The sequence below is a fragment of the Balaenoptera borealis genome (assembly GCF_965194805.1).
Source record: "Balaenoptera borealis genome assembly, chromosome: 4".
In the NCBI taxonomy this organism is placed as follows: Eukaryota; Metazoa; Chordata; class Mammalia; order Artiodactyla; family Balaenopteridae; genus Balaenoptera; species Balaenoptera borealis.
This window is the reverse complement of record NC_138861.1, coordinates 66,803,875-66,948,053: the sequence shown is the minus strand read 5'-3', so window position 1 is coordinate 66,948,053 and position 144,179 is coordinate 66,803,875.

The following is a 144,179-nucleotide window of genomic DNA, read 5'->3' as shown; positions in this document are numbered from 1 at the left end:
TTCTCCTTCATCGCTTTAAATATGTCCTGCTACTCCCTTCTGTCTTGCAGAGTTTCTGCTGAAAGATCAGCTGTTAACCTTATGGGGATTCCCTTGTTTGTTACTGGTTGTTTTTCCCTTGCTGCTTTTAATATGTTTTCTTTATATTTAATTTTTGATAGTTTGATTAATATGTGTCTTGACGTGTTTCTCCTTGGATTTATCCTGTATGGGACTCTGTGCTTCCAGGACTTGATTAACTATTTCCTTTCCCATATTAGGGAAGTTTTCAACTATAATCTCTTCAAATATTTTCTCAGTCCCTTTCTTTTTCTCTTCTTCTTCTGGGACCCCTATAATTCGAATGTTGGTGCGTTTAATGTTGTCCCAGAGGTCTCTGAGACTGTCCTCAGTTCTTTTCATTATTTCTTCTTTATTTTGCTCTGCACTAGTTATTTCCACTATTTTATGTTCCAGGTCAGTTATCTGTTCTTCTGCCTCAGTTATTCTGCTATTGATTCCTTCTAGAGTATTTTTAATTTCATTTATTGTGTTGTTCATCATTGCTTGTTTTCTCTTTAGTTCTTCTAGGTCATTGTTAAATGTTTCTTGCATTTTGTCTATTCTATTTCCAAGATTTTGGATCATCTTTACTATCATTATTCTGAATTCTTTTTCAGGTAGACTGCCTATTTCCTCTTCATTTGTTAGGCCTGGTGTGTTTTTACCTTTCTCCTTCATCTGCTGTGTGTTTTTCTGTCTTCTCATTTTGCTTATCTTACTGTGTTTGGGGTCTTCTTTTCGCAGGCTGCAGGTTCCTAGTTCCCGTTGTTTTTGGTATCTGTCCCCAGTGGCTAAGGTTGGTTCAGTGGGTTGTGTAGGCTTCCTGGTGGAGAGGACTAGTGCCTGTGTTCTGGTGGATGAGGCTGGATCTTGTCTTTCTGGTGGGCACGTCCACGTCTGGTGGTGTGTTTTGGGGTGTCTGTGACCTTATTATTATTTTAGGCAGCCTCTCTGCTAATGTTTGGGGCTGTGTTCCTGTCTTGCTAGTTGTTTGGCATAGGGTGTCCAACACTGTAGCTTGCTGGTCTTTGAGTGAAGCTGGATCTTGGTGTTGAGATGGAGATCGGTGGGAGATTTTCGCCGTTTGGTATTACGGGGATCTGGGAGGTCTCTTGTGGACCAGTGTCCTGAAGTTGGCTCTCCCACCTGAGAGGCACAGCCCTGATGCCTGGCTGGACCACCAAGAGCCTTTCATCCACACGGCTCAGAATAAAAGGGAGAAAAAATAGAAAGAAAGAAAGAAAGAAAGAGTATTAAATTAAATAAAATAAAGTAAGATAAAATAAAATAAAGTTATTAAAATAAAAAATAATTATTCAGAAAAAAAAATTTTAAGTTAAAAAAAAAAAAACAAAACGGACGGACAGAACCCTAGGACAAATGGTGAAAGCAAAGCTATACAGACAAAATCTCACACAGAACCATACACATACACACTCACAAAAAGAGGAAAAGGGGAAAAATTAATATATCTTGCTCCCAAAGTCCACCTCCTCAATTTGGGATGATTTGTTGTTTATTCAGGTATTCCACAGATGCAGGTACATCAAGTTGTTTGTGGAGTTTTAATCTGCTGTTTCTGAGGCTGCTGGGAGAGATTTCCCTTTCTCTTCTTTGTTCGCACAGCTCCTGGGGTTCAGCTTTGGATTTGGACCCGCCTCTGCGTGTAGGTCGGCTGAGGGCGTCTGTTTTTCACTCAGACAGGACGGGGTTAAAGGAGCAGCTGCTTCGGGGGCTCTGGCTCACTCAGGCCGGGGGGAGGGAGGGGTACAGAGGCGGGGCGAGTCTGTGCGGCAGAGGCCGGCGTGACGTTGCAGCAGCCTCAGGCATGCCGTGCGTTCTCCCGTGGAAGTTGTCCCTGGATCACGGGACCCTGGCAGTGGTAGGCTGCACAGGCTCCGGGGAGGGGAGGTGTGACCTGTGCTCGCACACAGGCTTCTTGGTGGCGGCAGCAGCAGCCTTAGCGTTTCATGCCCGTCTCTGGGGTCCGCGCTGATAGCCGTGGCTCGCGCCCGTCTCTGGAGCTCCTTTAAGCGGCGTTCTGAATCCCCTCTCCTCGCGCACCAGGAAACAAAGAGGTAAGAAAAAGTCTCTTGCCTCTTCGGCAGGTCCAGACCTTTTCCCGGACTCCCTCCTGGCTAGCTGTGGTGCACTAACCCCTTCAGGCTGTGTTCACGCCGCCAACCCCAGTCCTCTCCCTGCGATCCGACCGAAGCCTGAGCCTCAGCTCCCAGCCGCCGCCCGCCCCGGTGGGTGAGCAGACAATCCTCTCAGGCTGGTGAGTGCCGGTCAGCACCGATCCTCTGTGTGGGAATCTCTCCGCTTTGCCCTCCGCACCCCTGTGGCTGCGCTCTCCTCCGTGGCTCCGAAGCTTCCCCCCTCTGCCACCCACAGTCTCCACCTGCGAAGGGCCTTCCTAGTGTGTGGAAACGTTTCCTCCTTCACGGCTCCCTCCCACTGGTGCAGGTCCCGTCCCTTTTCTTTTGCCTCTGTTATTTCTTTTTTCTTTTGCCCTTCCCAGGTACTTGGGGAGTTTCTTGCCTTTTGGGAGGTCTGACGTCTTCTGCCAGTGTTCAGTAGGTGTTCTATAGGAGCAGTTCCACGTGTAGATGTATTTCTGACGTATCTGTGGGGAGGAAGGTGATCTCCGCGTCTTACTCTTCCGCCATCTTCTCCTCTCTCCCGGGCTCCATTTTAAATCCTCCTTTTTTTTTTTTTTTTAATTATTAACACCTTTATTTATTTATTTATTTGTTTATTTATTTATTTTTTGGCTGCATTGGGTCTTCGTTTCTGTGCGAAGGCTTTCCCTAGTTGCGGCAAGTGGGGGCCACTCTTCGTCGCGGTGCACAGGCCTCTCACTATCGCAGCCTCTCTTGTTGCGGAGCACAGGCTCCAGACGCGCAGGCTCAGTAGTTGTGGCTCACGAGCCTAGTTGCTCCGAGACATGTGGGATCTTCCCAGACCAGGACCCGACCTCGTGTCCCCTGCATTAGCAGGCAGATTCTCAACCACTACGGCACCAGGGAAGCCCTCCTCCTTTGTTTTTGATAGAACACTTTAAAACATACATAAGAAAGTTTACTGAACATAATTTTATCTTTCTTTGATAACTAGGAGTCAATGATAGTAGTAATATCCTTGAGGCTCTGTTAGGCTGTGATAGTCCGCAGAGGATATTGAGTGAATTCGGGCTCAGCTTTTCATTTCATTCAAAGCCTCAGGGCATTTGAGCTCCTTTAAAAGTGATTTCTCTTTGGGATTCATTGAGATCTGTAGTCCTTTCTGCCACTGCTCAGCATTGTGGTTTAGTCTGCTATTTAAGAACCCCAACTGTTCTAATCAGTAAGGACTATTTAAGTGTTAGGTATTACTGATTGTTCCATATCATGCATATTCTCTGTCCTCCATCTAAATATTTGTAATGTTACAGAGTTACATGGGTGGACTCTTCCTCTCTTTTACCTTACACTCTTCCCTAGAGAACTTCATTAAGTCCCATGAGTTTAAATAATATGTATGTATTTATGACCAAAAAAAAGTGTTTTTAATACTTTGTAGTACAGTTTATGTGAGATTATCTTTTCTCTATTCAAGGATCCTCTCTCTTCTCCCTCCATTCCCCTCCCCAACAATAAGCAACCACACAATTGTGTTTAATATGTATTTTGTATGGTTTACAAGATGTTTATGTAAATGTATTTCTAAGTAAATTGTACTGCGGTTTACTTATTGTGTCTTACTTTTTTCCTTTTTTTCTACTAAATAGTATGCTTTAAGAGCTATGCTTATTGCTTTGTGTACATCTAGTTTGTTGCTTCTAATTTTTGTATCTACCACTTACGATGAACACCCACATTACATCCAACTCACTGATCCCCTGAGCAAAGCTAAGTGAGCACGCATGCCTATATCTCTGTGTGGATCTCTGAAATAATTTATTTAAAATATTTAGGAGGAGAATTGCTGAGGCATTGCTCCTCTTTGAAAATGACTCTATCATTTACATTCCCAAGACCAACGCATGTTGCAGGCAGTGCCTGGCAATACCCAACTTTCAACTTTTGCTAGTCTAATAGTTATAAAGTTATTTTTAGTCTGAAATTACATTTTCTGGCTGTTAAGGATTTTGAGAATCTCTACATATGCTTCTGTGTCATTTTTAAGGTATAATAAAATATTTTAGAATATAAAAATATCTATTAGGAAAAGGACAATGCTCCAGCATAATTGATGACTTGAACTTCAGCACCAAACATTTAATAATACCTTAGGTGTATAAATGTATTATTAGTTGTAAAAATTCTGCAAGTCTATCATTCTCTAGATGTACTCACGCTAAGCCCCCATAGTCACAGGTCCCAGTTACCAGTAGGAAAATGTGGCTATTTTCAGTGAAGATGTATGCATATCTAGACGTTACCTGCAACTTACCTTCTGTTACTTTTCTTCCTACTCTACAATTCTGTAGTGCAGATATAGAAGCATGTATCCATCTGACTCAACAAGTTAGATGATATTTCTAACTTCTACTGTGAAACATAATTCATTTCCCCATAACTCTTTTCATCCCTGTTAATTGAAAAAAAAGAGAAAAAATATCTTAAACACTGTTCATTGTCATATAGAAATATTTCATGAGTTATTGGCAAAAAGAAAATAATAAAAGAAACTATGATATGAAAGAAACAAAGTGCTTGAAGTATAAATATACTTAAATGTAAATGAGTAGGTAAATAAAAGATGAGGCTGGTCCTATATATATCTTCCTTTTCATTCCTTATCATCTGTTCTGCAGTAATTCTTATTTTCTTTTTTCTAATTTTGTTTCCAGCTCCTTGAAATAGTTCTCATTCTATGTCTTAAGACCTACCAATAAGAGAGCTATATGAAATAAAATTAGTTTTCAATTCAGACTCTAGTGTACAAACAAATCAATTTTCCCCTAAATTATATTATTTTTACAATTTTATAACACATTCAATGCTGTCTCACCTCACAGGATAATGAAAATTTTTTCTTTTCTCTGTCAATTTTAATTCTCCAGGTGGTTTAATTAAAGTCTCATGACTTTATATATCATTGACATGCTGAATAATCCCAAATTTATATTACTGGTCCCGATAGGTTCTCAGACCTTCAAACTCTTAAATCCAACTGCTAATTCTACATGTTCACCTTCACACATAACTGGCTTGTCAAACATAAAACATAAAAGAGGAGACTCGGTTTCCTCCCTGCAACTCTGCACATCCTCCAGTCTTCAACATTTCAGGAATTGGCATTATCATCACCAATTTGATCAGGCAAAAAATTCTGAGTCATCATTGACTTTTCTCTTTCTCTCATCCTCTTCCTCCTGTCCTGATGAGAACTATGTGTCACTCATTCTACTCTACACTCAGGTAGAATATCTGCATTTAACATGTGACATATTCAATATTGAACAAATTAATGGACCAATGAATTACACTTAGGTTCATTTAAGCCTTCATTCACAATTATACTTTTGTTTAAATTATACTTTTATTTGGATAAGTAATTATAATAAATAGAAAGAATCATGGAATTATAGAATGGAAAAGGATCTTAGGAGTGTATATTTCAACCTCTTCACTTTAGGGATGAAAAAACAGAGTTTCATGGAACTTGTTTCTTTCTTTCTAAAGGCTTCATATTTAGTCATTGTCAGACCAGAGGAAAAATCAGACCTCCTAATTTCTAGACAAGAGTTCTTGCCTATATTTCGCCAAATATTTTGGCCAAAGTTAAAACAAAGATATATGGATATTCAAGAATCTCTTCTGAATATTTGAAAATAAAAATCAATGGTAGCATGTAAACTGCCATGGGAGTGATTTGTTTGAAGGTGCTAAGAGATGCTAATTGTCTGAAATTACTATTGCCTGTATTCATTATATTGAAAATGAATGCAGAAGATAAAAATGGATATAAAATTGAGCATCTGGGAGGAGAGTAATGAATATTAGGCAGCTGAAAATAAATGAGTGATTCAGTAGCCAAACTGATTCATTTTCATAATGTGTACTAAAATATATAATGTTAACAATTAAACAGCATGGTCATATCAATACATAACAAAAGAGTTAAATGGTTAAATGTGGGAAACACTTAGAAAGTAGAATGTAGCTTTTAGAATTTTACCATTGTTTTTCATGTTCATAGCTCTAGGAACTGGGAATAGGTAAAAGCCATAGAAGGGAATCATAATGTACTCAAAAGTGTCGTCTTCCTGTTAGCCTTCTGTCTAGAAGTTATTCCTTCCAGAACTGCATCTAATTTTTCCCTGTGTAAACAACAGTGCCAACATGTATAGCACCACCCCTAGTTCTGAGGAATAATAAAATTATTCTCTGGAAAACAATAGTTGGGACAGATACAAACCTGTGACTGTTAAAATGGAGAAAACTAATCAGTTTTAGATGGAACGGTTAACCAACTATGGTGGTCCTGAATTTAATCCTAGAAAACTAAGATGTAATAAATAATTATTTGCAAGCAGGATAATATTTAGAGCTACATTGACATAATTTCTCATTTGCATTTTCCTGAATGTATCATTTTTCCTAGTCAGAGCAAGATTTGGGGCTGAGGCTGAGATGATGAGGCATTTAGATCATCACCATAGAAGTATAAAAGTGAAAAAAGATTAATATCACTTTCTGACATTCTATAAAATATTTTACTATAAAGCAACATGGTTGAAAGATAGGTTTTGTAGAGAACAAGAGAGAGCAGAGGTTTTCTGAGTTCCTTTAAACCACAAAAGTCAGGGCAGGAGAACTCAAATAATAGCATTTGTAATAAATAGATAGATAGATGAGCAGGTAGATGCATGACTGGATGGATGGATGGACAAACGAATGGACAGACAGACATATGATAGATCGATAGATAGGTAAATAGATGGATAGACAGATACATCCTATGCTTTTGGCATGTGAAGTTGACTGAAAGTTGAAACACAAAGCTTGACCCTTCTGTTCCTAGTATATTTCAGAGATAGTAACTGGGGACAGAGGCATGGGGTTCACTTAGGTTCTGACCTTCAGCTTTATGAGAGGAAGATGTGTTAGGTAGGTTAAGGGTAACCTGGAAATACGGTATTCTTGCTGTTATATCCATGTAGATTCTACAAAGATATTTCCTCACAAGCTGTTCCTACCCCAACCTGGGGCAGTGTCCATGCCAAATTCAGCAAAGAAATACAGCATGATTGGGACAGGGAGAGAGCTAGAATATCACTTTCTCAGGCCCCAAGAAGGGTCTTTGAGTTGAGTTAATTGGCTTGCCATGGGGTCCATGTAGCAAGGAATGAAGTAAATCTTTGACAGAGTCTTGGAAAATTAGCTAGACCAGGGGTTCAGTGCAGAGTATAGCAGATTCTCAAATGGCCTAAATTACTGTCAAGGACCAAGTTGAGGCAAATTGGACAAGAATACCTACTATGCCTAACTGTTGTAAGGGCAATTTTCCATGGCATTTTTTCATGTCTTGTGATGACTTTTGTCCTGGACAAGGATGCTTGCACAGCAAATAGCCTTGGAGGCTAGAGATAGAGTCTCTTTCTGAGGTAGAGGGTATATACATTTTCTAACCAGTACAATGAAGGTAGGGAATGTCTCCCTACCTTCCTTGCTTATATTCCTGGGTTATAAAAAATATATGTCTTGGGAAGGGAGGAAGACAGGTTTGCTGGCAATCCTTTTATAAGGTTGGAGATTTTCTAATCTTAGGAATCTTCAGCCATGAAACAGACCATATGCACAGACACAATTAGACCACCTCTGAATTGCCCCCCTGAGACTTAGTGGAGGAGAGGAACAGTTACAAATATGAAGCTTATGTGTTTGCTGTGCTTTGAGTAATAAACTTTCTAAATGCATTTAAGTTCATTGTTTCTTTACTGACTGAAACTATGTAAGTGTGGTGAATCAACCTAGTAGCTACCAGTGTCTTAGGGACCACTGACCATCTTGACACTAACCAAGCCTAAAGACCACACCTGGAAATATACGAGCTGGAAAATTTATCTACAAATACCAGTACAACCAGTAATAATCACGTAGATAAGAAATGTTATCATGGAGGCAATGGAGTCAGCAGATTTATACAGATTTGAGGACCTCTTGTTCTGCTACCATGAGCTCTGCTACTGTTAAATCCTTTTCCAATAATGTTGTTACTGTGTACTTTAGTAAAATGTTGTTGAAAGAGCATGAGTAAATATGTCTGAGAGACTGGGATTCAAAGGTCAGTTTTGGACACTTATTAGTTGATTACCATTGGCATGTTGCTTGACCCTTTAAAGACTTACTTTTCTCATCTATAAAATGAGGTTAAATAATAATACATAGCTCACAGTTATTGTAAAGAGTAAAATTTTCAAGACAGCTATGGTACTTGACTATTAGCCTTAGAGATGTTCTTTAAAGTAAGTTTGAACTAAAAGTGATTTAAATTTTATTTATAAATTCTTAACATATTGTTAACGAAGTCACCATTCTATTGTATGTACTAAATTAAGCAGAGGTAATTTTCAATGTCATTCATCTTCATAACAACCTTATGAGGTGGGTGTTCTTTTTTTTTTTTTTCAAAGAAATTCATGTTCTTTTATTTATTTATTTATGACTGTGTTGAGTCTTCGCTTCTGTGTGAGGGCTTTCTCCAGTTGCGGCAAGTGGGGACCACTCTTCATCGCGGTGCGCGGGCCTCTCACCATCGCGGCCTCTCTTGTTGCGGAGCACAGGCTCCAGACGCGCAGGCTCAGTAATTGTGGCTCACGGGCCCAGTTGCTCCGTGGCATGTGGGATCTTCCCAGACCAGGGCTCGAACCCGTGTCCCCTGCATTGGCAGGCAGATTCTCAACCACTGCGCCACCAGGGAAGCCCGAGGTGGGTGTTCTTAACTCCCATTTTACAGATTAAAAAATTGAGTCTCTAAGAGGTTAAATAACTTGCCAAATATTATCCATTTAATAACCCTCAGAATTGATTTTTAAACACAGGTCTCTCTGATGTGTAAAATGTATGCTTTCTCCACTCTGCTTTCATAATATTATGAAAAATTTGGGAAAATGAGAAAAGAAAAATCACCAAACTATCACAATAATCATTATCTTTTCATTCCGTGAAAATATATTTGCCTTTCAATTATTATACATACTTTTATGATTCATTTTAGTCATAAAAATATCTATGCAGTTAGAAATGTATTGGGTTACATACTTTTTGATTGATATGGAACTCATTTAATAATACACTTAACTTCAAAAACATTATTAATTTATTAATCTTTTTCACTGTGGAAGACATTATTTTATTGCATTTAGTCAGGAAAATTTAACTTTGATTTACCAGTTAAAGTCAATTAGAAAATTTATCTATAATGAATATTTAATCTTTTTTATTGGTTTAAAAAGATTAAGAAATAAGTTATTTGCCATTTTAAGCTAGAGGAAAATATGTAACTCTATAATACAAATATCAAAATAAGATAAAAAGAAGGCAATTAGTCCATTGCAAATGGCTAATTTGTTAAGGGCTCAATCTTTAACCCTTTATCAGAGAGATTGAATTTACAAAGATGTTTTCATGCTATTTAGTTGTCTGCAGGAAAAATAGCATGAGGTTATTTACATTTATATTTCTAACTCTACAGGTCTGGTGTTTTATGTTCCTTTAAGACACATGTAATTCATTATGTTCGTGTCACAAGCAAGAAGAACTTGACATTTGTCCACTTTGGGCAGTCGTGGACATACAAGTTGCTGAACTGCATAGAGATGTGAACAAGTCAATAAGACCTCTCTCCTGACTTCATATTGTTTACATTACTTGTCAAGCTGTTTTATTTCATCTGCCTCATACTACATTCTATAGATAATAGAGTATCAAATATGTTACCCTGAACTCCTACACTGATAATTATGTTCCTTCAATAACTAAGTTTGAAAAGGTTTGCAAGATTAGCCTTTGGAAAGTGGATGAAAGCCTTCCTCTTTGAATGTGGGAGGAATATAGGATTTGCTCAGAAACCAGCTCACCACTATATCCACAGCCCTTAGAGAACACAGGGGATACTCAAATATATAAGGGAAAATAATTTAAAAGGAAGAATGAGCAGATTAACAAATAAATTATTGAGTGAATAATGAGGTTTAATGGAATTTTCTCTTCATTTAAAATAGTTTACCTACAATGTTATATAAATATCTCACAGTAGATGATATACAAAGGAGTCCAAACACTAACCACAAATCAACTTGTTTTGATTGAACGTTTATCTATCACTAAACCACAAATCAACTTGTTTTGATTGAACGTTTATCTATCACTATTTGGGGTCAGCAGTTTAAGCCCAGGTAACAACTAAGTCAATTGATTACTAATTAGTAAATAATATTTTCTAATCAATCATGTTTTTTAATTAAAATAATTACAATGAGAATCAAAATAAATCCAGTATGCCCTATGTACATAGAAGCACATAAGAAGGATTCCAACATGCTCAAGGAGGTCATAGAATTCTTCTTGGAGGAAGTGATCCTCACACTGAACACATTGTTAGTGTAATTGTACTTTGAAAGTGAATTTTACCAAAATAAAATATCCAGTCCAAAATTATGGGTAAATATATGATAGACCTATGTGGATTCCTACGTCTTATCTCCTTTAAGCTTTGCTCACATATCGCCTTGTCACTCTGTCTTATTCTGACCACTCTTTTAAAATTGCATTCCATCCTCCCTGAATTTAGATTCCTTTTATCCTGCTCTTCCTTCTCTTTTTCCCATTCACCTATAATTTCTATCTATGTACTACATAATTTATTCATGTTTTATGTTTATTGTTTATCCTCCTCAACAAAATGTAATCTCCATAATGCTGAGCATTTTGTCTTATTTCGCCTTATCCCAGGTTCCTAGAGCATAATAGGGATTACTTTTTTTAATGAATAAATGAATTAAGAGCAATTCAATAAGTTTCTGTTACATGAATAAATGAATTAAGAGCAATTCAATAAAATTTTGTTGAATAAACAAATGAAAGAAAAGTATTGATAGAGTAGAAGGTGAAGGAATATGATGCATTTAATAATATAGGTAAAATTTATGGGTTGCTTACATTGTGACAAGTACTGTACTATGTACTTTAAAGTGTTGTGTAATTTAATTTTTACAGTAATGCCATAAAATGGATACTATAAGCATCTTCACTGTAAAGATAAAAAGAATGGGCTACAGAGAGATTTAATTACTTACCCAAGAACACACTACAAGTAAATATTAGAACTGGGATTGAATTGGCCTATTCTATTACTGTAAGAAAAGAGAAAGAAAGGAAAAGAGAGACAGACAGACAGAGAGAAACAGAGAGAGAGACAGACAGAGACAGAGGAATAGGCTATCATTTAATGCACCAGAATGGAACCCTATTTAACTGGACAATTTTTCAGATATTCTGTGCTTTGAGGTAATGAAATTTTGGAATTGGAAAAGAACTTTAAAACAATCTTTTCCATTCTATTTTTTCAATGAGAAAATCAAGGCCAGGTGCAGTAAGGATTTGAAATATATACATTTCAAAGTTCTTTAATTATATCACTTAGCTTCCCAGCTAAAAAGTAAATATATGTTGTAGTTGAATGTTATATAATTGTTGCACATGAAAATATTACATAAATCCGCATATACATAAATTACAGAAACAAATTACATAGATCTCCCATAGCAAATCAAACAAATGCAAAATTGAAAAACATGCAGAAAATCCATTTTCTTAGAAATACATAATTTCTATTCATTTAAGATTTAATTAACACTTACTCTATCGTTAGGCTTGGGAATAAAGAAAGAAATTATATATTCTCTGACATAAAAAAACTGTTGTTATAAGAAGATAAAGTGAGTCCATTAATAATAAAAATTTAAAAAAACAACTCATCTTAAAGAAGAAAAATAAGCAAGCCAACCTTCAGGGGAATTTTTAAAATCAATCCCCAAAGTTATGAGCTTTCTCTCAAAATACAAATCAAATCAAATCCCAACTCATGTTAAACACTGGAACAAACATTTTGAGAAGGTTGACTTTATATATTCAATAGGACCTTCAAAGGGCAAAGTATATGGCTATAAGTTAATTTATTAAATCTCTTGTTATGGCAGATTTTATGTAAAATTATTCCCAGGATGTTAGCATTTAAAGATAACTAAACTTCACAGCCTGAAGATTTGAGGTTAAGGACAGGCCCTCTCAGGAGAATAATAAAACAAGAGAAGTTAGTTTGGTGAAGGGCACTGCCTTCTATAGGTCCTTATAAGATAGACTGTAATAGAAAAATTATTCAACATAGCTGCTGTTCTTGAATTATCTTCCCAGGGATTTGGACCAAAAAAAAGGTGTTTTAGATTCTTTCACATTAAAAATGTTCCCTATTTTCATAATTATTTATAGTATTTTAATATATATCCTGGTGTTGCTTTACATTTAATTAAACATTAATATGTTCCATCATTTTAATCACTTAAAGCTGTGTTTTGTGAGAATTATCAATATAGTATCATTTACACACTAATTGAATAATCAGTCCAGAAAATATATTCATGCAAACTTTTATTTTAATCAGAGATTATAGATTGAAAAGTATAATAAACTGAAACCCCCACTTCAGTACAGCTCACTCTGGAGTAGAACTTGTTATAAGTTTGCAACATCATGTCTATCACCCAACAGGTAGATAACATCTGAACAGAGACCTGAAAGAAGTGTGGGAATAATCATGTGGAAATCTGGAAATCTAGAGGAAGTGTTTCAGGTAAAGAAGCCCTAAAACTGGAGGCCAAAATAGCTTGAGAAGAGAAAGAGAGGAAAAATGTTAAGAACAAGAACAGAGAAGGACTAGGGAAAGGTGGTGGAGTTTACATCATTGTAGGGCCACATACGGATTTGGATTTTGCTCTGAGTAAAGTGGATTTAGCAGAGGAATGATATGCTTACACGTATATTTTGGAAGGATCACCTTAGCAGTTTTGTGCAGCAGCCTATGAAGAGACGGCTGGATCCCAGGAGTCAATCAGGAGGCTATTGCAGCAATTTTGTTGGGATATGGCTCTTTCTTGAACCAAGATGGTATTGACTTAGAAATTGAAGGCAATAAGATTAGAGTCATTTCCTGTGGGGCATTGTGAGTGGAGACAAGAATTTAAGGAATTTTCTATAAAGATAATAAATGGAGCAATAGTTGGAGTTAGGAAGTTTATTCTTTTCTTTTTTAAAATAGGAGATATTGAAGACTATTTATATGCTCCTGGGGAATGATCCAGTAAAGGGGAAAAATAATAAGTCAGGGACAAAAGAGACAGTTGATGGTACAATATCCTTGTGGAGGGAAAATGAGATAGAATGCAGGGCAGGAGTAAAAGACTGATTTTATACAGGAACAAGGACTGTCTATCCATTATAGTAAAACTGAAGTATGTGGATTCGGAGACAGGTAGGATGGTAGTTTTAGTATGAGTTTATGGATGCTTTCTTTTTTTTTTTTTTAGCAGTTTCTATTTTCTAGAAGAAATAAGAATCAACATCATCAGCGGAGAGTAAATGATAGATGCTCTATTGAAAACGTGATAAGAGGAAAATGTGAAATAATCATGCAAAGAGAAGGAAGTTTAACAACTAGGGAAATGGGGCCAAATGGTTAGGCAGTACTAACATTCTGCGTAATACCAATTATGATTAAAGTGAGAAGAGTTAGCATCATTGTGAGTTTTTCTCTGGTAACATTTCACTTTGGAGTTCAAGAGAAAAGCACATAGAAATGGTTTTGACCAGTTTGAGTTTTGTCTGGTAAGTATGAGTGGAGAGAGGAAATAAAGATAAAGTTATATGCAAGGAAGCAATTATACTAATGGGACACGGAATTTAAGCCAAATAAACACAAATGTGAACCCGAGGGAATGAAGGACATTAAAATGTTAGGTCAGTAGAAAGAAGGTCCCAGTAGAGTCCAAGAAAAGTTGGAGTTGAAATCCAAGGAGAGAGGTAGGAAAATAGCTGGGGTGTTTCAAGAATGAAATGCTTGCAAATGAGATTACAAAGAAAGTGCAGTTATTTTTAATGACAAGGTTATAGTCTATGAAAATTGAAATTATTGATAATTATGACAAGAATGTCTTTGGAGACAGTGAGAGTAGACTAGGTTTTGAAATAGTCAAAGACAGAGACAAAGTGCCTTTGGGAGCCTCTGGGTGTTGCTATAAAGAGCAATCATGGAAAATATAATCTCATGGCTTGTACTTTAAGGCTGGCATTTTTATGGACAAGAGAGGGAAAACTTTCTAGAAGCACCAATGATGCATATTGTAGACTGTCACATCATCTCCAGGGTCAGAGATAGGAAAGATGTGGAACAGCAGCCATATTTGAAAGGATCAAAGAGAAATTAATGTCTCCAAGAAAGAAGCAGATTTCAATTAGATCAAAAAGTAGAAGTAGAAGGGAACGTTTCGAAGGAAGTCATATGTATGGGAAATTTTATTTATGTCAGATCGTGAGTTCCATAAGACAGAGTGGAAGGTTTTGTGGACTTATGTATGAGTGGGAGATGGGGTTAGATTGAACATATTAGAGTCTGGTGGAGTTGAGAGCCTAGCTGGTGAGGAATGACCGAGCAGATGGTTCAGTATTCTTGTGAGGGTTAATGGAAAGAAGACTGTAGGGCATGTGAAAGTCATCCTGAGGGTCTCTGGGGAAAACCGTGATGTTGAGGCGGTGAGGGTTGGAGAGAGTGAACCAATGTGAAGCTCTCCAGCATTCTGGAGCATTCTGAGGCTTCTTTTTCACTCTTGCCCAAGAACAATATTTATATTTCTTATTGGATTCCCTGTTGTTTTGCATGTTCTGACCTGTTCTGTCAAACTAGGTAACTTTGAAAACAGAACCTAGTCTTACATTTTTAAAATATGTCCTTACTGCACTAACTCAATGTGCTAAGGGCATAACTTGGTAGATGCAAGCATATGACAGGATAGATTATTTCAGGGGCAATATGTTTTCTTTATCCTAAAATAAAAATGCATTGGAGCTCATATGTACACTTTACCAAGTGGGAAATTAATGACCTGTATAAACTGGAAACCAAGTCATCATACGATCAGTACCAGAGGAGACACATCATTTTGTTTTTATGGTATAAAACTGACATAATTTCTCCAAAGTGAAAAATTAAGCCTAAAGTGTTGTGCCTAAATGAAATACCAGAAATTTCTTCCAGGAATGACCTACCTTCTGCATTAAAGAGAAAATAAGCAAAGAAAACTTATTATTATTATTATTATTTTGCCCCTTGTGGGAACAATCCTCCCATCCCAAAGGAAAAGACTTTCAGTCCTGACATTCACGCCTTGTAGCACCACATATTTTCCACAACCTTTCCCTAAAAAGAGATGAGAGAGATACAAAAGAGTCACAGTGTAATTCTTTGGAAAGTGAAGAGTAGGACTTCAGTGTTATCTTTAGAGGAACTGGGAAAGGGAGGAGAGAAAAGAGAAATGCATGTCTATATGTAATTAAAGTAAGAGTGACAGTAACCAATTGATTTTCAAGTCTATTAACACTCATGCCTATAAAGGCCAGAGCAAATGTCTGTTAACTCAGCATTTCCCATAATCCATCTGGCCAAGAAACTTCTTTTTCACTTAATATAGCTTGAAAGATTATGTCCACAAAATAACAGAGGAGAGTACCTTACATATAAATCAAATTTTGATCACTTTAGTATATTTGTTAGATGCAACTACTTCTTTCATTTGAAATATGAACATATGGCAAGAAAACCCAAAGGAAAACATTGGAAGAGCACTATCTACATGACCATATTTCAATTACTGCTCATTTCTTCCTGTCTCTTTCAAACAATGTCCCCAACTCGGGTACAACCTAGAAGCCTTCTGACATTGCTAACTTCTCTCTAATTGACCTCTAGTTGCTAACCTCTCTTCCAATTGACCTTCTGTCCATAGGATCTTATTGATAATGAAGTTACAGATTTGAGAATGTAAAAATGTCTTTTGCTTTTTTTACCCATAGTAAACAAACACATCTCTATGAATTATTCTAAATCAATTAAACTTTCCACTTGCCAGTAAAGATAGAAAAGCTTAAGCTCTTTTAAATAAGACTTAATTGACATCTTCTTTCTGGATAAAGTGGTTATCAAAGGTTAAAATTAATTTCCCTAAACATTGGAGTGAGTAGCTATAAACAATTGTCAATTGTTTTACTTGGGAAATTACGACATTTCAATAAACATCTTCTCTTTCCTATTAATGGAGGGAGCAGTTGGAGAGAGAATCAGTAAAAACATTTTTAAACTAAAACTAAGGCATTTTAAACTACATGAAACTAAACAAAAATGGTCAAAGTCCTTAGTAATATTTATTCCATATATTGGACAACCATAGCTATGTCAGGTATTAATCTTGTAAAGATAAACTTCAGGTGACAAGGTTTAATATATATACAAGGTTATGTAAAAATAAGTCTGTTAAAATTAAGTTCTCTGAATAGGAAAAACAAAAGCATTTATCTAATTGGTGAGGTTAGTGATTTGAACTGGTTATGAGTCTTAATTAAATAAATGTAAAAATGTATCTTTCAGGTAATTAGTAATCTAAGCTCCTAATTATTATATAATAAAAGTTTTAATCAGTAGATAAGAAAAGTTGTGATGATTACAACTATTTCCTTTGTAAATAGGTCTCTAAAATGCTTACAACTTTCAACTGTTTTTAATGCCAGCCCTACTCTTACAAAGTTTAAAATATACATTTTTTTTTAGCCAACTCTATTACTCAAGATTTTCTTTAAAAATATATTCTCAAGCAATATGAGTAAGTTAGGCTAGCTTTCCTTGTTTAGTGACTCTTGGACTCCCATTGCTGTTGTTAATGTAATCCGTGTCCAAAAATATGCCCTTTTACATTCTATACTCACTTTCTCTGCTTCCCTCTCCCACTTTTTTCTGGACATTTTCTTTCCTTTGTCTCTTGTGTTTCTATGTAGTTAAATATAAATTCTATTCAGCAGATCTTCCTCAGAGCAGGACTTTGTCTTAGAAGAAAGCTTCAGTTACTTAATTTTTGAATGTTCAGAGGACCATTTCTGTAGTTTTCTTGCATCTGCCATTTCTGCAGTTTTCTTGCACTCATGCAATCGCAGCCTGAAGAACTCTGCAACCCATTTTCAGATTTTACGGAATTTTTTTGGGGGGGTGTGGGCAATTGGAGAATCCTTCAATTTGTGACTTAGTACCTTGGGAAACTTGATTTTTTTGGTTCTCTAGCTCTCAGGCTCATCAGAACTCTGCCTACCCTCTGCTTCCTCTCACACACTTAGCAAAACCACAGGGATTTCCCCCCCAGTGTTAGTAAATATTCCTGTTCATAGTCAGGACACTTTATCATTTAGTTTTGCTGTAGAGGTGTGTTTTTGGTCATTTTCTTTTTTTCTGTCCTGCTTGTTATGTGTGATAGATTGATTATTTTCAAAAATGGTCACAACAATATCTACCATCTCATATGGACTTCCAGAAAGTTGTCATTTACCATCAAAAGCTGGAGTCTGTTATATTCCCTTTCCTCTCTTGACCTTCACTGAGACATGACTGCCTTCATTAATAACACATGATCTAAATGATTCTGTGTGACTTCAAGAGTCAAGATCATAAAAGGTAATATGAGTTCTACTTTGCTCACGGTTTCTCTCTCTCTCAACATCTGTCTCTGTCTCCCTGTGTCTCTGTCTCTCTTTCTCTCCATTGTTTGTTCTTGGAAGATAGCCAGCATGTTCTGGGAAATCCCACATGAGAGGGCTCTTGCAGGCATTAGGACTGACCCCTCCCCTCGCACCCCGCCAGTTGAAGTCTCAGCTGATAGCAACATCAACTGCTAAATATGACAGTGAAGTGAAAAAACTTTCAGATGATACCAGCTCCCAGTGTTTGAGCTGCCGAGCTGATACTGAGTAGAGCAGAAATGAATTTTTACTTCCAATCCCTTAACAAATTGCAAATTGGAGAAAAAAAATATATTTGTCTTAAGCCACTAAGTCCTAGGGAGGTTTGTTATACAGAACTAAATAACTGAAATACACCTTTTGTCATAGGTGGTGGATTTGAGGAGATTAAAAATCACCCAGGGAACCTCGGAAGTGCTTAATGGTAATGTAGTCCAATTTATGGACCTCATTTAATAGTACTTTTTGTGTTTTGTTTAATTTTTGTTGCAATCTGGTTAATGATCTAATGCTAGAAAGCCCATTTCATTTGGTTATGACGTTTGTGAAATTTATTAGTTTAAACAGAAGCACAGGGTACAAAATATCAAATACACAGATATCTATTTTAAACTGGTAAAATAAAATAAGTAGGCACCAAGTAACAAAATTTGCAGGATTGGATAATAGTGTTATATTTTCAGAGATATATGGTTATATCACTGGTATATACAAAAGTTTTATTATATTCAACTCAAAGTTTCAACCAAACGATTTAGAAATTCAGATTTTAAACATGGTATAAAGTGTTACTGAATGGAATTATTTGCAAGATTTCACATATAAATTGGAGCAGATCTGACTAGGAATATAAAAAGAATAGGAAATTTTTATACTAGTATTAGTATTTATATTATTTCTACATTTAAAAGTTCAAATTTTAAAAAACATATTCTGTGAAAGTAGAAAACATTTTTTCAATTGGAAATGAGTATAATAAAGGATAACATGGTTTGTAATTTGAATTAAAATGTTTTTGTCTTCTAGTTTCTTTGAAGTAGACAAGCAGAATACACTTTTCATTAGATTTTTGAGTGTGTTCTAATTTTTCTGTTTTGTTACATAGAAAAACTCATTAAAAGAAAATAATGGAAAATATTAAAAATTACGTGATACTGTTATGTTATGTCAAAATGTCCTTTTACTATTACTTTAATGTTCTTAACAAAGAAAAGATGTTATTAAATATAAAAGGAGGAGAGAGAGGAAGAAAGGAAGAAACAGAGAGAAAAAAGAAAAAGACTGAAAGACAAAAAAGAAGAGGAATTTATTTTGATCAGGCCAAACAAATGTAAATAGTATTACAGAAACATAGCAAAACAAAAGAAAGAAATTGCTTTCTGCTGAAAAAAATTTACCTTAGATATAAAGAAAAAGTTTTATGAGGAAAATATGAAAATATGTAAGGACAACATAAGCATTAAGAAACCAAAAAGTTAAAGCCTAGCTCTGGCTAAGAGAGCCCTGAGGAAAAAGATCTTGTGAATGGCGGTGGAGCTTAAAAAACCATCATTTTGTTTTAACTGTGGATAAACTGATCCAAGTGACTTTGAAGATTTTCCTTCCTGCATATTGTGTGGGTATATATATATATATATATATATATATATATATATATATATATATATATACATATACATACTTTTTTCCTATTAAGAATTAGGAAGAGGGACTGTGAATATTGTTTTCAGGTCCATGTGGGACAGACAAAAATTTGAAGAAATCTAAACCCAAGTTTGAGCTAGTCATAGTCTATATTATAGAAACTTCCAAGAAAAGCAATTTTGAAATATCAAATACCAGAAAGTAAAATCCAGTGAAAAGTGTAAGTTGAAATTTTAAATGTATTTTAACTTTTGCCATTTGTCTTACCCTCAAATCCCTATAAATGAGAGCCTGATTCAAAGGCTTACCTGTGGATACTTCTTTGCAGCGCAATACCAGAGAAGTAGGAAAAAGGGTAAAAGGGATGTGAGGCAAGGAAAGAGGAGAAAAAAATAGAAGGAAGTATGTTAATGAGCTGGCCATGGATTCTTATCAAATGCAATTGCTTGTTCAATCACTGTCTTCTAAGAAGCCATAAAGTTTATTGCTGGCGGAAGGAAGAGGAAATAATCAGTTGGCTCCCTCCCACCCCCCTACTTGCTACTGGTCCAAATTCACCCCAAACGGCATAGTTGCCCACTTTTCTGGGTAATGTTACTATGATAGTGCATAGGCATAATAGATAATCTCTCCTTTTCAGTTGGTACCACATACACGGCTCCTTGATATGTAGCGACTTGGCACTACAAACATGGAACATCATTAACTGTTCTTAGGATGACAATTGATATTGATTCAACATCCTTATCTTACCGAGTGAAACAAGTTTGGTCACACACACACACGTGAAATTTTAAAAAATAAAATAAGGAAGCATCTGTTAATGAAATTAAAATGCTTTATCTACTTCCTTTACTTAAAGGAGTACATTCCAAATCTGTTTTCTCATAATACTCACACTTTTTCCCAAACAAGTTTATCATGGGTAATTTTAGAGAAATGCCCTTTTGGCTATAAAATAATCCATGGTCAAAACATAAAATTTGTAATTATGATGTTCTATGGCAAAAAAATAAAATTGAAATAGGTTTGGCATGGGACAACCATCACGTTCTGCTTCCTTGTGATTTCAAACTTTTCCTCCTTGAAAATAACAGGCAGGCACTTTAAGGCTTCATGATCAGTAAAATGAGCTTTCAACGTGCTCTTTGCAGTTCTCGTGTCATTTTTTAAAATTGATAATTCTCATCTTTCCCCATAAATATTAAAATGTTTTAAACTTTATTTATAAAGCCAAATTCTTATTTTCTGAATGAAAAACTTAAAATCAGTTATTGATTATAATGAATATTCTCACAATAACTCATAATGCCATCTGTGATATTTAGCCAAATAAAGTAAGAGCTATTAGACCCCTAGAAGCTAATTCTATCCAAATATATGTAACGTTTTCACTTGTTCATTTTTTTTTTTATAAATTTATTTATTTATTTATTTTAGCTGTATTGGGTCTTTGTTTCTGTGAGGGGGCTTTCTCTAGTTGTGGCGAGCAGGGGCCACTCTTCATTGCGGTGCGTGGACCTCTCACTATCGTGGCCTCTCCTTTTGCGGAGCACAGGCTCCAGACACGCAGGCTCAGTAGTTGTGGCTCACGGGCCCAGTTGCTCCTCGGCATGTGGGATCTTCCCAGACCAGGGCTCGAACCCATGTCCCCTGCATTGGCAGGCAGATTCTCAACCACTGCGCCACCAAGGAAGCCCCAATTTTTTTGTCTGTAACATATTTTCTCAAAGAAACAATGTTATTAATGGTCATCAGTCTTCAAACTAGCTAACTAAAGTCTAAAGAAGACAAACAAATGGAGAAGTATACTATGTTCATGGATCAGAGAAATTCAATACTATTAAGATGGCAGTTCTTCTCAAACTAATCTATGGATTCAAAGCAAACTCAATAAAAATCCCACCAACCTTATGTTGTAGAGATGAACAAGCTCATTCTAAAGTGATATCTAATAGCAAAAGATATTTTGAATGGTAGAACAATTTGAATGACAGATTACAAGACTCACAATAATACCACAGTAGACAAGCCAAGAAGGATATACAATTAGATCATGCAGACATATAGAACCAAATAGGAGGTCCAGAAATAGATCCACTCATATATGATCAATTGGTTTTTAAGAAAAGTACCAAAGTAATTCAATGGGGAAGACATAGTTTTCTCAACAGTTTTCTCCTGGAACAATTGGAAATCCATTTGAAAGAAGCGTATCTTCTTCACACCATACAAAATATTACCCAAAATAGATCATAGACCTGAATATAATAGCTAAAACTTTTTTTAAAAGCCTAAAAGAAAATATAAGAAAAAACATTTATGACCTTGTGTTTAACAGATGTTTCTTAAATAGTACACAAAAACCTGAACAAAAAAATTTATTAGTTATGTATTTGTCCTAATTAATTATGGCAAGTGGCATGGCTTTTCATTTATGGTAGTTACAAAATTTCCCTTTGTTTAAATAAAATCAGAGGAATCAGACTGCAAGCTAAAATCCTATGTGCTATCGTCCATGAAATTACCATGGTCAATTACAAAGGCTCTACCTGCAGGCCTCTCAGGAGAAAGCTGCCCTCCCTACACCAGATATTGTGTACAGCCAGTAATGCAGTCTCTGAAGAGAATTGCAGCCAAAGACTCAGTTACACACACCCACCCCCCCCAACACCACCAGCCATACTCTTAATGCCATTGGCATTCCTAACCTAGATGCCTCCATTTAATGCCCACTTCTTGGGGGCCCTCAGTCAAGGCCTCTGGGGAGACATCCTTATGTAAAGTCTACAAAGGCAACATTCTCCACTACTGAGTATTTTAAACTAATTTTTCTTCCCTCTCCCTGTGCCTGGTCCCTGGGTCCTTAAAACATCAGGATTCTTTTATTCTGGTCTCCTCCGCAGTGAGCTAACACTCCAGCCCTATTATCTGCCATTTGAACATTGGAGATGTTGGCACCTTCCTTCTGGTATCTTGGTTACAGGATTGCAGCAAATGAATAAAGGCTTGACTCTTACTTTTAGTTGGCTTGTTGCTCTAATTGACCATCTGCCAGCTCAGCTCACTCCTGCATTTCCTCCCTCTGTCTCTCTCTCTCCCCCTCCCCGTCTCTCTCCATCTCCACTTCTCTCTCTCTGTCTCAGCTCTTGACAAGACCTAATTTAATACAATTAAAAAATAAATAAATACATTACAGGATATGTGCAGATACATAAACATCATAGTTATAAAACAAATGGCTGAATTTAGGAACAATGCTTTAACTTTTTTTTTTCCTTTGCAAAAATTCCCATTGTATTTCTGGTGCTATCATGGTAATAGAATGGGAGTGATAGTCATTTAAACACTTTCTTAAAGTGTATTTTTCAATGGTTGAATTCATCTTCAATCTAAAGAAATTGTAGAATAAAAAAATGAGAATTTTTTTTTAATAAAGAGAAAAAGTACTATTATAAAAAGTGAATGTGCAGAGTTTGGACTGCCACTCCCAAAATCATATTTGTAAGAAAGTGCAAATATATTTTTGTTACTACTTGTATTAATCCTGCTCTAGAATTTTCTAAACATTTGTCCCAAATGAGTTCAAATTTTGTTATGTCCCTTATTTAAATTCCTGCCAATAATATTGCAGAAAAAGCAATTAACAGATAGGTATTTTAACCACCTCCCTTTTATAGATAACTTAGGTATTTTAACAGAAACCATTACTATTAACTGTAAGAACACTATAATCCCATTTTAAAATGAGTAAGAAAAGTATCAAAATATAACTATTAGAATGATTCTCTTTAATTGAAAGGCCACAAAAATTCCTGCTGATACAGAAACCGCTACTGAATGGTCAGCAATTTTCTCAAATTGCCAAATATTATTAGAAGTGATTCATGCTGTGACAACTACTTTGTATGAAGAACTTTAAAGAAAACAGGAAAGTAGAGTGCAAATTCACATAAGATTTCTATTCCTCCAGCCATGCAATTGCTCTAAAAAAAAGTAATAACAGATTAAGTAGTTAAATATCCAATAAATCTGAGCCAAGAAGCTATCTTGTAAGTTATTGTTATTATATTTTTTTCACATAGGACATCTCTGAAGTGTTCAACTCTATTTTAATTTCTCTCAGAACCATTATGACAAAAGATTCCAATGCTTGAAAAGGTTAGGTGGAAACTGTCTGTTCTGTAAATATTATACTTCCATATTTTTAATGGATTTGTTGATCCCTGGCTATTTTACTTCTAGCAGCAATTTTAACATTTATTTTCTAATTAAATTGTGACAAAAAATGATTTAAACAGATTTAATGTAATAATAAAGCCCTTTAGGGTTTTGCAAGTGTCTAAAATATTCTCATTCATTGGAAGCATTGTCAGTGAACACCTAGAGCAAAATTTTATGAATTGTACTTTGGAAAAATTCTGATTACTCCATGAAATAACGATGTCAAATTGTTAAAGTTGTTGAAAGCTGTGTTTATTAAGAGAACATGAGCAAATATGTTGGTTTGCAGTGAGAATGTTTACAATGTTCTTTAAGCTTTCCTGAATAGGCATATTTCATACACACATTCTTGAAACAATTTTTAAAAGTATCAGTCTTACCTGACAACTCTGAGGAAGCTGAAGAAATTTAGAAGCCAAGTGTTATTATCTAATAATCAAAACCATAAGACATCAAACTACCAGAATGAGAAGGAGACTGGATAGCAACAAAGGCTTGGGGAGGGTAATGAGAGGATGATGGCTGGGAAAGTTGGCATGGACCTGTCCTCTAATTTGGTTAGAAGGCAGCATTTAAACAGACTTTGGCAGGAGGCTTGATTCCCTACTGCTTGAATATAAATAGTCATGCTTAAGTAATAAAGGTTTAATTGTAATCAACCATGAGATTTAAGGCTTAGACTATGATGGTGAATTAAAGTAGACACTTCATTCACAATTTACATTTTTTTTTAAAAAAATCATGTGTGTATGTGTTTGTAAAATCTTTTTATGTCAGACTGTCAAACACAACTTGCATTGTGGGGTTTAAGTCAACAGATATCTGAAGGAGAAAACTTGGAATCAATGGAAGTAGCCGAATATAAATAAGAAAATCTGAAGGTCTGTGCTCAGTAACTTCATCTTTTGTATATGACTCAATGGAAAAAGACCTAAAACTATCTGCTTCTCTGTTTAATTTTTCCTTTTTCTCTTTTACCAAGTAACCTTCTTCTTCACCTGACTATTCCTCAGATGTTCTTTATATATTTTTATTTTTTCACATGTAGTCAAGAAAATATAATTATTTTTCCAGTTACAATATTTATTCCTGAAAAAAAAAATTCTAGGCACCAAACAAATGTTATGAGAAAATCAAGAGAGTTTCTTTTAACTCTGCTAATTTCATCCCTTAATTTCCATAACAGGGACACTGATAGTAAAAATTACTATCTTTCAACTTCAATAATCACAATAATATGTATACTTGGATTGTAGAATAGGTACTTTTTCATCTATGAACTGTTCTCTAATTCCAATTGTTCTAAATTTGTTACCTAGGACATCTGTGGTTGAAGTCCTTATTAAATGAAGGTCTTTATCTTGTCTTTCAAGTTTTATTATAGAACTAAAATTCTGAGTGATCCAATACCAGTTTCCATAATGACCTTAAAAATCTCCTGTGTAAAATGTGGTTAAGATAATTTGTTCATCTCAAGGCAATTCTTTGGATTCACATAAATAACAAACATACTTCCTTTTGTCTTAACAAACCTATGAAATGTATATTAAGCGGTGTTTCTGCAAGTAGATTTCAAGTCTAAATCTCAACATTGTCATATAAACACTCAAAGGTTCTTAAATGTTACACTATCAAAGCTACTGGACTGCTTCTTTGCTGAGAAGATAGTACTTAACTTCAAACACTTATCTTGAGTTTTATTTAAATACTTTATAAGAAAAAAAAAGAAAAAGAAAGAGAGAAGAACACTGTTAGCTGAATCTCAACAGAGATTCCCAATGTGCCCTTAGTTTTCCTGACAGCCTCAAGCAAGGTTCAGAATATTCAGTGTGTTAAACTAGGGTGAAAAATGAATGGTGTGAACTCCAGTTCTGGGTTAAAAGCTCTTAGGAAAGGTAAGAGTTATCAAAAATGATAGACATGTGCCACTGCCAAGATAGATAGTAAAATTTTATAAAACCAAGTCAGTAAAATACTAGTTCATAACATGACTTGCTTAGTAGAGTATAAAACTTTCAAAGGATCTTTAGAAATTACAATTTTGTTTTGACCAAAGGTAGTATTGCCTGAACACCTACTGTCTTATAGGCTATCAAAATAGGAATGTATTAATCATGTTTAAATCTATATCTAGTATTCAAAACCCAGCAAGAATTCACCTAGATAATAGATATAGAGCATTTAAGTCAAATAAGCTTTTATTTTATACAAATATATAGCAGAAGACATTTCACTTGGTAAAAAATATAGCACAGTCTTATATGATAATACATTACTCCAGGTTTCATTTACAATTACTTTTACTTTAAGCATAGAAACTTGACTAAATTGGCAAATAGTACTTAGACACTCAAGTTTTCACCAAAATAATCTGTCAAGGTGAAAAGATTTTTGCACTGAGTGGTATAAACATATCAGAGCGTCACTAAATCAAGAGAGGGATCAGAATGTAAGATATTTGTGCTTAGTATTGCTTCAAACCTATGCACTCTCTCTCTGCTCCCTCAAACTGGAGTATGATTTTTCTTCCTGACTTAACACACGCACACACACGCACACACACGCACACACACACACACAGACTTGTCTTGATCCAAGATCCAGTGGCACTTTGGAGATTAAAAGTTTTAGGCATAGCCTAGTAGAAATGTCTTAAAGAAAAGGGACAACCTATTAAAATAAAAAACATAAAGGCAGTGACATCGGCAGAAAAAGGAGTGCAGAGTCAGAGGTAGATGTAACTAGGGTTCTCTGGCTGTTGGCAGGGTGCTGAGTTTTCTACCATATGCCATGAGTGTGCACCAAAGGGAAAGTGAGTCCAGTTGAGACCTGGATTACATAAAATATTTACAAGTGGAAAAGAGAACCATATATGGAACACACAAACATAGACAAGCACACACCTTTATACACACACACTGTGCTGTTTACTTTTTCTATATCAAAAAGAATACAAATCTATTGTGCCATCTGTGCTCTGGATCTAACATCAACTTGTGAGAGCCAATTTTAAATTTTCAGGAATTTTGCCATCTAGCTGTTAAATTCAGTCATTTTTAAGAGTTAAATTATGTAAACTGCCAACAAAATAAATTATGGTGAAAACAAAGTTAATGAAGTATCAAAAGTCATAATTTCTTAATTATATTACTACATTTTACTATTATCTATGTTCTTTAAGTTAATTACATCTATTATATTTGTATGATTGTGGTACTATAAAATGTATGCAACTGTGAATCTCTTCTGAATTCTTTGTAAAGTCGTGTCACATTCATAGCTTGAAATCTGTCATTGTAGGATTATTTACAAAATATGAGCAAACTAAAAATTAGGGCTTTTTTTTACAGAGCCAGTTGTTAAAACATTCCTAGTACATCACAGTGTGATGCCTTAACATTAAATTTAAAAAGGGGTAATTTTCAACACAAGAGTACAGTAGGTTTTCTTTAGTTCAGTTAACCGGATAATAATATCAGAAATCAATTTCCAAACCAATATGTCTCAAAACTTTATACCTAATACCAGTGCCACCCAATTAATCTGTATCCATCTGACATCCATATATGTGACTGTAGATGCTCAATTTATGTCCTATAGTAGAAAAGTCACAATGTAACAACACATTAGACTAATAAGAATCCACAACTATATTTGCATGTTCCTATAAAAAAACCTGGTTCAATATGTAGTATATATTAACCATATTCATAGCTGTCTGAGAGAGTATAGCTGTAATGTTGAATTGTGGGGGAAAAAAAAGAAAAAGAAACTTTTCAAATATCCTACCAGCTAAATGCTTGTAGGATAGCTGTTCTTAAGCTTTGATATGAAGAAAAATCATCTAGCAATTTTTAAAAAATATTGATGGCTTACCTCTAAGATTCAACTTCAGTCAGTATCAGTTAAGCCAGTACCCTAAGTAATGTAGGTGGCCTACAGACCACACATTTAAAAACACTTTTCTAAGAGGTAGTAATATTTAATTAAAAAAAAAATGTGATACTATATAATATTGTATATGAACTATACTTTGATTTTAAAAACCTACAAAAAAAATGTGATGAGGATCACATTTTATATATACACCAGTTTGGAACTGCTTCTAGTATACATCTCCAAATGGCTTGATATCTTTAGTCAGAAATTAAAATAAAATTTGATTTAAATAAATATTAAGCAGCTTGAAATGCTTATGCTTACATTTTGATATGATTTGTACATCACTCTTCTAAAGGTCTCTTTCCAAATTTTACTGACCTAAGAAGATAGTCCTATAGGTGAAGGAGTATAATAATCCCAGTAAAGATTGTTTCAATATTAAAACTGTCAGGGAAACATAAGGGCAGTCAGGGAGCTTGATTAATTAATACTTGCAACTGGAATCAAACTGTATAGGTCAGCTTCTCCAAATAGTTCAGGGTTGATGAGAAATTAAGACCACTAATAAATGAAGAGTGAGTGACATTAAATTAATGATGACTTTAAAGCTTCTGAGGTATTGAACTCATCAGGTGAGTTTATCCTTAATAAGAAAAACAGCCAAGAGGAATCCATGCAGTTAGAAGCAGCATGCTTGTAATAAAACCAGCTACTGTCAAAAACAGGCATAGGATATCTTCTTTGAACTTAGACACTTTGCTTGATAAATTAAAAGTACCACTATTTTAAAAATAGAGGTACTTAAAATGAAAAAGTTACAAGAAAGACATATGTTAAATATTTTAGTAATCTAAGTATTAAAAAAGCACCAGAAATCATTTGGAAACAAAGTAAACATGAAATAAAAGGAGATATTTAATACTCATTTTTATTAGAGAATATTAGAGTAAATAAAAGTTAACAATACAAGTTATTGAAGAATTATGACTGAATCTAAGCCCAAACCAGTAGTATCTCTCACCATCATACCTCCTTTTTCCTCCGGCCCCCACAGATAGCGCTGCAGGATGCACAATTATCCTGTCCCCTAAACTATTTAGGCTGCAGGACCATTTTCCTCTGTTTCTTTTCCTTTCATCTAACTAAATCTTACAACCTCTGGTTCTTAGTTTAGACACTTGCTCTGAGAAGACTTCCCTGAATTTCTTTCTGGGTTGAGAATATTTCTATGTGCTTCCATACCATTATGTATGCACTGTTGTAATCCATCATCTTGCCTAATCTGTCCATCCCAGTAAATTGCTTGGAGGAAAATAACCTGTCTCCCTTTTGAACCATTTCATCCTTACCATCCAGAAGAGTTTTTGGTAAACATTTATTGAGGGCTTGAGTGTTAAGCTCCCTTGCTTGGGATATGAAGAATTTCTATTTAGGAACTGATACTGGAACAACTCATAGGAGGCTTACATGTATGCCCCCTTATCTCTTAATTTCTGTTGCAGAGCCGTTTCAAAAAACAAAGCCCATAGACCATCTACATCAAAACTATCCGAGACATTGTTAAAATATCTAGTTTTTGGATACCACCCAATAACTTCTGAAATAAAATTTCTGGAAATAGAATCAAAAGACTACTGCACGTATTAAAATCAAGGAGCCCCGCTGAGGAGAAAACATGGCAAGGATGGGTTTTTTGTTGACTCTTGGATACAGAATCCATACCATTATCTCACAAAAGTATGGAATATAAAATTCTCAACTCATGGGCACATAGCAGAGTTTTGTACAGAAAATATGCAAATGTAATTATTTTGCACATAATGTGTAAATATAATGTAAAGATAATGAACTGACCAGAAAATTCTGTCAAGTTGCATAAAGTAATATTTCAGAAGGCAACAGAAATAGCAGCGTAGAGAGAATTGACAGATACAGATACACTAATTCATATAGATCCTGACTGCATTGCCAGGTATGATTTGTCTAATTTTATACCAATCTGAAAGTTAGTGGAATGAAATATGCTATTAGTGAGCTAGTCAGGAAGAATAAACTTATATTAGCTTCAAATCCAATTGTTTCAGGACACTGTGATGAGAAGTTGTCGAGTGTGAATGTGAAACAAGGTCAAGTCTAAAGTCCAGGCTTGACACCTAGAATAGTACCTTTGTTACTGGTGAGAGAGGACTACCCGCCCCCTCATCCTCAGTTTAAAATACCACAGGCTCATCTCTGTTTCTTTTCAGTTTTTCTTTAATTAACACCTCATTTAAACTGTGTCATATAAAAGCAATACTTAGAATCACTCCACAAGTCTTAACTGCTGACCTGAGCAAGTTATTTGAGATAGAAAATATCTAGTAAATCTCCTTATAATCAGGATGCCCATACACCCTAGTTTGCCTGGGATGGTCTGATTTAATCCTATATTCCTAGTGTGATTATTAAGAGTGCTTCTTTCATTCTCAAAAGTACCCCAGTTTGAACAATAAATTGTGTGACACCCAAATTTTTTTTGGATTTTATTTTATTTTTTAAAATACAGCAGGTTCTTATTAGTTACCTATTTTATACATATTAGTGTATATATGTCAATTCCAATCTCCCAATTCATCACACCACCACCACCCACCCCCCGCTTTCCCCCCCCTTGATGTCCATACGTTTGTTCTCTACATCTGTGTCTCTATTTCTACCCTGCAAACCGGTTCATCTGTACCATTTTTCTAGATTCCACATACATGCTTTAATATAAAATATTTGTTTTTCTCTTTCTGACTTACTTCACTCTGTATGACAGTCTCTAGGTCCATCCACGTCTCTACAAATGACCCAATTTCGTTCCTTTCTATGGCTGAGTAATATTCCATTGTATATATATATATGTACCACATCTTCTTTATCTGTTCATCTGTTGATGGGCATTTAGGCACCCCAATGTTCATTGCAGCACTGTTTACAATAGCCAGGTCATAGAAGCAACCTAAATGACACCCAAATTTTAAACAGCATGGGTAAGTGGCATGAGTCCTATAAAAGTTCTTAGAAAATACAATCTTCCATTGGTAAATTACTTGGTTTGTATATAAAAGTTGAAACAAAATGATTGTATTATTAAATTACCAGAAAAAAACTATTTTTGAACAACTCTAGTCTCTAGGCACATGTGGAAACAATCACAAAAGCAAGTAACAGAAAATGAATGATATCCTACCTCAGGCTGACCATCAATCCTGCTCAAATAATTTGACTGCCCTTTGCTAACTCCCTTTCTCACTCCCCTTACTCGTGTGGTTTTTATCTGAAGCAGTATATAGACTATTATATTAAGTAGCAAATTTCTAATTTGTGCCCATGTTGAAATGAAATTACTTTTTACCCCGGGTTTTAATACTAACGAAAATTTAATAGTGGGAAACAAAACAAAAGTAATGAAAGAAATTTCCAGGTAACACTAAGTCCAGTTGCCTTTACCTGGGTAAGGCTAGGGAGAACTATATAGCCTCTAAGGGAACCTAAAAAGATAGTTTTTAGAAGTCATTTGCTAATATTTTGAAGATTTCACTTGCAGCTTCTGGTAGCATTCACAGGGAGTCACTTCTTAAGCATTCACACGGATATATAGATTGGTAGGTATATTCAGTAATCTCTTTTGGAAAGTTAGATCCTAACCTCTGCCAGGTGAAGTTTGTAATTTATGAGTTTTATTTGAAATACATTTCTTTTTGTTGAATAACAAAACACAACTAACTTGCTCTTAAATGTAACTGTGTATAAATATTGAAAATTAATCATCCATCAATTCTGCATTACTTGGCATTGACCTAATAGCAAACACTTGTCATCTGGTTTATTTATTGTGAAAATATACTAATTCAAATTTTACTTTTTTAATACTTTGGCTAAGAAGGATCAAAACATAACATTGAGAATTACCTATCAATTTCCAAATAACTAATATTTATTGAGTCCTTTTGATGTGCCTGCCATTTATAGAAGTACTCTACAGGTACTATCATTTAATTCTCAAAACACTAAGAAATAAGTATTGTTATATTCCCCATTTTAGAGACATGTAAACTGAGATACAGAGAGATTCATTGATCCTCCCAGATCAGTCTAGCTATATCAAAGCTAGAATTTTGACACAGAGCCTATATACCTAACCACTATATTATATTGCTTTCCACTGTTGTTTCTTAACAAATGGTCAGTTTGTATTCTTCACTGATTACACCACTGTTTGAATACATCCACTATGGCATCTAGTAGTCCAAGAATTATAGATTAGTAATGATGTTTACTTAAGAATGGGATATGAGTGATCACTTATATTAGCATACTTGTGAAATGAAGGAGACTTCTTTCTAAATAAAAGGTATTGCTATAAACCTTTATCTACTGCACACTACTCCCAGCCCATCACTATAAAAATCCTGATATTTTCTTCTAAAGAGTACAAATCCTGACCAAAAAAATGGTGTATGGGATATATCTGCATATTATATTAGAAAGCTAAGCACTGGATTTCGTCTTAAGAAGACATATCTACAGGGATTCTAAACCCAAATGATGAAAAGGATCAAAATTGGGAGGTTAGGATTGACATATATACACTACCATGTGTAAAATAGATAGCTAGAGGGAAGCTGCCGTATAGCACAGGGAGCTCAGCTCGGTGCTCTGTGATGACCTAGAGGGGTGGGATGGTGGGGGGAGGGTGGGAGAGAGATTCAAGAGGGAGGGGATATATGTATACATATAGCTGATTCACTTCATCATACAGCAGAAACTAACACAACATTGTAAAGCAATTATACTCCAATAAAAATAAATCTAAAAAAAAAAAAAAAAACCATAATGGACATTATGGTCCTGGCTGTAAAATGATAAATGTCAACCAGTATTTGAGCTCTAGTGACCAGGAGACCACAGGGACTCGTGGGAATTGTGGCAAATCAGAAAATATATGTCCTGTCTGAAGAGTCAGGCATGAAACACAAAGACTATAGTTTGACTGTTTCTAAAGGGAAATTAGATATCCAGATTATTACATGAAATACTATTTTTAGACCTTAGTAGTTAATGCAGTTTAAAAACATTTGCAAGCCAAACAATGGAGCAAACAAAACAGTCTTTGGTTCAGATTCAGTATATCCTGCCAGTTTAGCCTCTGGTCAATAGCATATAGCTAAGGAGGAGACCCTTTGCAGCTGCCATGATACATGGTTATTTTTCTGTACTTGGACATAAACTTTTCAAGAAATGTACAAAGTGAAAGACTAAAGTTCACTGAACAAATACATAATGAATACCTACTCAAATGAATATTTCTTAGATTGGGCAAGTTATTGGGGGTTCAAAAATCATAGATACATTTTCTGACCTATGATACCCAAAATCTAAGTAGAAAAACAGAAACATAAGCAAATAATTACAGTTCAATGTACATATTGATACTTCTTTTATAGCCTTTTTTACAGTGCTAGGAAAACAGGAAGAAGTAACTAATAACTGCTGATTAGCAGAAGTCTATGCTTTGGGTCTTGATTTAATCAGTAGGAGATTTTAAGACAGAAAAGGTGGATAGGAATAGAATTATCAGCTAAGAGAATTAATGTGCATTAATATTATTATTTAAAGTGCCTGGAATCTTGAAACTAAGCCATTTATTTTTCCATGAAATTGTGGAACAAATAGAGAGAAATGCTCACATACAACACTAAATAATATTAGAACCAAATATTAAGTCAGAGGATTTTAATTACTGATTTACTTTAAAATATTAGACATAGTATTAATTTCTCTTCCCATTAAACTTGGGTAATTACCGTAAACTCTTATAAATTCTCTCACGATAAAGTTTAAGAAAGAATTAGTGAAATTTTCTGGTTAGAAAGAACATTATTGTTCATCTAATTCAACTTCCATCCAGTGCAGAAATATGTTCTATAGTTGCCAAAGAGTTGCTACATCTACTTACACAATTCTAATGAAGGAAATCTCTCTGCTTGTCTAGAATTGGGTTTTATTGTTGGAAAACTTCAATTCTAGAAAGCTTCACATTGCAGTGAGTTCAAATCTGCCTCCATATAATTACTATTTACTGATCTTAAGGTCTTTCTTCTAGAATAACAAATTTTTTTTCAAATTTTCACATAGTAATTCTTAAAATGTTTGAAGAAGCTGTCATTTTTGAATGTTTGAAACAGTCATTTTTTTCTTTTTGTATTCTAACCCCAAGCTATATATAGCCAGCTCCTTCAGATATTAATTATTTATTGTGGTTTCCAGAACTCCATGGATCAGTTAGCTTCACTCAATCCCATTACTCCAAGTGGAACCTCTATCTCTTATTTATGACATGATCATGAGTGGAAAAGGATAAGAGGATATGAATGCATCAGTGCACAATTGTCCCCAAGGCTTGAACAATAATACAAACCATATTAAAAGTCTGGAGTGTCATCTAAGTATATACGTCTACATATTTGGTTTAGATTTGGAATGTACATCAAGAAAAATCCAATTATTCCCACTGTCATTATACTCTGTATGTGCTATCTTCACAAAAATTTGTATGAAAAAAAAAAACTGTTTTTGAAATCTTTGCCATTTAGAGTAGTCCATGCCTAAATGGGCCATTCTCTTTGTGGGATCCAATATTGCTACCCTGTTTGTCATAACATGTGCTTTATTAAGGTTACCTCTCTGCCTTTTTTTTTTTTGCAAGTTTTTCTTTTCTTTTCATTTTTGGATTTCAAGCTATTCTTCTTAATCCAAACGAAATAGTACTCCTCAGCACTGTATTACTTATGTGCTTATAAGTGACTCTGAGGAAAAGCAGTGTGCCAGATGGATGTCATTAAAGTGGAACCTGATAGATTACACTTGAACAAAAGTATGAAGTACTTTGTTAAATCTCTCACAGATAATCACAAGATGGTATTAGCAGGTTTAAAATATGAAAACTATAGAAATCATAAAGAAGAACTTATCATAAATACTTGGTGAAAAAAATGACCTTTTAATGAGATATAACTTTTGTTATTTGTGAAAAGAATAACCACCATGGAAATAAAAAATAAGCAATTATATATGATTTGGATATAATTTGCTTATGCTAGAGGGACTAGGCTAACTACTGAAATATATGAAATGCATTGAAATTAGGAACAGGCGTAGCAGGGACACAGTAAATGAAGTTCAAATAATAGAATTGCAAGAAAAAATTTCTGAAAATAGAGAACATTTATGGGAAAAATAGCATCAGTGAAAGAAAGAAGTATGGAAAGAATAAAGGTGTTTCAGGACTCTAATAAATGGTAACCCTCTTCCTCACCCAAGTTCAGAACCAACTGAGAGGTACACAAAAGGGTCAAGTAGATTGTGGTAGACTGTTACATGTTAGTCTCCAGTGAACACATCTGAGTATTCACATCCAAGTACGATCCCCTCCCACATTGACCTCAGACTTGGTAACGTGACTTGCCTTGAATTCAGCTTACATGAATGACCTTATCTAAACCATATGCAGCAGCAGAAGTATCAAACTAAGCCTAGTGAATCCACAGAATTGTGAGAAAAAATAAATTTGTTTTAAGCCACTAAATTTGTTTGTTATATAGCAATAAGTAAATAAAACACCGATGTAGATCAAACAACAGGGCTGTTGGTGAACATGGCTTAGGTATATAGCCTAATTGGCTTCCTAAAAGTGAACCACAGAATTAGATAGTCTTATGCCCACCCACTCATGGAAAATGCCTGGCAACTAAAAGACCCTCCCCATAGGTGTTGAATTTGTCTCATGTAAAACTTGCAGCATGAAGGAACAGAACTGAATATGCCCTGTGCAGGCAGGAACATTCTTAAAGGAAAAGAAAAGGGATTTGGCCATGCAAACTCAATTTTTTTCTCTGTAAATTAATCAGATAACACTTCTTTTTCCCAAGGGATTCAGTAAACAGTAAGGGAGGAAAAGGAGACATGAATGCCATCTTTATTGTTGTCTCTCCACTTGGAAACAATAGCACGTGAAAAAGATCAATCCCCATCCCCACCATTACCACCAGCTGAGGCCACAACAGAGTCTATATACAGATACCCTAACTATCAGGAGACCTCATCTTATAACCTGAGTTTCTGATGAAATTTTATAATCTCTAAGGTTCAGGATGTGTCTTTATACGTTGTTTCTTCCTCAGGATTCAACTCAATGCCTGACATAGGATAGACATATAGGATTGAATGAATGAGCAAAAACACAAACTTTCTAGCTTAACTATAGTCATTGAATTCACTCAGAATTATTTCAAGTATGGGGAAAATACTCTATTGTGAATTTTAATGTATTTTAGTTTGTATAGCTAAATTAACAAACAAAATGCATATTAAGTGTTTGTAATTTCTGCTTAAGTCCTGGATAAATTTATTTTTAAAATCACCTCCAACATCTGTGCTCTATGATGGCTATGTGGAATTTAATTACTATTAATTGCTGTTATTATTTCCTGATGTTCCTTATCAGAATATTTCATTTTTATGCCAATTAGGGTATAATTATTAGGATAATGGACTCTACAAAAACCAATTATGCAATGAGACTAGATGGGATTTATCTCTAGTAATTGAGTCTCACAATTTCAGTTCAGAATAAGTGAATCAAAATGAAAATGTAGAATCATTAATCCCCCAGGCATCAACAATAAGGTTGAATTTGCTCTTTTATCCCAAATTAAGCTGATATTTTACAATGTCACATCAGTTGATATATAGGCCCAGTTCAGCATGAGTAAAGAAAGTTATGTTCATCCACTTACAATTCAGCCCCAGGCCACACATCTTCCACAAAACTTTTTTTATTAGAGGTTTACATTTGATCCAGAACAACAATGTAAATATGTGGTAAATTCTCATTTACAAAGTTTACTTGGAACTTACTTAGTTCTAATTTTATTTCCAGTTCTAAAATGCATAGTATTCATTTCCCTTTAAAGCAGAATGGACAGCCACTCTCTTGGTATTAGCGTGTTGCTCTGGGAATGTCCATATGCCTAATCTTCAGAAACCATGATAGAATTCTTTTTTTAAAAAAATACATCTTTTTTTTTTTTTGGCTGTGTTGGGTCTCCGTTTCTGTGCGAGTTCTTTCTCTAGTTGTGGCGAGCGGGGGCCACTCCCCATCGCGGTGCGCGGGCCTCTCACCGTCGCGGCCTCTCTTGTTGAGGAGCACAGGCTCCAGACACGCAAGCTCAGTAGCTGTGGCACACGGGCTTAGTCGCTCCGCGGCACGTGGGATCTTCCCAGACCAGGGCTCGAACCCGTGTCCCCTGCATTGGCAGGCAGATTCTCAACCACTGCGCCACCAGGGAAGCCCTAAAATACGTCTTTATTGGAGCATAATTGCTTCACAATGTTATGTTAGTTTCTGCCGTACAACAAAGTGAATCAGCTATATGCACGCCTATATCCCCATATTCCCTCTCTCTTGAGCCTCCCTCACACCCTCCCTATCCCACCCCTCTAGGTGGTCACAGAGCACCGAGCTGATCTCCCCGTGCTGTGCAGCAGCTTCCCACCAGCTATCTATTTTACATTTGGTGGATGTATGTCAATGCTACTCTCTCACTACATCCCAGCCTCCCCTTCCCCTCTGTGTCCTCAAGTCCGTTCTCACATGATAGAATTCTGAATCGTAGAGATGCATTGCTTTAGATAAACTCACCCTAAATAGGTATATAGCAACACTTTAAACCGTATATGTTTGAAAAGGACCTGATATTGAGTTTCATAACGGAGAGGAGAAGAGAACATGAGGGCAAAATATGCCTGGGGACATGGAACTGGGCAGTACTGAAAGGGTACATTAATTTTATACACACACACACGCACACACACACACACACACATACACACATGTGCATTTCTTTGGGGAACAGATTTTGCTACTTAAAGTGGTACTAGAGAAACAGAATCTTAAGAATGTGTTTTCTAAGTTGGTTCTGGGTTTTGTTTAATTGGTTCGCTAATCAGTTTTAAAGGCACTGATGACAATTTCCAGTAGTAAAGAGAGCATGGATGGTTCATGGTGTGATGTGGAATAGAGATAGGCAAAATATCACCTTTGGATATTGCTAATCAAATACTTATAAGAATCAAGGTTATGGATGACCATATATTTTTTAACTTAGAACATTTTTGTGAAACCAACAAGTATAATGAAGTTGGCTACTTGCTCCTAATTGCGCCTAACAAAATGAATATAGCAAAAGATGAGCTCAAGGCTTCCAATTCCCTACTCAAGCATCACATAAACGACCTAAAATTTTCTATGTCTTCTCTGAAAAAAGTCTTTATCTCCTGTAATTGCAGAGTTGAGATTGCTAAAACCCCAATCTAGAGTCTCAAACATCAAACGCCTGAATTGCGGTACAAATTGAATTACCAACCTTGCAGGGTGTCTACTGTTAAAGTGAGGACCTGATTGGAAAGGAATTGGATTCTGTAAATTGGACATATGGGAAGATTCTGATGAAGCTGGAGATACTGAACCCTAAATTCTGATGAATCTTTTTAACAGTAGTTGTCCTCCCATCCTCATCTGAGGAGGTTAACCCCACTTTGCTTGAGGAAATTGTGATGGCTACCCCTGAAGTAATTTCCTTGCAAGACCCTGCTGATTCTCCTCAGAACCCACCTCCAGCACTTCTCTTTGCTTCTAGACCTATAACTAGACTTAAGTCCCAGCAAGCCCTGAGAAGTTAGATAAATCTGTGAAATATGAAGAAGTACTCTACATGCCAATAGAACTGCATGGGTTATCCAATTTACATAGACAGAAATCTGGAGGATTTGTATGGGAATGGAAAATAGGAGTATGGGATAATGATGGAAGGAATGAAGTTGGATCCAGTTGAAATCATTGATATTGGCCCATTAAGCAGAGATTCTGGAATCAGTGTTGTAGCTTGTGGGTAGAAGAAGGTAACCAAAGGAATAGACATACTCAGCAACTGGCACAATCCCCGCATTGATTCCCCGACCTGTGGAGTGTGGGCTATCATGGTAGAAAAGTTCAAATAGAAGCCACTAGACCTGCCTCTACCTAGGAAAATAGTAAACCAAAAACAATACTGCATTCCTGGAGGGATTACAGAGATAAAGTGCCACCATCAAGAGCTTAAAGGATGTAGAGAACTGTTTCCCACCTCATCCCCATTCAACTCACCTATTTGGCCTGTGCAGCAAATAGAGCTTGGAAGTGACAGTGGGTTATTGTAAGGTAACTATGTGGTGACTCTAATTGCAGGTGAAGTTTCACTGCGTGAGAAAATTAACACATACCCTGGTACCTGATATGCAGCAGTTTATCTGGCAAATGCTTTTATCTTGATATTTGTCAGTAAAACCACCAGAAGCCATTTGCTTTCAGATGGCAAGACTAGAAACACAATTTCACAGATGTACTTTAGGGATATATCAAATCTCCAGCCCTATGTCATAATCTAGTCTGTGGGAACCTTAACTGCCTTTCCCTTCCACAATACATCACACTGATCCATTACACCACATTGATGACATTATGCTGATTGAACCTAGTGAGCAAGAAGTAGCAACTACTCTAGACTTATTTTTAAGGCATTAGTGTATCAGAGGATGGAAAATAAATCTGACAAAAATCCAGGGGCCTTTCCACCTCAGTGAAATCTCCAGGGTTTCAGTGGTGGGGGGCGTGTTGAGATATCCCTTCTAAGGTGAAGTATAAGTTGTTGCATCTGGTCCCTCTTACAGCCAAAAGAGAGACACAGCACTTAAGGTGTCTCTTTTGGGATTTGGAGGCAGTATGTTCCTCATTTGGTAATGCTACTCTTGGTATCAAGGGACTCAAACAGCTGCTAGTTTTCAGTGTGGCCTAGAACAAGAGAAGGCTCAGCAACAGACCCACTTTGGCCATACTATTCATCAGATCCAATGGTACCTGAGGTGTCAGTGGCAGAGAGATGCAGTTTTTAGCCTTTGGCAGGCTCTTATATGCGAATCACAGCATGTACCCTTAGGATTTTGGAGGAAAGCCCTGCATCCTCTGCAGATAGCTACTCTCTTTTCCAGAGCTGTGTGCCACCAAGTTACCATGTAACCTGAGCTGTCCACTATGAACTGGATGTCTTCTGACCCACCAAGCCATGAGATTATGCACAGTAGCACTCCATCATCAAGTGGAAGGGGTATATGCATGGTTAGGCTCCAGCAGACCCTGAAGAAACAAATCAGTTTACTGGCAGGATTTCTGACCTTCATGGATATCTCATAGAGGAGTAGTAGTGCTGTGGCTGTCCACTTTTAGGTGGTGCCTGTATACTGTGCAGAACCATCTGTAAACTAGGCCTGTTTTCTCTTAGTCAACTGATTGTAGAAAACTCCCTAATAAAGCCATAGATGCAGGCAAGGAGAAGAAGGGAAAGTAGCAGGAGTAAACTATGAGGAAATGGCCCAAATGCCCATGGGCCTCACTCCTTCCAGGAAGGACAGTGGTGACAGGAATCCTTCCAGTGGGCAGAACTTTGAGCAATGCATCTCGTTGTTTATTTTACCTGGAACAAGAAATAGCCTGAGGTTCGATTGTATAGCAACTCATGGGATGTGGCCAGTGGTTTGGTTGGATGGTTAAGTCCTTGGCTGAAGACTAGGCCAGCTCAAGTCTTAGAGTTAATAACCAAGAAGTAGTGGTGGACTGAAGCAAAAGTCAAAAGAAAAAAATCATTGAAACAGTGAAAACAAAACAACAACAATAAAACATCTATAATTGTTCTTATAAACTTACGTTACATACTTAATATGTGCTAGGCACCTCAATAGTTTCTTTACTTACCTTAACTCAATATATCCCCACAGTCCTATGAGTTAGCCCATCACTGTGTCTTCTAAAACAGCAGAAGGTCTGTATATTGTTTTTAATTATAGGGAGACAAGCCTCATAAATCATCTGTTTTTCTCACAGATGGATGAAACTGGCTTTCATATCAAAATATTTTATGCTTTCTCCTCACAATCCTGCCTCCAAATCACATATTACAGAGGCTCACATGGTAGAAAAGCCAACTAATTATGTTGTGACCCCATACTCCATCAAAAATCACTCATAAGCAAAGAGAAGGCCAACTGTGATGACATCTACAGTGCTTCTATTTCTTTTTCTTTTCTCTAAATAAAGTACCATGTTTGTAGCTTAGTTTTGGTTACAAGTGATCACCAATTACCCACTCACTTTCACATTAAGGGCAATTAATTGTTGGCAGAGAGTTTATGACTCTAGGGTAACAGAGAGAGCGAGAGAGAGAGAGAGAGAGAGAGAGATTGAGGGAGACTAATTTAGGAAAAATGTGGTCAAAATTTAAAAAGTGAATTTTCTTATGTCTTTTGGAGGAAATTGAAAGCAAGCCAATAATAATGGACCTCATTCTGTGATACTATCAATTTCTCAGGATTATATATTAACTGATTTTTGTATTCTTTTTATTATAGATATTTAATTTTCTGTAAAATAAATGTATAGCCTAAATCTACTTAGAGATAGATTTACGGTCATCTTTAGTAGGGACACTTGTGTACATTTTTTTAGATTAAGATTTAGGAAGAGAGAAAAGAATAAATGTTCCTATAACTAATATATTATAATATATTCTTTCATGATATTTTGGCATAAAGAAATGCCTGACTACACACATAACTCTTCCATTTATGGTATTTCTTTCTTTTGAGGGAATACAAATTCTAGTGCCATAATATTTATATATATTTAAGTTAGAAAGTGAGTTTTTACCATTTTCCATAGGAAGTAAAACTGTCCTTTATGATAGTCACGTTGCAGATAATCATATCCAGGATTTCATTTTCAGTTGCCTTCAAAGATTACTATATGAAGTAATAAAACCTAATTTCATTATCCATAGTACCCAACTATACTTTAAAAAATGTTGTACTTTTAAATTTTTTGAATAACCAGTTCAACAAGTTTGAGTTTTTATTTACTATGTGCCAGATTTGGAAAAAAAAAAAATACCATTTCTCTTCTCGAGAGGTCCACAAATGTAAAGAATCCATTATACTACATATTTTTAATTCTAATTCTCAAATTTAAAGTCAGAGGCTAAAACGTTATGAATTTAAAGAGGGAAGCACTTGGAGTGCCATATCTAAAAATGTACCAGAATTAGTGTAGAACACTCAAAGTCAAACATAGTTCTGCAAATCTTCTTTGGAACAGAAGTGTTGCAAGAGAGCTTCCACAAGTTATTTTAAGTGACTTGCATTATGCTTTATTGTTCACTTTAAAACCAGAAAGGAAAAGAAAAGTACAAACACATAGCCTTAAATCCATCTAATGATGTCGGATTTTACTAAGGTGTTTCTTAGGCATGTATATGAGATTGAAATAACCCATGTGAGTGACAATTATAAGTGAACAGGATAATATGACATTTTGCTCAATAAAGATGATATACCTGTGGATATATTATCCTCTTCAGAGACCTAAAACAGTGATGTAGTTTGATTTGTTAGAAATAATGTCCCTTATTCTCTGAAAAATATGTAATTATTTCATGTGCCATAACACAAATGAGAATTTGAACTGCTGTTTATTGAGCACCTAGAGTGTGACAGGTCCAAGACTAAGAACTATACATAGATGATATCCCTTAAGCCTTGCAACAGCACTAGAAGATGGGCATATGCTATGATTATCCTCTTTGTCGAGATCAGGAAATCTAAGTTTAGTGAAGTTAAGGTCAAGGTCATAGAGTTGCAAAATCTGGGATAAATACCAGAGTCTGTGTTGTACTTCTATAATATATTTGCTTTATAAACACCAAGAAAATATATAGATGCATTTAAACAAGAATATCTTACGTTTAATTCACTGTTCATTCATTTATCAATGAGCATGATTTGATGGAACTTAGATCGTGAGATCTGCTGTTAGGCTTAAGCACATCAGCCTAGGCATTCTTCTTTAATTTTAGCAGTGGAGTGTATTGATTAAGATTTCAAGATCAGAAGACAGACTTCCTAGATTCAAAGCCCAACTCCCATACTTAACAGTGTTATTTTGGGCAAAATACTAAAATGTTCTGCACTTCAATTCCTTCCATGATAAATAGGAATAATTTAGTACCTACCTCATAAGTTTGAGGTAATGATTTATTAAATGGAGTAGACATATAATAAGAATTAAGGAAATATTAGCTATTACAATTCTGTGTAAGAAAGGAGAAATAAGAATTTGTATTTGCTTGTATTTTCATGAAGAAAGAGTAGAAGAACGAAAAGAAAAAAACTAATAAAAATATCTGCCTACAGGGAGAGTAAAAGTGAGATTTTGATTATAAATTTTTTTATAGTTTTGACTATACTTTGTTATCAGCATCCTCGGTGAATGTATTGCCCTGCCATTATTAAAACTAATTTTTCTCTTTCAGACACTATGATATATTTTTCTAATCTATACAAAGTTTTACATAAATTATGAGTTTTATAGGTAACACTTATTAAAGTAGAAAGCGTTTAATAGAAAGGTAAATGGTAGGATCATGTGATACATACAGTTCTAAACAACAAATAATAAACAAAGAATGGAGGAAAAAATGAGTCCAATACAACAAAACTGGAAAAGGATATGAGGTTTATACTTCATTAAAAGTTTGGTGAGAGCTAGCAAAATCATATTATTAAGTGAAAAAGAGCAAACCACTACAAAAGTCAGTGGAAGATATTAAAAAGGAATTTTGCAAGTAGGATCAGGGAAAATAAAGCTACTGTACTCTGGTATTAAAGATTCATATCTATGTTAGTATTATAATGTTTTATCCAGTCATTCCCATTAGGTTGCTTTATTCAAAGACTATGGAAGAAATCTTCAATGGCATTGAGAAATGGCAAACTTATTAAGAGACAGCTAAATTCTTGTGTGGAGTGAGATCTTGACTTTCATTACCATTGAAAAAGAGGTAGCTGGAGAGTGAAGATGTAGCTAAAACCAAGCTCAATTGCCTTTATTTGTGTCTGTGCATTTGTGGGGGGGAAAAAAAGACAAGTTCTCCTTATCCCGAAAGGAACAATCCAAAGTGAATCAAGTTAAAGGAAGAGAGATTTTTCAGCTAGACATAGAAATAACAAAGTAAAATATCTTTTGACTATCATGATAATAAGATATTATCCCTGAAAGTCTTTGAGATGGCAGCATGCAACACAAATGTATTCAAGATAGCTGAGTCACTAACAAGCTTCAGACTACAGATTATGTCATATCAATTTCCAAGCATTCTACCAACTCTGTTATTCTATGATTCTGAAAGTCAATAGCAAAAAGCAAATCACTCCAGTATTTCAACAGTTCATCCTGTCATACACACACACACACATGCGCGTGCACGCACACGCACACAAGGCTATGTTTTAGTTAGATTTTTATACACATTTTTTCTAGTATCACCATCTTTCCAGTTAATTTGAGTCACCTATTATGCACATATTATTTATAATAAAAATAAAATGTTATTGTAGAAATCAAATTTGAGAATTATATATTTTTCTTTTCACCATTTATAAGTAGTTGAAACTTTTATTTGTATAGGACCAGTTTTTAAGGGATGATCTCTCTGATTTGATTTTAAAGTATATTTCCTCAATCAAAAATAAAACTTTAGTATCCAACTTCATGAAGTTCCAACAACTCTCAATTTGTTAAGCATGGTATACCAAGGTTATTATTTAACATTTGTTTTTAATATGATTAGCATTGTTAAGCTAAACTCCTCTATTTTGAAACAATGTCTTCTAGACCTAACCTAACTTTATTTTGAATGAAAAACATGCTAAAATGCTTAAACTCTAAATGCCACCTTGTTTATCTGGAATGTCTGAGGCCTCAAATCATTTTAAACAAACTTTGAAGGTACATGTTCTTAATTTCATTTACAAAAATTCTGCAAATCAAAATGAACACTTAAGAGTTTTATTCGTCAATCAAATGAAATATAATGAACATCTAAACACTCTCATAGACATAAAAATCATTCTTAGTTTTCTTTCCCCACCCTCAGCAAATCCAGAGAGAGCCCTAAAAGATTATGTTACTCCTATATTTAGTTTTCCTCTATTTCTGCTATACCTCTGCTTGCTAGTAGCAATTATGGACAAAAAAATAATAATAAAACTATTAAAATGATATTCCTGTCAAAACAGTTTCAGAAAATTGCTATAGAACAATGCAGCAATCTGTCAAATTTACCCACTTCCTCCACAGTCTCATTCTCCAAATGGTCTGCCAACAATTGTACTTTAATAAACACATCATAAGAACAACAATGAACCTATTAGGATACATTGCATACATTGTGAACTTTTTTTCTTTCTGAAATGATGGTTGACATCTTAATTTTGCTTGGAGGGAAGAAAATAAGAAATAGAAATCAAGAATAAAGGTAATACTGATTTAAATGTCTCATTTTTCCTCCAAGCTACAATACAATAGTTGCTCTGACTTATTCTTATCCACCTGATCACAGAAAATTTGATTTTATAAAACGTTTACTTTTTATGAGTATTTGTGCTTTACCAATATTTCTTTTCATTGTCTACCATGTTGCCACATTTTACACCTCCAGGAGGCTCATTATGCATTGTGTTCTGGGCCGTGCAGTGCATAGAACTGCACTGCACTTCTAAGTGCAGAATAATGATAATTTTGATTGATAATTGACTTTATTCTCAATAGCATACCATCATTATACTGACAGTGCCATATGTTCTCATTAGTCAAAATTCTCAACTACCAACTATATAAATGTATTAAACTTTGGAAAGCAATGCTTGGAGAATTTTTAGCAACATGACAAATACAGGTGATGGACACGTGCTCTTATCCCATTAAGACAAATAGAAATGCTAGATAAATCATAACAGTTAAAGAAGAAGACTAAGTCAAAAGAAATGAATAACCTCAAGTACCAAATTAAGAGACCAAATAAAGCCAGAGCTTTAAGACAAGGTGACTTTGTGGTCTCCTATGAAGGATTCAGGTCAAAACAGGATCTAGGAGTAGGAATCTGGATTTCCAATGCTCACTGTAAGGCATGAAACTTGTTATTAAACCAATGTAAGGTGCACCATAAAAACCAAACAAGCTAGTGCTCCCCTAACTCAGGATCCAGAACAAAGAACACTTCTTCCCATCAGCCTAGATCAAGTATAAAGAAGTTTGCAGTGTGACCAGTGTCAATGAACAATTAATCAGTGGATCTAAGAAAGAAACGGAGAATTTTATTCGAGCCAAATAAAGATTATTATGTGGGAACAACCCCTCACAAAGCTCTGAGAACTGTTCCGTCCATTAGAAATCAAAGCACAGTTATATAGGTTTTTGAGACAGAGGGCTGTACATTAAATGCTGTAGATACTTTGCATAATGCAGATCTGTAAGTACAAAGTGGTGAGTCATTGTGACCCCTTACAAGACCAAGAAGGAATGTTATCTTTTAAGAATTTGTTTTGTATGTGCTAGGAGAATGGTACTCTTTATGGTTGAGCAGGTATTTCTGCCAATGGGGAAGGTTTAGTTGATGCATAATGCAGATACACAATGCACAGTAGAGAAGAGAGAGGAGGCCAAGGGCAGAGAAATTTTTTTTTCATGTTTAAAGTTTTCTTGTCTTGCCATAAAATATAACTTTTTATCTCATCACTAGGATTTCAGATGAAAAGTGATTTTGAAGAAATCAAGGGCTTCATTATTCCCCACATATATGCTGCAGTCTGAACTTGCATGGTGTGCATTATGGTGATGTTTCTAGTAAAAGAGAGTTGGAGGGAATTGGAAGTTCATCTCTAGGAGAATAGCTAATAACATTTGTTACATGTGTACTTGGGAATATTAGCTTAGAAAGAAAAAAGCTAGTTTGCATAGAGCACAATAGGCAGATATTAAACATACGTTAAGTGAAAAAGTCAAGAAACAAAGTGAATTTTATAACATGATACAATTTAAAAAAATAATAACTCATGCATTCAATGTCACATATAGGTTTTATAAGGATGAGTTCATAGTAAAAGACATATATCAAATTTATTAACATAAGTGCTTATGGTAAGGAAGAAATATGCTCTTGAATCTGGGATGTAAGGGGAAAATAAAATAACATAAATGGTCCCCAAATAGGTGAGGAGCCAATTAGGAGACTGTACTATGGTAGAGGATGACAAATAACTCTATAAAACTCGTACTCATTAAATAATACATTAAAACAAAACATAGGCTTTTAAATGGTTTTTTTGGGAAAAGGATGAATAATGTGGCAATTATAAATATATGTATAAGTAAACAACAACTAAAACACTATATATCAGACCTGTGGGAGTCTACCTAAAAGCTAATAAGGCAGAAGTTTCACTTCCAGGATGACAGCATGAGGAGCTCTGCAGACCTGCGCCCCTCCAGCAAAACTGGTGAAATTTATTTTTAAACATACACATTTAAAGTCTCTGAAAATAGTCCTAAGGGAATACAGCAAATGAAGAAATATTTGTTTAATAAAACCTAATAAAATCATTTAATAAAATCAAGAGTCTATGGTCTTTGAACCAAGACCTACTCTGTTCCTCCCCACTCCAACTCAGTGATATGGAAAGTCCACTCGGGTTGTTGAAGTCAAGAACACAAGACTCCTTTTCCTCCTACTCTGATGTGGAGGTTATCATCCTGGGAGGAGCAGGATGTCAGCATTTTTTTTCCTGCCCCCTGCTCCCTGTTTCTGAAACTAAGTTCCAAGTCAGAATTAACAAGAAATGAGGGCTCCCTTTCACCCAAACACCACTCATGGGGTGCAAAGCTTCTGAACACTGAGGCCCAGATCATCTTTCCCCAGCTCATGGGGTAGAATGTTTTACAAAAGGAAAGGCAAGCCAAGTAGACATTGAGCTGCTGCCCCTCTCTACCAAGTTCTCAACTACTAAATCAAGGGTGTCATTTAGAAAGAAGTTCACCATTGTCCCTGCCCCCAACATCAGAGCCATTGCTCAGAGATTTTGCCCTGGGGAGAAGCAGGCATACAACAGAGAGCTCCAAATCTCCCTCCTTAAGAAATGACTTCATTTGCAGCTGAGTGTGAAGTTCAACACTAAGAGTACTCTCAGAAACAGTGGAGATGGTGGTGAAAGGCAACTGGGATGAGATTGGCAGATTCACTGGAGAAATACAGACCGAACAGTTGGCCAGAAAAACAGGGACAGGTGGAAGGATGCCTTCTGGGAGCAGAACAAATCTCAAACATTATCCAAGGAAACGATCCTTTTTAAAGAACTTGAATTTGATTGGATTAGTCTGTGGAACAATTTATGCCCCAGGATATTATTAAAAACAATAATGCAATCAGCCAACAATTAGTGAAGCTTAATAGCTGGATGTGGTCAGGGAAAGAGACTATCACAGAACCCTGCTAAAACCACTGTCATTGCAGGGTGAATATGGGCACATTCAGGGCTACGCACCCTGAGGAGCTGCACACAGCCCATCAGTAAAGAAATGGATAAGAAAATGCTAATATAGTCACACAAGGGAATAATATTGGACAGTTAAAATTAATAAACTGGATTTGTACTTTCAATACAGATCTCAAAAGAATAATGTTGAGTGAAAAATATATGCACAATTAAGGAAGAGTATAACAGGGTATCAGCTCCATGAGTAACCTTTTATTCCCTTAAAAATGACATGAAGGAAATATGAAAATAATTTCTTCCTTATAAAATGTGTTCTTTTTATTTAAGTGTAGTATTTATTAATTTAAATTATAGAGGATTTTTCTTTCATTTTCTGTACTTCCCTTTAGGTTTGAAATGTTTCACAATTAAAACAAAGATGTAAACCATTTTAGCATCATGCACTAGTAAATGAGCTATAAGAACAACTATAGAAAAACATATTTTCTATATTAAACTGAAAATAGTGAACAAGTAAAAGTCAGGACATAAGTACATATATGACAGTTATTGAAATCAAGTGAACAAGTTTTTCTATAATAAATAAATAAAATAACTTTGAAAATTATAAATTACTATAACTGACTCAAAAAAAAATTCTGAGGAATTTAAACACATGTGTAAGTTGACTCATTAATTTTCCACCCACTGAAAACTCTTACAGACTACAGGTTGGAATGCAGATTGGTGCTTTTGAGAGAAACGTGTCAAAACATAGTAAAGTTTAACACGCATATATGTTCAATACTCTAGCAATTTCACGCATAGTGGGTATAAACCCCAGAAAATCTCATCCATATGTGCAAGGGAGTCATGTAAATGACTGTTGAATGAAGCAGTTCTTGTGATAGCAGCATAGTGGAAACTTCCCAAATGTCCACCCCAAAGAGAAGCACACCATGAAGTTTTATAACTTTTTAAAGTGAATCAGAATTACATATGTTAATATGAATGTGTTAAAAATAAATAAAACTTACGCTGTCATACAAAAATAAGAATTTATAGATGGATATATATATGTATATAAAATGCCGATGGATTTATATAAAAATACAAATTACTGTAGATAAATATTAAAAGATGAAAATAAAAACTTTATATAGTTTATGGATTTATACATTTATAATAAAATAAAATCTTGTATGAAAGTAAGAAGCAAAGAATTTTAGATAATGGTTTCCTTGGTGTAAAATACTGTAGAATAGTATTGGCAGAAATGCAGGGGGCTCCAACTGTATTTTAAATGTTTTATTTCTTTAAGAAAAAATTTAGAGAAAAGTAATCATCATAACCAGTGAAATTCTAAAAGAGTTAGAATCAGAAAGCTGGGCTTTGATGTAATTTAATGAACATTGGTTTTCTTTTGTTCTCTTATATTTAACTTTCACAGTGAATTAACTCTCAATGTGAATGTTGAGGCAATACCTAGAATGAGGAAAATGATAGTTCCCCTACCCATTGCTTAACATATTTATTGAATAGATGCTTAAATATACATCTGTAAGTCACTAATTTAAATGAGTGAATGCAAGTCATGAAATGATGACACTTTATACTTCTGTTCATTTTCTCTATCTCTACCATTTTTAAATATGCCTCTGGGAGAAAAAAATGTGTTTTTTTTGGAAAAACTTATGCTTTTTACTCTCAAAAATATCCCAACTTACGCTTATGACACTTTAAAAAAAAATGAAATCTTTCACTTTCAGGATAAGTCAATATTAAAAAAATGTGGGATTTTATGTTAACCTGCTTCCAGCTAATTTTATTATTGCTGTTGGATGTGGTTGAATGTATATATTGCCTTTGACACGGCTGGTGTTGTAAATACTGACAGTAGCAAAGCTGTGGGTAAGTCAATCTCTACACTGATTTCAAAAATGCCCATTTGGTCTAGAGATTAAAAGTGTATTTTTGATATTACACAGCAACTTCTACATCAATGATCATGTTTTCTTCCCAGCCTTCTTCCATCTGGCATATTTCCTTGGCATCAGACCAGAAAATCTGGAATTCACCAAAAGTTTCAGAATAAAAAATCAGTAGATTTCACAGCACCGACAGAGTTGGATTGCAGTGGATGAAGTGATAATGAGTATAGATCTCAGTGGGGTGACAAAACCGGAATAGAGGATTTTTCTCATGATATTAAAGCTCTCAGGTAGACATAAGATCTGCTTTGGGAATGAGAACACTGAGGTACATTAATTAGGATTTTGATTGACAAAAATGTAAGGGAAGCAACTATGAGATGCTATGAGATTACTTTCTTGGTTGGTATAATATTGTTCATGATAGGGTTAAAGCTTATCTCCATGCTCAAATCAAGATATGAATCACAAAGAAAAAAAAGTTTAGGTACCTTTATTATATTTCCATATATTTTTGTTCTATTGCATTTTCTAGTTAAACTGAAGCAATCTTACATGCTATTGTTGTTCAGAAACATTCCTAGATCTTTTTTTCTATATTTTTGTCAGCTTATTTTCAAAACCTAATATTACATATTTATTTTAAGCAAATGATTGATCATAGATTCTTAACATTAATATATCCTCATCCTAATCAGAAGATATTCAGTGATATTGTTAAAAGAGAAAAACTATAGCATTCCAGATTTTCTCCAATATATAGTGAATTCAATGCTCAGTTATCATGATCCAGTCTCTGCAAGGACAAGAATTTGAATGAATTAGTGTTACACATGAGTATTGAATATATGCATATTTTAATTTCACCAAACACTCAATTGCCTGGACTTATTTTATACTTGTTACTTTAAAAAGCAATATTGTTGAATGATAATTTTACTTTTTGTTTGTAGGCTACTAAGTATGGATATATACATATGAATATTTCTAGTTGTTTATCTCAACTTCCCACTATTCCATTTAACATACACTTAAATGTCTCTTTTTCTTCCTCTCTCTCAGATTTTTTGGGGGTAGAGTCTTCTATTATACTTTACTTTTTTTGTTTTTCTCTTGTCTCTTTGGCACTATATTTTAACACTCTTTATTAGGCCTTTTTCATACCCACACTTTGGCAATTGTAGCCACTCATATAACTCAATTTATTATCTATATGATGATTCTTAAGCATATACATATATTACAAAAACAAAGCACACACATAAATATATATATAGAGAGAGAAAGAGAGACAGAGCGACAGAGACAGAGAGACAGAGGCAGAGACATAGATACAGAAAGAGACAGACAGAAACAGAGACAGAGCATAGATGTATTTTGTATTTCCAACTGCCAACCTGTTATACTTATTGGATATAACACACACTCAGCACATCTAAAATTGAACTAATTCATGCTCTTTTCCTTTTCCCAACTAACTGCACAAACCTGCTCCTCTCACAGTATCTAATTCTGCTAACTGCACTACTACCTGTACAAAGAACCAGCTACTTTTCTCTATATCCACCATGATTATCTGAGTCTAGGCCACCATCATCTCCTGCCTGAACTTTCTGCCATCTCTCTACTTGTTTTGCCTCCTTCCAGTTTCCATCTATTCAGTATAATTACTAATTAGAGAGAGTGACTCCTCCAAAATGAAGAATGTATCACATTACTTACTGTTTACCTTTCAATGTCTTCAAGCTCTTGGGAATAATGTTCAAACTCTTTACTGTAACTTGCAAGACTCAGTTTTTTTTTTATTGGCGTAAAGTTGCTTTACAATATTGTGATAGTTTATACTGTACAGCAAAGTGAATCAGCTATATGTATACATATATCCCCTCTTTTCTGGATTTCCTTCTCATTTAGGTCACCACAGAGCACTGAGTAGAATTCCCTGTGCTGTACAGTAGGTTCTCATTAGTTATCTATTTTATACTTAGTATCAATAGTGTATATATGTCAATACCAATCTCCCAATTCATCCCACCCTCCCTTGGTATCCATATGTTTGTTCTCTATGTCTGTGTCTCTATTTCTGCTTTATAAATATGATTGTCTATACCAATTTTTTTTCAGATTCCACATATATGCTTTAATATATGATATTTGTTTTTCTCTTTCTGACTTACTTCACTCTGTATGACAGTCTCTAAGTCCATCCATGTCTCTACAAATGACCCAATTTCATTCCTTTTTATGGCTGAGTAATATTCCATTGTATATATGTACCCACATCTTCTTTATCCATTCTTCTGTTGATGGACATTTAAGTTGCTTCCATGTCCTGGCTGTTGTAAATAGTGCTGCAATGAACATTGGCGTGCATGTGTCTTTTTGAATTATGGTTTTCTCTGGGTATATGCCCAGTAGTGGGATTGCTGGGTAATATGGTAGTTCTATTTTTAGTTTTTTAAGGAATCTCCATACTGTTCTCCATAGTGGCTGTATCAATTTACATTCCCACCAACAATGCATGAGGGCAAGACTCTTTTTGATTGTCTCTTGCCCATGTCTACAGACTCATCTCTTGTCACTTCACCTCTCCACTTTAATCTCCAGCAATATTTACATTTTAATTTTTGAATCTACCTAATTCTTCTTGGCCCTCAGGACTTTGTATATGCTGATAGCTTTACTTACAATATTTTCCCATTTCTCTTCTTAGCCAAGATAACTCTTAGGCATCCTTCAGGCACAAATTATTGACCATTTCTTCTAGGATGATTTCTTTGTCCTTCTAGGTTAGAGTAGGTCCTACTGTGTTTACCATGTTATCTATCCTGTATTTCCCCTATCACTGCACTTATATGCTTTTTAAGTTGTCTTCTTGACTGAACTTTAATCTCCATAAGAGCAGGGGCTATATTTATCTTGCTCACCATTATACATCTATGATCTAAAACTTTGCATAGTCCATAGATGATACTTAGTAACTATTTTTTTAATCGTGCAAATGCATGGTTAACTGAAGGAATACACTGACGCATATGCTCCTGGCTAGTTAGGCAACAGTGAAACATTTGTCTATTAAAAAATCATGAATGATCAAAACAGTTGGATATATGTATATATTTATGTTTCACTTTATTCAAATATTTCCATAAATTTATTAAGTAAATGAGATTTTTTTCCCCACGCACTCCATAAATCTAGAATTTGGAATCATCTCTATGTTTTTTTGGTTTAATATTCCCCCTCTTCGTATTTTTTTAACGTTTTCTTTTCCTCAATTAGGTTTCATTTGGTAAAATGATGACATTCTTTACATGAAGATAAATAATCCATAGAGACAGTAATACATTGAGACAAGGTAAATAACACATGTAGACAAGAATAATTGTTTAATATATAGTATCCATGCCATAAATATAAGTGGGATAAACTAATGAAATTGACCTCTCAATATTGAACACAATTACTAGAGTTAGCCAAGGGGTTTTAATTTGTATGCCCTTTCTGATCAATTGCTAGAGGCTGTCTTATACTCAGTTAGGAGGAGGAGAAGTGAAAAGGCATGTGATAATTAGCAAGGAAAAATATCATGATTAATTATTGATGTCAACCAGGAGGGTAGGAAAGAGGAGTGATGGCATGTCTGCCACATATGTGCCATCATGATATTGTGCAATTATTCAGTAGAGAAATAAAAATGAACGCCAAAGGACCTCAATAGCTAGCATAAAAGGGGTAGAAATTTGAGCTAATAGTACTTTGAAATACCCTATATATAGCAAACACACATTGTATACACACATAGACTCACAAATTCACACACATGCATATAAAAGGTAATCATTAATTTATGATATTATAATATTATTGAGGCAACTCTATTAAGATTTAATTAGAAAAACTTTAGTGATTCTTCCAAATCTGATTTTATAAATAGGCTAAAAATATAATCATTATATATTTTAGAATATGTTCCACTTTCAAAAGCATAAAAAAAATTTTATTAATTCTATATAAATATTATATTAATTATACTTGAATAATTTAGAATTTAGAACGAGTCTAAATTTAGTTCAGTATTTGCCTTTCCTAAGCAAATCTAGAGGCATATTTTTATTGTAATAAAAATTTGATTGTGGAAATTTGAATTTTATAAAGCTAATTATGTTTCCTTTTATTCAGAATGGTTATATAATTTCAAATGTTTTTGAAAGTTTTTATGAAAACAAAAATACTTATAAAACTTATTAAAATAAATTATCTACTAATACTTTACGTAACTGTCTTTTATGGTTTTTAGTAGAAAGTAATACAATTAGATTTTGAAACATATATAATTCATACTTTTAACTTAGGGAAATTAAACTTTTCCCAATTAAGGATCTTTTACTGTAATTAAATTTGATTAACTTTTTACTGAACAGTAGACATCATAAACAGAGATAATATGTTGGATATTTTTAACATCACTAATTTCTAAGCATAGAGCACATTGCCTGGAAAATAGTTTGTACTCAAAAAAATTTCAAAGGATACTTCACAGAATGTATATATATATATATATGACAAAATTTATAAATGTGGAATTATACACACAATGAATGATAGTGTTGATGGTTTTTAGAAAACAAAGCATAACTTTGTTTTAGTGGTTGGAAAACTGAGGTTGAAGGAGATTAATATAAACAGCTACTAATAGTGGATGTGGGACTTGAATTCTGATATATTGTTCTCCAAGTAAAATGTAGTTCACAGAATATAATAATTTTAATGAAATCGCTCTGTAATGAAATAGGTTGTATTTGACTAATTCTTTGAAAAAATTCACTTACACGTGATATAATCTGTTGCTACAGTGTACCCATTTATGTCGTTATAAATTACCTACGTAACAGCTCTTACCTAAATCTTCGATAGGATTGTTTGAGCCCTAGGGTGGCATCTGGCCAGGTATGTTTAATTAACTGGTTTTCATCCAGTCACTCCACAAGGTGGCAGTGTAGCATTACTACGAATACTACCCCTCTTGCATATTTGTGAAAAATTGATAAATGAGAAATTGTTTTCATACACACTGGCAAATTATTTTGGTTTTTTTTCCCCATGCTAGATATCTTGAGGCTAAACAAATTCTGAGTGAATATTAGACTTCATAAATTGTACAAACAGGACAAAATGAGCTTGATTTGATGCCTGAATGATGCAAACTATCCAAGATTTATTAAATATCATGTCAATATCTTGAAGAGAAATCTAACTTTACTAAAATAGGAAATGTCATGTATATATGATCAGGGAACTTAATGGATTTTATTTCTTATGGTCTTACAAAAGCATACTATGTTGAAAGTGATGATTTATCAGAATCTATGCTGGGCCAAATCATGCTAGTGGTCTGATTTTAAATTTTAATTTCGGATTTGTCTGTGTACTTTTGCTTGTTATAAACAGGAAAAAATCACTTATAATGACTGCATGTATAAATTGATGTCACCAATAGATACTTCTTTTTTGAACTATAGTCTTTTAAATAAAGATCACTAGAGTCATAAAAAATCAGTAAGTGGAAGGATTTTTGTTTGCCCTGTTTGTTTTATTTTCCAAGCATAATTTTGATGTATAGGATTCAACCAATATAAGTCTCAAATAGAATTCAATATGGGCAGCCAATCTACAGAAATATCCAAAGTGTATCTCACCAACACTTGTGATTTGTAATAGTTTTCACAAAGTGACTGCAGTCATGCTCGAGAGTTCATGATATTCAAAAGATTCATCATTAAGTGGAAATGGGGATAGGCAAGATTAAGTGGAAGCAGAATATGTTTGAAGTCATATGTGCTGTAGGCAATAAGACGTCTATAGAGAAGCAACTTTATTGTGTATCTTCACAGAGTAATCTCCAACCTAATGAATGCATAAGGAAATAAGAACAATTTTGTCAGTTATCTTCTTTATTTGCTTTCCTCTTTTTCTAAATCTTATTTCCTGCCCTAATCAGTTATTGCCTACTGAAAAAAAAAAAGTTCATAATGTGTGAATAATTAAGATATTAAGATTGCCCGAATTTGGTTTTATCTTTCCATAATTATTTTCACTTTTTAATGGTAATAGATACTCCTCCTTTCTTTGAAAAAATTGTTTCTCCTCCACTCAAATAATACTTTTCTGAAGGACTTCCAGTCATAATGCTCAGACAATCTAGTTATAGGGTTGAACCAATATCCCAGACCTGGTCAAATATATTATCCGTGCCTATGGTCAGAAAAAATAATTTATAGGTAGACTCATGACTCAATCCAGGCCAATCACAGACCTTCCCTGGAATACGGTATATTAGAGTTTGGAGAGAGAGACAGAGAAATTTCAACTGCAATATGAAAGGATTTAGCCAAGCAAAGAAAAGAAGAGAAAGGTTGCAGAGGGGTGGAGAATCTTGACAGTACTCGATAATCCCTGTCTATCTTCTGTTAATTCTGTGAATCACCACAGGATCTTTCCAATAAATGCCATTTTCTGCTGCAGTTAGTTTATTTGGATTTCTTTTACTTACAACCAAAAGAATTCTGACTGGAACAGCTATTTTTCAAGATACTTCTTTATTAACATATAATATCTTTTAAACATTTGCAGATGATATTTTTTAAAAAATACTTATCTTGACCATCCAGAGAAATATTGTAGAAAAAACACAAAAAGTAGAACATAGTCTAAAATATATAGTGATCATATTTTAGACTATTATAAATATCAGATTTGGAAGGAGAATTACAATTCAAGGAAAAGTATATTAAAAATAAATAAATATGTAATAAATATGTTGAGTTATAGTTTAGATACAATTTTAACATAATAAAGGGTTGTGTTCTTCTTAATTCAATTTTCAACACCACATCCACCTCTCCCACACCCTATGCTTTTCCCCCAACATAAATATGCAGGGGAAAAACAAGTAAGTGAGGAGGGAAAGAGGTCACAAATAAGAAATATGTTCAATGTCGTAGACTTGTAAAATAAAAATCAGAAGCCTAGGGTTGGCAATCATCATAGAAACATCAAGGAAATAGATTCTGTTTTTACTTGGAGTTGAGGAGAATAATCAAGTCAATGACCATGGATAACAACAAAATACATAAAGATCCTACTCTGGAACATAAGAATGATTAGAAAGGAAAGGTAGGAACCAGTAGACATAAAGAAATTATGGATGTATGGGAGTTTACTAAGGATATTTGGATATTGTAACTTAATTATTATGGATGGCATCTTCTTTGGCAAGGCACGTTTTGGTTTATCACTCTTCAGTTTTGCTTTTAATTTGTTGCATGTTTTGTTTTGCTTGTTCTGACATATTTTTAAGAGTCAAAGTGTAACTCCTTGATTACAAATGAAGATTAAGTGTCACCAATTTAAAAAAAAAGAGTCCATTCTCTACGTCTGCATCTTTATTCCTGTACTGCCCCTAGGTTCTTCATAACCAGTTTTTTTTTCTTAGATCCCATATATATGTGTTAGCATATGGTATTTGTTTTTCTCTTTCTGACTCACTTCACTCTGTATGACAGACTCTAGGTCCATCCACCTCACTACAAATAATTCAATTTCGTTTCTTTTTATGGCTGAGTAATATTCCATCGTATATATGTGCCACATCTTCTTTATGCATTCATCTGTTGATGGACACTTAGGTTGCTTCCATGTCCTGGCTACTGTAAATAGAGATGCAATGAACATTGTGGTACATGACTCTTTTTGAATTATGGTTATCTCAGGGGATATGCCCAGTAGTGGGATTGCTGGGTCGTATGGTAGTTCTATTTTTAGTTTTTTAAGGAACCTCCGTACTGTTCTCCATAGTGGCTGTATCAATTTACATTCCCACCAACAGTGCAAGAGAGTTCCCTTTTCTCCACACCCTCTCTAACATGTATTGTTTGTAGATTTTTTGATGATAACCATTCTGACTGGTGTGAGGTGATACCTCACTGTAGTTTTGATTTGCATTTCTCTAATGATTAATGATGTTGAGCATTCTTTCATGTGTTTGTTGCCTATCTGTATACCTTCTTTGGAGAAATGTCTATTTAGGTCTTCTGCCCATTTTTGGATTGGGTTGTTTGCTTTTTGCTATTGAGCTGCATGAGCTGCTTGTAAATTTTGGAGATTAATCCTTTGTCAGTTGCTTCATTTGCAAATATTTTCTCCCATTCTGAGGGTTGTCTTTTCGTCCTGTTTATGGTTTCCTTTGCTGTGCAAAAACTGTTAAGTTTCATTAGGTCCCATTTGTTTATTTTTGTTTTTATTTCCATTTCTCTAGGAGGTGGGTCAAAAAGTATCTTGCTGTGATTTATGTCATAGAGTGTTCTGCCTATGTTTTCCTCTAAGAGTTCTATAGTGTCTGGCCTTACATTTAGGTCTTTAATCCATTTGGAGTTTATTTTTGTGTATGGTGTAGGGAGTGTTCTAATTTCATTCTTTTACATGTAGCTGTCCAGTTTTCCCAGCACCACTTACTAAAGAGGCTGTCTTTTCTCCATTGTATATTTTGTCTCCTTTATCAAAAATAAGGTGACCATAAAGATGCAGACGTAGAGAATGGACTTGAGGACACGGGGAGGGGGAAGGGTAAGCCTGGACGAAGTGAGAGAGTGGCATGGACTTATATACACTACCAAATTTAAAATAAATAGCTAGTGGGAAGCAGCCCCATTGCACAGGGAGATCAGCTGGGTGCTTTGTGACCACCTAGAGGGGTGGGATAGGGAGGGTGGGAGGCAGAAGCAAGAGGGAGTAGATATGGGGATATGTGTGTACGTAGAGCTGATTCACTTTGTTATAAAGCAGAAACTAACACACCATTGTAAAGCAATTATACTCCAATAAAGATGTTAAAAAAAATAAAAAATAAAAAAAGAGAAGAAAAAACAGATTTAGTTCTTGATAATTTTGTGGAACAAGAAAACCATATGTTGTTTTTTACATCTACATTTTTGATAGTAGTGTGTAAAGTTAGTTTAAAGCACATCTTTATCTTGTAATAAAGAATGTGGGAAAAGTAATTAAATGACCATTTTGGATATGGAGAGCAATGAAAGTACTTGTATATATTGAATTAGAAAGTTTATGCTATTGATAAGAAATAAAATCAATGCCAGTGCTATAGTTATTAAGTTTTCAAGAGAAACTTTGGTTCAGAAAAACAATATCAGAGAAAAAGGACAAAAACTTCATTAAAGGACAGCATTGTACTAGTGTTCAATTCTACATTTTCAGTGCTTCACTGCCAATTAAGAAAAAGCAATGAGATAAAAATTCCATCAAACTATGGTAGATTAGTTTTGCTACCTGTGTGGAAGATAAATATTTTTAGGCCATGTTGATGGGCATATGTAATAAGGGAAAAACAATTCTTGATCTTTTCCCCCAAATTTATTCTCCCTATTTTCATTAAACAAACTTAGTGAGTCAGAAAACCTAGTTGATTTCTTCCTGATACACGTCCTACATAATGAATTTCAATTGTAATTATTCAGAAAACCTCAATTCTGTATTACTGTTTCTTTTTTACTTTCAATCCAAGCCATTATCATGTTTCCCATTCTTTATATTCCTTTTAGTGAGTATGAACAATGATGATATTTCCTGATTTGAAAACATATACTCTGAAATATTTAATCTGGAAAAGTTAAAAAAGAAATTCCAGTTTGTGTTATGTTCTAGTTTGCCAATGTGCTTATTTGCCTAAAAGCATATAGCATAATTTTTCTAGAATCATAATATAGTATCTATTTTTACTTTCAGGAAAAAAAAATAGAAATTAGTGAAGTTATTTTCAAGAAGACCTACAGCATCATATTCAGGTCACAACGCTAAAAGAAAAGAAAAACCTTTAACAAGAGTTGCTATTACCAAATACATCTTTAACAATGGGGATATAGGTTGTGGCAGAAAACAAAAACAGCATAGAAATATTTTTGAGTAATAGCAGTGTAGGGGTGGAGACAATAGAAAAGATTATTATTTAGGCAACAGTCAGCAAAGTGTCTTTTTCCCAGTCACAGCCAGAGAGAGAAAACATAAAGTCTTTCCCAAGTAACCTCAGAAAGCATTTTATGGAAGACATTCACTTGCAGAAACTTTCAACATATCCTATTGAAGAAAATATAACTTTACTAGCATTTTTATTTTTTACACAGATTTCATAATAACCATTAGAATCAGAATTAAGTATGATTAGCTAAGGAAAAACATATTAAAGATAATTTTATTTTTAGTAATTTTTAGAGAGATTGAAATCTGTATCACAGCCTGGATACCAGAAAGGAACAACATTTGTTAATATATTTCACTATGAAATGTGATGTATTATAGGATGTCAGAAAAACTAAACCTGAACCATTCCCCTGATGACTTCCAATTAAGAAATTAAATAATCTCCTAATTAAATATTGATAGTGGTAATGATAAGGATATAATAGGTATAAATGTATATTCTCTGAACTCATTTTAATAATATTTTAATAAGACATATATATTAAATAGAATAATTATGTAAGAAAGTATGTAGTTAATTCTTTTCTCTATATATTTTTCTAAACAATTATGTTGTTTTAAGACTATATCTAGTTAAAACTCCCATGCAGATATTATTAACATTAACACTTAAATCCAGTAGACCCAACAATCATAAATGGTGACTTAAACATAACCTTAAGTTTTATAAATATTTAAGTATTTTATTTAAAGATGGTTTTAGTTTACTATTCATTAAATAAAACTTTTCTAGGAAATTGCCAGCCTTAACTGTGGAATTGTTTTAAAACAATAGTTTAAGTGACTAAAGTAACAACAGAATGTTTTTATGTTGGAGTCCATGAGACTCGTTTTATTGAAAAGATAGGCACAATCTATAATTAGTATAAAATATAAATCATTTAGGTAAACTCTATGAAAATGGGTGATTTTAGAGAACTTGATATTAGTACCTTTCTTTAAATGGATTAAATTAAATATTAAATATTAAAAATATTTAATCCCTTTAAAGGGATTAAATATTTTCTTGGCCAGATTTTTATACCACTACTTTGTTACATACCATAGCTTTAAAAATTTATTTAATTCATGGTGCTAAGTTTAATACTAGGCTACTATGTGATTTAATTGTCACAGTATAGGAAATACTTAAGTTGATATTAATAAGATTTTATTATATGTGCCATATCAGAAAATCTCAAAATAAAGTGGTAAGGTTTTAAATTTCCACCTTCCCTGAGTTAGAAAATCAACATATTCATGGATTCAGGAACATATTCATGTAAGTTTCCTTTACATGAACTTTCTAAAAAAGTATTAGAGACGTCAACATTTTAGTGCAGACATTTGTTGAGATCATACATAATTAAGTTGATGTCACTCCCAAAAGAACCATAAATAGAAACGCTATTCAATAACTGTTTTCAAGTTCATATGTTTAAGAAGACATAGAATTCTCTTTTAGTTCTGTGATTTCAGTGAGAGCCTTAGAGGTCAATGGTTACATGCTGTTCTGAGGTTCTGACTACTAAGTGTCATGTTGCAGATTCGGAATGGTATTTCCAAGAGCAACCAGAAGAGAGCATCCATATCTCAGAGACTCAAGTGGCAAAATGAATAAGGCACAGGTCTACCACACAGCTTAAGCCACCTCTTTTTGGGGAAATGATGATGAATTTTTTGTGATCATGCTCAACTGGCTTAGGAAATGACTGGAGTGTAGTTGATATTCCAAGATTCAAGCATCTGGTGTTCGAATAAACCCAATTTAACTGTGTCTTAGTTCTACAAATTTGTTGTCAAGACAATTTAGGCTAAGCAGTATAGTCATGTACTTATTCCAGACCACAACAGTACACTAATCTAATTACAAATGGATTCTAAGAAGAAAAAAATTAAATTAAGAAAAATTGTTTTGCATAGCAGTGATTTATAGCCTACTTTACTCCCCAAACTAGTCAGAATTGTGAAATTCAAGACCTTCAGAATATGATTTTCACAGTAAAAAGGCAAAAAATTAGTATGAAGAAAAGGGGAAAAAAGACTCATTAGACTAAAAGCAGAAGTTGTACACGAACTACTTTTTACAGTAGTATTTTAATAATAATGCTTCTTTATTCTAGTACATAAAAAATCCACTAGTTCAGTTTCCCTTTTGTGTGGAGTATAATTTTAACTTCTTGTGTGTGAACAATATTTATGTACTGATGATGTGATTTTTCCTATTATGTATTCATTTCCAAGTCCTCATTATTTAAACTCCTCTGTGCTTCCTACTCCGTGAAATTAGTCTTTGGTACTTGAATCAGAAGAGAATGTTCTCTCATATATCTCACCTAAGTTAGATCAGGTTATGTCATCATAATACTGCATGCTAAGCTATAACTATATTAAATACATAAATCAAAAAGTGGTTAACTCTTAAGTTGCAACATTTTCAGACAAAGTATATTAGAGATACTGTTGGAGCTAGAGTTTCACATACTTTTCACTGAAGGGATTTTAAAACAAGAAGTCTTACAAAATGCTAGATCAATAAATGATTTCATAATGGAGTAAGTAATTATTATTTGGAAAGTTATTTTTCTCATTCTATCACAGTGTTAATCTAAATTCTTCCTCCCTCCTTCCCTTCCTCCCTCCCTTCCTTCCTTTCTTCCTTCCTTTCTTCCTCTTTTCTCTCCAAATCTAATATCCAGAGATTTCAATTCTCTGTAAAGTGGTTATGGGCTTCATTGCCCCAACCAAGTGCAATACTACTTCCTAAATATAGATTTTTGGTCAAGTTCTCTCTGATGGTCTGATGAAAACTATGTAGACTCTTCACAGAAAAAAGCATACAAACATAAAATTTTTTTACAGTTTTATAGAATTATAAGATTGCTCACCCAAGCCCAAACGTAGACACCACAGTGACTGATTCTTGAACCTTGTCTTTAAAAAAAAGCTCTTGACTGTGAGTCCATTATTTGAGATAATTTAAAGTGAACTTAACTTCTCAAGGCAAAAATCACCTCACTGTATTCCATAGGAGACAGAGAAATAGGCTCAAAATTTATTTTAACTAGAAATATTCTCTGACTTCCAACTTACTGTATTATATGCATATTATGTAAAATCATGATTCACCCAAAAATTGTTTTTCAAAAGTTGTTCATTTACTGAACAACTACAATGGAACAGGCATTGTTTTTTACACAAGGAGTACAATTATGAAAAAGAAAAAAAAGGTAAATCATCGATTTCGTGCAATCATCACCTCTTTTCTATATAACTGTAACATGTAGCATGAGGGTATTATTATCTGTCTCATAAAATATCTCAACAATAGTAGTAATAATAGATATTAGTTTTCGAGCATCGGTACCAACCATTATACTAAGTTCTTCACATGTATTGCCTCATTTAATTTTGAGTACTGAATATAAATACAATACTGTAATAAAATAATAATACTGTAATTAAAATACATTATGAAGTATAAAGTACAAGTAAATTTGTGAACTTTTACATAGAAAAAAACCTATCATCTGTGGAATAGTAAACTTGATCCCTGGAAGGTTTGAAGATATTAAGTGAAATAACCCATTGTGAGTGGCAAGTTTTAAAAATGTTCATGTTTTTGGCTCCCAGAGGGCTTACTTCTCTGCAGGCTGATCCCTGAGGTACAGAAATGCCACCTTAACTCTGCTAAGAAGACACAGAAGCCACTTTCATGGAACCTACAGATCCATTCTTGCCCAGAGCCTTGGGGCTTCTTGCCAGGATCTATGGAAGTCACAAGAAACTACTGTCTGGTCAAGGTTGGCCAACCTCCTTGAAAAGGCTGAGCAAATGCCCAGGATGCCAGGCGCTTGTGTGGGGTGGGAGAGCCCACGCTCTGCCATGGAGCAGAAGGGGGTGTGGGCAAGTCAGACCTTGCGCAGCGACATACCCAAAATTTGATTGTAACGATGTTCTGCAGCCCTGAGGGAGAGCACAAATGCCTCTTTCAAAGTAGCCCTGCGGCTCCCTGGCTCTGAAATGCTGTTGATAGATCTCATCCGCTCCTAGCTATCTCACAGCTAGGTGGTACCCAGTCTTCAGCATCCTTGCACGGTCCAGCAAAAGGGAGACCAGACTGGGGAAATAGTTCCCTCAGGACATCAGAGTAGGCACTTGGGGGTTGTCACTCTGCTCCCAGCCTCCATCTGACACCCCATAACTTGACTGTCACCATCAGCCCTTTTGCAAGTCCTGCCCATGGTGTCAGAAAGTACCCTAGAGAGCAGATTCAGCACTTTCCCAGCCTCCAGTGCAGTGAGCCACTCTTTGGAGGAAGAGAGCAAAGAGAAGAAGCAGGAGGGGCAGGAGAGACACTGGACTGGAATTCCATTGTGACTTTTGGAATAGACCTTTCATCTTTCACCCAAAGGTGTTTCTTGAGTGCCAGATGCTGTGCTAGGAAGCTGCAGCCATGAACAGACAAACATGACCCTGCCTTCATGGAAATTACAGTCCAGTGGAGGAGGCAAAAAATAAAGTAAGCAAAGTCACAAAATAACATATTCATATTGTAGTGAGTGCTCAGAAGGAAATAGTTACTGTGATAGGAAAAAAAAAAATGTTGTTTTGTCATTTAAGTAAATCACAGGAATGTTTGGATTATAGTCTACAGTGTATTTCAATATGGAAAAATGTATAAGTTGCCAGTTAAGTTAACTATTTTACATCAAGTATTTGAATAAAAATATCTCTCCAAGAAAATATACTGTTTTTATTCCAATCCTTTACAAACTCCTGGCACTTCTTCAAGTACCCCAGTAGGAGATGAATGTATTCTGAAGTGTGACCAATCTGGAATCCATAGGAATAGCCTTTATCCCATTTGGAATATTCATCTCTTCCTTGCTCCAGCTGGGCTCACATGTGTGCGCATGTCCGTACCAACACACACACACACACACACACTCACACACACTCACACCAGTTCTGGGAGAGTTCCAAAGTGGCAAATTGCCAGAGGCAAAAGGAAGTAGAAAACAAGAAGGGGCAGTTAAATCTTCAGGGCCAAAATAGTCTACCTCTCTACCATTTGTTCATCCATGATTCTTAGCTACAAACTTTATCCCATAGGTAGTATACTCAGGACCTATTTTATATCTCCACTTCCAGTCTCTAAGAAATAAATAGTTCCTGGGATATTACTGTAAAACAGCTTGTGAGAGTGAAGGATTAAGGAACAGGATTTGAATCCTGCTCAGGTCCTTTGTGGCACTATGACACTTGCCCTGTCTACGGACATGATCATAGCAATATATAATTTCTCAGGTTGCCTTGAGGATTAAATGAGGTAGTAAATATAAAACCATTTTGTATCTTATAAATTGCTACAATAGATATTAATTGTAAACATGAAAATTTTGTGTTCTCTATACAAATTTTGGGTAATTTAGGCAAAACTTAGTGAAACACTTGTTTTTAGCCTAAAATATACTCAAAGATCCTCTATTATAATCCACATAGTCCCTTGTTTTCCCATATAAAATCTAGAGGATGTAGAGAAAGAACTAAGCTTTTTAAAAAAGATCCGTATGCTTTAATAATTATTATATGTATATGATTACAAAGTGTTGGGTTATGGTCACATACATGTAATAGTGCATATAGAGTTGTTTTTTAAAAATCTTCTTATTTCCCAACATCCTCTAGATGGGCAAAATGAAGTATTTTCCATGGAAGACCAGGGAAAGAAATAAAAATTGACTCAGAATGTTGGAGCACAAGGGGCCAGGCAAAATCGAATGGATTGCACTAAGAAAAAAAGAAAACGTATGAATGCGAGTCGGTCTGCAATAAAACATATCCATAGAGTATAGTATAAGTAGGATATCTTGATAGCTCATTCTACTTCCCCTTACCACTTGAGAGACATCTAAATTTCTCAGCTTCACTTTCAAAGGAATCCATCCTAAACGTTCACACCTTACTTCTCAGGACACGCCTACACAAAACCTACAGTCAGCTAAAATTCTGTTTGTAACCAAATATACACTGGACATTTATACTCCTTTACTGTGTGTTTACTCTAGGAGCATGTGTTAGTTTTTCACTCCTGCTGTAACAAATTACTATAAACTTAGTGGCTTAAACAACACAAATTTAATATCTTACTGTTCTGAAGGTCAGAAGTTTGAAATGCGTCTCAATGGACTGAAAAAAAAGGTGTCCATCGGGTTGTGTTCCCTCTGGAAGGTCTAGGGGAGAATTCATTGTCTTGCCCTTTCTAGTTCCTTGAGCTGCCTGCATCCTTGTTGTGGCCCCTCTCTCCATCTTCAAAACCAGCAGTCTTCTTATCTATCTCCCTCTAATTCCAAAATCTCACTTTAAATGATCCTTATGAATATATTACATCCACTTGGATAATCCAGGTAATCTCCTTATTTTACAGTTATCTGTTTAGTAACCTTATTTCTCCTTTGCCAGACAACATAACGTACTTACAGGTTTAGGATTAAGACTTGGACATTTTTGGGTGGCCATCATTCTGCCTACCATAGATTCTACTCCAAACTAATTGCTCATATTCTCAAACTTAGAGCAACATTTTCTGTAGCAATTGCTTATTATTTAACCATGAATTGTTTTACAGTATTATTTTCATTGTTACTTGTTTATCTTACACTTCTGCACAACAATATTAGTATGTTAGATTTTGTATCTTCTTTTCAGGGCTTGATGCACTGAGGGGCCAGTCTAGTACCCCAAATCCAAGGATACTTTCATTTTACCCCTAAGGATTTCTTTGAAAAGTCTAAAATGAAAACATTCACTTTAATCTCTTGAGATATTGCACTTCAGGAAACTCATTTGGTTGTTTGATGCCTCTTAACAATCTGCACATATCCTCTGACAGTTCACCAGGAATTCTTAACAAAAGAGAACCTGTGCTGATACAACAGCTAAGGGCAAACAGACGTAGTTTATTCTGAAGCTGCGTTTATCAGACTTGGCTGCAAAGTAAAGCAGGTTCTTTGCAAAGTATCCAGGCACTAGGAAGCAAGTAGTAGGGAACAGGGCTTGCTGATACCCACTTCTACTCCTGCTGGCTCTCGTTGCCCAAGTGCTGTTGCAAAGATCGTCCCTAATTTCAGTAGTTGAAATAAGAGGCAGACCTACGTGCACATGGAGATAGTCCATCTGGAGGAAAACCTGAGAGTGGATCCAAACCTGTGTCAAATTAAGTGTTGCATCTAAATGGTCCTCCTCACATGATTGCCACTGCTGAGACAGGCACAGCTATACACTGAGCTAGATTGACAGAGAATGCAAATTATCTTCATTTATTTGTTGAGTAGAAATGGAGTGTTCATATGTAGCTTGCTTATGACGACATTTCCTAATTCATTTTCCCTGGAGAGTATAATACTCATGTATATTTAAAATTGAAAGCAATAATATGTCCCAGTTTTAATGTATGATTTTTCATTTTTGGAGGGATTTAAAAGCTCACAAAATCACAGAATTAATTTTAGGTAGCAAATGTCGATTTCTGCTTCTTCCCTTTGTCCCTCACATAGGTTTTCTCTCTCTAGATACTTAGAATATTTTGTAATTTGTGAACTTAAACTTCCATTGCAAAAGTGTAGGTTACAAAACCATTTTGTTACTACAAATTATAAGATTTTAAACTCTTATGCATGTCATCATATCTTGCTCTCCACTGAATCTGTAGGTGTGATATTGACAAATAGAAGAAGAACTATAAAAGTGGGTTAATTCAGTTTGGCTCATTCTTCAGGGAAATGACATAGTGTATCTTAGACAAAACAAAAGGGCGGATTTGACACTTGGCTTATTTTACCTATATCAAAAAACACTTTTTATATAATTGTCTTTTGTTAATTTTTTTCTTTTGTTCAATAGGGAAAAGGTATTAATAAAGTTTAAAAATACATGATTTTTATCCAGTTTGGCAATCAACATCAATAGCATTCACTTCTTTGAAAGTTAGTATACATTTTTATTGATTTATTTATAAATATATAAATTTTTTTGCTTATTTATTTATTTGATAAATGCAACTCCATTGACCCTGGCTGAGTAAAAGCATGCTTTACCTGAGACTTAATTGATCAGAATAAAGGGTTTACATGAGTTCTAGAATAATGGTGCTAGCCACTGTGCACTTTTTAATGTAATCTTGTATTATGCTTTTCTTTTTTCTGATGTTACGCCTATGTTTATATATAGATATAAATAATAAATACATCTCTATAATTTTCTTGAAATACTGGTAGTTCAGCATTTCAATTTCATTTGAGTTATTATTTTAGTGTGCAGGTGCTCTGTTGCATCAGTGGTGGCAGAGGGTCCTGTCTTGATGGGCTAGGTGCTGAGAGGGAGCACACAGGACACCAAATATCCAAAATTCTGTCATACAGGATGAAGTGTAAATGTTTCGTTCTAATACTTAATGAGTACTTATTATCATAGCCATAGCTCTCAGCCTATATGTGCTCTGTATTATTTAAGTCTAACTTAAAAGTAAGTGGTGCTATAGTAGTATCCTGTTGCCATTGTAACAAATTACCACAACTTTAGTGACTTAAAACAGCACAACTTTATTCTCTTACAGTCTGGAAGTCAGAAAGCCAGGCAAAATCAGTTTCACTGGGTTAAAATCAAATTGTTGGCAGGGCTGTTTGCTAGTGGAGGCTGTGAGAGGTTAGCCCACTTTTTCACATTTGGCTTCTATGGCTGCCATTAGTCTTTGGCTTGTGGCCCCTTCCTTCTTCAACGTGTGTTAATGCAATCTCTGCGTCTACCATGAATTACCATCTCATCTTCTGTAGTCAAAAATCCCTCTGTCTCCCTTTTATGTGGACAACCATATTTATACTTAGGGCTCACAGGGAGAATAATCTCCCCATCCCAAGATCCTTACTTATTTTATCTTATTATCAATTTAATCACATCTGTAAAGTCCCTTTTGGCATATAGGGTAATATTTATAGCTTCTGAGGATTAAGATTTAGATATTTTGGGAGCACATTTTTCAGCCTAACATAGGTATTATTATTTTCCCCCTTCTGAAGATTTAAAAAATGAGGCACACATAATTAACTTGGTTAAGGTCTCATATGTTAAAGGGTATCGAATCAGCCAAACCTATATTCTTAACTGTAAAACTCATAATAGAGTAGTAGGAAGATCCTTTACATATTACTGGAAATTTCAAACAGAAGATGTATGAAGAACTGTCAAGGATGCTGTAGATGTAATTTCTTTATAACCATAAGATACTCTACATATTATGGTTCACAGACTTCTGGCTTTTAAGAGAAATATTTGTGACTAATAAGACATAAGTATTCTTGACAGAGAAAAATCTATTTTTGATAATATTATCATAATTTTATAAAGGATGTTATTTCAATACTTACTAGGAATAAAGAATGTGTGCCAGATAGCTTCTAAAATGGTTTACCCCTTGGTTTTTGGCTTCCATAATGATGTCATTAGAAACAAACATTAAATAGCACCCCCATGCTCAGTAGTTTTTGCTCAATGGAAAAATTAAAACAATATCAAAACACAAAATAAGTGTATTATACTGCTGAGTTAGTAACAACCAGTCCAGAGAAAACAGGTAAGCCAGTTTTGTATGTAGACCCAAAGTCACTATTTTAAGATTCACTACTCTTCTTGAGAAAGAAACATTATATGCATTCAGAACCAGACACTTTAAACAAATTTTATTCTTATTTGCAGTAATAACTGATTAAACCGATTGTTTCAAATTGGGTTCCCTAGAGGCAAAACCTGGAACGTAAATTTGTTGCACTTGGCTTATTGAGGGAATATTCTCAAGAGAAAGGGAACAAGATAAAGATGTGTCTCAGAGACTGTAGCTGTGGCCCAATGCCTCAGGGAGATCTGGAGCATGAATTGCACCACAGAGTTGGTCCCTTGAGGCAACGGGGTCTGGCTTGCTTTAGCCCTGTGAGTCAGTCATTGCTGGCAGAATGTGTCTGAGGTTATGCAACTTACCTGACAACCTGACTCCCAGTCAACATTCAGGCAAGAGCCAGTCTTCAGAGAAGGAGTCAGCTGTAAGCTGTTAGGATCTAATGCCAACAGCAGCTATTTGCTGTTGGCATTAGATATTTTTTTATTACAAAATATTTTTTATTACAAAATTTATGTCTTTGGAAAATCATTTAATTATTATATGTCCTATCTGTCCCCTCACCCCAAACACTGTGAATTTCTCTGGTTTCCATAATGACTTATGGTTATGTATACATAATTAAATCAGCCTGGCTGAAAAGGGTAAAGTTAATTAATCAATTAATTAATTAAAACAATTCAGTCTATCAAATTGGTTGGCTTCATATTATTGACAAATATCCTCTATTAAATTATCTCTCTACAAATGGTTAGTGGGTAACTGAAATGCTAGTACCATGTATTTAAATATCATCCTACTTTGCTTCATAAGATTGGACTACAAGATATTGGACATGGGAAACATTAATCATTTTGTGGTTTCAAAATACCAATTATTATATATTGACTATGTAATAACAGTTTTTATTTCCAATATTATTCATATAAAATTATGACCTGTCAAAAAACTGTGGTCACTGGCTGACCCACTTCATAGAGAACAGTTTTTTATGTTTACTCCTACATCAGACCATGAAACTCGACATAACTTTTACCAAGTAAGTTTGTTGACTAAATGGTAATTTTCCTACTTAATTCATTTCTCAGTGATCCATGACCTCAAAGAAAACAGAGATGGCTCAACTACTTGTTATGCATCTGAGGAAAAAGCATGACTACAAGTTCACCATACTTGTAATTAGCAGTGTGAAAAAGATTTCAAATGATCCCTTATGAATAGAAAACTGTGACATTCTCACACTCTAGGCCACCAAGGGCACAGGCATTATTTGATATATTGTTAAGAAGGAGGCCCTGCTTTTAAATGTATAATATAATATTTGGTTGATAAGCTCCCATAAGCTTATCCAGTATAGGAAATGAAGAAATGAAAAGAAAAGGGTTCTTTTTGAGGTCACAAAAATACTGCATTACTAATTTCCCTAGCTTCATCAGTGAAGTAGACATGACGAATTAAAGATCCCAGAGAAATCTTACAGACATTGCTATCTAAACTTATATATAATGTTTTGCAAATATATAATGACAAAGACAAACATACATTTCTCATGCTTTTTTTCTTGTCCTGATCTGAGTTCCATTTTCCCTTTTAATGTTTCCTTCTTCATTGTAAACACATAGGCTCATTTGCCAACCCAATATTCTTCTGTTCTCAAAAAATTCATTACTTCTTTTCTGAGACCAGATTTGATAACAAAAATAAGTAGGAGGGAGAAGCAGAAATTTTGAACACCACCATCCTCAAATTCACCACCGGATCAGAAAAGTATAAAATGCTTCAAATTAATTTCACTCTCAAATCAATCCTTCCCAACATTATGCAAAGAAAATGTGATTTTTTTTCTTCCTGGTTTTCTAAGACTCTGGCTGTTTGTATGAATGAAGCAAATATAAATGTACATAAATTATATAAAGAAGCTGCATATTGATGTTTACATAATCAATTAAGAAAATTACATGTTGCAATGATTTATATAACCTTAAAATGATTAAATAGAGCTTTGGATTCTCATCTAAATAACAATATCCATTAACAGTCTTCTGTCTTACTAAATCCTTCTGACACTCCCAATCTTTTAGCTGTCCAAGACCATAACTCCTGGGAGTATACATATTTTACTCACTTAATTTTCAATACTGTGGAGCCAATCAGTATATTAAGTACTGATTACATTTATCTACTCTCTTTTTTCTAAGTCAAAGAGCAACTCTGATCTCTAGATAAGTTACCTAATCTTGCCCTAGCTCAATATCTTTATCTATAAAATGGAGAAAATATCTAAATCTCAGAGTGTTTAAGAGGAAAGTCAGATACAATACTTAGAAAGAGATAAACAGTGGGTAAAAATTGTCCCTAGTTAAAACTTACTTTGGATATTGTTCAAAAGCTAAATTAAAGCAAGAATGAAAGTAACCTCATATTCATATTCTATAACTTCTGCCACTGATACTACCCTCCCTAATTTGTGGCAGCTTTTAAAAATGTGTGTATTTTATTAAAGACTTTATATTGTGTTATATAGCTGTTTCATATTATAGTGGAAGAAAGTTTTAGATACCTCTTTATCTTTCTCAACCATTCTCCAGGGAAGAGAAACGACTAATAGAATTGTTTATGTTCAGAGGTCACTGATTAGACCATGATTACTAATGGGTAGGGTGGACCTTCTTTAAAAGGTTCATTTGTCTATATGTGGTTTTCTCTCTTCTAATTCCCCATTTTTAGCCTTTGGAGAAATAAACAAGCTCAAATATTTGACAGTTGTAATTTTTCCAGCTCTTTATATGTGTGTGTACATGTGATGACTATTGATAGATATTTTTTATAGCATGGAGCCATACAAAGCATGATAAAAAGACTTGGATTTGAAGATAAGCAGAAGGACATTCTTCTATCAGTCACTTAAACCAGGTGCTCCTGTGAATCTTTACACATCTTATGCATTTGGGTTTATCAGGCTCTAGCTTAGTGATGAGTTAATTGCCTCATGTTAATCATATACAGATCCCTTAAGAGCTCTCTAAGTGGGAGAGGGATACCAAAGAGAGGTAAAGGTGGTAAAAAAAAAAGAATTTGGATAAAGCACCAATGACACACAATTCCAGACCTATTCTTACTCCTAACATATGTATATGGCTTAAATGTCCAGATCTTGCGTCAGTTATAAGGTTTGTTTTTTTTTTAATAGACTTTTACTTTTTTTTTTTTAAGTATTTTTTTTGTTTTTAATTTATTTATGGCTGTGTTGGGTCTTAGTTTCTGTGCGAGGGCTTTCTCTAGTTGTGGCAAGCGGGGACCACTCTTCATCGCGGTGCGCAGGCCTCTCACTATCGCGGCCTCTCCTTGCGGAGCACAGGCTCCAGACGCACAGGCTCAGTAATTGTGGCTCACGGGCCCAGCTGCTCCGCGGCATGTGGGATCCCCCCAGACCAGGGCTCGAGCCCGTGTCCCCCGCATTGGCAGGCAGACTCTCAACCACTGCGCCACAAGGGAAGCCCAGTTATAAGGTTTAATGGCAGATGACAAGGACCAAGTTTGCTACTTAATGTAAAAGATGTTTAATATTGAAAATTGGATTCTTGCTGAACAAGGCACAGAGAAGTGGGCTACACACTAGCCTTCCAGACATGATCCCTAGAACAATCCACAGAACTGATTCACAAATTGCAGTTTCTGTCATGACAGGAAGCTTAGGACTTGGGAAATTTCTGCTTACATTTCTGGGTATAGACCACACCACCATCCCTTCCATAATCCAGGAGTCTGAATCAGGAAGCCAATCTCAAAAATATTGTCCCCAGCTACACACTGCTTCAGCCATAATCCAGGATATCAAAAGGGTCCCTGTGCTCTGTCTCTCACCACCCATGTAATCTATCAAGATTGGGCTCTCATTATAGATAGAAAAACAAAACACACATCACAACAAAGCAAACCACTTACTCCATGATGAAGCTTGCTAGCAAGAACATTACCTCTCTTCCCCACCTAGTAGCATGCATAAGACACAAAGGAGTGTGCTGCCTCCTGCTTACCAGGTCCAAACATTATGATATCATCAATTAATTGTACTAGTGTAAAGTGTCCTGGGATGTTGAGATCATCAAAGATTCTCTAGACTAAATTACAGCATCAAGTGAGATAGATGCTGTATTTGACAAAAATAGTGAATGCATACTGCTTCCCAGTCAGTTGCAAACAAGCAGATTCTATTATGCACAAAGTAGTAGTACATAGAAAATAATGCATCCATCATTATCTATAGTCACATATGAGATGTGATCACCAGTGAAAAGATTATGTCTCTAAAGGAGCAGCTACTATTGGTGTCACCACCTGATCACATGTCCTATAATCTATATTTCATTCTTTAGGTTCCATCTGTCTTATGTATACATGGGTGTGTGATAGAGATCAACACCCCTGAATCTTTCAGATCTTTGATAGTAACATTAATCTCTCTAGTGGCCCTGGAGATTATGCTTTCAGTTTATTCTTTCTATAGGGAGAAGAAACTTTAAGGGCTTTTTCTTGGCTCCTCCCTCTATAATAAACTTTGTGAAATAATTGTGAAATAAATCATTTCACAGATAAGAAGAACAATGTGAGAATTCTGCCAGTGCCAAATATAAATATGCCAACTACAGAATCAGGAATATAGGATATGTTCATGGAATCACTGTCCTTACTACACTTTGAGACAGACTCAGGCCCAAATTCCTTTTACTCTCTGACCTCTCTAATCCCCCAGTCAAACTAGTGGGTGGGCCACACAGCAATTATGGATGCTTAGAGAATTTTGTCAGCCTAATGCCAGTATCTATGGACACCTGAAAGATCTTGTGTGAATATTTCCCTTTTCCCAGTACAAATATTTCCTGTAAAATGGCTCCAGAACTCTTTGAGGAAGGCTAGGAAGAAGATGTATGCTTGTGAATTGACAGTCCTTTCTCATGTGTACACACACTATCCTTCGTTCAAGGTCTCAGACCTGTGAACTGCCTAATGTCTCAGAACTTGGAAAGGAGCTATGAATCTACAATGGAGGTTTACATCAAAAGTCTGCTCATTAGACCTAGTGAGTTTTTTTTTCTTTTTGTTTTCTATATAACTCAAGTTTGAATGTAAGGGCTGCCAGACTATTTTACAGACAAAGACCGATCAACTAACCGCTCAAAAATCTGTAGTGGTCAAATTATTATGATACTTACTCTGGCCTGATGTCTATTATAGAAGTTTTTCTAACTTGCTGGGGGGGTTAAGTGCAACTACTTGTCTACTTAAGTACTTTGCATATTGAATTGTTCACCTAGAAAATGGAAGGTATCCTTATTATTATTATTATTTTCAGCAAGAGGGTGTTTTTCTGCAATAACATGGAAGCATACAGTAACAAGAGTTAAGTAAAACAGCTCAGCTCTGGATAAATACTTGTGACAGAGTAAGCAATTTTGGTGAGAAGTTGTCAACGAAAGAAGCCAACTCTTCATTTTTAGGAAAAGACACTTTGGGGGCCTAAAAAGGAGGTATACTCTGCACCATCAAAAAGGAAACATGAGAATATTATCAGCTGAGCAAGAAGAGGAAAATGTAAGGTGATTATCAGTTTGAATTGATTCATAAGATTAATAAAGTTACTTACATACCAAAAATTCTATATGGTAGATCCATCCACTAGCTTTTTTTTTTTTTTTTTTTTTTGCTTTGATTTATTTATTAATCTTTTGGCCTACCAAATATATATATTTTTTGACAACTTTTTTGGAGTATAATTGCTTTACAATGGTGTGTTAGTTTCTGCTTTATAACAAAGTGAATCAGCTATACATGTACATATATTCCCATATCTCTTCCCTCTTGCATCTCCCTCCCACCCTCCAAATTCCACCTCTCTAGGTGGTCACAAAGCACCAAGCTGATCTCTCTGTGCCATGCGGCTGCTTCCCACTAGCTATCTATTTTACATTTGGTAGTGTATATATGTCCATGATACTCTCTCATTTCGTCTCAGCTTACCTTTCTCCCTCCCTGTGGCCTCAAGTCCATTCTCTACATCTGTGTCTTTATTCCTGTCCTGCCCCTAGGTTCTTCAGAAGCACTTTTTTTTTTTTTATATAGATTCAATATATATATATGTTAGCATACAGTATTTGTTTTTCTCTTTCTGACTTACTTCACTTTGTATGACACTCTCTCGGTCCATCCACCTCACTACAAATAACTCAATTTCATTTGTTTTAATGGCTGAGTAATATTAGATTGTATATATGTGCCACATCTTCTTTATCCATTCATCTGTCGATGGTCACTCAGGTTGCTTCCATGTCCTGGCTATTGTAAACAGTGCTGAAATGAACAGTGCGGAACATGACTCTTTTTGAATTATGGTTTTCTCAGGGTATATGCCCAGTAGTGGGATTGCTGGGTCATATGGTAGTTCTATTTTTAGTTTTTAAGGAACCTTCATACTGTTTTCCATAGTGGTTGTATCAATTTACATTCCCACCAACAGTTTTCCATAGTGATTGTATCAATTTACATTCCCACCAACAGTGCAAGAGGGTTCCCTTTTCTCCATACACTCTCCGGCATTTATTCTTTGTAGACTTTTTGATGATGGCCATTCTGACTGGTGTGAGGTGATACCTCATTGTAGTTTTGAGTTGCATTTCTCTAGTGATTAGTGAGGTTAAGCATCCGTTCATGTTCTTGTTGGCAATCTGTATATCTTCTTTGGAGAAATGTCTATTTACGTCTTTGGGCCATTTTTGGATTCGGTTGTTTGTTTTTTTGATATTGAGCTGCATGTGCTGCTTGTATATTTTGGAGATTAATCCTTTGTCAGTTGCTTCGTTTGCAACTATTTTCTCCCATTCTGGGGTTGTCTTTTCGTCTTGTGTATAGTTTCCTTTGCTGTGCAAAAGCTTTTAAGTTTCATTAGGTCCCATTTGTTTATTTTTGCTTTTACTTCCATTACTCTAGGACGTGAGTCAAAAAGGATCTTGCTGTGATTTATGTCATAGAATGTTCTGTCTATGTTTCCCTCTAAGAGATTTATAGTGTCTGGCCTTATATTTAGGTCTTTAATCCATTTGAGTTTATTTTGGTGTATGGTCTTAGGGAGTATTCTAATTTAATTCTTTTACATGTAGCTGTCCAGTTCTCCCAGCACCACTTATTGAAGAGGCTGTCTTTTCTCCATTGTATATTCTTGCCTCCTTTATCAAAAATAAGGTAACCATATGTACATGGGTTTATCTCTGGGCTTTCTATCCTGTTCCATTGGTCTGTATTTCTGTTTTTGTGCCAGTACCATACTGTCTTTATTACTGTAGCTTTGTAGTATAGTCTGAAGTCTGGGAGCCTGATTCCTGCAGCTCTGTTTATCTTTCTCAAGATTGCTTTGGCTATTTGGGGTCTTTTTTGTTTCCATACAAATTGTGAAATTTTTTGTTCTAGTTCTGTGAAAAATGCCATTGGTAGTTCAATAGGGATTGCATTGAATCTGTAGATTGCTTTGGGTAGTAGAGTAATTTTCACAATAGTGATTCTTCCAATCCAAGAACATGGTATATCTCTCCATCTGTTGGTATCATCTTTAATTTCTTTCATCAGTGTCTTAGAGTTTTATGCATACAGGTGTTTTGTCTCCCTAGGTAGGTTTATTCCCAGGTATTTTATTATTTTTGTTGCAATGGTAAATGGGAGTGTTTCCTTGATTTCTCTTTCAGAGTTTTCATCATTAGTGTATAGGAATGCAAGAGATTTCTGTGCATTAATTTTGTATACTGCTACTTTACCAAATTCATTGATTAGCTCTAGTAGTTTTCTGGTAGCATCTTTAGGATTCTCTATGTATAGTATCATGTCATCTACAAACAGTGACAGTTTTACTTCTTCTTTTATTTTCTTCGTCTTTTATTTCTTTTTCTTCTCTGATTGCTCTGGCTAAAACTTCCAAAACTGTGTTGAATAATAGTGGTGAGACTGGGTAACCTTGTCTTGTTCCTTATCAATAGTTTCAGTTTTTCACCATTGAGAACGAGGTTGGCTGTGGGTTTGTCATATATGGCCTTTATTATGTTGAGGTAAGTTCCCTCTATGCCTACTTTCTGGAGAGTTTTTATCATAAATGGGTGTTGAATTTTGTCAAAAGCTCTTTCTGCACCTACTGAGATGATCATACGGATTTTCTCCTTCAATTTGTTAATATGGTTTATCACATTGATTGACTTGCATATATTGAAGAATCCTTGCATTCCTGGGATAAACACCACTTGATCATTGTGTATGATCGTTTTAATGTGCTGTTGGATTCCGTTTGCTAGTATTTTGTTCAGGATTTTTACATCTATGTTCATCAGTGATATTGGCCTGCAGTTTTATTTTTTTGTGACATCTTTGTCTGTTTTTGGTGTCAGGATGGTGGTGACCTTATAGAATGAGTTTGGGAGTGTTCATCCCTCTGCTATATTTTGGAAGAGTTTGAGAAAGATAGGTGTTAGCTCTTCTCTAAATGTTTGATAGAATTCGCCTGTGACGCCATCTGGTCCTGGGCTTTTGTTTGTTGGAAGATTTTTAATCACAGTTTCAATTTCAGTGCTTGTGATTAGTCTCTTCATATTTTCTCTTTCTTCCTGTTTCAGTCTTGGAAGATTGTGCTTTTCTAAGAATTTGTCCATTTCTTCCAGGTTGTCCATTTTATTTGCATATAGTTGCTTGTAGTAATCTCTCATGATCTTTTGTATTTCTGTAGTGTCAGTTGTTACTTCTCCTTTTTCATTTCTAATTCTATTCATTTGATTCTTCTCCTTTTTTTTCTTGATGAGTGTGGCTAATGGTTTATCAATTTTGTTTATCTTCTCAAATAACCAGCTTTTAGTTTTATTTATCTTTGCTATCATTTCCTTCATTTCCTTTTCATTTATTTCTGATCTGATTTTTATGATTTCTTTCCTTCTGCTAATTTTGGGAGTTTTTTGTCCTTTTTTCTCTAATTGCTTTATGTATAAGGTTAAGTTGTTTATTTGAGATGTTTCTTGTTTCTTGAGGTAGGATTGTATTGCTATAAACTTCCCTCTTAGAACTGTTTTTGCTGCATCCCATAGGTTTTGGGTCATTGTATTTTCATTGTCATTTGTTTCTAGGTATTTTTTGATTTCCTCTTTGATTTCTTCAGTGATCTCTTGGTTATTAAGTAGTGTACTGTTTAGCCTCCATGTGTTTGTATTTTTTTCAGATTTTTCCTGTAATTGATATCTAGTCTCATAGTGTTGTGGTCAGAAAAGATTCTTGGTATGATTTCAATTTTCTTAAATTTACCAAGGCTTGATTTGTGACCCAAGATATGATCTATCCTGGAGAATGTTCCATGAGAACTTGAGAAGAAGTGTATTCTGTCGTTTTTGGATGGAATGTCCTATAAATATCAATTAAGTCCATATTGTTTAATGTATTATTTAAAGCTTGTGTTTCCTTATTACATTTCCTTTTTGGATGGTCAGCCTATTGGTGAAAGTGGGGTGTGAAAGTCCCCTACTATGATTGTGTTACTGTCAATTACCCCTTTTATGGCTATTAACATTTGCCTTATGTATTGAGGTGCTCCTATGTTGGGTGCATAAATATTTACAATTGTTATATCTTCTTCTTGGATTGGTCCCTTGATCATTATGTAGTGTCCTTCCTTCTCTCTTGTAATAGTCTTTATTTTAAAGTCTATTTTGTCTGATATGAGAATTGCTACTCCAGCTTTCTTTTGATTTCCATTTGCATGGAATATCTTTTTCCATCCCCTCACTTTCAGTCTGTATGTGTCCCTAGGTTTGAAGTGGGTCTCTCATAGACAGCGTATTTACGGGTGTTGTTTTTGTATCCATTCAGCCAGTCTATGCCTTTAGGTTGAAGCCTTTAATCCATTTACATTTAAGGTAGTTATCAATATGTATGTTCCTATTACCATTTTCTTAATTGTTTTGAGTTTGTTATTTTAGTTCTTTTCCTTCTCTTGTGTTTCTTGCCTAGAGAAGTTCCTTTAGCATTTATTGTAAAGCAGGTTTAGTGGTGCTGAATTCTCTTAGCTTTTGCTTGTCTGTTAAGATTCCCATTTCTCCATCAAATCTGAATGAGATCCTTGCTGGGTAATCTTGGTTGTAAATTTTCCCTTTCATCACTTTAAATATGTCCTGCCCCTCCCTTCTGGCTTACAGTGTTTCTGCTGAAAGATCAGCTGTTAACCTTATGAGGATTCCATTGTACATTATTTGCTGCTTTTCCCTTGCTGCTTTTAATATTTTTTCTTTGTGTTTAATTTTTGATAGTTTGATTAATATGTGTCTTGGTGTGTTTCTCCTTGGATTTATGCTGTATGGGACTCTCTGCGCTTCCTGGACTTGATTGACTATTTCCTTTCCCATATTAGGGAAGTTTTTAACTATAATCTCTTCAAATATTTTCTCATTTCCTTTCTTTCTCAATTCTTCTTCTGGGACCGCTATAATTCGAATGTTGGTGCGTTTAATGTTGTCCCAGAGGTCTCTGAGACTGTCCCCAATTCTTTTCATTCTTTTTTCTTTATTCTGCTCTGTGGTAGTTATTTCCCCTATTTTATCTTCCAGGTCACTTATCTGTTCTTCTGCCTCAGTTATTCTGCTATTGATTCCTTCTAGAGAATTTTTAATTTCATTTATTGTGTTGTTCATCACTGTTTGTTTGCTTTTTAGTTCTTCTATGTCCTTGTTAAACGTTTCTTGTATTTTCTCCATTCTATTTCCAGGATTTTGGATCATCTTTACTATCATTACTCTGAATTCTTTTTCAGGTATACTGACTATTTCCTCTTCATTTTTTGGTCTGGTGGGTTTTTACCTTACTCCTTCATCTGCTGTGTGTTCCTCTGTCTTCTCATTTTGCTTAACTTACTGTGTTTGGGGTCTCCTTTTCGCAGTCTGCAGGTTCATAGTTCCCATTGTTTTTGGTGTCTGCCCCCAGTGGCTAAAGTTGGTTCAGTGGGTTGTGTAGGCTTCCTGGTGGAGGGGAGTGGTACCTGTGTCCTGGTGGATGAGGCTGGATCTTGTCTTTTTGTTGGGCAGGACCATATCCGGTGGTGTGTTTTGGGGTGTCTTGACCTTATTATGATTTTAGGCAGCCTGTCTGCTAATGGGTGGGGTTGTGTTCCTGTCTTGATAGTTGATTGGCATTGGGTGTCCAGCACTGTAGCTTGCTGGTCATTGAGTAGAGCTGGGTCTTAGCATTGAGATTGAGATCTCTCGGAGAGCTTTCACCGTTTGATATTACGTGGAGCTGTGAGGTCTCTGGTGGACCAGTGTGCTGAATTCGGCTCTCCCACCTCAGAGGCTCAGGCCTGACACCTGGCCAGAACACCAAGACCCTGTCAGCCACACAGCTCAGAAGAAAATGGAGGAAAAAAAGGAAAGAAAGAAAGAAATATAATACGTGAAATAAGATAAAATAAAGTTATTAAAATAAAAAAAATAGATATTATTAAAAATAAAAAAATTAAAAAGCAATAAAAAAAAGAAAAAAGAAAGAAAGAACAAAAGAAAGAAGAGAGCAACCAAACTGAAAAACAAATCCACCAATGATAACAACTGCTAAAAACTATACTAAAAAAAAAAAAAAAGGACAGACAGAACCCTAGGACAAATGGTAAATGCAAAGCTATACTGACAAAATCACACAAAGAAGCATACACATACACTCACAAAAAGAGAAAAAGGAAAAAAACAGTAAAAAAGAAATACATATATAATAAGGAAGAGAGCAACCAAATCAATAAACAAAGCTACCAATGATAATAAACTCTAAATACTAAACTAAGATAAACATAAAACCAGAAACAAATTAGATACAGAAAGCAAATCCCAAGTCTACAGTTTCTCCCAAAGTCCACCCCTCATTTTTGGGATGGTTTGTTATCTATTCAGATATTCCAGAGATGCAGGGTACATCAAGTTGATTGTGGAGGTTTAATCCGCTGCTCCTGAGGCTGCTGGGAGAAATTTTCCTTTCTCTTCTTTGTTCGCACAGCTCCTGGGGTTGAGCTTTTGGATTTGGTCCCACCTCTGAGTGTAGGTCTCCTGAGGGCGTCTGTTCCCTGCCCCAGTTGGACAGGGTTAAAATAGCAGCTGCTTCGGGGGCTCTGGCTCACTCAGGCTGGGGGGAGGGAGGGGTATGGATGCGGGGCGAGCCTGAGGCAGCAAAGGCCAACATGATGTTGCACCAGACTGAGGTGCGCCATGTGTTCTCCCGGGTAAGGTGTCCCTGGATCACGGGACCCTGGTAGTGGCGGGCTGCACAGGCTCCCGGGAGGGGAGGTGTGGTTAGTGACCTGTGCTTGTATGCAGCCTTAGCGTTTCATGCCCGTCTCTGGGTTCTGCGCTGATAGCTGCGGCTTGTGCCCATTTCTGGAGCTCCTTTAGGCAATGCTCTGAATCCCCTCTCCTCATGCACCCTAAAACAATAGTCTCTTGCCTCTTAGGTAGGTCCAGGCTTTTTCCCGAACTCCCTCCCTGCTAGCTGTGGCACTCTAATCCCCTTCAGGCTGTGTTCATGCAGCCAACGCCAGTCCTCTCCCTGGGATCTGACCTCCAAAACCCGAGCCTCAGCTTCCAGCACCCACCCACCCTGGCAGGTGAGCAAACAAGCCTCACGGGCTGGTGAGTGCTGGTCGGCACAGATTCACTGTGCGTGAATCTCTCCACTTTGCCCTCTACACCCCCATTGCTGCACTCTCCTCCATGGCTCTGAAGCTTCCCCCCACACCACCACCCCCCATCTCCACCAGTGAAGGGGCTTCCTATTGTGTGGAAACTTTTCCTCCTTCACAGCTCCCTCCCCAAGGTGCAGGTCCCGTCCCTATTCTTTTGTCTCTGTTTTTTCTTTTTTCTTTTGCCCTACCAGGTATGTGGGGAGTTTCTTGCCTTTGGGGAAGTCTGAGGTCTTTTGCCCGCATCCAGTAAGTGTTCTGTAGGAGTTGTTCCACATGTAGATGTATTTCTGATGTATTTTTGAGGAAGAAGGTGATCTCCACGTCTTACTCCTCCACCATCTTGAAGGTTCCTCCTATCCTTATTTTTAAGTTAAAGATATAAGTATATATACATGAGTAAATCTGATAGTGAGCTTATATAAACAATGAGGACAATGAGTACGTTTCAGACCATGGAAGATATACAGAGGAGATGGTGAGAGGTACATGCTTCAAAAAGAAGGGGAATCCCAAGGGGATCCTGATAAAATCATTTACATGAAAGGTGTAAAAGTGAATGTCAAGTATTCTTCAATTATAGAGTCAAATGAGATAAAACTTTAATAACTAACAAAGCAAACCTGCACCACACTAAGAAGTCCTTCCAGCTAATGCTGATGCTGCAGGAAAGATGCAAATGTCGTAGCTGAGTTTCTGTTGTAATTAGTTCTCATACGGTGGTAAACTGATGTTGATGCATTATAAGCTGGAGTGGTGACAATGACTGTAGAAATAATGCATGTCTTGCAAGTCACAAACTTCTGGAAATTAACCAAGTGACCTCTAGTGACAGCCAGGAGAGCATGCTGACTACACCAAGAAAACCTGTGACCCTTTCCCATAATGCACCATATTTTTAAAGACCTTTGTCTTTAGAAACTTCAAGGCATGCCATTCAGTGTTCACTGGAGCTTGTGATTATATTACCTTGTCACCTTTACTTTGCCAGACCCTGACCTGCATAACTGTTAAACAATATCTTGTTAAAATAGGAGGATTTGATACCCCTGAAAACAATAGGAAGCAATTGAGGGAAATCTGGTAGAGCATAAAAACATGATCCAACATGTATATTAATAAAGATCATTTTTCAGAGTGTGGCATGACGGATTCCAGGTGGACACAAAAAGATTGAACATATGGAATCGCTTAAAAGCTAATAAGGGTAATCTAGGTAAGAAATTAAGTCCTGAGAAAGAAGGGATGGACTTTTAATAGGTTGATTTAGTAGATTTAATGAGTGACTGAAATGCCAACATTTTGAAAAGACGAATCTAGGATGATTACCAATTTACCCTCTAAATAACTGGGATGATGGTGGTGACATTTATGAAGACCTGTAATATAAGCATAAAGAGAAACACGTCTTAATTTGTTCTTTTTCCCCTCTGCAAACTCCACTGGGTGCTTGTTTCCATTCATATACACAGAGATTAATTGAGTGGGAAAACTGGAAGGAACTTTACAGAGGAAGGAGCTAAGTGATAAGGATTCAGAGTTTAGAGGAGAATACAATGACTTTTGCCCAGAACATTGCCACTTGTAATAGTTTTGAGCCTCCTGGAGAAAGAGTATAGGTAAAGAGCCCAGGAGAATCTATAAGCCTTAAGCACAAGAAGATATATTTTGCAGACTCTGGTAGCCCAGTGAGGCACAGGGTTGGGAGAAGAAGCCCCATCTCACCACACCTCACCAGTACCATTTATGTCAGGAGGACTGAAACCTTCGGTAGCACTGGAGAAAGCATTGTAATAATTATACTGCCAATTTCATGGTGAGCAGGGACAACTGTGAGTCTCCAGATAGCTTTGTAGGCATCTCCCAAGAAGAATGATCACACATATTCATGGCAGCACCAAGACATAGAATAATTTGTAGACATTTATGAAAAGTTTCTTGGTCTACATACTTAGGGTGTAAGACTGATACTGAATATATAAAAATTTGGAAAAAACTAAAGGAAGATGAGGAGTTCAGATTCTACATATGATATTAAGGTAACAGCAGATTATTTAAGTGGAGATCTTTAGTATGCATGAGGATATATGGATGTGAATATTTTGATACTGGTTTGGGCTAACTGCATAGTATCAGATATTTTGGAGAATACTGATAGTTTGAACTACATGTGGGGGTCACTCAACAAGTAGAGTATGTAGGGGAAAACAAAAACAAAAACAGATCCAAGATGGATCTGATATCTGAATAACACTGATATCATCACAATTTCTAAAAGTGATATTTTTAATCTAAATTTTTATATATAATTTTAATACAATTGATAATTTCTTAAATTATTTGAAGCATTTTTTTCCTTTATAAACATCAATTAAGTTTTTAGCTACAGTGTGTTTGGCCTTATAACAATGAGTGAGATGAATCTGTAGCAACTCTCCCAAATATAAGTTAGGGGGTATTTCTGGGACCCAGGAAATCTGAGATTTAGTGCCTCCTTGGAGATCTACATCTACAAAGTTTCCCCTTTAAAATAGAAATGAGAATGAAAATCATATATTGTGATCTGTCTCTCTCTCTCCTCATTTATTTCTCCTCCCTTAGTTCCCACCACTCCCACTCCCCACACACATGCAAAAATGCTCATCACACTTAGTCTCTCTCTTTGGGAAATTTGGAGAATTCCAGGTGCCTAGACTGGCTTTACAGGCATGATTTCCAAATTACAGGGAAGGCCTTCCCAGACCAGTTGATAGATCCCTAAAGTTAATTTAGCATAAAACAATTTTATTTTTTTATTTTTTAAGTAGAGATAGGCTCAATACAAATATCTCTGGAGGTGTGCACACAGGACTTAAGCATGTGATTTTATGCAAAGACTGATACCAGAATGCAGATTTGGCTTGAGGGAGTTTGCCAAAGAATAGTCAAAGAAGCTGTTTTGACATACTTCAAAATAATACAGTTATTTCCGGGTACATTAGTACTCATTGGCACTTCCAAAGGTTATTAGAACATCTGCTGAGAAAGGGGAGGCAGGGTGGTAATTAAATTACCATTCTTTATAGAAGCCAATGAAGATTTAGAACTATCCTGAAATTAGGCAGAACTTTAGTCTGCAGGTTGAAGCAGTTTATTTAAACTTACTTAACTCCTAAGAAATATTTGATGAATTAGTTTGGCACTCTTAAGGAGTATTTTGAAGATAATCTTCAACTTAAATAATATTTTGCCAATGCAGAAAATCTGCATTTGAGTTTCTTTTTGTGGGTGGCCAAACATACCGAGTATATGTGAAGTTTTTATCCAGTTTCACATTCCAAAATATAAGCCTTGAAAATGACCAAAGCCTCCTCAGGTCTATTTTCTCTCTGCTGTGCTGTGATTAAGAACTCAGTCCCTGGAGCCAGATGGACCACAGTTGAATCCTAGCCTCATCACTTGTTAGTAGATTTTGCTTGGGAAAACCACTTAACCTTTCTAAGCCTGTTTTTTTAACCTGTAAATATAGAAAGAAAACTGGTATCTCAAATTACTATAGTGAAGTTTGAAACAGATAGAATTGTCAAACTCTTGGCATATGTGAAGCATTCAACAAATGTTAACTCTCGTTGTCAACAATACTTCCTATTCTGCTTTTGTTTTCTATTTTCACAATTTGCTATAAGGATAATTTCACAGGTGTCATGGCTGTGAATCTGAGTACAGGGAAAAAAGAAAAATATATAAACAAAAGGTAGAGGCCAACTGAGGAAAATACCAACAGGAAAATGTGGCAACAGATTAAAATACATAACTTGCCAAAAAAGTCATTTTAATTGAAAATTAGGCATATTTGAAATTATCCATATTATAACTTTTCCACTAAAAGATGGAAATAGTCAGTGATGGCAGGAAATTAGCTCTTAGAAACCTGTCACATCACACTGGCATAATTATACTTTAAAATACCTCATTATTCATGTGTTAACATGAAAATCTTATATTAATGTACTTCTTTTTCCATACACATGCCCTATTTCTACTATATGAAAAAGAAATAACGCAATATTCGGTTTATATTTTGACATCTTTAGTCTAATTTCAAGGCTTATGGTGGAGCACTTTAAAATTAAAATAGAAATAGAATTAAATAAAATTAAAATAGAAATAAAATAGTCTTAAGCACAAAGGTAGTTTGAAAGAATGTTTTTAATGTTCTATGGTTCTTTGACACAGTTTGGAATAATCTGTCTAAGAAATAGTCACTATGTGGCCTCTTTCATCAAAGTTGCATGCTGTATGCAAATGGTTATCAAGGTAGTCTAAAATAAATTCTTTGATAGAAATTATCATATTTTAAAGGAATCAAGCATGGGGGAAACTTTATACTCTCCTTTACCTGCAACTTAATATCTAGAATCATCTATATCCACCACCATCATTATGTTTTCCCTTCCTGTCTGGTTGCCATTCAAGTATGCCTCATAGAAAATTCTCATGCAGTTATACTTTTTGTGGGAAGGCACTGTAAAACTGTTATCTTCTGCAACTAAATTCTCTTTTCAAAAGTTTGAATTATTTCCTCTTTCCTTTCTTTAGTTGTGCTTCTTGAACACTTTCTCTGTAAGAGCAGTCAAACCTATCATAAAGCACTTTGTTTATGCCTATCAAAATATACAATCTAGAAGGAGTCATAACCTTGGCAAGTCTGCTCCTTTTTCATTTTACATTGTGTCTTCAACTCAGGTTTTATTTTTTTCCCTAAAAATCTACCATAACTTATCTTTTTCATTTTGTTTCTTTTTCATTATTTAGAACTTGGTTACCATGGCTTTGTTGTTGGACCAGTGGCACATGGATGGAATTTTGCTTGTTCTAGAAGGTAAGTACACACGACATTCATCTTCTGTTTAAGAACTCCAAGATGATGAAAACTCGGTAAATTCTGCTGTTTTTTTACATAGTTTCTGTCCAGGATTTCATGTTTTACTTGACATTACTTTACTTTCATTTTCTGGTATATTTGCTCTGTGATAATTGTCATATTCCATTAACCTTTTTTTGATTCTGCCAGTCTGAGACTGTTTTGTTTGTACCATTGGAAATGATGACATAATTATTTGATGGTGTAATGAATCATTGATGTCTATCTTGTCTGTCATATGCTTTCCATCATCATTTACTTTCCTTACACACTAGTTATCCTAATATAAGCAATGATAACACTGCAACGTTTTTTCCTTGGCCCTGAGTCTTTCAGTATCATTATCACTACTCTAACTTTCCCTGTAAGAATAACCAACACAAGGCAAAATTTTTAAGACATGCTATTAAACCAATTTAGTAAAAGCAAGGTTATAGTTGTAATAATTTTCTCAATATATTACAGATTTCTCATCTTGCCACTTCTATGTAAAGCACAGGAATCATATTTTATGAAAGAAGCAACATTGACTTTGTAGTAACTCTGAACAACTCATTCAATTGTTTTCTGTCTCTGATTTCATGTCTGTCCATATGGGATAACATAAAGCTGCATAAGAAACTCACTGACATTAATTCAAATTCAGTTCTGTAAAAACTTTGGGAGAGTTCAGAGACAAATTGAGCTAACCTGTTTCTTTAATTTGAGGGCAAATTTCCAGAAACTGCCCAAAATAAACACTTCACTGAAACCTCTAATTAGATCAATATTATTTTACCATTGATGAAATACTGCTTAAATGTACAGATTTATATTATATTCTCCAAGTAAGATTTGTTCCTTCTTGGGTTTGATATGAGATAGATTACCTCATTCATCAATTGAAAAGAGTTTAAATCCTAAATTTTAACGATGATTATTGTGTTAAAGTACAGAAAAAATTAGGGAAGTCTATAAAAATAGTTTTCCACTTCCTTGGCTTTAGCTATGTAACAACCTCAGTAATAACTTACTGCACATTTATTTTATTATAATTATAAACATTGATTTTAATGTTTAAACTATGAAGGAAACTAGAAAGCATTTGCAATCTCACCAAATGTCACTGAATATTTATGACAGGAAATTAGAAGTCACATTAATTTCTCTCTCTATGCTGTTTCTATCCACAGTAATGAATAATGCTCTTGAACCGAATATTTTATTAACTCTTTCAATAATGACTAAAAATAACTGGCTCAATTGGAGCTTTCCATTAAACTAAGTACTTGTTTATTTGTTTAATTTTTATTAATTCACTCACCAGTTACTTATTGGACTCTGACCACAAGCCACACATTGAAATAGAAAATGGGAATAGAAAAATATATGTGTGTTATTCCTACGCTCAGATTGCTCATATTCTGTTGGGTCAACATAAATATATGCAAAACTCATACCGTGATGAGTGTTCTAATACCAGTGTGATAGGAACATAATAATGTATTCCGAAGAAGGAGTGTTATCATAGAGAAGTTGATATTTGTTCTGGACTTTATTCAATAAGTAGAGTTTTACCAGGCAGAAAAGAGTAATATCACAGGACAGAGTAACAACACAGAGTTCTAAAGGATGTGGTAGATTTGAGTGCTATAAGCACTGGAACCCACAACATGCATAGTGGTGTTTAGCAGAGGACAAGGCTGGAAAAGAACTTTGAGATAATATTGTTCAAGGAATTGAATAGACTGCTTAAAAAATTTAGATTTTGTTTTGCTGAAAATGAGAAGACAATAGGATATTGTCCAAATTCTCAGAAGAGCATATAATACACTCAGGATTTGACTCCTGAAACCCTCTTCAACCTAATGGCCTAGATTTACCAATAAGTAATTTATATTTTAGGCATTTTTAACTGATTATAGTTCTCCAGCATATCTGTGGCTTTATACTTCCTATGACTGGGACATATTTTCCTTTCTTTCTCTGTCCCTCCCTCACTTGGCTAATTCCTACTCTGTCTTCAAATCTCAGATTACACATCACACCCTCCAGGAAATGTTCACTAATTCTAGTATATTGTTAGGTTTTCCAGTTATGTGCTTTAACAATAACCATATCTCTAGCAAATTCATAATGTATTATATTTATGTTTTTTCCTCTTCTATCATACAATGAGCTAGTTGGGGACTAGAACAATGACTGGTGTAAAAAATCTTCATACAATGGAGAAACCTGAACTATTACCTTAACCAAGTGATCAGGAGTAACATGACAAGTAATATGGTGTATAGATATCATGTACCCCATGATAGGATAAACTGAGAACGGCACATTACTTTCCTGGTACCCTTGCAAAAATGCATTACCTAATCTAATCATGAAAAACCATAAACAAACCCAAATTGAGAGGCATTCTGCAAAATAACTGATCTTCAAAATGTCAAGGTCATGAAAAACAAGGAATGACTAAGGAGTTTTCACAGATTAGAGGAGACTAAGGAGACATAACAACTACATGCAATGTGGGATCATGGCTTGGATCCTGGAACAAGAAGAACTATGTATAGTAGTGGGAAAACTCATAAAATCTGAATAAAGTCAATAGCTTAGTTAACAATATTGTACCAGTGTTAATTTCTCAGTTATGTACTATGATAATGTAAGATGATTACAGTATAGAAAGCTGGTTGAAGGGTATACAAGAACTTTGTACTAGTTTTGCAACTTTTTTGCAAGTCTAAAATTACATCAAAATAAAAGGTAAAAGGAGTTCCTTAAATATTTTTTAAGTATATAAGTTACTGAGGCATGGTGTTCTGAACCATAACTCACTATTTCCTCTTCTATATTTCCAAATAGTAGTTATTGAATACCTAGCCTACAACTTGTACTATGTTGGGAACTCAGAAATCTTTTAATAAAAGATGAATAATAACCACTAAAACTGCACTTTAATGGCTATTATTAAAATAAAATTAATTAAATATAGTTTAATATAGTGCTAATTATATATATATGTATATAATCCATTTGCACACATTTTAATCTCCCAGTGAGTTTTTTTGTGTCAGTGTGCTACATATGTAGTATTACTTTAGTAATCTTAATTAATATCAAATTAGTAAATGTTGCATTATATCAGGTAGCAACAAAGGAGCCATAATACCATGAAAAGACTCAGTTTTCATAGAATGAGCTATATTGGGTAGCTTTTGAAGATCAAAGAATAAATTTCCTCATGAATATCAATCATGAAAGTTCTCAACAAACAATTCAACATAATCAAACCATTGCATGGGAAGCAAACCAAAGACACAGTTACAGTCTTCAAAGACATTATTTTTTAAAGCAATAGTCCAAAATACGCTGCAAGGGCACAGAGTTTTTGAAAATTATCCTCAAGGGGGAGTACAAAGAATGTCTTGTGATATGAAGTAAATCAAAACTTCAGATTAAAAATGCACTTGTAAAATATCTGTAAATATTGTAAAGTGCAGATTTATTACTGATCCTCTCTTATTCTAGACTGGTTGGTTATTTTTGGATTTTGTGACTATAATATGTGTAACTCAGCTTATGGAAGCTAAAGGTCACTCTCTGTGTTGTTTCATTTTCACAGACTTGCTGACAAGTAAAGCATTGTACACAGATTGAAATATTCCATTAGATGTGACAGAAAATAAAAGGTTAACATAAGCATTTTAGAAGTGAAAAAAAGGTTGAAATTACTAAGATCTTCCCATATATCATAAATTGTAAAGGCCGATATATATTTCAGGTCATTTCTACTCCTTCTCTTAAAATTTTAAACTTTATTTTTAAAACTATACCACTCACAATATGGTATTTGCCTACAATCTAAAATTTACTCAATTAAGGTCCATCTTATTTATGGGGGACAGAAATTTGGAGACAGTGATTTCCATGGACACTCCCTGTCTCAGTCTATAACTCCTTATAAAAGGACCCAATGTCTCCAGAAGCAACCTCTCAAAGCCATCCCAGGAATCTTCAGCAGCTGTCTTCAGGTCCTATCTGGTCTGCCAAAACTGTCAAATGACAAAATTAAAACAATTTAGTAACTAGTGTGATCTCCTTTATTCAAGGGAAAACAATCCGCGGATGGGGGGAGTACAGTGCCTCACAAGCAGTGGTACACTCTTCCCGAGGGATTTTGGGCAAGAGTGAGTTTTATGGAATGTTAGGAGAGGCATCTGGAAACAGGGCGTGATTGACCAGGAGGTTGGGGTTTTCCTGACAGGGCTCGTGGGGTTCTATTTTCTAGGGTAAGGTAAGATGGCTAAAGCTGAGTTGGAGGCCTGTGATTGGTGTATGTTAGGCGTCCTTGTCAGGTGTTTCTCATAAGTGGAGGCTGATTTAGGTTTGGTTTGTGACATGGGCTGGACCACTGGGGCAGCCTCCATTCTGTGGGTCTGGATATATGAATTAACTTTATCACTCCTTACTTTGTCTGTTTTCCTCTTAGTTCTTTTAGTTTGTTGTTTTGCTTACTTTCATGAAGGAGGTTTCTTCATATGTGTGTCACCTTTTGTTTTCCATGAATTCTTAATCTTGAGAGACTAAAATTCTCATGGGTGTGGTTGGGTGTGTAGGGTGATGGGATGGCCAGCTGAGGACACTCAAATGTATTTTTCGTAGTTCTTTCTCCAAGAGGATAAAATTTCTCCAGATAAGAATCCTTTAATGTCCAATCTTCTTATTAGGTTCTTTATTTTCTTCTATAGAACAACATTTTTAAAAAAGACATAATAAATTTTTGGTCAGGTGTCATGCAAATCTCAGAGTCAGAGAGGCCCCAGATGACTGAAGGGCTTTATAAAAATTATTTTTAAAGTAAAATTCTTTTGAATATATCTTTAAAACTGAAAAATCCTTCAGTAAAGATTCAGAATTAAGGCCTTTAGAGATTTGAAAAGCCAAATACCCCTTCCAAAAGGGTAATACTCCCACACAATGAGGATACTAATAAGTTCATCAAGTAAGCAAGAGTAAAATTGGGAAAATATTATCATGTCATAAATTGATAGCAAACTTGAAAAAATCTTACTATTTTTTCCTAGCTTATATCTAAATATAAGGGAAGAAAAATAGTGTGAAACCAAAGTAAAAATGTTAACTAAACCTTAAAAGGGGTTATGTTAGTCTGTCTGTAATTGTTTTTGAATGATTCCTGTAAAGTAGGAGGTTAGTAATCCCTGGTAGGGACTTGTTTATTTTGCACTACCCAGCAAAGAAGCCCTAAATTGATTTATTGTGTTAGATCAGTTGATTGTTTGTCTGTTTTCTGTATAGTTGCCTGGGTCTGGCTCAGTACAGCATTAAACAATACTACAACTGTTTTCTACTACAACCTCTCTTTCTTTTTGTGTACTCTCTTATTGGATGGAAAATCAATATACTGTAGCCATCACCTGTGTTATTCAAGTAAGTAAGGTCCAAACCAGTAAATAAAGAATTATACCTATTGCATATTTTTATTGATGTTTTAATGCCCCTTTAGTACTGAACTCAGCTATTATTTTCTTGGTGTATCACATAAGGTAAAGAGGCAGTAAGTGCTCCATCTGTTTCTTCATTAGGTTAGCTGTTTGTTTCTCTGTGAACTGCTGTGTTAAGTTGGGAAAAATAAGAGCTTGTGCAAGAAGATAGTTGCCTTTACTTAGCATAAAATGTTTATGGTACTTTGGATTAGTTGTGGATTTCTTTGAATTTCAGTTACTTGAAAGAGCTTGGAATTCTAATCCAATTGCTTTCAGATTCAATGGAACTGTAAATAAACAATTTAGAGATATGTAAAAAAATTTCCTAATTAATTAATACATTTCATGATTACATGTATTATCCGGAATTCCAAATTGATTATACATGTTCCAGAAATTAAAGTTTGAGTATTTGGGTTGACAACTTTATGTTAAATTTGGGGACTGGATTATGTTAATGAACAAAATCAATTGTTACATGGTAATAAGTTGGAAAACACCGTGCAAAATTTTCATAAAGTAAAGCAGAAATCAAAAAAGAAAAAAAAACCTCCTTCTCATATAACTGTTTGAACACCACAATTTTTGTTACCCTACAAGAGTCCCTGTTTATTTATTTAAATTTGATTTTATTGTTGTAAGAACACTTAATATTAGATCTACCCTCTTAAAAAATGTTTAAATATGCAATACATTATTGTTGAATATAGGTACAATGTTGTACAGCAGATCTTTAGAGACTATTCATCTTGTTTAACTAAAACTTTATGCCTGTTTTTTAGAAGCTTGACATTTCCCTCTCCTGTCAGATTTGATTCTATGAATTTGACTATTTTAGATACCTCATATAAGTAGAATCATGCAGTATGTATTTTTTTGTGACTGGCTTATTTCACTTAGCATAGTATCCTCAAGGTTCATCCACATTGTCACATTCGGCAGAACGTCCTCTTTTTTTAAGATTGAATAATACTCCATTGTATGTATATGCCACATTTTCTTTAAGCATTTATCTGTTGATGGTCATTTAGGTTGTTTCCACATCTTGGTTATTGGGAACAGCCCTGCAATGAACATGGGAGCTAATATCTCTTTGAGATCTTGATTTCAATTATTTTAGATGAATATCCAGAAGTGAGAAATTGAGATCATACAGTAGTTCTACTAGATGACAGAGTAAGTTTTAAAAAATTAGTGCAAAATAATAGCTTTAATTAGTATGTTACTACCTTATAAAACACGATAATCATCTAATATGGGTAATTTATATAAATCCCATTCTGTGGTATATACGACCTTCCTAGAATAGTGAAAAACTGGAGAAAATATTGGAGCTATAAAGATGTTTTAATTTTGTTTCCTCTAATTTTATTTGGCTGTTGGTTTATTTTAAGTGTATAAGGGGTCATCATAAGTATACATTTTATGTTCTAGACTAATTAAAATGGAACTTTGAAATCTTGCTGTACTAAAGTGGGTTTGAATAAGTAACTAAATAGCATAATTAAATACACAGATAAAATAATTTAGATAAAGCTAAAATTCCATTGTTACCTGGCTTTTACTTCCCCGAATAATTTCTCAGAGTGATGTTTAATATACAATTGTCCACAATGTAAAAAAACAAAAATTCCTGCATACTCTTAAATTCACACATATGCAAATCCTCTTTCGACAATATTGAAAAGTGTTATTGACAAAGGACAACATCTCCTAACCACAAAATAAGAAAGACACCTATATTTAACTGGAAAGAAAAACTCTCAGATGTTGAAGAAAACAGGACATCTGCGGGGTTTATTCCATTCAACAGTACCATTTCTCCAAGGCCCCAATTCTCTGGGAACATAATAACACATTCTTTGCAGTATGAAGCTCCTTCCTCTCTATGTTTCCTGCCTGTTCCACATTCCTTATTCTCTGTAGCATCTGATAGGGGCACACAGTCGGAAATACACCGAATCAAAAATTGCATAATTTAAAATTTTTCTAATTATCTAATATGAAAGCAAGGATGTGTGTGTCATTTTCTGGGGTAAGATTTGGTTTTCAATAATAAGTGACTGTGATAAACATGAAATGCTTGAAGAAGCAGAACCTGGTAATTCTCAAAGTACAGAAAAACAAAACAGAACAAAACATGGACCTGATTAGACAAAGATCCATCTGACGGAAGTTGTCCTTAACTATCCTTTTCCTTTCTCTTCAAGGTACATTTCAGGAAATAAGTGCTTTAATATCTACTTGATGTGATGAAGGACATTAAAATTTGAGAACATTGTAACTATATTTATTTTACTAGTATGCTGATGTTTCTTCATATCCAGTTTTTATTTTCCATCTTCTAATAAGCTGGAAAAAAAAAGAAAACTGAGTGAGAGTTCTTTAGGAGCTATAAATACAAAAAAAAAAAAAAGAAGAGAAAATTTAAAAGTCTAATTTACAAATGTATTGCATTTTCTAAATAAAGCTCCTTTTATCTAAGGCAAACATCTTGGCAAATAGCAAGAGAAAATACATTTATACACTTTAGTATATTTTGCTTCCTTAAATTAAATGACTTAAGATTGTTAAAGAGTGGTAAAATATTGTATATTTCCATTAGCACAAAAATGATTTTAGGAGTAAAAAGGTAACACACCACAAACACAGACACACACACACACACACACACACACACACACACACACACACACTCACTCTGACCATGACTTCAAAGTTTGGAAATGTTTACATCTCTATATCTTCCAGTGATTTGTTCTGTCTTCCTAGCTGAACGAGATAGAAATTCATGCAGAATACTCAATGCAAATACCTCTCTCTCTCTCTCTTTCTTTCTTTCTCTTTCTCCTGTGGTGCTGTATGCCATGAAAGTTAACCTTCCATATCTGACATCTTACGTATAAAAAGCACACCAACTTTTACAAAGTGTAAGAGGAAAATATTGTCAAATATTGTCCAAGTCCTTAACTAGGTCATGGAACCTAGTCAGTGAGCTGCTGTAGGTTTTGACAGCTGTTCCTGGCTGTAGCTCTGCTGTGTGCATAAGGGCTGCACCTCTCTCCAGATGCCAAGTAGCAGAGCAGCGGGGTGCTGATGGCAGTTAGAGCTGTGACAGTCAGCCAGCTTGGTACTTTTCCCCAATTGGAAGGCTACTGTCTTCAAAAGTTCGCTTTGGGTACTACTTTCTCTTATGTTTACAAGAAAACCACAGCCAAATGCCTCGCCTGCCCATCTGTGCCATATTAGACATCTGGACAAACTTGGCCCTTGTATGCACATCAACGTGATGGCTCACAGATTTGTTTTGTCAGCGTTCACAGACCACTGGTCAAGATATGGTTCTCAAAGAAAAGTGTCCTTATCTGTATTTCTATGAAGCCCTTTGTTTTAGATATGACTTATAAATTGGATACATTACAAGAGCAGGTTTATATCATGGAACTTTTGGAAAGTCTATTCATCCTAAAAATTCCCTTGGTTACTCAATTTGCCAACATTTAAGTGCCTTCCCTTAGCCGTTACATTAATTGTTGTAAGCAGTATCTCATTGCACTATTTACAAATTACACAACATAATTGTAGGTGGAAACTCTTGAGGATGAGACTTTTGCCCCTCAGCCATTTTATGAAATCTTACTAAGAAGCATTTAACAAAGAAAACATAAATAAGTGTTTTATATAAACATTTTCACTTCAGTGCTATCTTGTCCTCTGTCTTTTCAATCCACAACCCCTCTCCTCACCCTTTCTCCTGCACCAGCCACCATTGCCATTGTAAGTAATTTACTACAACTTCTGGACTAAGGGTCAAAAGTGACCTCCCACTTCCCAGTACTCTTCTGATTCAGAAGCACTTGGCACGGTTGGCCACACCCTCTTTTTGCAGCCTTTTTTTCCTATTTGCGCCTATGACACTTGAAACAGTTTGTTCTTACATTTTCCAGTCTTAGTCTATTTTCCTAGCTCCTTTCCTCCCCTCACACTTGAGACTGGCATTTTCAAAATTCTGGCTCTATCTTCCTTGCTATGTTATTCTGTTCTTGACTCTCTCTTGCCCTTATCGTAGGATTTCACACATTGGAGGCATAATTTGTCTCCAGTCCTTATACCTCTTAAACTCAGGTAATGATAAACTCCGTAACCCACGTAGTACATGTACCATGGCTTCCTCAGTGTTTAGAAAACATTTTTGTACAATATTTTAGCATGTATTGTGTATTCAGTTGAGTTTTAGCTCTCTTTTTTCCCTTTTGTGTTAGTTTACTATTGCTGCTGGCACAAATTATTGTAAATATAGCCATTTAAAATGATTAAATATTAAATATTATTTAAAATTATTAAATAATTCCTTTAATTATTTAAAATAACATTATTTTACAATTTTATGGTTCAGAAGTTCAAAATGGGTCTCACTGGACTAAAATCAAAGTTTCAGCCTGGGTGTATATAAATTCTTTTCTGGAAGCTCCATGGGATAATTGACTGCTCACAGTTTTCAGATTCTAGAAGCCACACACATTCCTTGGCTTGTGGTCCTCTTTCTTTAGCTCCAAGGTGAGCAACAGCAGGTCAAGTCCTTCTGACATCATATCACTCTGACCTTCCCTTCTGGCTCCCTCTTTCATTTTTAAGGACCCTGATGTAACATTGGGCCCACCAAGGTAATCCAGGATAATTTCCTTATTTAAGTTCAGTGGATTAGCAACCTTAATTCTCTCTGCAACATTTTTTCCCCTTGCCATCTAACCTAACATATTCACAGGTTCTAGGGATTAGGACATAGACATTTTTGTGGGGGGTATTATCCTGACTATCACACTTTATCATCTTTTTGCCTGAACTATTACTTTAGCATAAAATGTTCTTGATCTAATCTGTAAAAATTTAGTGTAAAAATATTTGGTATTTCATCTCTGAATCTTGGGACTGGGGAGATTTTTGAGGGTAAAAATTTCACTTTTTGAGACTTCTGAATCTTTGTGCTATGCTGAGTATGTGGCATTGCTGCTGGTGATGAGTACAAAACTGGTGATGATTAGTAAATGAACTAGATAATGCATCCAGGGAACAAAGCTGTGGGGTGGGTGGAAATAAAAGTTTCTAACTTCAGTGGGAACTTCCGTAATAAGTATAGACTCTTTCATCATAGTTTTCATGCTCAACATAATCATCTACTCACAGCTTTATGAAATTAGAAGTTATAATGACACTGAATTCATTAGATGTATATATTATGTGTGTGTGAGGATTATGTTAAAAAATGTTTTAAAAAATGTTCATTTAGAGTTTACTCTGTTTAAAGCTTGCTAACGATTTCAAAGGATGCCAAGATGATAGCACCCAGCCACTGCTCTGACCTCCAGAGGGAGGAGAGAGAGACAGAGACAGAGAGTCCCAATGGAGCAAATGAGGAGAGCTGTTGCTCTACAAAAGTAATACTGTTCTTAGAAGAGTGAAATATATGACAGTGATTTCTGCCATTAATCTTTCCATGTGTTGCACAGGAAGAGAAACAGAAGAACTCCTGCAAGAATAGTTTAGACTCTATCATCTGGTTCATCTTGCCCTTGGTTCTTTCCTTTCTTGTCTGGTTCTGTTAGCCAGGATCTTCCTTAAGAATTGGGATTAAGGTCCTGCCTTGTTTTTTTGAGTTTTGAAATAAGACTTCAACCCTTAAATTCTAGTCTTCATAGTTATTCACCCCATCATTCATAGCTTGTCCACAGAAATATTACCCTCTAGAGTGTTGTCTACAGTTTGGCCTCTCAGTTCAGATATTTAACCACTAAGATTTCTGTGTATTTTTTGTTACTGACTCTCCTGATTGTCTGCCTTAGCCTAATGAGATTGTTTTCATTTCTGAATGTCAGCCATTTCTGCTGGTAAAGCCATGATTCTGACAGGAACTATTCTTAATACAGTATGTTTGTTTACTTTTGGTACAGAATGTGTCTTTTCATATTAACAGGTCTCCCTTGTACCAAGTATTCACATAACACATCTAACATTACTGCAGAAGGTAGAATATTTTTTAATAGAAACAAATAATTCTAGCTCCACACTTCCTGCCCTTTCTCCCTGTAGCCTCCTCTCCCAAGTTTAGTTATTGTATTAGCCAGGGTTCTCCAGAAAAATAGAACCAATAGGAGACTGATTGATGGATTGGTTGACTGATTTTACAAATTGGTTCACAAGATTATGGAGGATGAGAAGTCCTAGAATCTGCCATTGGCCAGTTGGAGAATCAGCTATTCGGTCCAATTCAGAAGACCTGAGAACCATTAAGGCGGATAGTGTAAGGCTAAGTCCAAAGGCCCAAGAATTGTGGAGCACAAGGTGTAAGTCCTGGTCTGAGTCTGACAACCCAAGAACCAGGAGCAAAGATGTCTGAGGGCAGAAGATGGATATATCAACTCAAGCAGAGAGAGTTCGCCTTTCTTCCACATTTTTGTTCTATTCAGACCCTCAGTGGATTGGATAATGCCCACCCCTATTGATGAGGACAATTTTTTTTACTCAGTCTACTAATTCAAATGTTACTATCTTCTGGAGACATTCTCATAGACACACCCAGAAATATTTTACCATCTGGCTGGGCAACCCTTAGCCCAATCAAATTGACACATGACATTAACCATTAGTGTTATACATGTTAGATTTATTCTTCACTTTTTCAGTCCTAAGGTTAATAAAATCTGTGCAAAAAACTTTGTGACAGAGATTGAAGACCATAGCTAGACACCTACAGACCCCATTTCCACTTGAGCTACTGTTATATTTATTTTCTTTCCTTTTTACCAAATCTCCTGAAATAAATTTTCATTTTCTACTGTATCCAATGTTTCCCTTCCCATTCTGTATTGAACACACTTCCACTGGAGTTCCAAACACATCATTCCTCAGAAATTTAACCATAATTATTTTTGTAGTCACCTTCCTAGGTCTAATGGCCGATTTTCAGATCTCACTCTATTTCACCTATTAGCAGCATTTGATATAGTCGGTCACTACTTCATCTTTCACAAATTTTTCTTCATTTGACTTTTTTTATGTTTTTAAATTTTTATTGAAGTATAGTTGCTTTACAATGTTGTGTTAGTTTATACTGTACAGCAAAGTGTATCAGCTATACGTATATATATATCCCCTCATTTTTGGATTTCTTTCTCATTTAGGTCACCACAGAGCACTGAGTAGAGTTCCCTGAGCTATACAGTAGGTTCTCCTTAGTTATCTACTTTATACATAGTAGTGTGCATATGTCAACCCCAATCTCCCAATTCATCCCACCCCCCCTTTCCCCCCTTGGTGTCCATACATTTGTTCTTTACGTCTGTGTGTCTTTTTCTACTTTGCAAATAGGTTCATCTGTACCTTTTTTTCTAGATTCCACATATATGCATTAATATACGATATTTGTTTTTCTCTTTCTGACTTACTTCACTCTGTATGACAGTGTCTAGATCCTTCCATGTCTCTGCAAATGGCACAATTTCGTTCTTTCTTATGGCTGAGTTATATTCCATTGTATGTATGTACCACAACTTCTTTATCCATTCTTCTGTTGATGGACATTTAGGTTGCTTCCATGTCCTGGCTATTGTAAATAGTGCTGCAATGAACACTGGGGTGCATGTATCTTTTGGAATTATGGTTTTCTCCAGGTATATGCCTAGCAGTGGGATTGCTGGGTCATATGGTAGTTCTATTTTTAGTTTTTTTTAAGGAAACTCCATACTGCTCTCCATAGTGGCTGTATCAATTTAAATTCCCACCAACAGTGTAGGAGGGTTCCCTTCTCTCTACACCCTCTCCAGCATTTATTGTTTGTGGATTTTTTTGTGTGAGGTGATACCTCATTGTAGTTTTGATTTGCATTTTTCTAATACTGAGTGATGTTCAGCATCTTTTCATGTGCCTCTTGGACACCTGCATGTCTTCTTTGGAGAAATGTCTATTTAGGTCTTCTGCTCATTTTTTGATTAAGTTGTTTGTTTTCTTGATATTGAGCTACATGAGCTGTTTGTATATTTTGGATATACAAAATATATCCTTGTCAGTTGCTTCATTTGCAAATATTTTCTCCCATTCTGGGGTTGTCTTTTCGTCTTGTTTATGGTTTTCTTGGCTGTGCAAAAGCTTTTAAGTTTAATTAGGTCCCATTTGTTTTTATTTTCATTACTCTAGGAGGTGGGTCAAAAAAATCTTGCTGAGATTCATGTCAAAGAGTGTTCCGCCTATGTTTTCCTATAAGAGTTTTATAGTATCTGGCTTTACATTTCGGTCTTTAATCAATTTTGAGTTTATTTTTGTGTATGGTGTTAGGGAGTGTTCTAATTTCATTCTTTTACATGTTGCTGTTTAGTTTTCTCAGCACCACTTATTGAAGAGACTGTCTTTCCTCCATGTATATTCTTGTCTCCTTTGCCATAGATTACGTGACCATAGGTGCATGGGTTTATCTCAAGGATTCTTCAATATATGAAAATCAACCAATGTGATACACCATATTAACAAACTGAAGAATAAAAACCATATGATCATCTCAATAGATGCAGGAAACACTTTTGACAAAATTCAACACCTATTTATGATAAAAACTCTCCAGAAAGTGGGCATAGAGGGAACCTACCTCAACATACGTTATAAAGGCCATATATGACAAACCCACAGCAAAGATCATTCTCAATGGTGAAAAACTGAAAGCATTTCTTCTAAGACCAGGAACAAGACAAGGATGTTCACTCTCACCACTATTATTCAACATAGTTTTGGAAGTCCAAGCCGTGGCAATCAGAGAAGAAAAAGTAATAAAAGGAATCCAAATTGGAAAAGAAAATTAAAACTGTGTACTGTTTGCAGATGACATGATACTATACATAGAAAATCCTAAAGTTGCCATCAGAAAACTACTAGAGCTAATCAACGAATTTGGTAAAGTTGCAGGATACAAAATTAATACACAGAAATCTCTTGCATTCCTATATACTACAATGAAAAATCAGAAAGATAAATTAAGGAAACAATCCCATTTACCATTGCAGCAAAGAGAATAATATACCGAGGAAAAAACCTACCTAAGGAGGCAAAAAACCTGTACTCAGAAAACTATAAAATACTGATGAAAGAAATCAAAGATGACACAAACAGATGGAGATATACCATGTTCTTGGATTTATTTGACTTTTAAAACACAGTACAGTATTGACTCCATAATACCTCAATGACTGCTCTTTCTATTTTGTCTTTTGATGATTCTTCCTCTTTTTCCCAACCTTATAGCATTGAAATTTTTATCCTTATTTGCTCTATCATATACTACCTATAGGCCATCAACTCCAATATTGACATCTCTATGGTAGACCTTTCTCCTAAACTCAGAGAGAGTCCCATATAAATGTGTAATAGACATTTCACATTTAATACACACAGACAGACTTGAGCTTTTGATCTCTGCCCCTCAATCCTTCTCCTGCTTTAGTCTTTCACATTTCAGTTAATGGCAAATTTTTCTTCAAAACTGCCCAAACCAAAAGAATGTGGAGCCACTCTTGATTCTTTTCTTTTTCTCTTATATCACATATAGCACTTCACTAAATTCTGTTCTATATACCTTATCACCTTTATTGCTATTATCCCAATCCAGGTTACAATCTTCTCTTATCTGGATTACTGAATATTGTATCCTCTTAACTAATCTTACCACTTCTGCCCTTGTCCTTCAGTCTATTTTTAACAAAACATCTAAAAGGGAAGTCATATTTTTCCTGCTAAAAAGTAAGTCATATTTTTATTATTTCTTTCTTTTAAAAGCCTTCTATGGCTTTTTCATGCATTAAAAATAAAAACCAAAATCCTCATAATGGTTTAAAAGGCCTTAAGAGATCTGAGTCCTGTTCACCCTCTCATCTTATACCCTGTATTCTCCCCTCACTCACCCTGTTCCAGCTACACTGACTTCTGCTTCCCTTTAAGACCACTTAACTTCTCCCTCCACAGGACCTTTCATTTGCTCTTCCTGAAATTTCCTGATGCCTTCCACAAATACCAACAGGGCTCTGTCTATCATGTTTGCTCTTTATGAGTCTCAATATCCAAGAAAAAAAGGATGAAATTTAGACTTAACTTGCTTAAATTTTTAAAAATCTGCCATCTTACAATGTATTGAATTCCTACAACTACACCTTGCCGTTAAGCCAGTCAATAATTCTACTTTCATGAGTATGTATTTTCTTACTTATGTAAGAATAAAAATGACTGCTTGAATCCAGATATACTATTTTCAGTAATATTAATCACTTTTATCAAACATAATATTAAGTGTGTAAAACTTTATTGAATACCAGATGTAAGGACATGGTAGCCCCTGACCTCAAGGAATCTAAAATATAACTGGGTTGTAAGATATAGTTATAGTAAAAGAATAAAAAATTCAGGGTAAAAATAATAAATACCAGTTGGAATGTAGCTTTAAGCATTTATAGGAAAAAACACATTTTATTCATTGATGCTAAACACAATGCCTGACAAAATTTATTATTTAACTTTTAAATTAATGAATGAACTAAAAATATAATCAATGGATTTTAAAATTATAAATACTGAAGGCAGTCCACCAAGAAGGGAGAGATCATTTCCTTTTGACTTTCAGGAAAGCCTTATGTTAGACATTCAGTTTGATCTACATCATAAAGTATAGCCTTTATATTAATTGAAAACAAATTATCAGTAAGGGATAAAGTGTGAACCAAAGAAGGCATATAAGAAAGAATAAAGTTTATTAAGAAGTTAAGCAGATGGAATGGAAAGGCAGTGAGGGAGAGAGAACAATGGTGTTTTAAAAGAGAGAGAGAACAGTGGTTTCAGAAGACTATGTTCTTATCCTTGTTCTGCAAAATTGGATCAACTTGAGCAAGTGGTTTGACGTCTGTGCTCAGTATATGAAGTTGGCAAGTAGTGGTTGATGATCCCTAGTTTATACAGCTAACTTGAAAAGTGAGTAAATACTATGTAAAAAAGATTGTGAACTGTGAAACTCAAAACAATTTTAATATTAGCAAAAACTAAATTCCTCCTGAGAGTAAATATATAGAATTATGACATAAAAATGAAAAGATAAATTTAGACTACATTTAATCAGTTTAGCTTATGAATATTCAGGAAGTTACTTTTTTGTTATAGTTGATTTACAATGTTGTGCCAATGGAAGTTACTTTTTAATGAAAATATGACTAAACTAATTTTGTTGTTGTTGTTTAAGAATAATTAATCTAAGTAGATATACTGGAAGGATTGAGTGAAGTAAAATATTTGAATAAAAAGACCAGTTAAATAGTCCTTGCAATAATACTTGTGTTAGGTGATAAATAGCTGTTGTGTTATTAGGTACAATGAATTTATGAAATATGGAAAGAATAAAAGTATATAATATTTCAATACTGTTTTGTATATAAGAACTGAGGAAACTTAATATTATACAATGATAATTTGGTACAGGAGTAACTGAGAAAGTAAACAAGATGCGGGTGAAAGTATTTTGAGATCTGGGTAGGAGTCTGAGATGATGTAGTTGTTTTGGAAAATTTAAGTTCAGATGACAGAAAACTTCAAAGTAAATAATAATCAGCTCCTAAAGCACGAGAAGGTCGGGTTATGAGAAAGATGTCCCAATAAAGTATTGAGGGTGTTAGTTAAGATGTAATTTTAAGACGAAGTTCATCTAAAAGGAGCTGTATTCATCTCTCTGTGTTTTCCTTATCATGAACCTTGTTACACCTTCTCCTTATGAAATTACTCTTTTCTCTCTGATGGCAGCATTCAGATTCATTGTCTCTATTTCCCAGGATGCCCTTTACACTTTGTCACAGATCCTATGAGCAAAACTAGTAAGTATTAATTACAGGACTTCAGAGATTTTTAGAGTAGTTCTGTTTTATCGCTACCAAGAGAAATAGCCACAAAGGATCAAAGACATCCAGGGTACAATTGAGTGAATCAAATCAATTCAATACATCATAGAGTAAAGTCAACAGCCCAAGGCTTTTTGATAATTAACACCAGAAGCTGTAAAATTACAATTCACATCATGATCAAACAAAGCATATTGTATAATCAATCAAACACATCAATATGATTATCAAAATAAACATCATATCATAAATTTATCCAAATTAAATTTGACAATCTCAGATGATTATTTGTCTTTTTCTTTCTTTCTTTTAATTTACTCCCACATTTTTCTTTCAAGTTGAAAGTATACCTTTCAAATGTGGGAAAACTTTTTTGTTAAAAAAGCAAAAAGAAACAGACAATGACAGCAAAGATGTCAAACCTTTGTTAAATTCCAAATGTTTATAAAATTGAAAACCCCAGGTCTTTCTCGATTTGTGTTTATTGCTGCTGTTTTCTTCACAGAGCCACCTGCAAGGTCAGCTTCCAAAATGTTCCCAGTTGAAATCTTGACATTATTATGAGGGCTTAAACTGCAATTTTTACAGAGAATCACTGCTGTAAATTCTTAGAGTGCATTAATAGAACAGACAAGAAATTGAGTCTTTAGGCTAAAGAGAAAACAATCAGATGCCCTTTTCCCTCTTATAATTGAAACTTTAATAATGATAATGATAATTACAAGATGATAGTGATTTAAATACTCATTTGAGCTGGAACTTATAAGAATAACATATAGCAAAAATAGTTTTATAATGGTATTTTTAAATTATGCAAATCAAGGGTCATAAAACTTCTTAAAGTAATTTTATTTAATATAATAATCTGTTTCATTCCATAATAATGATAGTTTACATTCACTACATAAGATTTTGAAAAGAATTTGAACATTTTACTATTTGTCATAGGTTGGTTCCCCAGAAATCAAGTCAGACAAAGATTAGTGTACAAAAGATTTATTGGGGAGTGCTCTTAGGATCAACAGCCAAGGAAGAAGAAAAAAGAAAGAAGCAGGACAAGGCAAGGGTTGAAGCTGAGCTGCAATGCAATTTCAAAGAAGGTTTCAAATAATCCAGAGGGTCTGAAGCTGGTATGGTCCTTCAGAGTTTTTCCTAATTGAACTAAGAGGTGGGACCTTTTATCCTGAGTCAAATAGTCATTGAACATGGTTTTTTCTGAAAAGGGGGAATGATGTTTAGCAATGTAGCTCTCCTCTGCCAAGGCAATGTGAAGGGGGACTGTCTGTTGGCACCATTCACAGCAGCTGGGAATATGCCTTCATCAAGAATTGGGAATCAGGGAGGCAAATCCTAGCATTCACTGAAGCCCAGCTCTTGACCCCTGGGATACACATTTTTACAAAGGTTCTGGGAGAGCTCCTCCAGGAGGGTTCTGGGTGGCCTCTTTCCCTTGAGGAAACTGATAAGAGAAAGTTAGTGGGATGAACTATAGATCTGCTGCTGCCACTGGTCTTGGGACCACTGATATTCATTGTTTCCTCCTTTTCTTTACATTCAAGGCTCCCCTCACTCTCAGCACTTCTTATGATTTTAGAGGTTTGCCTGGTGGCAGGAAACAGGTCTTCATCAGTGAGAGGTCTGAGTCTCTGGTCATTACGCTCTTTTTAGGCTGTTGCTGCTGCATTTTTAACATTTAGTGTCAAACTTGTTCAAGAGAGCAACCAAAATAGAACCTATTATGTAATGGCAGTGCTATCTGCTTCTGATGATTAGAGTCAATTACCCCAGCTTAGTGGGCGACTTCTTTTCTTGTCTGCCGGCTCCTTGACATGAGGAATCTGAAGCCTATAGTTAGTGGAACTTTCCCTGTGTCCTCTTTTGGGAACCAGTGCCTGTAGAGCCACATAGCACAGATTTTCAGGGTTAATTCCTGATTTTGGCCCCGGATTCTTAGATCCAGTTATTTTACCTGTTAGAAATACTTTTTTTCCCTGCTTATCATACACACTGAGTCTCAGAGATTGGTGCTGCAGGCTCACAAGGTCCTGCCTGTGAGTGGGTGATACATCTGTGCCTTCAACAGGCTTCTCCACCATTCTATCAGGACAGCAACTTCTGAGTCATACAATATGTATGTACAATCTGCCCAGTGGATCCCATGATCTTATACCCATTCCTGTTCACCCTTTGCTTTGTTAGTCACTTGGTCTAACACGATGTTAGGTGGGCTCCTGTGCAAGTGGGTCAAAAACTCTATAACTCCTTGGATTATGGTGTTGGTTGAGTTTTGTGAGCAGAAACAGCAAAACTATACCTAGAATATATGTATATCCCTGTCAAAACCTTGCTACTACTGTTGAGAAGCAAGGGATCCAACTTGCCATCAAGTAGCTGTTGGTGTCCTCAAGGGATGTTGCTGTATCAGGGACTTGGCATTGGTCTCTATTTCTGGCAGGTTGGATGTTGGCAACAGCAGTAGCCATATTAGCCTTGATAAGTGGAGCCCATGCTGTTTGACCTATGCATAATCTCCATCCATGCCATCATATCTATTCTTTTAAGGCTCAGATGAGCAGGGTTCACTTCTGTTGCCACCCCTGGACTCTTGGATACATGTATTTTACTTTTAGTGGTGGTATAATGCCCAGTGACAGAAGCTGGGTGAAATCAAATGTCTGAGTAATTTTGACTACCTGGTTGCTTAATCTATTTTCCATGGCAGATGCTCTTTGGTGGTAGTGCAATACAAAGATTTTCACATACAGTTCCCACTTCCATATGTGTATCTACATGCTTCTTCTCCAGACTGCTGATTTACCAGTCATTTTTATACAGGCCCCATGACCAGGTAGTCAAACCATTTTTTCACTGTTCATGAGTCCATTTATATTCTAATTTTGTCCACTTCTCTTTCCTCACAAAATGGATGACCAAATAACTGTCCAGAACTCTACACTTTAGGGAGACTTGTATCCTGCCACCGTCTTTGAGGGTCATGCGTGATTGGGGCTGTGGTGCAGCCAACCATTCATTTATAGTTTGCATTCACATACTGAACTGATCCATTTGTAAACTAAGCTTGGGCTTCTCCTTTTTCTGTTATCTAGCCATAGGCGCTTACTGAGGGAGAAGTGCTGGTGCAAAAGTGGTAAATAATATGGGAATCTGCGCTACCTGCTCATGAAACTTGCTGTGCCCTCTAGCCCAGCCCATGCTCAATCCTTTCATTTTAAGACAGATGACTGTAGAGCTTCTTGACTTTATGACCTGTTGGATCTAAAATAAATTAGCATTAGATGGTCAATTATAGCCTCAAGTCTCATAGGCATGTGTTACCTCACAGCCGGTATCTGCACATCCATAAGAGCCCAATAGTACATCAAGTGTTGTTTTTTCCAAAGGAATAAAATTCTTCACTGAAAGGGGCATGGTCTTCTTCTAGAACCCTAGGGTTTGTCCTTGTGATTCACCCATCAGGACTGGTCTTAAACTCCACATGGTGTTTTTCCCGTCATTGATACTCATAATACCACAAGAGTTACTTACATCACAGCCCAGACCTGCTGCGAAGCACTTTCCTGTTATGGGCCCCCTCAAAACTGGAAGCCTTTTGTGTCACCCAGTTTGTGGTTCAGACAGTATTTCCAGGCATGAAATATGGTACTCTCAGAGTCTGAAGAGATGTATTCTGTGGTGAGCTTCCTTTGTGTGTGTGTGTGTGTGTGTGTGTGTGTGTGTGTGTGTGTGTGTGTATGGTTAGGGTACTTTGTCAGGGATATCCCAAAGTGTTCCAGATCACTGAACCCCTAAGAATTTTTCAGATATATCAGGCCCCTGAATATTCCTGCAGTCTATCACCCACCCGCTGGACCACATGTGTCTTATTAAGACCTCTAATGAACTACACACTAATTGCTCATATTGTCCAATTAGCATGATGCCATTGATAGAGTGGATCAGTGTGATGTTCTGTAGGATGTCTAGACTGTCCTAGTCTCACTGGACTCTATTATTACAGAGGATGGGAAAGATAACAATCGTGATACACCCAAGTGAGAACAAACAGTCTCTGATCCTTTTTTTCTGGTAGGAAAACACACACATATACACACACATACACACAATGGCCTCATCCCATGTATCAAAGAGTGAATCTACTCTGGCAAAGAGCCAATATCTGTTACAACAGATACAATTGGATGAGGTTGTTGAAGGTCAATGTCATCTTCCAAAATCCATCTTGTTTTTATAGGTGCCAGACTGCTGAATCAAATAGTGAGAACCACCACTTCTGCATTCTTTAGGGTATTTTTTTTTTCCTTATTTTTTCTTTCTTTCTTTCTTTATTTTGTCTGCATTGGGTCTTTGTTGCTGCATGCGGGCTTTCTCTAGTTGCAGCAAGTGGGGGCTACTCTTCTTTGCAGTGCGAGGGCTTCTCATTGTGGTGGCTTCTCTTGTTGTGGAGCATGATGAGCTCTAGGCACGCGGGCTTCAGTAGTTGTGGTGCGTGAGCTCAGTAGTTGTGGCACATGGGCTTAGTTGCTCCACGGCATGTAGGATCTTCCTGGACCAGGGATCGAACCCATGCCTCCTGCATTGGCAGGTGAATTCTTAACCACTGTGCCACCAGGGAAGTCCCCATTCTTTAGGTTTTCAAAGGTGGCACTAAATTCTACCATTCTCCTTGGAATGCAATATTGTGATTTACTATCTTGGCCTGGGTAGAGGCTATTTCAGAGGCTTCCAGGAGCCTTTTCTGAGTACAATTGACTTTCCTTCATAAGCCAGGAAACCAATGTAAAGGTTATACTGACTCCCAAATAGATCTGTTCCAATTTTGTACTTGGGGAACAAGAAAGAACAGAGAGTGAGTCCATTGTCCCACTGTGAACTAGACCTGGGTCAGGACTCTGTTTTATTATTTTATCCCTATGAACCTCCACTCTAAGTGGGGACCCAGTCCTCAGATATCAATGTTAATTGAAATCTTGTGTCCAAAATCCCTAAAATATGAGGGTATTCCCTTTCCTAGTCTATGGTTACCCAAATAAATGGCTATGGGACCATTTCAGGAAGGACTAGTGAATACATTATCACCTTCCATTAGATGTTGCACCTTCCATTAGAAGACCTAGATTCTCCTTCAGTTAATGTGTTTGAAGTCCATTGGCATAGGTCCAGAAACTGGATCACATTTTCAAAAAATTTTAAATTAATTAATTATATTACTTTTTATATTGAAGTGTAGTTGATATATAATATTTTATAAGTTTTAAGTGTACAACATAGTGGTTCACAATTTTTAGAGGTTATACTCCATTTATAGTTATTATTGGCTATATTCCCTATGTTGTACAATATATACTTGTAGCTTATTTATTTTATACATAATAGTTTATACCTCTTAATCCCCTACTCCATTCTATCCCCACTAGTAAATACTAGTTTTTTCTCTTTATCTCTGAGTCTGTTTCTTTTGGTTATATTCACTAGTTTGTTTAATTTGTTAGATTCCACATATAAGTGATATCATACAATATTTGTCTTTCTCTGTCTGAATTATTTCACTAAGCATAATACCCTCTGTATGCACCCCAGTGTTCATTGCAGCGTTATTTACAATAGCCAAGATATGGAAGCAACCTAAGAGTCCATTGACAGATGAATGGATAAAGAAGATGTTGTATATGTATACAATGGAATACTGCTCAGCCATAAAAAAGAATGAAATTTTGCCATTCACAACAACAGGGATCATACTTTTTTAAAATTGGTGGACTGCTCTTAGCCTCTTGATCAGCCATCCTTTTTTTCTTTTAAATGTACAGATATAGCAGTAGCCTTGTTGGCTTCCCATCCATTTTGCCCCTAGATATACCATATTTTATTTATACCATATTTTATTAGCCATCTCTATAACTCTCTGTGGGTCAGTACCCCCACCTAGACTGCCACCATGTCTTTGCCACTCATTTACAGTAATTGTATCCTGGCATCTGATAACTAGGCAGTATCACCAAGTCTTGTGCAGTCTAGCTCTATAATGACAGCTCCTACTGTCAGCTATGTCCAAATGGAAAGAGTCACCATTTAATTTAGTAATGATGATGGTACATTACTAAATGTCCTGACAAGTGTTGTATCATGTGAGCTCTGGGGGGTTTTCCAGACTTATTTAGTATATCTACTCTGGTTCTCTGATCCTTTTAATCCCTTTTTCTACTATCTGCTTTGGTGATTTTGGCACTACTATCTCAATTAGAATGAACCATATCTTTTTGCATGCTTCTAGTGCCCATCTTAGCAGTATGTTTGCACCAACTTTCAGATCCTTACCAGAGTGAGATATATATATATATATCCCAATTTGATAGACTTTCTCTTATCCAACCTGTGTTCTATCATCACCCTTGCTCCTCAAAATACAGCCCCATGTATGTTTTCTCAGCTTCAGCCAGTATAGGCAAACTATATCCTGTGGGTCCTTTGGACTATAGTTACCTACTTTTCTTTTCAAACTCAGCACATCCACAGTCACATCATACTGCTACTTAATTCTAGATATTGTCCTTGTGGCCAAAAGTGAATTTTCAGAGGACTTGATGTTGTATTAGAGAGGAGAGGCCTCTGGGTCATCTCTAACAATTTGGGGAAGGCAAGAGTCCTAAAGAGGGGAGGTTGGGCCATTTCTGTATACTCAAAGGATTCAAGGGGACTTGAGGATTCAAAATTTTGGTGTGCATCAACCCAGAAGTCCCTTTCCAATTTGGCAATGCCACATTCTTTTCCACCTGGGCCCTTATCTTAGTATAATGGATCTGCCAAATTCTTTGGGGCTTTGATGCTTTATGCTTAAGTCCTGGACCTTGTCTACAGTTGTACATGACGTTCTGCATTATGAAATGAAAACCTCTTTCTATACTACTAAGGAAGCCTTCTGAACTTCTTACTTAGCATTTAATTACCAATTCATGACCCCCAACATTTAGTTATTCTACTCCAAAATATCAATTGAGCTTAGCAACAGCAGTCCAATTCCACTTCTTTATATTTACTCTTTCCTCTATATTCTCCAAACTCTTGATGCATCTTGCCAGATAGTGTATACCTTTTTATTGGTAGCTCATCTCAATTTGCCACTAATAAAAGATTTAACAGTTGAGCTGAAGATTTGTGCTAGTTGTCAGCTGTGGTCCACTTATAAACAGCACTGGAGTTTTTATTGCCTTGTTGACCTAAAACAAATAGACTGTCATATATTTCTCTAGCAAAGATGGGTTTATTTGGGATCAACAGAGAATTGCAGTTTGGGGTGTGCAACCATGGTGAGCCACATGCAAGTCCAAGTCCCCCAAGGAAAAGGAAAGGGAAGAGGAAGTTGGGAGGGCTGTAATAAACAAAGAGTCCGTGGCTTTTCATTGCCAGGAAAGAAGAGGAGTCTTTCTTCTTGTTCGGCTCTGCTATCCTCACAGGGTGTGAGAGCTCTCCCTTCTGGTCTCCCAACGCTATTTAATTGAGGTTTCTGTTTATTAATATTTTACAGCCATCTGGGTGGCGGATGATCCAGCTTCAAAATTCCATCTAAGTTTGTACTCACTTGGGTCGCTTCCAGAATCACCTGTTGTAGGTTAGAACCCACTATAAACAAACTCTGATATAGAAATTAGCAAAGAGGAATCACAAGCTATGTAAAAGAAAGAAAGGAATACAATTGAAAAGAGGGAGAAGTTGAGCTGTGATACTGTCTCAACAAAGACCTCAGCTGATCCTGCAGGGAGCTCTGACACTAGAATTATCCTTCAGATTTGTCCTCAGTTGCAACGAGGTCTTTGTATCCTTAGTTGACCATTCATTTGATGCAAGCCTCCTTGGAAAGGAGATGACATTAGGTGACGTGGCTTTTGTCAGCCAAGATAGTTGTGAAGAGTGTTAACAACCGATGCTATCTGCCAGCAGCACTTCCAGCAGTGAGGGTAATAAGGTCTCTGAGTCCTGAAGGGAGACTTGCACACCACATCCAAATGCAAATCTGTAGTTCAAACTCTCAATGCCACTATGGTCTTTAATTAGGATTAAAGTTAGTTGATCAGAGTTTGAGTTACTGTCTTTCTTTGTTTTCTCTTCATCAAAGTCTGTTTACTCCTCAACCCATTAAATGTGGTTTCTGCCTCAAATATTTGCCCTGACCTATTTTTGTATAGGGTAATTGAAATGGTTAAATAAAATTGTGTAGTGAAAATAACACTGAAATTTTGAAAAATATGTATAGAGATATATTATTGCTATTTACCTCTAACCATATTTATTCATATTCTTTGCTCTACTTAATTTTCTCTTATAACACATCAGATGTCTTAATCTAATAAAATGCATGTCCTTGTCTATACAATTTTAGTTAGTTTGAAAGGGCCTTTGATGACTTACAATTAATTTTCTTTTCCTCCAAGTGGACTCTAGGAAATATAAATACAATCAACATTATTTTCTTTTCATTCTTATAATTCCCGACAATGAAAATGAGGTCATTGATTTTACTTTCATGAGCATGAATCACTTTTGTCTTTGATTGGAAACCTGAATCTCCTCTTTGACCCCACTGGAATTACCATAAGTAGTGTTCTTAGCATATTTGACACCTGGAGCAGATTATTTTTTTCACACCTTATTTCTCTATATAGCAAAATTATTTTCAGTAATAACCATGACATAAAATGAATAATAATAATGGACAGGAAAGAAATACTGACAGGGGAAATTTATTGGAATTGAACTTTATATTTATATGTATTGAACTTTATATGTATGATTATATAAAATAAAAACAGCATGCAATAAAAATTATGAAAAATTCTTTTCAATAATATTAGTGTATTTTTTAAAACAGGGAAAAATAAATATATACTTACATGTTGGTCAGTCATAGTACTGAATAATGACTACAGTTTCTATTTTTGAGCTGTAACTTCTGGAAATTTGTGAATGACTTCATCAAAATTGATCTTCTTCACATAATCATGTTCAGTAGGTAGAACATGATTTGTCAATCTAGCTTTGCTCATAGTTGATTGAAGAATGCTTTTTAATAATTTTTATTTCAAAAAGTTTCTCCCACATGAAGAAACAGATATGCAAATAGCTTCAAAAAGAAAGATAAGTTTGGCAGAAATTTATAAAAATCCCATTTCATAATGAAGTTTAGAAATGGGTATTTTAAGTGTTTGTTTCTTCAAGATCAATTATAGCAACTTTCAAATGTCTCTGTAGAAAGAAATATATATGTGGAGAGAGAGAGAGAAAGAGAGACAGAGCCTAAAAGGAAAAAAATAAAAAAATAAAAACTGCAAGTAGTCACATTGAATGACAGAATGAATTTAACTTATGTTCTTTTCTTTTGCCCTTAAAATCAACGTGCTAGTATGACGGTTCCTTAAAAAACTAAAAATAGAACTACCATACGACCCAGCAATCCCACTACTGGGCATATACCCTAAGAAAATCATAATTCAAAAAGAGTCATGTAGCACAATGTCCATTGCAGCTCTATTTACAATAGCCAGGACATGGAAGCAACCTAAGTGTCCATCGACAGATGAATGGATAAAGAAGATGTAGCACATATATACAATGGAATATTACTCAGCCATAAAAAGAAACAAAATTGAGTTATTTGTAGTGAGGTGGATGGACCTAGAGACTGTCATACAGAGTGAAGTAAGTCAGAAAGAGAAAAGTGAATACCATATGCCAACACATGTATATGGAATCTAAAAAAAAAAAAAAAGGTTCTGAAGAACCTAGGGGCAGTATGGGAATAAAGACGCAGACCTACTAGAGAATGGACTTGAGGACATGGGGAGGGGGAAGGGTAAGCTGGGACAAAATGAGAGAGTGGCATGGACATATATACACTACCGAATGTAAAACCAATAGCTAGTGGGAAGCAGCCTCATAGCACAGGGAGATCAGCTTGGTGCTTTGTGACCACCTAGAGGGGTGGGATAGGGAGGGTGTGAGGGAGGGAGAGGCAAGAGGGAAGAGATATGGGGATATATGTATATGTATAACTGATTCACTTTGTTATAAAGCAGAAACTAACACACCATTGTAAAGCAATTATACTCCAATAAAGATGTTAAAAAAATATCACTGTGCTATCATCATTTATTTTGAGTTAACAGTTTAATACCTGAAATATGTACCACTGGAAGAGTTAGAGACTTGATTCCCAAAGTGAGCGCAAACAATCCCAAATCTTAATGAATTTAGTTTCAAAACAAATGCACGTAGTTGAATCCACAAGGGTTGAGGGCAATCTATAAAACCCAATTTAATTTCTCTATAAGATACATTTAATAAAGGATACATATTAAGTATGTGCTAAGTTGAAAATTGCATATATATAAACATGTTAATATAAATATATGTTTAAAACTTAACAATAACTGAGCAATTGCTTAGAGGAGGATTTTCTCACTACCATTGTTTAGAACTGCTAGCACATGTTTATAATAAAAAGCCATCCATGTTTAATTGGTTTTATTGTTATTTTTAAATTATTGGCAATCATATTGTAAGACCATCCAATACAGTCAACCCTGTGGCCACAACAATTCACATCTTTCTCATGTGCAAATACATTCATCTCTTCCCCAAGAATCTCCTTCCACTATATCACCAACTTGAAGTCCAAGATTTTATTATCTATATCAAGATTGAATGCTAATGAGGCTCCTGAGGTGTGGCTCTCCAACTGAAGATCTCTAAACTAAAGAGATAAGTTATTACCCCCAAACACCCAGCACCAGCATCGTTGGTGATAGAGGAATGGGATTAACACAGTACATACTGCCATATGAAGTGGGAAGAAATAAGAGACACTAGGCCATAGCTGGACCTATGTTCTCAGAGTTCCTTGATTAAGCACCTCCTGGAAGGGCTTCTCTGAAGCTCTCAGCTTCACCTTCCATGCTATTGGTCCCACCCCTCTTCTCCCCCCATTCCCACCCCTGCCAATCTTCCTCCTTTTTCATTAAGAAATGGCCCAGGTTTGCAGTTAAAAGACTTTTTCAGTTGGCTTCTTACAAATAGAAATTGGGTCTCAGAGGCTTGTGCTCATTTGGTCTCTTTCTCTTTCACTTTTAGTTCAAAGTGTATCACTTTAAATTATTTGAGACATTTTTATATAACAATTTATAATTCACTCTTTTAGACAAAAGCTACCACACAAGTTCCGTGTGGTAAGTTTCTCTTTACTTTGGGCTGTAAGTCTGATGCTGTGGGAAAATATCCTTATGACTCTCAACAAACACTTTTTGTTTAGCTAAGAGGGTCTACAGGCCCGGCTCTGAATCATTCAAAGGTCTTAACAAAGGTGTCTTACAGGCACATTTTTGATATGATCTTTAACCTAAAAGAGAATTTTTACTGGTAACACATTGAAGCCACTTCTTACATTAAGAATCATTTGCTCTATGGAGAGGTTGAGAACAAAAACAAGTGTCATTTTTTAACCCAGCAAGCTCTGGTTTGAAATATTTTCTCTAAATAGAACTTGAAACATGAATATTTCCTGATTTTAGTACGTTAATCTCTTGCAACACCTTATCATGTTCAATAAAACTAATCAGTATTTTCAAAGTTCTTCCTGGAAACCTTTTTAGTTATATCCACAATTTAAGTAAATTCTTTTTTCTGTTTTCCAAGACCACAAGCAATATTCTTACTAATTATTTTTCATATCACTATTTTTAGGCTCCATTGGCAGTTTCCTTATTGCCCTTCCAGCTTCTACTTATGGCTATCTCCCAAAGCCCATGTTCCATGTTTTAGGATTTTGTTACAGCAGCACTCTACTTCAAGTAATCTAGGTGCCATTCTCTGAATGAATTATCAATTGCTGTAGAGTCAACCATAATTTAAGCCAAAATCAGAGACTACTTATTGCAGATATTTAACTTAATTATCCCAACAATTTAAGAAGTAGATTTTACTACACTGCTTAAATTGAGTGAGGAAATCTGCCTACCTAGTTCTAGGGTTGAATATTAGGAAGTCCAAAATCTCTATGGGCTGATATTTTCTTCTCCATCTACTCATTTTGTTTGTCTTTTGAAAAATTAATTTAGAAATTAAATACATCATTTGTTAGTCCTCTCAAACCACAACTTGAACCTCATTAATTTACCATGTGTATCCAAAACACATAACAATGCCAAGAACATAGTAGTCTTTCAATAAATATTTGTTAAGTGAAAAAATTCTGAATGCACATTAAAATATGAAGACCCCTTGGAGACATCCTCAAGAAAGGATATCTGCAATCAAGAGAAGATATTTCTCCCAACATTTCCCAAATGCTGTCCTTTGAATTTCTCTGAAACTCATGGTTGTGCATCTAAAACCAAATAATTCACCATACAAAATAAATTATATTGTCTATGATATATGAACCTTGGTGCATTTATATGAATCTATGCTTAAAACACATTTCAACATGTATTCAGGAAAACCTTATAATTAGGGATTAAAGTCGGGATAAGATATGGAAGTCTAGCAGAGAGATTCCACTGCTTCTCCTTTAGCAGCACCAACCCCTAATTAACACTTCAATTGACTTTTTAAAATGTAACAGTTGAAAATCAGAGCAGTTTAAAAGTGAAAAATTGTATCTTTTTGTCAGAAGAGCAATAGAAAGTTGCCCTTGATTCAGTTTTCTAGACCCTAGAAAATGCTCGTCATCTTTTTTTTTAGATTCCCTCCAACAACAAAAACAGATATACACATATACTGAAATAACATTCAAATTAATCACATCTAATTTTGAAAAGGAGAAATGATTATGAATTTTTTACTGATTAACTACATAGGAAAGAATAACAAATCTATACCTATGGAATGTTGAAAGTAAAGCAAATTGAATATATTTGGTTCTGACAACAAATCAATAGACTTAATAGGAAGGGTTTAGAGTTTGTGGGTTTGGTTGATAGCACTATTTTGAATGAAAATCAGTATACAATTTGGAATTTCATAAGATTACTAATTTATATATATGTAAATAATTGTGTTCATTTTTTTCTCTGAATATTTATTTAGCATGACATACGCACAATATGACATGACATATGTCTTGGAAAATAAGTTCTGCTTTTCCTTTTATGTGTATGCGCATTTTGTTTTATGGTTCTATCCACCAGCAAGCAGATTCCAATATGGCCCTCAAAATTTCCACCCCCTGTTGTGAAAAGTCTTGTATAAGCTCCTCCTTTTGTGTGTGGGCGGGACCTTTGGATATCATGCACCTTTCTCCCTTGATATGTTACATTACATGGGGAAGGTGAATAGATTTTGCTGATCCAAATATCAGTAATTAGTGTGACTTTGATTTAATCAGAAGGGCTTCGGGAGGGGGGAGCGGGGTGTGGGGCGCCCTGACCTAGTCAGGTGAAAATTTAAAAGAGAGCTTATTCCTTCCTTGAAATGAGAGAAATTCTCCTTCTGACCTTAAAAAGCAGCTACCACGAGTTCTACAGTTTCAAGGAAATGAATTGTGCCAACCACCACCTGAGATTTTAAGAGGACTCAGAGCTTCAGAAAGGAACGCAGCATGGAGTGATATCATCAAAAAGGTGGCAAAGGAGACTGCAGCCACCATCCCCATGCAAAGATCAACAGTTAGACAGCTGTCTGCAAACAAAAGTAATTCTAGAGCTCTGAAGTCCACTTAAGAAACTTCAGCAACACAGTGAAACAAAAAATCTGAGAATAACCACACACACAAAAAGAAGGAAAACTGCTTCATTTTGTCTCCATCACGCATTCCCAAAGCTGGCATTGCTCAGTGCCAAGAGAGAGCTCCCCAGCTAGAAAGAGTTTCTCTCACCAGGAAAGGAAGTGCGGGATGAGCAACAAGCTTCCCACACAACAAATTCAAACCACATAAAATTAGTTTGGGTTCGTGGCAGTCTGCTTTATCTATTCAGAAAATGAGTATTTGTGGCTGAACTTAGTCTTAAATAAGCTATGAGGGCTTATGTTAAAATACAGAGAAAATAAAATTTTAAATACATTACATTTTAAAACAAAAGAGAGGAATATGTTGAGGAAGAATGATTCTACCAGAAATCTAGGCAACGTTACTGCAACTGAGTGTAAACCTTAATTCTAAATTTCTAACTAGTCTATCAATATTTTCATCAAAAGAGAAAAATATTTTCTTGAATCCGAGTCTTTAATCTGTAATTTTCATAGAACTAATTTGTTCTATGGTATAAATTAGAGTTCTGATTATTTTCATCGATTAAATTGATTACTTTAATCATCAAATCTCATAGGCATATATTTTTATAGGTCTGATTTAGATCAGGTAGTCTCTGAGGCATTATATTCCCATACATCATGGAAGCTGTAGCATTCTGTGTTTCGGTCTTCTCCAGTTCAACACAGCCTCATAGAATAGTTTCTACATGTGAAAAATGAGAAGGATCCAGGTTACCAAAGAGAGCTGCACATGGCCATGGAGTAGATACACTTGACCCAGTCCACATTGCTCATCCAGTATATTTGAGAAAAATCCTACAGATATAGGGGAAGATATCTGGCTTTTCTTCAGGACTGATTCTTCTACATGTGTTCATACCTTCATTTTCTTTTTCCTCATTCCCACTGGTACCTTGTTCCATCAGGAATTTCAACTTTTGTTTACATTTTAAGCACCACCTCTTTAAAAAAATAATTCCTCTTCCAATATTTATGAACATGCTCTCCCATTACAAAACAAAATAAAATCTTTCATTTGATCCTCCCTTTCTTCTCTAGATTCTACCACATCTTTCTTCTTCTCTGCACTTCCAATCCCCTGGAGTAGAGATGGGGATGGAGAGTACAAATTCTGTCAATACTTTCTTTTTTTGCTGGCACTTATTTCTTTTTTCCTTTCAAGTAAGAGTTTATATTTCCTATTTTGAGGCCTAAATCTGTCCAAATGTACATACCATTGTTCCCATGGCTTCCTGACTTAGCATTTTCTTGTTTTCATAACTATCTCTTCCACCAGATTTTAAAATTCTTAAGAGTTAAGAACATTTACTCATATTAATATCATCCCCATCTAGCCCAGTGCTTCCTACAAGATGAGCACTAAGCAAATACTTTAAAATAAAATTTGATGAAAATACAGTTTTCCTGTATGTATATTATATATGTTTATAGCTGCTGAATTTTCACAAGTTGGGCACATCTTTGTAGTCAGAACTCAGACTAATAGACAGAACATTGGCATCATACCAGAAGCTCCCTCATTCTATTTTTAGTCACAAATTCACCTTTCTACAGTAACAATTATCCTGACTGTTAACAGCATAGATTAGTTTCAACAAGTTTTGTACCTTATAAAAATGGAAGTATATTGTTTAAACACTTTTGTATATAAAGACTTTTATTCAACACTTGGTTGTGAAATTCATTCATATTGTTGCTCATAGTTATAAATCACCCATTAATATATCACATAATCTAATTAAATATTGATGAACATTTAGGCATTTTTTAGTTTGGGGCAGTAAAGAATAGTGCTGCTAGAAACATTTAGGCAAATGACTTTTGGTGAGTATATATACATATATATATTTTTGTTGGATATGTACCCAGAAAGTAATTGTTGGTTCATGTGTGTATATATTCAGCTTTAATAGACTAAGCCAAATATTTTCAAAGTGGTTGTAACATAAAGATAACAACATACATTCTTGATTTACTAGACTCTAATACACACTACTTTTACCATTTCCCCAATACTACTAGAACTTTAAATCTTTAAACTCCATTTACCCATTTCTCATATTTCATGTTATTGTTGTCATACATAATAGTTCTACATGTAGTTTAAACTCGATGTGTTGCTTTCTATGCAGTCTTGTAAGACTCTGAGTAGAGGACTCAGCTAAGCTGTGCCTGAACTCCTGACTCTTAGGAACTGTGAGATAATAAACATGTTTTAAGTCCTTAAGTTTATGGCAATTTGATGTACTGCATAGAAAAGTATCAGACAACTGTGTTCTCAACTGGAGGCTCAACTAAGAAAAAAATCCATTTCCAAGCTCAGTTAGGTTGTTGATGGAATTCATTTCCTGGCAGCAGAAGTACTGAGGACCCAAACTTCTTGCTGGCTGGGGACTGGAGGCCACCTTCAGCTCCTAGAGGCCCCTATAAACTCCTAAAACCTTACTACAGTTCCTCAAGATTGGCTGCTATTCCTTACCACATGCCACATGTGCTTCATTACGCCAACCAGGGGAGTCCTTAGTGCAAGTGTACTAGGAAGGAGTCTTATGTAACATAGCATGATCTTGAGAGTGAGGTCCCTTCCTTTTGCCATATTTTCTTGTTCGGAGGCAAGTCAAAGATCCTACAAGGGTATAGCATTGTACAAGGACCTGAATACTAGAAAGTGAGGAATTTTAGGGGTAGCCTTAGGGTCTGACAGGGTGCACAAGACAACAAATATTGTTTTGCATTCTCCATAGTCAATTTTCTTTACCCTTTCTGGTGTTCATTCCTTCCTGCATTTTCATACTTCTTGGTTTTATTATTTTCTTCCAGGAGAATTACTTTTTACTATTTAGGTTTTTAACTGTTTTGCTTCGTTTCTATTTCAGATGTGCTTATCAAAAAATTATCTTTGCATTTGTCTAAAACTATTTTTATTTTCCATTTTAAGATTATTTTTTGCTGTAGTATAGAATTCTAGAATGCAGTTATTTTCTTTCAGCAATTTAAAGATATCATTCCACCATCTTCAGATTTCCATTATTTTGCCCAAGAACTCAAAGTCAGGTCATCATTCCTTTGACCTTAATATTTCTTTTCTTCTAACTGCTTTTTAACTTTTACTGAACGTCTTCTATTTTGTTCTGTGTTCCCATTATTTTTACTCTCCATGCTTTAGTTTGAGTATTTCAAATTCAACAATTCTGTGTTGTGCTTTGTTCAATCTGCTTTCATTATTTCAGATAATATATGTTTTTGTACCTATAAGGTCAAGTTGATTCTGTTTCAATTATTTGCTCAAATCATCCATTATTTTTGTCTATTTTCCCATTTTCCTTCCTTATTTTCTTAAGCATATTAATAAATGTTATTTTAATGTATCTATCTGCTAACTCCAATATCTGGATAAAATGGGTGTTTACTTTCTGCTTTTCTATTAATTTTTGGTCATATCTGTTACCTATTTTCATACCCGGTAGTGTTGAGTAGTATTCCAACAATGTGAAAGAAAAATACATTGCAGGGACTCCAGATGACGATATCTCCCCTCAGAGAAGGTTTCGCCTTCCAGTTGGGGGACTGATCACTTCAATCCTATCAGAAATTAATCTGGATTGAGATTGTGTGCAATTTCAGTAAAACCAACTCTACCTGTGGTACACTCCTGTTCTTAGTACGTGGCCATTCCAGGCTTCTGATTGAGAGCCAACTGGGTCTCTAGCTCCACAGAAATTAAAGATGGTGCAGTATCAAGCCCTGCCCACCACATTTGCATGTCCAGTTTCCGGTCCACCTGTCCAGTTTCATATCCCAAGATATTATCCCAGATAGCTTGAAATCTGGCAAACACCTAGAGGTAGGCAACTACAGTTAATTTGAGGCATGCTCCCATCATGGCTGCTCTTTGCTTCCTAAATACAGTGAGACTGAGGAAGTTTTCATTTTGCGTTATTTTCTTTTATTTTTTTGAATTTTCTTTCTTTTTTTTATACAGCAGGTTCTTATTAGTTATCTATTTTATACATATTAGTGTATATATGTCAATCCCAATCTCCCAATTCATCCCACCCCCACCCCCCACCCCCACTGTCCCCTCTTGGTGTCCATACGTTTGTTCTCTACATCTGTGTCTCTATTTCTGCCTTGCAAATCAGTTCATCTGTACCATTTTTCTAGATTCCACATATATGTGTTAATATACGATATTTGTTTTTCTCTTTCTGACTTACTTCACTCTGTATGACAGTTTCTAGGTCCATCCACATCTCTACAAGGGTTATTTTCTTTTTTTATAAATATTAAGTTCCAGTTTTAAGCCTCACTTGCCAGCCTCCTGCACAGCACCATCAGCAAATACCCCCAGTAAAAAACGGCTGGATATCATCAGCTTACATTAAATAATTCTTTTGTTTCTGGAATTTTGGGTCCTCTAATATTTATATCTTCCAGACTATTCTGTAAGACATGATTCTTATAATTTTTAAATTCATCAAATTTTTCTGGTAGTTGTAATAGGAGTACTAGTCTACTATAAATTAGTCCACCCTACTCAGAAGCAAGAGCCAAAATATTAATTTAGGTTTTACAGATAAAGTTTCTGAAAATATATCCTTTATTAATATATTATCTTGGGATAAGAAAATTGCCTTATATTTTACCTATCATTATTAGTAGATTTTCAGCTTTTTGTTATTCACAATGGGTGATTGTCATCTTGTCAACTTTAAAAGTTGAAGATTCTCTGAGGTGATTTAGGAAAAGACACTGAGTAGTGTTGAAATGACTCTAAAAGGAGCCAAATAATAGAGAACTTGTGATGTACTGTGTGAGAATACATTCTTTTAATATCACTCCTTTGACCTCACCAGATATTTCAATATCTGTTTGACCAAACTCTGTGTACCTTATCCAAACTTTAAGGTTCCAAGCTCTGTATTTTATGTTCTACTATTCCAGGTACTTTGGATTTATTATTAATATTTTCCATGTCAAACAGTGGTTTTGTAAGATTATATAGGTAGTACTGCATAGATCAAAGCATGAAGCTAAAGTTTCATGTTCTTTCAAAGTCTTTTATGAAAACAGTGGCCTTAGCATCTCTATCTAATATAAAGTAGGTAAGAGCTTGGGTTCTGGAGTCAGACTGACTGGGTTATAATCTCTTCTCTATCTTTTCCTAGATATCTAATTATGGAGAGATAAATTCATTGACTTTTCTATGCCTCAGTGTCTTCATCTGGATAATAGGAATAATAATATATTTACCATATTTTGCTTTATGTAATCAAAGACTCAATAACAGAGCATGAAAAGACATATGACGTGTCTGGCATATAGTAATTTCATTAAAAGTTGGTTTTTAAAAATTATTATTACCTATACAGTTTTTCACATAGTCTAATTATAGATATATACTCACAATTGTTAGCACAATCTTCTTTGGCTTTTTAACCTCTACAGCTATAGAGCAGCTTAAGTACTGTTAAAAATCAATGAAACAGTATTTTATAAGTTATTATCAAATCCTGCAACAACAGCCATTTCTTGCTGCTTATTTTCCCATTCTAAGAAAACTCCTATTTTATTAAAATAGAAGAGATGTGATAAAGGTTTATCAGGAAAAAAATATGTTTACCAGTATCTCAGAGTTATAAGTGGGTAAAAGACATAAATCAGTAAGGGGAGATATCTAGAAAACATTTAAAGAAATACAATCTAGGTAGTTTGTATGTTTTGTGTTTTGTTTTTCCCATTTTCCCTTATGGGGGTCCAGCACAATGCCTGGATGAGAAACAGTGATCTTGCAACCACAGTTGAAAGTCATGAGAACAAAAATTCTGTTACAAGGATGGCTTGATTAAGAGATAGAATGTGACTAAGCTCCTCTTGACAATTATGGACTTACTGGAGTTGAACTGTCTAAACCTGCAGATTTCTTGTGAGAAAAATAAAGTTGCTACTTGGTTAAGCTATTGTAAAGCTGTTTTTTCATTATATTCCAGCAAGAAATGGGGGGAAAGTAGGTAAAAGGAATTTGAAATCTGGTCTGAAGGAGTTCAGAATGTTGAATGCAAAAATGAATCCTATATAAAAAGAAAGGTTACCGATGACAAATTTTGCCTATTTAATTCTCCTTTCTTCTCTTGTCTTTCATAAGCTCCAACATTTCTATAAATAATTCTTCAAATATTAGAGATCTTATAATTGTTAAAATGAGTCAAATAGTTGTCCACACACCCCAATTATTATTTTGTTCAAATATCTCTAAGATATATTTAAAGAAGCTTGATTGTTCACCCAGAAGAGAAATGTAAAAGGTATTTATATATGTGTTTTAGTAAAATTTCATCTTAATTATTTTTGTGTGTTCTTAAGCTCATCTAAAATATCTTTGTATATCTTGTAAACTCTGCTTCTTGAGAGTGAGAAAATTTATAATTTACCAAATATAAATTACATTATATCACTGATGTATGAATGTACATGTAATGTTCTAGCATATCAGGATTTTTCATACATGCTACTTAGTTGTCAAATTATGAACCTTAAAGCATGTCTCCATCTCCTTGGCCTTAGTTGATTACAGTTATTGCAGTTAATACTTTATTTTTTCTTCATTGATCCTCTCTATAAGGTCTCCTCCCCTCAATTTTAACTGCTTTCCTCTCTACCTTCTCTACTTTCAATAAACTTTTGTGTAATTTGTAGAAACTAAAACTCATTAGTGTTCCTCAATCATCCATAGCTAAAGGGTTCAAAAACGTTCATAAATCAGATGTTTCCATCATTTCTTCCATTGTCATCCTGGCTTACTTTCCCTCCCCTTCCAGCATGCAAATGTCAGAATCCAAGGAGGTGGATTCTGGACCCTGTGAGGGGGAAAAGGTGATACTTGGAGGCAGCAGAGGCAGTGTACCTGGCAGCAGAGGAAGCCAGTTAGTGGAGGTGGAGCAAAGGGGTGGGCAGAGGAAACTGTGAGAGTGGTTAGGAAATTAAGGCCAATACGTTAATTGAGGAAATAAGTAAACATATTGAGGATGACGAGAGCCAGATTTCTCACTCTCTGAAAAGGATTAACAAACATGGAGATGAGTAGTGTTACATATATATGTGTGTATACATATGAATATACATATGAAGTGTACATGTGTATATGTATATATCGATATATGCATAAACATTTAACCATATGGATAAATTCAATATATGTATGCAAATACATATATATGGAAAGTATATATATAGATATATATGCAAGTTACATATATGTGAGTAAAGGAAACTTTGGAGTTTTTTGTATAGTTCTTAAAATTTTTCTTTTATCTTGATTTGAGGCTATTTCAAAATAAAAATGTACTTTCCAAAAATAAACAAACTCTCTCAGAAAAAGATATATTTTTTCATAAACCTCTAAGAAGTCCTTTTAAGAGAAAATTGTTGATATAGACCAAGAATTACTAAAGCAAAATAATATAAAGTAGCCAATATTAGTTTTTTAAAAATCACACTCAACAAGCAATTCCTGAATCTTCATCCTAAGTCAAATCTGAAATGACTTAGAAAAAGCTTTTTGGGTAAAAAAATAACGGCTTTCTAGCAAATTTTTAAAATATCACTTAAAATATTTTGAGTTGGAAAACAATAATATCTAACTCCTAAAGAACTTCCCCATGTCATATCTACTCTTAGTATTGAATAAAAATATTCTGAAATTCTCTTCAAAAATCTTGAGATGAGGATACTTAATTCTGTAGCATTACAAGAGTGTACTTTTAACAATCATATTAAGATGTCTAAACGTTGGCACCTACAATTCTCTATCACACTGACTTCCACAAAAGACAAATAATGTGAGTAGAAAAAATTGCTTATCTCAAGAACTACATATATAGTACACCACCAAGAAATATTTTTGATTGGTTGGTTAGGTAAAATCACTTGGTAAGCTTTCCCCTTTAGTTATAGCCAACTTGCTGAAAATGACCAAATTAACAACAATATAACATCCTTTCATGAAGTATCAATCCATCCTCTGAGGTTACTCTTTTATAATGATATAAGATTTAACTAAAATAGAAGCTTACTTTTTAATAATTATAACAATAATAAGAGATTGTCATTTACTAAAGATCTATTATATTTGTAGTAGGTACTTTACTTATATTATTAAATAGAGTATTTATAGTAACCTTGAAGAATGGAGAGGAAAGTAATTTAATATTTTGTGAGTAACTATTGTGTCAGGCAGTATTCCAGACACTTTAAATATGTTACTTCATTTAACACTTACGTGACTATGTTTGAGAGATACGGAATTGAATCTGAAGGTCACATCACTTGTAAATATCAGTGTGAAGAATTGAATTGATATATGATTTTAAAATTTAAGCTCATTTAATCATAATATGTTGAGTATTACAATATAATATGCATTAATTAATTAAATAAAACAGATCAACTTTGTTAGAAAGTGAAGATCATTTAGTCCAAATATGTCTTAAGTATCTTCTGATTGCAACATAATTTTGAGGTTGTGGAAATTTTTAAAAATGTTTAACTTATGGTTCCTATTCTATTTTTACTTACAAGACTATTAGGGAGATAAGACAGAAACATGAATAGCTTTAATATTAGATATTTTAAGTGCTTAAGAGTGCCTAAGCTCAATTCTCTAGGATTTAAGTGCCAGGGAGAGTTTCCTCATTGTTATGGAGAAAGGTGAGTTGTCTCTGGGCTCATATAGCTAATCCAGTTTTGTTTCTTTCTCATTGTTACTTAAATTAGAACAAATTTCAAAGTTCTAGATACACTGGGAAAGTTTCTCACAGTCTAATAATCCAAAAACATATCAGAGTCCTCGGTTAAGACTTCTCTCCTTTAAAGGAACAATTGTAGTGAAATACTGAGACACTATTTTCCCACTGATTAACAAAGTAACTAGTTAAAAGTACATGACCATCACAATTTGACTCTCTAGCTATTGCAGTCACCCATCATTCTTGGAGTTTTTCATTTTCATTTCTTTTCAGGTGTTCAGCTCTTTCATTAATGTGAGACATATTTAACCTATAATATCAAATTGTTATTATTATTTATAATGGTCTGTTGACATCAAGCAATAGATTCTGAGATTCTTGATATTTGCATACCGGACATTTGGCGGGGAGTGCGTCAAGAATAACTTTGAGTGAAGCAGGATTGGGCAGAAGGAGAAGATGAACTCTAATGCAGTTGCAACAAAGATCTCAGCCAAGCCCACAGAGATCTCTGAAGCTGGGGATGGCTTTCAGGGACTAAGCTGAGAGTTATGATTCTCTTAATGGCTAGAAATATGAGTGTCTTAATCCTGAAGAGGAAATTGAAGTACTTCACTTCAACATCCACTACAATTGTGAATGGTTTTTATCTAATATACGAATTTCCAACAAACATTTGAAATTTAATTTTTGTTAACGTTCAATAAATATTGTATTTTTTCAATATTTTGATTTTAAATATTCTAATGTTTCTGAAATTAGGGTATATCTTATAATCAATGTGCACCTTTAGCTTGAAACCGGTGTTACACTTTCCAAGAAATTCCACTACAAAGTGGATAATATAGAGCATGTGTGGGAAGAGCTTCAAGATGGTGGAAGAGTAAGACATGGAGATCACCTTCCTCCCCACAAATACATCAGAAATACATCTACATGAGGAACAACTCCTCCAAAACACCTACTGAACGATGGCAGAAGACCTCAGACCTCCCAAAAGGCAAGAAACTCCCCACATACCTGGGTAGGGCAAAAGCAAAAAGAAAAAACAGAGACAAAAGAATAGTGACGGGACCTGCACCAGTGGGAGGGAGCTGTGAAGGAGGAAAGGTTTCCACACACTAGGAAGCCCCTTCGCGGGCGGAGACTGCGGGTGGCAGAGGGGAGAAGCTTCGGGGCCGCGGAGGAGAGCGCAGCCACAGGGGTGCGGAGGGCAAAGCGGAGAGATTCCCACACAGAGGCTCGGCGCCGAGCAGCACTCACCAGCCCGAGAGGCTTGTCTGCTCAGCCGCCGGGGCGGGCGGGGGCTGGGAGCTGAGGCTCGGGCTTCGGTCGGATCGCAGGGAGAGGACTGGGGTTGGCTGCGTGAACACGGCCTGAAGGGGTTAGCGCACCACAGCTAGCCTGGAGGGAGGCCAGGAAAAAGTCTGGAGCTGCTGAAGAGGCAGGAGACTTTTTCTTGCCTCTTTGTTTCCTGGTGCGTGAGGAGAGGGGATTAAGAGCGCTGCTTATATTTGTATTTGTATGGAAATATGTATGGAAATATGTTAATATAAATGTTTCAGACATTACATGAAATTTCTAAAAATCTTATATGTTCTGGTATAATGTTATAAGTAATAATCCTAGTTATTACTTATAATGTATATCTCAGAAATAACTAATTTTCTTGTCAACTGCATTATTATGAACTTTCATCAAATCTTTAACCGTGGTCATTTTTAAGTCTTTTGTCATTTACAGACAGTTCTGGGTGTACTCTGATGATTTTGCAAATATGTTCCTATAAAAGGGTTTCATCTTCAAGAAATTCATGGAAAAGACTCTGACAGGTACAGGTTTCTGGTAACTGACTGTACTGCTGAACTGAATGAATAAGCATTTTCAGAACTCTAATGAAAAACTGATGAACTCATAAAAGTGCTAACAAAAGATCAAGATGAAAAAAAAAATTAATTACATGGGACTGAGTGAACTGATGAGGATGAGTATAATTTTTGTGACTTTCTGTCTGAATTAAAAAAAAAAAAAAAAATCCCACAAGGACTCAGAGGCAAAGAATATACAAATCAATTTTCACTGCAAAGTAAAGGAGCTGTTACAGTGGAGGATTACTGGACTGAATGTCAATATTATGACATAGTATGAGTGTGTTTCATGTTTGGTAATTGCAATCATTGTTGCTTTTGTTGTGGTCATCCATGTACAATGCTTGGTGTCAGTCTATTTATCTCTTGTAAAAATAAAATACAGTGTGTGTGTGTGAAAAAAAAAAAAAAAAGAGCGCTGCTTAAAGGAGCTCGAGAGACGGGTGTGAGCCGCGGCTATCAGTGGGGACCCCAGAGACGGGCATGGGATGCTAAGGCTGCTGCTGCAGCCACCAGGAAGCCTGTGTGCGAGCACAGGTCACTCTCCATACCTCCCCTCCCGGGAGCCTGTGCAGCCTGCCACTGCCAGAGTCCCGTGATCCAGGGACAACTTCCCCAGGAGAACGCAGGACGCGCATCAGGCTGGTGCAACGTCACGCCGGCCTCTGCCACCGCAGGCTTGCCCCACATCTGTACCCCTCCCTTCCCCCGGCCTGAGTGAGCCAGAGCCCCTGAATCAGCTGCTCCTTTAACCCCGTCCTGTCTGAGTGAAGAATAGATGCCCTCTGGTGACTTACACGCAGAGGCAGGGCCAAATCCAAAGCTGAACACCGGGAGATGTGCAAACAAAGAAGAGAAAGGGAAATCTCTCCCAGCAGCCTCAGGAGCAGCGGATTAAATCTCCACAATCAACTTGATGTACCCTGCATCTGTGGAATACCTGAATAGACAACGAATCATCCCAAATTGAGGAGATGGACTTTGGGAGCAATGATATATATATATTTTTTCCCTTTTTCATTTTTTGTGAGTGTGTATGTGTATACTTCTGTGTGTGATTTTGTCTGTATAGCATTGCTTTTACTATTTGTGCTAGGGTTCTGTCTGTCTGTTTTTTGGGGTTTTTTTATTTGTACAGTTTTTAGCACTTGTTATCATCAGTGGATTTGTTTTTGGGTTTGGTGGCTCTCTTCTTTCTTTTTTTTTTATTACTTAAAAAAATTTTTTTAATAATTATTTTTTATTTTAATAACTTTATTTTATTTTGCTTTACTTTATTTTATTTTATCATCTTCTTTCTTTCTTTTCTACCTTTATTCTGAACCTTGTGTATGACAGGCTCTAGGTGTGCCAGCCAGGCATCAGGGCTGTGCCTCTGAGGTGAGAGAGCCAAGTTCAGGACACTGGTCCACAGGAGACCTCTCAGCTCCACGTAATATCAAACAGCAAAAATCTCCCAGAGATCTCCATCTCAACGACAAGACCCAGCTCCACTCAACAACCAGCAAGCTACAGTGCTGTACACCCTATGCCAAACAATTAGCAAGACAGGAACACAACCCTATCCATTAGCAGAGAGGCTGCCTAAAATCATAATAAGGTCAAGACACCCCAAAACACACCACCAGACATGGACCTGCCCCCCAGAAAGACAAGATGCAGCCTCATCCACCAAAACACAGGCACTAGTCCCCTCCACCAGGAAGCCTACACAACCCACTGAACCAACCTTAGCCACTGGGGGCAGACACCAAAAACAATGGGAACTACGAACCTGCAGCCTGTGAAAAGGAGACCCCAAACACAGTAAGTTAAGCAAACTGAGAAGACAGACAAACACACAGCAGATGAAGGAGCAAGACAAAAACTCACCAGACCTAACAAATGAAGAGGAAATAGGCAGTCTACATGAAAAAGAATTCAGAATAATGATAGTAAAGATGATCCAAAATTTGGAAATGGAGAAGATAAAAGAAACATTTAACAAGGACCTAGAAGAACTAAAGAGCAAACAAACAGTGATGAACAACACAATAAATGAAATTAAAAATTCTCTAGAAGGGATCAATAGCAGAATAACTGAGGCAGAAGAACAGATAAGTAACTTGGAAGATAAAATGGTGGAAATAACTAGTGCAGAGCAGAATAAAGAAAAAAGAATGAAAAGAACTGAGGACAGTCTCAAGACTTCTGGGACAACATTTAATGCACCAACATTCGAATTATAGGGGTCCCAGAAGAAGAAGAGAAAAAGAAAGGGACTGAGAAAATATTTGAAGAGATTATAGTTGAAAACTTCCCTAATATGGGAAAAGAAATAGTTAATCAAGTCCAGGAAGCACAGAGAGTCCCATACAGGATAAATCCAAGGAGAAACACACCAAGACACATATTAATCAAACTATCAAAAATTAAACACAAAGAAAAAATAGTAAAAGCAGCAAGGGAAAAACAACAAATAACACACAAAGGAATCCCCATATGGTTAACAGCTGAACTTTCAGCAGAAACTCTGCAAGCCAGAAGGGAGTGGCAGGACGTATTTAAAGTGATGAAGGAGAAAAACCTACAACCAAGATTACTCTACCCAGCAAGGATCTCTTTCAGATTTGAGGGAGAAATTAAAGCCTTTACAGACAAGCAAAAGCTAAGAGAATTCAGCACCACCAAACGAGCTTTAAAAAAAATGCTAAAGGAACTTCTCTAGGTAGGAAACACAAGAGAAGGAAAAGACCTACAATAACAAACCCAAAACAATTAAGAAAATGTTAATAGGAACATACATATTGATAATTTCCTTAAATGTAAATGGATTAAATGCTCCAAACAAAAGACATAGACCGGCTGAATGGATACAAAAACAAGACCCATATATATGCTGTCTACAAGAGACCCACCTCAGACCTAAGGTTACATACAGACTGAAAGTGAGAGGATGGAAAAAGATATTTCAGGCAAACGGAAATCAAAAGAAAGCTGGAGTAGCAGTTCACATATCAGACAAAATAGAATTTAAAATAAAGACTATTACAAGAGACAAAGAAGGACACTACATAATGATCAAGGGACCAATCCAAGAAGAAGATATAACAATTGTAAATATTTGTGCATCCAACATAGGAGCACCTCAATACATAAGGCAAATGCTAACAGCCATAAAAGTGGACATTGACAGTAACACAATCATAGTAGGGGACGTTAACACCCCACTGTCACCAATGGACAGATCATCCAAAATGAAAATAAATAAGGAAACACAAGCTTTAAATGATACATTAAACAAGATGGACTTAATTGATATTTATAGGACATTCCACCCAAAAACAACAGAAAACACATCCTTCTCAAGTGCTCATGGAACATTCTCCAGGATAAATCATATCTTGGGTTACAAATCAAGCCTTGGTAAACTTAAGAAAATTGAAATTGTATTAACTATCTTTTCTGACAATGCTGAGACTAGATATCAATTACAGGAAAAATCTGAAAAAAATACAAACACATGGAGGCTAAACAGTACACTACTTAATAACCAAGAGATCACTGAAGAAATCAAAGAGGAAATCAAAAAATACCTAGAAACAAATGACAATGAAAACACGATGACCCAAAACCTATGGGATGCAGCAAAAACAGTTCTAAGAGGGAATTTTATAGCAATACAATCCTACCTTAAGAAACAAGAAACATCTCAAATAAACAACCTAACCTTACACCTAAAGCAATTAGAGAAGAAGAACAAAAAAACCCCAAAGTTAGCAGAAGGAAAGAAATCGTAAAGATCAGATCAGAAATAAATGGAAAAGAAATGAAGAAAACGATAGCAAAGATCAATAAAACTAAAAGCTGGTTCTTTGAGAAGATAAACAAAATTGATTAACCATTAGCCAGACTCATCAAGAAAAAAAGGGAGAAGACTGAAACCAACAGAATTAGAAATCAAAAAGGAGAAGTAACAACTGACACTGCAGAAATACAAAGGATCATGAGAAATTACTACAAGCAACTATATGCCAATAAAATGGACAACCTGGAAGAAATGGACAAATTCTTAGAAATGCACAACTGTCCGAGACTGAACCAGGAAGAAATAGAAAATGTGAAGAGACCAATCACAAGCACTGAAATTGAAACTGTGATTAAAAATCTTCCAACAAACAAAAGCCCAGGACCAGATGGCTTCACAGGCAAATTCTGTCAAACATTTAGAGAAGAGCTAACACCTATCCTTCTCAAACTCTTTCAAAATATAGCACAGAGAGGAACACTCCCAAATTCATTCTACGAGGCCACCATCACCCAGATACCACAACCAGACAAAGATGTCACAAAGAAAGAAAACTACAGACCAATATCACTGATGAACATAGATGTAAAAATCCTCAACAAAATAATAGCAAACAGAATCCAACAACACATTAAAAGGATCATACACCATGATCAAGTGGGGTTTATCCCAGGAATGCAAGGATTCTTCAATATATGCAAATCAATCAATGTCATACACCATATTAACAAATTGAAGGAGAAAAACCATATGATCATCTCAGTCGATGCAGAGAAAGCTTTTGACAAAATTCAACACCGATTTATGATAAAAACCCTCCAGAAAGTAGGCATAGAGGGAACTTTCATCAACATCATAAAGGCCATATATGACAAACCCACAGCCATCATCGTCCTCAATGGTGAAAAACTCAAACCATTTCCACTAAGATCAGGAACAAGACAAGGTTGTCCACTCTCACCACTATTATTCAACATAGTTTTGGAAGTTTTAGCCACAGCAATCAGAGAAGAAAAAGAAATAAAAGGAATTCAAATCGGAAAAGAAGACGTAAAGCTATCACTGTTTGCAGATGACATACTATCCATAGAGAATCCTAAAGATGCTACCAGAAAACTACTAGAGCTAATCAATGAATTTGGTAAAGTAGCAGGATACAAAATTAATGCACAGAAATCTCTTGCATTCCTATACACTAATGATGAAATATCTGAAAGTGAAATTAAGAAAACACTCCCATTTACCATTGCAACAAAAAGAATAAAATATCTAGGAATAAACCTACCTAAGGAGAGAAAAGACCTGTATGCAGAAAATTATGACACTGATGAAAGAAATTAAAGATGATACAAATAGATGAAGAGATATACCATGTTCTTGGATTGGAAGAATCAACATTGTGAAAATGACTCTACTACCCAAAGCAATCTACAGATTCAATGCAATCCCTATCAAACTACCACTGGCATTTTTCACAGAACTAGAACAAAAAATTTCACAATTTGTATGGAAACACAAAAGACTCCGAATAGCCAAAGCAATTTGGAGAAAGAAAAACAGAGCTGTAGGAATCAGGCTCCCTGACTTCAGACTATACTACAAAGCAACAGTAATCAAGACAGTGTGGTACTGGCTCAAAAACAGAAATATAGATCAATGGAAGAGGATAGAAAGCCCAGAGTTAAACCCACGCACATATGGTCACCTTATCTTTGATAAAGGAGGCAAGCATATACAGTGGAGAAAAGACAGCCTCTTCAATAAGTGGTACAGGGAAAACTGGACAGCTACATGTAAAAGAATTAAATTAGAACACTCCCTAACACCATACACAAAAATAAACTCAAAATGGATTAAAGACCTAAATGTAAGGCCAGACACTATAAAACTCTTAGAGGAAAACATAGGCAGAACACTCTATGACATAAATCAGAGCAAGATCCTTTTTGACCCACCTCCTAGAGTAATGGAAATAAAAACAAAAATAAACAAATGGGACCTAATGAAACTTAAAAGCTTTTGCACAGCAAAGGAAACTATAAACAAGACCAAAAGACAACCCTAAGAATGGGAGAAAATATTTACAAATGAAGCAACTGACAAAGGATTAATCTCCAAAATTTATAAGCAGCTCAAGCAGCTCAATATCAAAAAAACAAGCAACGCAATCCAAAAATGAGCAGAAGACCTAAATAGACATTTCTCCAAAGAAGATATACAGATTGCCCACAAACACATGAAAGAATGTTCAACATCATTAATCATTAGAGAAATGCAAATCAAAACTACAATGAGATATCATCTCACACCAGTCAGAATGGCCATCATCAAAAAATCTACAAACAATACATGCTGGAGAGGGTGTGGAGAAAAGGGAACCCTCTTGCAGTGTTGGTGGGAATGTAAATTGATACAGCCACTATGGAGAACAGTATGGAGGTTCCTTAAAAAACTAAAAGTTGAACTACCATATAACCCAGCAATCCCACTACTGGGCATATACCCTGAGAAAACCATAATTCAAAAAGAGTCATGTACCAAAATGTTCATTGCAGCTCTATTTACAATAGCCAGGACATGGAAGCAACCTAAGTGTCCATCAACAGATGAATGGATAAAGAAGATGTGGCACATATATACAATGGAATATTACTCAGCCGTAAAAAGAAATGAAATTGAGTTATTTGTAGTGAGGTGTATAGACCTAGAGTCTGTCATACAGAGTGAAGTAAATCAGAAAGAGAAAAACAAATACCGTATACTAACACATATATATGGAATCTAAAAAAAAAAAAAATGGTCATGAAGAACCTAGGGGCAAGACGGGAATAAAGACACAGACCTACTAGAGGCTGGACTTGAGGATACTGGGAGGGGGAAGGGTAGGCTGGGACAAAGTGAGAGAGTGGCATGTACATATATACACTACCAAACGTAGAATAGATAGCTAGTGGGAAGCAGCCGCATAGCACAGGGAGATCAGCTTAGTGCTTTGTGACCACCTAGAGGGGTGGGATAGGGAGTGTGGGAGGGAGACGCAAGAGGGAGGAGATATGGGGACATGTGTATATGTATAACTGATTCACTTTGTTATAAAGCAGAAGCTAACACACCATTGTAAAGCAATTATACTCCAATAAAGATGTTTAAAAAAAACGGAGTATGTGTCAAATGGTAAAATTCTTGATAATGCCTCACACCCATATGGATACTTCAGAGTCCCTTTCTGATGCCTTCAAAGCAGATCAAGTATGTAACTAACTTTCTACCTATGTATCTATGGAGAGATCTTTTGCTAGAGTTTTGCTTTGTGGTCTTTCAGCAAATCCTGGGGAAATGGCCTGTAGTCATGTTGATTCAAATCCTATCAGGCTAACCTGGCATCACTATTTTTGTTTGAGTATACATCATGTAGATTATTACCATCCACAAGCGTTTCTGTAGCCTTCTGTATCTCCCTTTGTCTTCTCAATGAACATTTTCTATCATTTTTGCTTCACTCTAATTACCAAAATGAATTCTCCAGGCTAGTACATCACTGTTCTGACAGGTCATTTCTTTAATTGAGAAGGATGTCTTGAAATAGAGGTAGTAGGGTTAATAATTTTCAACAAGATTCATTAGAAAAATCTCTAAAATCATGTTGACTGGTGAAGTCTCCTTGAAGTCCCCGACTGGGAAACTACACTTACAAAATATATGTCTAAAAGTGTTCTTTAGTGAAAGCTGCAACATATTCCTCACATGGAATCAGATGAAAATAGTGTAGCACATCTGGAATAAGCATCTGTTTCCTTAAATTTAATTTTCTAAAATTTCGGACAACTTATTTCTACCATCATACCTTTTTTTTCCTTTATAAACTAACATCTAGAGAACAAAAGACTCTATGACCCCTACACTCCCCCTCTAACTAAGTACTATTAGGTACTTACATAAGGAATAGTAATAGCATGAATACTCCAGTGAAGGGTTAATTCCATTTCTATGATCTGTAAAAGGACAATATTTGATTCTTTTCACAGAAAGCAATGACTAAGTTGATTACCAAATTAGTAATGGCATAATATTCCACTGGCTCTTTCAGGTTCTGGTTTTATATAAGCATACCTTCTTAATATTGGTACCAAAAAATCACTTGTACACATTTTAAAAAATATATTTCTAAGTGTTTATGTATCCCTCATTATAAATCAAATGGTTTTTGTGTTTTTTGCCTGTGTTACAAAAAAAAAAAAAAAATTTGAGATCATGTGTGGTCGATCTGATTCATGTCACTATGCTGACATCTATAGAAAATGAATGAGTCAGTAGAAGACATAAAAGGTTAATTTAAGGTGAACAAGTCAAGATCTGCATATGCCTTTGGGGGGATTCACATTAGAAAAAGATTTCAATTCTGGGATTCACATTTGAATGTAAGCATCCAGTATGTCACAATAAGTTACAGTTGATCTGAACGTTATACAAGTCCAGTGGCTCACCATATGACCTCAAATGCTGGAAACCACATAAGCAACACAGGAAACTTTGAGACTCAGAGAAATGGCAAGAAAAGTAATTTTTGGTTAGAGAGGAAAAATGGAAGTTAAAAAAAATAAGTCCATGAAATATTTATGGGTTTTGCATGTATCATTCTAATAAGAATGCAAATATTGTGAATGCTTTCTACTCACACAGTACTGACATTTACCAAATAGAATTCTGTTATTTGACCTCCTTCTGTAAACATTGACATTGCACTCACATTTATAATAGATTTCTGTCTGTTTTACTGCAGTTGAATGTTTCCACCGGGAATGTTATTAGTTATTACGGCTGAAAATGCACCTGCACCAGCTGTGCGGCTAAGCATAAAGAAGGCACCAGTCAAAATCCCGGAGTCTCTTAACAGACCTTTGCTGCATTACTGCCACAGATCCAACATTCATCCTGAAACAGCAGGGAGGAAAACCTCTTCCAACACTTTATTTCCGTAGAAATGAGGATCTGACTTCTACTCTTGCTTTCCCTCATAACATTAGCTACTGTTCCCTTCCTTGCATCCTAATCTTTATCATTTATCCGTTAGCTGTAGACAGTTTCACGCTGCATTAGTAGAAACTGTTGGAAGAAGAGGATGAAGTCAATTGAGTCATAGCAACATATAAATGTTAAAAGAAAAAAGATCAACGCAAGCAAGTTTATTTTAAAGTACAAAAGCACAAAGAGAATGGGGGAAAGCAAGAGCTTAGTCTATTTTTTCAAACTATTGAATTATTAACACAAATTACGTTACTGAGAATTACTGAGATGCTCTCTGAGATCAGAAATATTTTCCAGAAAAATTCCTACTTAGATTAAGCTCTTGAATAATTATATTTTTATAATTTTGTGAGTGGTGGAGATGGAGACAAGAGTCAGGTCAATTTAGAGTAAAAATGCTAAGAACAGTCTATGCAGTAGTTCAAGCTGAGGAACAAATAAAACACTAACCCAAAATATGAATTAAAATACAACTTTCATAGATATTGTTTCTTTGAATCAATAAGGATATTTATTGATACTAACAGGTTTTTATTATACTATCAACTGGCCTGACTATTTTTAAATAAAATATTTGAAAGAGGTTATTTTTGATGTTATGCATCCAGTAGTCAATTTCATTGTATTTAATTATTTTTGAGTTAGTTGTTTTGAAGATATTTCTCGATCTCATAGGATAGGCTCAATCTCGACTTTGATGACACTTTTGTGGGTTAGGTTAAAATGAGCATTTTACTTTTCTGATAATCACCGAATTATTTTTTGTTGTTATTTATTGGAGGAGGTCATGGAGAGGGTGCGACTGCTTGTTGACGCGTGAGCTAGACACCAGCAATCATAGGCCCCTCATCCCCTCCTCTGTCCTTGGAATGTGTATTCCACTTGTCTTCCCCACACTAATACATGCCTCAAGGACACAGTCTTGAGTTAGTGATGTGCTATTGAGACTGTCAGGATGGTATATATGACTGGACCCAATTAAGGCCTCTATATAAACTTTTAATATTCTGGCGTGCAAATGTAGAGATCTACTTGTCTTGTGGATGCCCAAGACAAGCCTCATATGTAAATTCTCTTGCTTATTAAACCCGCCACCTCCCAATCTGGAGTGATCTGTCTATTTCTTTGGTCTCTCATTGCCTTCCATGTACAGAGGCCACTTTCAGATTTCACCCAGAAGCTCCTTTGTGAACCAACATTATTCCTGCTCACAAAATTATGTTTTCTCATTTCATTTTGTTTGTGTTGCTTCCAAACAATATATTTATGACTACTTGAAAATCAGTGGCAATAAATGCATAGATGCTAGTTTTCAGTCAAAAGTTTAATTAATTAATATGATTTATTCAGTACTCAGCTAATATGCTTTAAACACTATGGTTAGGGATCATATTAGGTACTGGAGAAATAATCCCTGCTCTTAAGAAACTTTAAATACAGTAGGGATGACAGATAAGAAGAAATGTATTTTAAGTCACTCTGATATATGGTAAAGGTTGGGGTACTTTTTTGTTTGTTAGCTGAAGGTCTGTGATTGAAGAGAAATGAAGTTTCATTAGAGGAAACAGCATATAAAAAGGCCCAGGTACAGTTTGTAGTTAGAAAAATATAATAATAGTCAGGACTTCCCTGGCAGTCAAGTGGTTAAGACTCCACGCACTTCCAATGCAGGGGACGCGGGTTCAATCCCTGGTCTGGGAACTAAGATCCCACATGCCACACGGCACGGCCAAAAGTATATATATAAAATAGTGATTAATATTTTTATTTTCATCCGTACAATAGAGTTTTCCATACCACATTGTAAACCTCACACCTGGAATTCTGAAGAGTTTTGCCAAATTTACGAAGTTATAAAAAGTATGAAAGGTGATTATTCCAAATTAGGAGAATAACGTGTGTTCATGTGTATCTACATGCACATATTAATATGTGTGTTTTATTTGATGGTGTTTTAAAAGAAATGCAAACCAGCAAAACCCTGTAACTTACTTTCCTAAAATTGTCTCAGAGGCCCTTTTTGACATCATAAAAACAAAATCAAAAGCAAGTGCTTTCTCTCTCCTCCAGATATTTTCAGCACTAGAAACTTCCACACTCCCTAGTTTTTCTGCTTCTCCTAGTCAATGCTTGTATTTGAAAGAAGAACCATGTTGCCAGAAAAAGAACACCTGCTCTGGAGTCAGGCAGGGAGGGGTAACATGCCCAGGCACTAATTAACTGTTTTACTCCAGTTAAATTTAATAAAACTCTGAGCTTCAATTTTTTCATCTGTAAAAGGAGGATACTACCATACATAGTTGCAAGAATTAAGGATGTTGTAAAGTACTTTTCAAACATAGGAATGTATGAACTCTTATTACAATGATGCTTATCTGCCTTGATTTCATCTCAGTAAAATAATTTTGAATGAAGATATTGGATAACCTAATATAATTTTCATATATTGGATTGGCCCACTTGAATTGGCCCTATGCATTACATTCTTTTTATTTTCCCCTTCTCACTACTTTATAAAGTAATTGACTTATAAAACATCAATATTATTCTTAATTAAATGCATATTCATTTGAGATATAAAAATGAAAATAGTAAGAACTAGGTATAATATTCCTGTGACCCAACAAATGCAAAATCTAAGGCATTTTTAAAAATTTTTCTCTTTTTTTTAAATTAATTAATTTATTTTTGGCTGTGTTGGGTCTTTGTTACTGTGCGCGGGCTTTCTCTAGTTGCAGCGAGCAGGAGCTACTCTTTGTTGCAGAGTGCAGGCTTCTCATTGTGGTGGCTTCTCTTGTTGCGGAGCACGGGCTCTAGGTGCACGGGCTTCAGTAGTTGTGGCATGTAGCCTCAGTAGTTGTGGCTTGCAGATTCTAGAGTGCAGGCTCAGTAGTTGTGGCACATGGGCTTAATTGCTCTGTGGCATGTGGGATCTTCCTGGACCAGGGATCAAACCCTTGTGCCCTGAATTGGCAGGCGGACTCTTAACCACTGTGCCACCAGGGAAGTCCTTAATGCATTTTGATCAAATGTAGAAATAAAACGTAGAACCAAAGAAAGAAAAATAGTTTAACCATCAATTAATTTCTTTATCGAATATTAAGAAAATTTCAAAGCAATTCTCTAGATTCTTGTAAGGGAAAATGTGAAGAATTAGATAGAAATTATGATTACTACAGCTTTTGACAGAGGTGGAACTTCATATATTCTAGATATGTAACAAAAATTAAGTGTATGAATGTAATTCAACATAATATAGCTTCAATTAAAATTCTGCCAACTATTTATGGTCTTGAGAAAAGCAACTGATCATTGGGTAAGAATTAAATTATTCTTAGTCACCTCATTTGTTGTACAGCACTTGCTGCACTCACTTTATTAATCAATGCATTCCCATGTCAAAGTACTAGTCTTAATACCTAGAACCTACTGTGTATTATAAGTACTTCCATGTTGCTCATAGCAACAGAGGCAAAAATTCAGTAGAAAATAATGATACCAAATTTAGATGGCCAAGGTTTATAAATATCCTATATGATATGTTCAGTTATCTTTAAAAATGCATTATATCAACTAAAAAATTAATGCAATCAACAGCGGAATTAGATTCCTGAACCAGAAAGAAAAACTTCAGTCAAAAAATTAATCTGAATACAATGTAAACCTTGTACAAATCTTTTTTTTCTCTCAGAATGGTTACTAACTTCATAAAAGCTAGACAAGATATTATAGGAAAGCCTGTTCTTAGGTACAGATCAGATCATATTTCCACAAACTCTAGTGGAATTTCCTATTCTGTATCATTAGACTATTGTTTCTCTAAATATTGTTTTAGTAATTAGTTCTATGACTAGATGTTCTTTCAGAAGAATTTTCATTGCAATTACAATGAAATTGCAAACCTATTTTATATGAAAAACTATCAAATAGTCCACTAAATAGAATTACAACACAGTTTTGTTATAGTATTAATTTTCAAATTAGCTGATCATTGAAAATACCTTATGCCAGCCCATTTACCATTACCGGAACGACAATGAGGCAAAAAAAAGGATAGCTGACTTTTTAAAGCATTTTTTCTGTACCAAATATTGTACAAAACATGAAAAATGTCAAATTTTACTTAATGCTCATTACAACCTTGAAGTGGGTATAATTTTTACATATGTATAGTAAATGATAAAAGTGAAGGTTGAAGTAGTAATCTACTCTAGGTCACAGTCATTACCTGATGGAATCAGAATTCAAACTCACATCTGTATTGAATAAAGTACATGGGATTTAGTTCAGGAGGAAAGAATAACATAGAAAGTTTCCAATGTTCTATACTTCAATTTTTACATTTATTAAAATGGTATGTTTTATGATAAAACTGAAACTACACAATACATTAAAACCAATTGTCCTAGGTTAAGGCAGAAGATAAAATGAACTCAAATCTGAACAACATCCTAAAACGTGGATTCTAAATCTATCCTTAGCACTACATAACTTGAGGAACCATCATTTTGAAATATTTAGGACTGTGTTTTCTCATTTTATGAAACAAGAAGATTAGACTAGCTGATATCTAACATCTTCCCAGATCTCAGATTCTGTCTTCTTATTTTCTCAGAATTGTCAAAGAAAGAGCAAAAATATGGCCATGAAACAGGGGCTAGGCAAAGTATTCCTTGTAACCCATGTATTCCATGAAACCCATGAGTGATTAAAGAATTTTCTCTAAATAATAACCTAGTTATTAATATCTGACAGTAACATAATGTTATTATAAGATCACTCTGACAAGACAGTAGAAATGGCAGATGTAGATTTGGCAACCCTTGAGTTTGAATAACATAGAGAATGATGAAAGGGGAGTGTCCAGGCTGAAACAATTGGGTGAATAGAAGTAACTTTCTGAAATATTGAACATTGAGGGGAGGGTAAGTTTGAGAGGGACAAACTTGTTTTGTCTTGGACATGTACAATTTTACGAGGTGTGTTAAGTACTAGATTAGACATTTGATTTGAATTAAACAATATATTGAGATAATGAATAATAATATTTTAAGGCCTTAAAATATATTGCCACATTACCCTTTAAAGGGTTTGTATAATTTATCATGTCCTCAGGCATAGTATGAGCCTACCCATTTTCCATACTATTGCCAAGTACTAATATTTAATATATTCAAAAGTTTTTGCCAATTTTTCAGGTAAAAAAATGACATTCTTCAGGGAAGAAAAAGAATATTGCTTTAGAAAGCTTAATCTGTAGTGTAAATTTTATCTAAAGGGGTCATAACTGGCTATAAAAGGGTAAAATAAATAGAAATTAGAAATCATGAGTGGTAACTAATGTTTGGATTGCAAAACATAGAAGCCTCAATTTTAGATTTGGTCAATTTGAGTTGATTGTAAAATTAAAATTACCTATCAGAGCAAGTATTGGTGATGACTTGATGTATTAGTAATCAATTGCTCCGTAACAAATGACCAAAAGCTTAGAGGCATAAAATAACATTTAGTATCTCACTATATCCATAGGTTAGGAATCTGAAAGTGGCTTGGCAGAATCATAGGCTCAGGGTCTTACAAGACTGCAGTCAAGGTGTCAGCTGGGCTGTGTTTTTTCTGGAGCCCAGAATCCTTTTTTAAGCTCAAATAATTGTAGGTAGAATTCAATTTCTTATAGTTGAAAGTTGAAGGATTAGAGGCTCCTTTTTTTTTCCTGTCTGTCAGCCAGGGATGCTCTCGGCTCCTAGAGCTACCTTCAGTTCTTTGCTGGTGTGATCCTCTTATAAAATGCAGCTTACTTATTCAAGGCCAATAGGAGAATCTCACTCTAGTCTGCTAAAACAGAGTCTCATATGATATAACCTAATTAGGGAGTGACTATCCCATCATCTTCCTGTAGTCTATTGGTTAGAAACAATTTACACATTTTGCTTGCACTTAAGAGTAGGAGATTATAAAAGGGCATGATTCATTGGAGAAACCCCTAGGGTGTATTCATCACACCTCTCCATTAGGTTACCAAAATGTATTGTGTTGGTTTTGGTTAGGATATGTGTGGCTACAATTATCAGAGTCTCTTTCTAAAATTAAATAAAAATTAGAGGGATTATCATCTCACAATGTAAGAAGAATAATAGTAGGGCAATTCCAACCTTGATGTTTTAGCTTAATGAAGTATCTAATGGTCGTGGTGGTTGTCACCTCTCCCCTATATCATCCATAGCTTCCA